This window comes from Rutilus rutilus (genome assembly GCF_951802725.1).
Source record: "Rutilus rutilus genome assembly, chromosome: 6".
NCBI lineage: Eukaryota > Metazoa > Chordata > Actinopteri > Cypriniformes > Leuciscidae > Rutilus > Rutilus rutilus.
In genome coordinates, this window is record NC_140214.1 from 34,969,879 (window position 1) to 35,114,057 (window position 144,179).

General features: G+C 38.8%; 7 protein-coding genes across 12 annotated transcripts; 3 read left to right on the forward strand and 4 right to left on the reverse strand.

Moving 5' to 3' along the window:
- The first annotated feature begins 15,872 nt into the window (after positions 1-15,872).
- On the forward strand, positions 15,873-22,719 carry arf1 (ADP-ribosylation factor 1). Its single transcript, XM_084410373.1, has 5 exons — positions 15,873-16,019; positions 16,858-17,034; positions 17,134-17,244; positions 20,866-20,990; positions 21,076-22,719. Exons 2-5 carry the CDS (start codon positions 16,890-16,892, stop codon positions 21,235-21,237), a joined length of 543 nt encoding a protein of 180 aa, XP_084266499.1. The 5' UTR covers positions 15,873-16,019; positions 16,858-16,889; the 3' UTR covers positions 21,238-22,719.
- Positions 22,720-29,467: 6,748 nt separating this feature from the next.
- On the reverse strand, positions 29,468-42,338 carry cUnh1orf35 (chromosome Un C1orf35 homolog). The gene is made up of 8 exons (XM_084411281.1): positions 42,198-42,338; positions 40,238-40,388; positions 40,119-40,164; positions 39,947-40,026; positions 38,370-38,442; positions 37,056-37,132; positions 36,832-36,969; positions 29,468-30,619 (listed from the first exon to the last, which is right to left on the reverse strand). The coding sequence occupies exons 1-8, from the start codon at positions 42,292-42,294 to the stop codon at positions 30,415-30,417; spliced, it is 867 nt and encodes a 288-aa protein (XP_084267407.1). The 5' UTR covers positions 42,295-42,338; the 3' UTR covers positions 29,468-30,414.
- Positions 41,614-59,020, forward strand: guk1a (guanylate kinase 1a). 3 transcript variants are annotated; one of them, XM_084411283.1, is made up of 8 exons: positions 41,614-41,780; positions 52,894-53,007; positions 53,973-54,014; positions 55,743-55,839; positions 56,020-56,158; positions 56,251-56,335; positions 56,434-56,519; positions 57,287-59,020. In XM_084411283.1, the coding sequence occupies exons 1-8, from the start codon at positions 41,756-41,758 to the stop codon at positions 57,320-57,322; spliced, it is 624 nt and encodes a 207-aa protein (XP_084267409.1). In that variant the 5' UTR covers positions 41,614-41,755; the 3' UTR covers positions 57,323-59,020. The 3 variants fall into 3 exon arrangements, with proteins under 3 accessions (XP_084267409.1, XP_084267408.1, XP_084267410.1); XM_084411282.1 differs by lacking the exon at positions 41,614-41,780 and adding an exon at positions 42,664-42,793; XM_084411284.1 differs by lacking the exon at positions 41,614-41,780 and adding an exon at positions 48,905-49,028.
- Positions 59,021-59,288: 268 nt separating this feature from the next.
- Positions 59,289-75,195, reverse strand: ipp (intracisternal A particle-promoted polypeptide). The gene is made up of 10 exons (XM_084411280.1): positions 75,071-75,195; positions 72,194-72,566; positions 68,069-68,280; positions 66,994-67,213; positions 65,635-65,790; positions 64,826-64,993; positions 62,611-62,748; positions 62,238-62,360; positions 60,654-60,874; positions 59,289-60,557 (listed from the first exon to the last, which is right to left on the reverse strand). The coding sequence occupies exons 2-10, from the start codon at positions 72,528-72,530 to the stop codon at positions 60,333-60,335; spliced, it is 1,800 nt and encodes a 599-aa protein (XP_084267406.1). The 5' UTR covers positions 72,531-72,566; positions 75,071-75,195; the 3' UTR covers positions 59,289-60,332.
- Positions 75,196-79,418: 4,223 nt separating this feature from the next.
- pik3r3a (phosphoinositide-3-kinase, regulatory subunit 3a (gamma)) lies at positions 79,419-87,878 on the reverse strand. Its single transcript, XM_084412390.1, has 8 exons — positions 87,414-87,878; positions 86,091-86,178; positions 85,881-85,979; positions 84,849-85,029; positions 84,617-84,739; positions 83,821-83,942; positions 81,963-82,139; positions 79,419-80,439 (listed from the first exon to the last, which is right to left on the reverse strand). Exons 1-8 carry the CDS (start codon positions 87,472-87,474, stop codon positions 80,262-80,264), a joined length of 1,029 nt encoding a protein of 342 aa, XP_084268516.1. The 5' UTR covers positions 87,475-87,878; the 3' UTR covers positions 79,419-80,261.
- Positions 87,879-98,137: 10,259 nt separating this feature from the next.
- zyg11l (zyg-11 family member, cell cycle regulator, like) lies at positions 98,138-124,557 on the forward strand. 4 transcript variants are annotated; one of them, XM_084410929.1, is made up of 15 exons: positions 98,138-98,430; positions 99,574-99,739; positions 104,220-104,989; positions 110,071-110,211; positions 111,357-111,533; positions 112,562-112,626; positions 112,710-112,809; positions 114,011-114,061; positions 117,970-118,131; positions 119,003-119,050; positions 121,383-121,586; positions 121,885-121,937; positions 123,129-123,226; positions 124,112-124,261; positions 124,393-124,557. In XM_084410929.1, the coding sequence occupies exons 1-15, from the start codon at positions 98,428-98,430 to the stop codon at positions 124,407-124,409; spliced, it is 2,205 nt and encodes a 734-aa protein (XP_084267055.1). In that variant the 5' UTR covers positions 98,138-98,427; the 3' UTR covers positions 124,410-124,557. The 4 variants fall into 4 exon arrangements, with proteins under 4 accessions (XP_084267055.1, XP_084267053.1, XP_084267056.1 ...); XM_084410930.1 differs by having other exon boundaries at positions 98,143-98,430; positions 117,973-118,131; XM_084410927.1 differs by having other exon boundaries at positions 124,112-124,427.
- Positions 124,558-128,667: 4,110 nt separating this feature from the next.
- Positions 128,668-142,954, reverse strand: serbp1b (SERPINE1 mRNA binding protein 1b). Its single transcript, XM_084410931.1, has 9 exons — positions 142,583-142,954; positions 140,822-141,011; positions 136,287-136,427; positions 136,132-136,203; positions 134,754-134,828; positions 134,472-134,658; positions 134,326-134,382; positions 131,188-131,424; positions 128,668-130,027 (listed from the first exon to the last, which is right to left on the reverse strand). Exons 1-9 carry the CDS (start codon positions 142,836-142,838, stop codon positions 129,968-129,970), a joined length of 1,275 nt encoding a protein of 424 aa, XP_084267057.1. The 5' UTR covers positions 142,839-142,954; the 3' UTR covers positions 128,668-129,967.
- Positions 142,955-144,179: the final 1,225 nt, after the last annotated feature.

Genomic DNA, 144,179 nt, shown 5'->3' on the forward strand with positions numbered 1-144,179 from the left:
CCAAAATGAAGTGAAGGTTAGAACTTTCCGCTCGACCCGAGCCATAGTGGTGTGAGGTAGAATGATACAGAGCTGAAAGTGGAGTACTTAGAACAACCCTGTATCAACAGGGGAGTACAAACCACCTACCCCTGAGAATTTAACAGGGTGCAGGCCTGCCAGTTGCTCTAGAGGTGACAGGATTTTTCCTGCGCCCAGCCTAGGGGAGTGGGGCTTGCTTGCAAGCCAACCACCTTCAACCCATCGCTTGAGCAGTAGCTCAGCGAGCTGAGTGGAGCCTACTCTGGAGGCCCAAGTCCATATGCTAGCTCTGCACGGCGGGGTCTGGCAAACAAAAAACAAAAACGATCTCTTCGCAGGGCGAAAGATGGCCTAACCCTGCCCAAAAATACCCATTGTACTGGGGAGGCCTTATTGGAGGTCTTTATCAATCATGCCTCTACACCAACCTGCATTACTCTTCTCACCACCGAATGCAGAAAAGGGGGCGGGCCTTGGCCGAGCGACATATAGGGATGCTAAAAAGCCTACATTCACATAGTGAAGGGCCAGAGGCAGAAAATGCTTTAGCCAAACGTCTTCACTATCCCTAGTATAGCCTAGGCCAGCTATTGAGGCGGCCCTGGTGAGGGCCAGCCTATAGGCATAGATCTACCTGAGGCTCGGAGGAGCAACAGCCTCAAGAGAAAGATTTCTCATATGAGAGGCTGCAAAACCGCTCAGCCTGTATGAAAAACCCAAACAGAGCTCAGGGGAGCGATGTACTCAGGAAAATGTCAGACGGCCCTGTGGGCCAGACATAAGATCAATCTGAAGCTCCAGCATCAGTCTCTAGATAGAAATCTATATACTCTCTAATAAAAATGATTATTATTTAAGAGAGGATACGAACTACTCTAACTAAGTGGCCAATAGCATGAGGGCTAAAACAGATGTGCTTAGAAAATAAACTAAGCGGCAGCATTCAACGTTTCCATTGTTTTTAAAATGACGTTCCGCCACTTAGTGCTCCGCTAACATTGCAGTAGAAATGAGCGGCGGCCTCAAAATGCTCTCATAATGAGAGGAAGCCTAAGCTGTTAACATAGTTTACATCTAGAATGAGCGGTGGCACACCCCGTGAATTCACAACAAGGGAAGGCCGTCACATGCTCACACATGAAGCCCATATAACTGGTGCTGCTCTCTATCGTTCTAGCCACCCAACAGGGGGACTTCAGGGCCCTAATAATACCATACCATACCTTATACCAGTGACGTGCGAAGTGAAGACTCACCACAAGTTATTTTATGAACATGGGGTCTACCAACATTACATGCCTGAAAGAGGCACTCTCACTAACCAAGCCAAGGCGGGTCGTCAGAATATCGTATTCCACTCATCTTGGGCCCAGCCTCAGGCCCGATGTAAGAAGCGCCTGGGAAGTCGTGGAAAAGAGGAGAGGGCTAAGATATATTAAGCCCTCAGGGGAGGTGATCCATCCAGCCTGTCTGGGTGTGGGCATGGATCTCAGCAGTATACAGGTATTAAACGCCACTGAGCGCGCCTTTGCCTCTCTGAATTTTCCAACCACCACCTCCACGGAGGTGCCGGCCTGACCCGGCTGACATGTATGCTCTGCCATTCAAACGTGACGTTGACTTCAGTGGTTTGATGGCAGGGTTCGGAGCTTTCAGTGTCGATGCCCGCCCGGATACAAGATAGTTCGCAAATGTCTCGTCAATGGCGGCATCGACACATACCCATGTTCTCCTATCTATCCGATTATCACCACCCTCATCAGCCATTTCCTGCTCGTCCGGAAGAGCACTCTATGGGGCTAGGAGGAGAAAAATCATCCACCTGCAGCTCACCCTTGTCAGCCGCCGAATCGTCTGAGAGGATTAGACCCCTCTCAAGGCGATCAGCGAGCTCCATCAGAGAACCTCATGACGCACGTCGCCGCACTCCCTCAGCAGGAGTGGGACCTGAGCCACGAGATCCAGACGATGAACCCTCTTCTTTCGAGAAGAGGGCCAGATGAGAGCGGAGCGTTTTCACAGAAGAACACTCACAATTTGCACAGACAGCTCCCTTGAGAACTGCCTGTGCATGCTCTTCCCCCTAGACAAAAAAACGCACAATTCATGTGTTTCACCCGGTATCAGATATCTTGGGCACAGGTCTGCACACTTCTGAAAGCACTCAGCCTTCTTAGTGCATTTCATAATTACCTGAATTTCAAAACAGTCCCTGAAGACGAAAAGATGAATGTCATGTTAGCAAGGTTCCTTTATATACTTCCAGGTCGCACGTTAATTTTTCATGGGCTGTCGCCGGTCAATAAGATTGCCGTGATTTGATAGTAATTTCAGACACCTGTCACGCCTGAGGCGTTCCCCCAATGCGCCAATCGACAAAAAAGGGAACCTTTCGAACCCCAAACGTGCTCCAGCCTGCTCATCCGCACAACAACAGTGCCTGGTGGATCGAGAATGCAAACCTTGAAAAAGTTTCCAAGGTGCAAGCATTGAATTTTTTTTTTAAACATTATAATCTCCAGCATAAACGTCAAAAACGCAAATCTGTGAAAACGCTGACGGCGTGCACGTGCATATTACGTGTCTAGTCTATAGGTATGCACATTTGAATATATATGTGCGCAGGCATGTAGTCTTTCTTTACAAATTGACCTCACCAAATTACAATAGCTTCCGCATATCCACGTGAACTGGAATCATATCGACAGAGTAAACTTGTGGTTTATCTGTACAGAGGTAAAGGAAAGGGAAGGAGGCCTTCACAGGGGAGAGACTAGTTGACACTTCAGGACTGTGTTGTCGTCATGTCCAGGCGCAGGTCCTTCATCAGATCTGGATACGGCCTGGATCCCGCGGACTGCGGTAAACCTCAGGATAAACAGAGAGACTAATATTAGCGTAGATGCCATTCTACTTATGATGTAACGAGTACATCAGGATGTATGGGTGTTCCCGGTTCCGGCTGACCTAATCTATGCAGCCTAACATTGAATTATAAAAATGTATAATGTGTTATGTGTATTTTTGGTCAAAGAGATGTGTTTTTAGTCTAGATGACAGAGTGTGTCTGCTTCCCGGACAATGTTCGGAAGACTGTTCCAAAGTTTAGGTGCTAAAGAAGAAAAGGATCTACCGCCAGCAGTCGATTTTGATATTCTAGGTATTATCAACTGGCCGGAATTTTGAGATCGCAATAGACGTGAAGGACTATAATGCGTTAAGAGCTCACTCAAGTACTGGGGAGCTAAACCATTTAGTACTTTGTAAGTAATCAACAATATTTAAAAATTGATACGATGTTTAATAGGGAGCCAAAGCAGTGTTGACAGAACCGGGCTAATATGGTCATACTTCCTGGTTCTAGTAAGAACTGTAGCTGCTGTGTTTTGGACCAGCTGTAGTTTGTTTATTAAACGTGCAGGGCAACCACCCATTAGAGCATTACAATAATCTAGCCTTGATGTCATGAACGCATGAACTAACTGTTCCGCATTTGTCATTGAAAGCATATGTCGTAATTTAGATATATTTGTAAGATGGAAGAATGCAGTTTTACAGATACTAGAAACGTGACTGTCACGAATCAAGCCTCTGTGGTTCCTCCCACTCACCACTAGAGGACTACATCTCCCGAATATTAACATTACACATTTTCACTCCATTTCCCATAACCCCGTGCCTGGTACTGATTATCTGCATACCTGCCACTCATCACCCGGACTATTTATACAGCCCTTCTTCAATGCTTCAGTGTGAAGTCTTGTTTCACCCTGGTTGACATTTCTGAGCAGTTTCCATACTGATTCCTCATTTACTGATCCTGGACTGTTCTACTCGTTTCGACCCTCTGCTTCATGCCATTGTGACCCTGCTTCGTTTCACTGGATTTATGCTTTACTGTTTGCTGTCTGCTCTGATTATCTGCCTGCCCATCAACTACGATTGTGGACCTCAGATATATCCTTTGCTGGTGACTGACCCCTGCCTGATTGTGTTACATTTACTATTACCAATAAAGATACTGCAAATGGATCTCAACGACACTGCTTCATCATCACAGTGACTTTCAAATGAGAGATTGGTATCAAAAAGCACACCCAGGTTCCTAACCAATGATGAAGACTTGACAGAGCTGCCATCAAGTGTTAGACAGTATTCTAGGTTATTTTAAGTTATTATATACTAGGTTTTTTGTACAATAATTAGAATCTCTGTTTTTTCAGAATTAAGTAGTAGGAAATTACTAGTCATCCAGTTTTTTATATCAGCTATGCATTCCATTAATTTTGTGAATTGGTAAGTTTCGTCAGAGTGTGAAGAAATATAGAGCTGAGTATCATCAGCACAACAGTGAAAACTAATGCCATGCTTCCTAATGATATCTCCCAGGGGTAGCATGTACAGGATGAAAAGCAATGGTCCTGGTACTGAGCCTTGTGGTACTCCATACTGAACTTGTGATCGATAAGACATCTCATTTACTGCTACAAACTGATAACGGTCAGATAAGTATGATTTTAAACCATGCTAATGCAATTCCACTAATGCCAACATAATTTTCGAATCTATTTAAAAGAATGTTGTGGTCAGTGGTATCAAATGCAGCACTAAGATTGAGTAACACTAATAGAGAGATACAACCATGATCCGATGATAAGAGCAAATAATTTGTGACTCTAGTGAGAGCTGTCTATGGTACGGTCTAAATCCTGACTGGAAATCCTCGCAGATACCATTTCTTTCTAAAAAGGAACATAGGATACTGCCTTTTCTAGTATCTTTGACAGAAAATGTAGATTTGAGATCAGCCTGTAATTGACTATTTCTGTAGGATCAAGTTGCGTTTTTTTAACAAGCGGTTTAATAATAGCCATGCTTAAAAGTTTTTGGTACGTATCTTAATGACAAAGATGAATTAATGATATTAAGAAGAGGATCTATGACCTCTGGAAGTATTTCTTTCAGTAGCAGTCAGTATAGGGTCTAACATACATTTTGTTGATTTAGATCAATTCTTCCTCTCCTATAGCAATGAATGAATATAATTTTTCCTTAGGGAGACTACAATGCCCTGTCTGATGCGATACTGTTGTAGATGGTTGCATAGTTATCATTTTCTTCCTAATATTATCAATCTTGTAAGTAAATAAGTTCAAAACGTCTAGTTTTGTTTTCTTCCAGCTGCGCTCCATTTTTCTGGCATTTTTCTGGCCTGAGTGTGCTCGATGTACCACGGCATTGGACTATTTTCTTTAATCTTCTTCAAGCGCAAAGGAGCGACTGTGTCTAAAGTGCTGGAAAAGAGAGAGTCAATGGTTTCTGTTGCAATATCGAGTTTTTCTAAGCTATCTGGGAGAAACAAGGGAAGATGAAATAAAATAAGAGTCCATTGCAAAATACATTAAACACAGGAACGGAATATACTGTCAGGGTTATGTTTAGTTGGTGGGGGGATGCACATTTGACAGTAAAGCACTGAGCTTGAGTTGAGATCCAGATAAAATGAACTTTTAGTAACAACCTAATTTTTACAGGGAAAAATATTAAAATTCTACTCTCATTAAATGTACCAATTTCTTGATGATTTGATGTTTTATAATAGGGAGTTTATAATAGCTAAATATAAATTAATTAAAAAAATTTTTTTTTTTTAAATATATATATATATATATTAGAGAGTAGAAATGGCTAATAAGCCAAATAAGTGCTTCTCTGCCACATCTGGTTATAGTGATAATTTAATATGTTTTTTATTTTTCAGAGAGAGAGAGAGAGAGAGAGAGAGAGAGAGAGATTTACTTTATTTAACAAAAGATTATTCACATAAATTTACAAGAATATAAAAAAATTGCAACATGAAGTTCATTATCAACAACAGAACACAAAGCTTCTCTATGACATCATATTTCTTCAAAAACTGTTAGAGAGTTCATTGCTTTGTAAAAACTAAAATAAATTAAACGCCTTGATTTGATCATAGCTGGGAACACCATTTCAACATTATGTGTACTTTTTTTTGTTCAATTTGATCTCTTCTATGTCACGGTTCATGAATTCACTGTCTCTCTCTCGTCTAACGTGCTGTTGTGTGTGTGTGTGTGTGTGTGTGTGTGTGTGTGTGTCTGTGGGCGTGGTCACTGATCATCAGTGATCAGTAGCGCCAGCTGGTTTCAATTGTATGTCCCTTTATAAGCTCAGTAACTGGTGTCTCATGTTGTCAGATCGTTGTGGTTTCCCGGTGTGTTTCCCGTGCCTGTTCCTGTGTTTCCCTGTGCCGTTTTGGATCGTCCTGTCTTCGTTGAGTCTTCCTGGATTACCTGCACTCTTCACAAGATCATCAACCACTTCACGAGGGATCACCACAGGATTACTGCACCAGCACCAGTTGCCCACCGAGGTCCCTGCGTCACCACTCCACCAGCGTTTGTGTCCGCCCACCTGTCCCGCTGTGTTGATGTTCATCAGTGTGCTGTGTTTCTGACCATCTGTGTGTTTTCAATAAAGAGCGTTGTTGCATATACATCCTGTCTGTCATCCGTTACAGAACGATCTGACCATCTATGGATGTAGCAGGCGCCACGAGTTGGGACGAGTTTGCGACTCGAAGCATTGCGAGAATGGACACCCAGGAAGAGAGCATCGCCAACACAGGTCGGGCGGTGCAAGCGCTTGTGACGCAGGTGTCCGAGCTCACCCAACAACTCCAACAGCTAAGAGTTCCCACTGCGCCGCCCACACTGCCCGTTCAGCCCAATCCACCAGAGCCGCCCCAGCAGCGCGAACCGAGACTACCGATACCAGAGGGATATTCAGGTGAACCGGAGTTTTGCAGAGCATTTTTGACCCGATGTTCTATGCACTTTTCATTACAGCCGTTGACGTTCAGTCAAGAACAGTCGAAGGTGGCATTCGTGCTGACGCTGTTATCTGGCAAGGCGGCTCTCTGGGGAACGGCAGTGTGGGAGAATCAAGATCCATGCTGCGCCTCGTTCCAGGCACTCTCCGAGGAGATGAGGAGGGTTTTCGATCGTGTGGAGGCGGCCAGACTACTCGCCGATCTCCACCAAGGTAACGGCTCGGTGTCGGAATATTCCATCCGGTTCCACACCCTGGCTGCAGAGTGCCGATGGAACGAGGAGGCGCAGTGGGATCGATTCCTGCATGGGTTGGCTGACCGTGTCCAGAGGGAGATTTATATGCTGGACCTTCCACGCAGTCTGAATGGACTTATTGAGTTGGCGCTGCGAGTGGATGCTCGGCTGAGCAGAATGGGTCGCTTCCAACAGAACCTTCCGTTTCGCGGGATGGAGAACCCGCGCTCTGAGAACCTGGACACGGTCAGTCCCGTTTGTGATCCCGAGCCCATGCAGGTGGGTAGAGCTTGGCTTTCCCGGGAGGAGAGAGAACGGCGGAGGTCCCAAGGACTGTGTCTATACTGCGGGAAGGCGGGTCACTTCATCCACTCGTGCCCGTTAAAAGATCAAGCCCGGTAGTAACAATGAGGCTACTATCGGGTGGGATCTCCGCCGAGAAGACCTCATCATCACCATCATCAGCTACTCTCCTTCCGGTAAGACTAAGGTGGGCAACCCACACGCACGACACCAAGGGTTTACTGGATTCGGGGGCAGAAGGTAATTTTATGGACTCAGAACTGGCTCATCATCTTCACATCCCGGTTTCCCCTCTTCTGTACAAAATCTCTGTCAAGGCTCTCAATGGACAACAACTTCCTGACATTTCACACTCCACTGAACCTATCACTCTCATCACTTCTGGCAACCACACAGAGACAATATCATTCCTCCTCATGAACTCACCTCTCGCACCCATCGTACTCGGACATCCCTGGCTCACTTTACATAATCCCAGAGTCGATTGGGGTCACAATTCTGTTTCTATGTGGAGTAATACGTGTCATGAGTCATGTCTTGTGTCTGCGTGTTCGTCTGTACCTGTGTCTGTATTCCAGGAGGAGGCGGTGAATTTGTCTAACGTGCCCGGGGAGTACCAGGACCTGAGAGAAGTGTTCAGTAAGTCTCGTGCTGCTTCTCTCCCTCCACATCGTCCCTATGACTGTGCCATAGATTTAGTGCCAGGTGAGTCTCCGCCTAAAGGCAAGTTATATTCACTTTCTGTTCCAGAAAGGGAGGCTATGGAGAAATATATTTCTGATTCTCTAGCATCCAAATTCATTAGACCTTCCTCATCTCCAGCGGGGGCGGGGTTCTTTTTTGTGGGGAAGAAGGATGGATCTCTGCGACCGTGCATTGATTACCGAGGGTTGAACAACATCACGGTAAAGAATACTTATCCTTTGCCGCTGATGTCTTCAGCCTTCGAGCGGTTACAGGGAGCATCCATCTTCACAAAATTGGATTTACGTAACGCTTATCATTTGGTTCGCATAAGGAAGGGCGATGAATGGAAGACCGCGTTCAATACCCCCAGGGGGCACTTTGAATACTTGGTCATGCCCTTCGGGCTGTCCAACTCCCCAGCGGTCTTCCAGGCACTCGTCAATGACGTGCTGAGAGATATGGTTGACCAGTTCATATATGTCTACCTGGATGACATATTGATTTTTTTCATCTTCTCTCCAGGAACACGTTCAGCACGTCAGACGAGTGCTTCAGAGGTTGCTAGAGAATGGGCTTTTTGTCAAGGCGGAGAAATGCGTTTTTCATGCACAGTCTGTTCCTTTTCTAGGGTACATCGTCTCGTCTGAGGGAATGCGTATGGATCCTGACAAGGTTAAGGCTGTGATAGATTGGCCAAGTCCAGATTCCCGTAAGGCCCTACAGAGGTTTCTGGGGTTTGCCAATTTTTATCGGCGTTTTATTCGCAACTTCAGCCAACTAGCCGCGCCTCTGACTGCCTTGACCTCCCCCAGAACGACGTTCAGGTGGTCCGATACAGCAGAGGCTGTATTCGCCAAACTTAAGAGCCGCTTCGTTTCGGCTCCCATCCTCGTTGCCCCTGATCCATCACGTCAGTTCGTGGTGGAGGTCGACGCGTCAGAGGTGGGGGTAGGAGCAGTTCTTTCCCAACGTTCTTCCACAGACGACAAGATGCATCCTTGCGCGTTTTTGTCTCATCGTTTATCACCTGCAGAACGTAACTATGACATTGGTAACAGAGAATTGTTGGCAGTCAAGTTAGCGCTGGAGGAGTGGCGTCACTGGTTAGAAGGGTCAGGGGTACCTTTTTATCGTATGGACCGATCATAAGAACCTAGAATATATCAGAACCGCCAAAAGACTCAACTCTAGGCAGGCTCGGTGGGCACTTTTTTTCGGACGTTTTGACTTTACTCTCTAGTACCGCCCGGGTTCCAAGAACATCAAACCCGATTCCTTATCTCGTATTTTTGACCAATCCGAACGCCCGTCTACTCCCGAGTGTATTTTACCCGAGACATTAGTGGTCTCCACTCTCAGATGGGAGGTCGAATCGAAGGTCATGAAGGCCTTAGAAGGGGTAACGCCTCCGCCCGATTGCCCACCGAATCGTTTGTTTGTGCCAGAGGGGTGTCGGTCCGACGTCATTCAGTGGGGTCATTGTTCCAGCATAGCATGTCATCCAGGAGTAAATCGCACTAGTTTTTTGGTGAAGCAACGATTCTGGTGGCCATTAATGGCTCGCGACATCCGCAGTTTTGTTTTGGCTTGCTCGGTTTGTGCCACTGGCAAGACCTCCAATCGCCCCCCGGATGGGTTACTCCAACCGCTGTCTGTCCCTTCGAGACCCTGGTCCCACATTGCGCTAGATTTTATTACCGCCCTCCCAGGGCAAGACGGTCGTTTTGACTGTCGTGGACCGGTTCTCTAAGGCGGCTCATTTTATTCCCTTGCCCAAATTACCCTCAGCCAAGGAGACAGCGGTAACTGTCGTAGATCACGTCTTTTGCTTACATGGCCTCCCGATGGACGTGGTTTCCGACAGGGGACCCCAATTTGTGTCCAAATTTTGGCAAGAATTTTGTAAGTTACTGGGGGCGACTGTCAGTCTCTCTTCGGGGTTTCATCCCCAAAGCAATGGTCAAACGGAGAGAGCCAACCAAGATCTGGAGAGAGTGTTGCGATGTTTGGTTTCCAAGAATCCTTCCTCCTGGAGCCAACAACTCTCTATGGTGGAGTACGCCCACAATTCATTACCAGTGTCATCCACGGGCCTTACTCCGTTTGAATGTAGTTTAGGTTACCAGCCACCAGTTTTTGCTAGTACGGAATCCGAAGTCGCGGTCCCCTCCGCTCACGCCTTCGTCCAGAGGTGTCGCCACACTTGGACTAGAGCCCGTGAGACTCTTCTCCAAGTGGGGGCGCGCACCAAGGCTAAGGCCGATCGCCACCGGTCGAAGCCTCCCGTATACGTCGTTGGTCAAAAAGTGTGGCTTTCAACCAAGAACATTCCTCTCCGCTCCGTTTCTAATAAACTTGCTCCCAAATTCATCGGCCCGTTTCCTGTCACCAAGATCATTAGTCCGTTGGCAGTCCGACTCAAACTTCCTCCTGCGTACAGGAGAATTCATCCCGCCTTTCATGTGTCAAAGATTAAACCTGTGTTTTGGGCACGCATTAATCCGCCAGTCCCGGTTCCCCCCCCCCCGCCGCGTCTCGTAGATGGGGAACCAACTTATTCGGTTAACCGTATTCTGGACTCGAGAAGGAGGGGACGTGGATTTCAGTACCTGGTGGACTAGGAAGGTTACGGTCCGGAGGAGAGAAGTTGGGTTCCTGCTAGAGACATTCTGGATCACTCCCTTATCGATGATTACAATCGACAGGTAAGTCCGTCGGGGAACGCCAGGAGGCGTTCCTAGGGGAGGGGGTACTGTCACGGTTCATGAATTCACTGTCTCTCTCTCGTCTAACGTGCTGTTGTGTGTGTGTGTGTGTGTGTGTGTGTGTGTCTGTGGGCGTGGTCACTGATCATCAGTGATCAGTAGCGCCAGCTGGTTTCAATTGTATGTCCCTTTATAAGCTCAGTAACTGGTGTCTCATGTTGTCAGATCGTTGTGGTTTCCCGGTGTGTTTCCCGTGCCTGTTCCTGTGTTTCCCTGTGCCGTTTTGGATCGTCCTGTCTTCGTTGAGTCTTCCTGGATTACCTGCACTCTTCACAAGATCATCAACCACTTCACGAGGGATCACCACAGGATTACTGCACCAGCACCAGTTGCCCACCGAGGTCCCTGCGTCACCACTCCACCAGCGTTTGTGTCCGCCCACCTGTCCCGCTGTGTTGACGTTCATCAGTGTGCTATGTTTCTGACCATCTGTGTGTTTTCAATAAAGAGCGTTGTTGCATATACATCCTGTCTGTCATCTGTTACATTCTACTAATTTAAATGGCCATTTTGGCTTTACCTAAAGTAAAATTTAACAAACGACACTCGTATTTTCATTTTTGAACATATTTGAAACCCAAAATAAAAGTTTGCCCTTTCCAGTCAAATAGATTTAGCAAAACATCAAATAAAGGCTTAAGCCTTGGACAATGCAATAAAGGTGTGGAAAAACAGTCTCTCTCTGGAAACAAAAACATCTGGATTTAAAACAGAAATAAAAGCATTAACAACAATAATGGCATGCAGAATTCTCCGTCTCCAGCTCTTTTAGTCAACGGTGGCTTATAAAGTGCTCTTCATTCATTCAGATTTTTCAATAGATTATGCTGTGAAGTTTCTTGATTCTTCTTGGTTTTATATGTGCTGCTGAACTTATTTTTGGTTCACTTTTAGCAGTTTGTGTTTGTTTATTTTTAATATTCCGAATTTGTATTTTTTATTATTTGTTGAGTGTCACCATTGTAGTGTTTTGTATTAATGTCTGTGCATCATTAGGTGATGGAAAAAAATAATTGTGTTTCAAGTTAAATCTCAGCAGCTGTTTTACTATTGTGAAATATCCATCTACAAACAATTAAGAATTTGAAATAAGATATTGGTAAATCTTTATGCTGAAATAAAACTAATAGTAGTATAGTTTGACTGACTTAAAATCAGCCAATTCAAATGTTTTAATTTCTGACTTGACTAGATCAGAAATTTGAATATAAATATACAAGGTCCAAGATCCCAAGCATATGTAACACTTATCACAATTATGGTGACTTCAGAACAATTACAGTACTAAACAATATCATTTCTTACAGTGGTATCATGGTTAAAGACATCTTCATAATGTGAATTCACAGTAAAACAAGAGCAGTAAATTACTGTGATGTCAGCATAATTTTGCTGTTGATTGACAGTAATTCATAAGAAAATGACCCAGCATGCATTGATTTCACTGTAAATTTCTGACAACAGTAATTTATGGTAAAATAATACTCTTTAATCCTGTAAATTCCTGGCGATTTTTTATAGTGTATATTAAATAGATTCAACAACTACGATCTTTTTTGTTGTTGGTCCAATAAGTGAGACTGAGATAGGATTATGTTTTAAATATCTCATATTTACTTTGATAACTATGTACAGGCTGATATGTAGTTAGTGCATGAGCTACAACACACAATTATGTATGCATGCAAATATGTTACATTTCCGTAACAGTGAACTGAGTGAATCCAGTGGCTTTTGTTTTCTTTGTTGTTGAAGAAGCAGAATTTGACACAAAGTCATTCAGATGTTTTCCTGAATGAGAACCTTTTGATCATTTGATCTTGTCAAGTGCATTTATTAATATGACTCCATAAATTGACTTATTGGCATAACTGCACTGTGTGCTTTCAAGACATTGCAGAACTATATGCTGCCTCTAACAAATCAAATCTGTCATCATGTCAAATGAATTGTTTGCCACTGAGTCCTGACATTTTTTGCTCACTTATTTCACACCTAACAGCTGCCCAAGTGAGCCCTTACTATAGATTTTTACAGGACAAAAATGTAGATTTACAGTCAAAACACTTTCAGTTTAGATGTTATTGTTTGGTTCATTGTTTTATTTTGAATCATACAGTTCCTACTGTGAACTCGCTATGCTGCCCCCTCTGGTGGACTGATTCATTTACTTTATTCTTTAACTCCTGCAAATGCATAGCAAATACCATCAACATAAAAGGATGTGAGTATTTGCCTTGAATCCAACAACGGACCTGTTCAAAATGTTGCAGATCTACAACAGAGCCTATTTAGGGTGGAAAACCCCAGTGCTAGTCTTTGGTGAATTTTGTGAATGACGAAAGAATTTTGTGTAGTCATGATAGGGTGATTTGAAAACAATATTCTGGTCAAGCTTGGTTAAATACATTTAACGATTTATATTTAAAAAATATATATATTAAATGGAAGTACTGCATTATTGGTACTCGATCTAGTAAATTTTCATTGTCACTGAGTTTATTTGTTTGTTTTTTTGGGATGAACTGATAACAGGGGTGGACAAAATAATAAGGATGATTTCCTATCGCTCATGTACAACCAGTTAAAATCGTACTTTATTCTGAACTGGATTTAGATGGGAAACAATTCATTTTTTATTTTTCCAAAAACTTTTTTCATATTTCCCTTAACAGGGTGGACGTACTAAGGTTGACCATATCAAATTTGAACAATAAAATTGGTAAAAATAGATTGGCAAAAATTATCGAGGATCTCACTCACTTGCCCAAGTTGTTTTCCCTCCAAAGAAATGATGACTGCTTTATGATATGATGTCATTTCCTTTTAGCAAATTTCATTTAAAAGGAAAGTAGTAAAAAATAGCATGGTGGAGATTGAGGGACAAGCTAAAAACCTTAATTATAACTGTTAAAATAAATGTAATAATTGAAAAAAAAATCTATACATTAGAAAGAATCAATACTGATATACCCAACAATGTAATTTTTTTTTCTTTTTTTCTTTTTTCTTTTTTAAATCATGTATAGTAAGTGTTGTATTTATTATGAAAATGCGCTGGGGACATAGGAAGATATGTGATGTTCAAAATTCAGTTTTTTTTTAAATCAACTTCAATATGCTTAGAGTTCAAAAGGAGTTATTTCTGACTAATACAGGTTTAAAATTGATATTGTTCAACATTTTAAGGCAATAAGATCATGATTTTTACTGGGGACACAAAAGGCATCGAATCCCAGGAATGACCCTTAAAATGAATTTTTATGAATAGTACTGTTTTAATCAATTTTTTTGTGAATTTTGTGTGAAATGCATATTAATTTCAGGGCCGTAACCAATATAGACATTGAGGTGGACAAATTCCTCCCAATAATTAGAAATGGCCAAACTGTGAAATTCAACGCGGTGCTTGGTTTAGCAGCGAAAGAGTGTGTGGGAAGATGCAAGTAGCTAAACATTCAATATTTGACAACTGTTTTACAATACAAATGTTCAGTGACACACAGTAATATCCAGTGATGCAAACTCTCAACTTTTTAATGAACTTTTGCTGTTTTGAATTGAAAACATGCTACTATTTAGGCCTACATGATTTATGTAATTCATAACTGAATGTGAACGAGACAAGAAACATTTTGCATTTTTTACATATTCGACATACGAATAAGAGTTAATGTGTGCATATTTTAAAATAAAATATTATTTGCAAATAGTTGCAAATAGACCAATAACCGAAACAACACTTCTCAAAAAAATTACAAAATAAATAAATACATAAATCAATAAAATAAATGAATAAAAAACAACTTAGGTCTTCCCAAACAGCCTTGATTAATTTATTTTTGGGATATAAAATGCACATCTCATTCCATTCAATTGTAATATGAGGCCTATGCTCTCTGTTATTATTATAAAGCATGGTGCAGTGGAATGTTGTAAAATGTAGATATGTGTATGTGGAATATGATTTTTAATGTATGTTTTTTTTAGTTTGTGATTTGATGCCCACTGCCCTAATATAATTGCCCCTTGTGGGATTAATAAAGTGGTTAACTTTAACTTTATAATGGTCAAACCATATTGATTTTCCACTAGTTTCCCACTAGGACATTGTATTTGCAACAGCAACGTAGTTATAGTTAATGTGGGTTATGTCGCTTTTTATTAATGTTAACATCCCATTATGAGAAATAAATATATTTATTTGTAGGTTGTGTTTTCAACATCAACATAAATCTACTGGATAATGATTTAGCAATAGCTGGCTTGTCACATTATAGTTCTCATAGCAAGCCGTTAGTATCCACAAAGGCCCTGCCATCACGCTTTGTGCTTCTCCAACAGCGCATTAATATTTCTGTGCCAGCATGCATGGAGGAGACTTGGATCTGAGGTCCCAAACTTCCACCCCCAGAGGTGTAGCAGCTGTTAACCTGGCCTTGAGAAATGCCTCATGAAAAGACAGCTGTCTGGGGGAAAGTCAGCTAAATGCTTTCAACATACTTTGATGCGACACACATGAATAAGTGCCTTTGTGTGCATAAGATGCAATGATTTGCTTAAAATGGCTGCAAAGCGATGATAATAATAATAATAAATCTTTTTTTATGTGTATAACTATATGTGTTAGTTAGTTTTTGAAATTATGAAACGATGGGTTTGTCTAAATGTAAGTTGTCAAGTATTGTCAACATTGAGCAATTAGCTTGATTTAACACCTCATTTCCAAGGTGATAAAACAGATTGAATTAAACAAACATACTGCACTTGTTAAAGATAGGATATAGCCTACAAAAAAAGAGTGATGTCTTTAATTTGTATATCCTAATTGATGCATAAATATCTTACCCTCATGTTCTTTTTCTGTCTTCTCTTTTTCAGTCTTTAGCCAATTATTGGTCATTATTTTCTTCTTCTTTTTCATATTGTTCATACAAAGTTGTATACCATAAACATGTCATCTCTGTATTTTTTGCATTGATAATAAAAAAAAAGAAAAGAAAATGCACACGTGTAGTACTAAACCTGACCTGTAACAGAGTTCTCTGTTATGTATCACCTTCTCGACGGAAGTGATGCGAGACGCACTGACGTGGCCGGAAACCCGCCATCTTGAGGGAGGAAACGCCTCGAAGTTGAGGAAACTTGAACTGTGAGTTTTTTCATTTAAAAAACATACTTTTATATATTTAATTTCAACTTTAATGGTTGTATTCGAAATGTTAACCACAGTGAAAACAAGCGCTAGATACTCTTGTATGATTCGTTACCAGTGAAAAGGGTTAGTGGGAGATTTTCGGAGTTAAACTGAATTAAAGCCGGTCAGATGTGAGTGTCTGTGACAAAGGAAACAACAATCCGAAGTCAGCTTTACTTCTCAAATAACTAATATCGTATAGATGATGTAATACATTAACTTGCCCTCACTCAACATTATTATTAAAATTATGTATGAGTATTAGAGGCTTTAGTCAACCACAAAAACTAGTTTAATCGACTTATTGTTTTAAATTATTATAAAGACGTGTGGCCATGTTACTAAAACGTCTGATGATCAGATCTAATAAGTTAACCTGATATTTTACTGAAATTGAACTGAAATCGCTATGCTTACTAAACAGATGAGATATAACAAGTTCTGTAAAACTGCCCCTGAACACTATCAGCCTTTATTATGAAACATTATTTTAAAATTATTCTCCAAGCTGTTGAGTTACATCAGCTTTATTATTGAAATATTTGATTAAATGTTAAGTCGTGAGAGCTTTTTACAGCATTTCCTGGTTTATTTAAAGAGTCAGTTGTCATGTACATGTTATCCACTTGGAGAATCACGCTTTGTCATTATGTCGACTTGAAGTTTAGCCTCTGTTCGTGTCTGTGAGGTGTACAAATGCATACGATTTTTCACACTATTTGTGTCAGTAAGTATTTCACACTTGGTCCTGCTGGAGGAAGTGTCTTTTTAATTCACCTTTTGTCCTGTTTAGTTTCAGTGGAGTGAAAAAAGCATCTCTCAAACATGGGCAACCTATTTGCAAACCTCTTTAAAGTCTTTGGCAAGAAAGAGATGAGGATTCTTATGGTGGGTCTTGATGCTGCTGGAAAGACAACGATTCTGTACAAGCTGAAGCTGGGAGAAATTGTTACCACCATCCCAACAATCGGTAGATGACCAAGATCTGTTTCCCATTATCAGTGTTTGATAAAGAGAATAAATAATGTGTGTGTATATATATTTATATATGTTTTTTTTTGTGTTCAAGGCTTTAACGTTGAAACTGTGGAGTACAAGAATATAAGTTTCACAGTTTGGGACGTCGGTGGTCAAGATAAGATTCGACCATTGTGGCGTCATTATTTCCAGAACACACAAGGTAATACAGTGTCAACCCTCTGTCCAACGCTCACACAAAAAGTTGTGTTGTGGTGTAAATATAATCTTTTTTGGAGCTATATTCTCATCAGTGTTCTATCAGCTTTGACATATTTAAATCTGCATATTAGTCATATTTTCCCCGAGCGCGTTTTTCAGGGTTTCCGCATGCCATTAAAAGTCATTAAATGGATTTTGCAAAAAAAATAAGGCCTTAAATGGCATTAAAAAGCATTCAATTTGAATCCTACAGGCATTAAACATGTAGATAGTTTTGAAGAAAATGTAATATTATCAATTTATTTGAATATAGCAAAATATGTACGTTAGTGTGATAAACACACGGAACCAGTTCGGTAATTACTTCCGGCCGGAGCAAAATTGGCATGATGCGGAGTGACCTGGGTAGGGTCCGGTTCTGCCAAATGTTTCCGGTTCCGGTTCCCATTCAATAAAAATTAAAACTAGCTGCAAGGGAAAAATGCACAATCCTTTTGTGTTTATTTCTTATACTTGTCAAATGAGTTTAACAGACTGGTAATGTCAACAAATTCAACATATATTTAGCAATTTATGCAAAAATAATACATTTTTCTGATGGAAAGTAAAAATGTCTGCATTCTCTAGGAGAATTTGGGACCTCTCCAAGCTTATTGTATCTCCAGCAGTGGAGAATACCCTCTCAGAAAGGGTAGAATATGCTTGAACACACATGTAAGATCCAGACAGGTGAAACAGAATATTTTTTTAAATCCGTTTGAATGATTGATTCATAAAGTCTTCACTTGTTTCATTACTGGATGAATCAGCGCTCTAGCGGTTAATAAACAGAACTGCATATACATCTCTGTATATGTCTATGACAAGTCATGCAGGTACTGGGATACTCCGCAGCGGTGCCGACCTGACCGGTGTAAAGTAGCCCGAGTATAAACGCTTATTACAGGCTTACCGTAGTGATTCAGGATAAGACAAAAACACGGTTTGAAAAAAGGCATTCATGATGTACTCGCTCATTATATACATTTTGTAAATTCTGAAGTGACTTTCAAAAGGTGATTTACTCTGTTTTGGTTGCTACCGTAGACATCAGTGTTTATACTCGAACTATAAACTTTTATCTTAGTACTTCTGTGACCACTTGAATATTTGTAACACAGAAATATCGATACTGTGTGGTTGAAAAGGCTGAAAGTAAAGCTGTTTCATATTGACAACTGCTCCTCCTGGGTCAGCGACAGCGCAAACAGATTTGAATGTTCCGGTGTGAAGTTTTTGTCATTTAGGAATAAGGGTGTTTGAATCGAGATCTTTTAAAGATTAATCGTGCAGCTCTACTGTCTTTATACTCTCTCTCTCTGCGTTGATATCTGACGCAAAACGTATATGAATAGCGCGAGGGCTTTTCAGTGCATTCATTACTATTTTAATATTCATATTCTATTAAAGGATAAGCTTCCAGCACTTCGCCCACACATCGCACCAGAACCGCTTTCGGAACCGAAACTTAGGAATCTCGCACGGTTCCGGTATTTTTCAAAAACACTAACGGTTCTGGATAAGAACCGATTCTCGGTTCCCAAACCTAGTCCTGGGTCTTTTTGAACAGCAGGAATGAAACTAGACCAGAAAAATGGGAAAGTGCAAATTCCAGCAAAAGTGGCTGGAAGACAAACAATTTAGGACATGGTTGCAGTCAAAATAAAGAAGACCTGTTGTATGAAATCAGTCACAGTTTCAATCGTGATGGTATTCAGGAAAACAGCACTCTGGGTTATGATGTTGCTTAACTGTCATATGTGTTAAATATAAAAACTCCACATTTAGATTTTTTACTGCAGTGTGTTAACCAAGTTTCTTTGTGTGTGTTGCACTCATATGTTTCTATTTCTCCTCATGAGGCTGTGCGAGCCTCAACAGCCCAACCTTATCGTCGGAACATTATATATTATTATCCACTATCAGTCGCCACTTTCACTAAATGTAATAAAATCAGAATCATTCTCGCTTTTTGGTGAATCCCTAATTATTTTTGTTATTTACGTTTTAATCAGGCTACTTGTCTGGTCGTACAAATACAGTTCTCTTTCACTTGCCCCTTCAAAAACATCCACTTGTCTCGGGCGAACATTAATGTCGGGCCCTGAGTGTATTGCAGCTGTAATCACTATGTATTTGAATAAGATCAATTAGTCTGTTTTTTGTTGTCCATGTCCAAGTCCACATTTACTTCCTTACTATGGAAAGAAAAATTCCAACATGCCACTGACGTACCAACTTTGCAGTCAAGTGAATTATTTGCAATAGCAATTTGTCCATGATTATACTGTAATACTAATAAACTGGCCAATATTTAAAGGGATAGTTCACCCCAAAATGAAGTTTCTGTCATTAATTACTCACCCTCATGTCGTTCCAAACCCGTAAAACCTTCTTCGTTCATCTTCTGAACACAAATTAAGATATATTTTCGATGAAATCCGAGAGGTTTCTGAACCACCCATAGGCAGCAATGCCATTGCAAGGCCCAGAAAGGTAGTAACAAAAAGTATTCTCGTCGCTTGATAAACTTAAGGTTGAGCCACTGTAGTCACTTGGACTATTTTAATGATGTTTTTACGAACTTTTCTGGGCCGGCAGAATGAAATTAGACAGCTCTCAGATTTCATCAAAAATATCTTAATTTGTGTTCCGAAGATGAACGAAAGTCTTACGGGGTTGGAGCAACATGAGGGAGAGTAATTACTGACAGAATTTTCATTTTTGGGTGAACTAACCCTAATACTAACCGTCAGGAATTTTTTATTATCATGGTTTATCGTCAAACCGGTTACCATTTCATCCCTAATCTGTGGCTGGAACCATAAACTGCTCTCTCACACCAGTCCATTATTCTTACCCCTTTTCCACCAAGGCAGAGCTGGTGCTGGTTCGGAGCCAGAGCCTAGTTTCAAATCGGTTCTTTGTTTTTCCACCGCCAAAGCACCAGCTCCGAACCAGTAAAACTGGTTCTTAAGTAGCACCAAATCATTGCAGGGTCTAGAACGGAGCCAAGAAAGAACCGCTTGCGTCAGAGGCTGGGGGCGGGGTTACCGTGGCCAACAAGACTGAAGAGAAACTTGTGACCGCCATTTTCAAATAGCAGCTAATCGAGCTAACAGCAGCTAAACACGATGGACGCGATCTAAAATATAAATCTAAGGCTTAAGTCGGCATCTTATTGTTAAAAATAAATGTTATGTATATGCCGTTACTCTCGCTTGTAATCTCCGTCTGTACAAATAATGGCGAGCCGCGCGAACACGTTGGATCCGCCGTGTTTGGATGCTGATGTAGGTCCGCAAAGCCATGAACATCAATAGCAAAGCAACGTGCGCCATTGTTGATGATGTGTTTGTGTTTGGCGCCGCCGCGCAAACGTTGCTGAGAAAGATGAGACGTAGATGTGACGTAAGACCTGGCTCTGCGTTGGCTCTTTTTGCCTGTGGAAAAGCAAACCGGTTCTTTGGAGGCTCGTCAGTAGAACCAACTCCGAACCGGCACTAGCTCTAGCTCCGAACCAGCACCTGGTTCTTGTTGGTGGAAAAGGGGTATCTGATGTTTTTTTGTTTTTTTTCTTTAGGTCTGATCTTTGTGGTTGACAGCAATGACAGAGAGCGTGTGAATGAAGCACGAGAGGAGCTGATGAGAATGTTGGCTGAGGATGAGCTCAGGGAAGCAGTCCTGCTAGTGTTTGCCAACAAACAGGTGCTAACAGATTTCAACTGATTATCTGCAGTTCTTTCCAAATGCGTTTTATTTTTACATATTTGACAATGTCTTTATCCGACAGGATCTACCGAACGCCATGAACGCTGCGGAAATCACGGACAAGCTGGGGCTGCATTCGCTCCGGCACAGGAACTGGTACATTCAGGCCACGTGCGCCACAAGCGGCGATGGCCTCTATGAAGGACTCGACTGGTTGTCCAACCAACTGAAAAACCACAAATAATGACCTCACTGTACTGCTCTTCCTTAGTTTCATATTCTCAACACTCGCTTTACTCTTGTTTTTAAACCGACTGTGCTGGAAGCTGCGCTCATTTCAAATACAGAGAGAAAAAGTGTTACTCACTTTAATGTAAATAGTTTTTTGTTGTGAGGCAGCTTTTTTGAGCACCAATATGCAAAATAGATATAGCCCTTCATTGTTACGTTTTTTTTTTTTTTTTTTTTTTCTCCCCACATTCTTTCTGTTTGAGTCATTGGAAAGAGTTTGAAGAACGTTAGTCCTGTAAACTCTGTCAGGTCTCATTTGAATCTTGCACATGTATTATTTTATTGTGCTTATAATAAGACTCTCTTTTAGATGTACTGTAAACAAAACTGTTTTGTTTGTCTTGAACTGAGTAAAGGAAATCAAACATTACGGACACTACCTGCACATATTACGGTTCAATTTTGAGGAAGAGAAACCAAAAATCGATTACACTGTCTTCTCAGCCAAGGCTGACGTGACCTCGAGCTTTACTGTCGTGATACTTTAGAAGCCACAGAGGAGTGAAGTCAGCTACACAAAGATTCAGATTATTATTATTATTTTTATTTTTTTAAATCAGATTCCCAATACACAGCATATGTTTTTTGTGAATATGTGGAAGAAAAGTCGGTGCGGCTCAGGTTAACAAAGGTTTGAGGTAAAATGTTCAGGCTTGTAACGGTAATGATATTTTTTAAGGGGAGGTTGGTCATTAAAAAAAATAATGCAACAATAAAAAACATTTTTTTAGTTGTTTTACAAAAATAGGCTTTCTTTTCTTTTTACAAAATATTACAGTTATTTATTTTTGGCGGGTGAAATGTCACTTGGGCATGTTTTTGGAGAGTCACCCTTAAGATAAACTGAAACCTTAATTTAAATCAATTTCCTGTTGTTTTGACACTCTGTTTAAGTGTTATTTTCAACTTCATGTTCTGGATTTAAGTGTGTTATGAACTCGATGTCTAACCAGCACAAGGAATAAACAACACCGACCTCATCTTAGCACATTATAACCTAATATCTAACAAATCAGTAGTGCATTTTTATAGATTTAAGACATGAAACAACTATAAGAATGTTGGCATGTTAATATCAAAGACATGTTTGAGTTTTGTGTTTTGCATGTAGAAGTGATTTTCCCCCAGAAGCCCCGGTGCCTTTACAGTCCGCAGAGACACCTGTTAGAGATTAACAACCTTCACGTCAATCACATGGTCACTGTTAATGCAATGTTAGAACTGATGGTTTAAAAGCCACTTTATTATTTATCTTTTACTCTCTCTCTCTCTTCTCAATTAACCTCTGATTTGGTAGACACTGATTACTTGGGGTCGAAACTATGTGAATCTCATAGCAAACTGTTGTATAGTGTGACTCTTAACCAATGTCTTTTTTTATTGTTTTTCATTTTGACAGAAATGCACTGTAATTAAAGATATTAGTATAACTGGACGTTTACTGGTGTGCTCTTGTTAATCTGCTGCTTTGAAATATTTCTTGACTGCCGTGGCATCGGTAATTCATAGGAAAAGGCGGCTCATAACCGAAAAAATGAATGTACACACATTTTGCTGATCCACGTGGTGGTTAAACGTCAGAATTTACATCAGTTTGATTTGAATAAATTATATGTTAATCTTCAACCCTAAAACTTTATATTAAGTTGAAATTTCTGTTCTTAGGGTTTATCAAAGCAAAGTTAAAAACTTAAAACCATATTTTGAAAAATAACTGGGCTAAGTGTATAATTGCTCGTTCTTGGAGAGAATTCATATATTACACTGTTATGAGTGATATTACCTTTGTTTAAGGTGTTTCTCTCATCTGCTGTGAGAGAAATTGTGTTTATGGGTCATTGGCGAATAAGGTTTTTAAAAGTGTAAAAAAATAGAATGGAGATATAACTATATTTGAAACCATTTTTTAGTTTACCTAGGTGTTAACAATAAGATTTTGTGGTTTGTACAATCAATTAACACTGTTTTTTGTCATTTTTTACAAGATGGAAAAAATTTGTCACCAAAAAAGTCATTCGGTTTAACCACTGATTTGAAAGTTAAAAACTGATTTGACATTGATGTGGGGATAGTATATAGTGTGTACCACAGAAGAAATATGAAATAAAATTATCACTGATCTCATAAATGTAATCATTTATTGGACTACTCTAAACACTCCAACATATTCAAGTAAAACATTGCACAGGGAAAGGAGAAAAAGAGCCTTATCTGCTTTATATTTGTATTATTGTAGTTCCTTTAGTTATTAAAAACAATATTATTCCATTTAAATATTTACTATATCGGTTTTACCGAATGACCTTTTGACACTTCAAAATCTTTAAAATACCTTTATATGTAGTAAAATATAATTAAAACCTTTTGGATTCAGTAAAAGAGATCAAGTTGTACTACCTTACATACTTTGGATTTGATAAAAAAGTTTTTTTTTTAATTATTATTAAGGCCTTTGACCCGTAAAAATGACCCGTCACGTCATTGACCCTTATATAAAATAATGAGGGACAACATTTTTCAAAAAAATTTAATCCTATTATTTTTCAGAAATTGGTTGAAAACATTAAAATCCACAATATGTATGCCACCTCCGAACAGTTTATTAATTTTTCTTTGTTTATGAGGTTTGTTTCTCCAGATGTAATTAGAAAGTATTTTGTCCATTTGTGAGCATGTATCCTGGGACAGTAAGTGAAGAGAAGCGATATATAGACCTTCTGCTTTACTCATTCAAAATGCATTGAGTACCTGAAGACGAGTACACCTGTTTGATATTCAAAACTCATTTGTTAACATATTATCGTAATCATAAACACACTGGTTTGTAGCACAAATTATTATACCATTTACAGCATTTTGTTATTGTTACAGTTATTGATCTATAATGAATTGGAAGTTGCGCACATTCACAGAAAATAGTAACACCCTCTCACTTCAGTTTATACTTATTGGCACTTAAATGTCAATTTCCAAATATTTTCAATTATGGCAATGTCAATGTATTTGGTCTTGGCCGACTAGATTTGCTACGCTGTAGTCTATGGACTTGCTACTGCTAATAGATACGCAGACATGATGCTGTGAGCATGCAAGATATGCTGCTGCTGATGCATAAATAGACATGCATAAATCCCTTGACAAAACAGGAACAAAGAAGAATGGCACAATACAAGCCAACACATGCCTGGTGCTGAGAGTACCTAAAACATGCTGCAATATTAATACACATATAATCATCACACAGAGATGATAGGAAGACAATAGCACAATACAGCCCCCCCAAACCAAATAGATCTCGCCAAGACTTATGCACTCTCTCATCTAGCGGCTTGACTTATGTTTATGTGGGCTAGTGAAGAGAAAGAGTTGTTTAACTAACCCTTATGTTGTGTTCGGGTTTCCCCACATTGTAACACTTGTGGTGTTATTGGTCAAAAATGACCGGCCTACAAAAAATTGCTTCTAAATCTCTCATTATGCTACATCATCACCAAATATTGGATTAAATCTTTATGTCAGCTTGTTATCTTTCAATTAGGACCTGTTTTACATTTCTTTTTGGAGTTGATTGAGGTATGTAAGCTCAAATAAATGAGGCCTACGATCAGTTTTTGAGTGAAAAAAGCATTATTTGTGGATAATTTTGTCAAAGTCACACTTGTGGTGTTCCCAATCAAAAATGACCGGCCTACAAAAATAGCTTATATCTCTTGTTATGCTATTTTATCACCAAATATTGGATTCAATCTTTTTGTAAACTTGTTTTCTTTAAATAAGGACAGGTTTTGTATTTAGCTTATATTTGTACTGAGCTTATATTGGTCAAAAATGGCCGCCCATTGAAAATGAATGGGGGAGTTGAAAATAAGAGAAACAATTAGTGTTCAGGAGTGTGTTCATCATGTTCGTGTTCACATATGTACATGTGGGCTTGCAATAATAAAGGCCTCGGACCTGTGCATGCGTGGATACATGCATACTCTTGAATCCGTGCACACACACACACACGTTCATGTGCACAAGAGGCTTTCTTTTTCACAGAGATCAAATCAGTGAGGCCTACGATCAATCACTTTAAAAAAATAAATACGAAACCTGTCCTAATTGAAAGAAAACCAGCTGACAAGTCAAGTCACCTTTATTTCAAAGCAGCTTTAGAGTGATAAAAGGAAAATAATGATCAACAAAGTTTGTTTCTGGAAGAAAATACCATCACAGTCTAGCTTTAGTAAGTTCAGTAATGGTTCATTTTTGTTGTAAAAAAGTTATTAATTTAGTTCATTTATATATGTATATATATAGCCGCTCTGGAGAAAACTGGTCATCGTCCAGCTCAGTTCAGTTCTCATATAATGGTGTCAATGCAGGCAGATCAATAATACTGTTGAATATTAAGTGTCCCAAACTAAGCAAGCCAAAAGCTAATGGCGACAGTGGCAAGGAACCAAAACTCCATCAGGTGGCAGAAAAAAACCTTGGGAGAAACCAGGCTCAGTCGGGGCCAGTTCTCCTCTGGCCAACGAACAAACAGTGTATGATTATGATTCAGGCTGCATTACAGGTCAGAAGTCAGATTGGATTGGAACATTCAGAATATTATCCAGTTCCATCTGGTTGAAGATCGGAGTCATCACGCGGGTATGGAGACGGGTTTGTTGAGGATCAGTGCCGATGGCTGTCGTGTCGATGAGGCCTTCACAGGGGAGAGTCTAGTTGACACAACCTCTGCTGACACTTCAGGGATGCGTTGTGGTCGTGTCTAGGCGCAGGTCCACCATCTGATCTGGATCCGGCCCGGATCCGGCTGACTACATCAGACTGAAATTATTGAATCCAATATTTGGTAAAAAGTTGTGGTAAAAAACCACAAATGTTTTAGGGTTTTCAACCCAGCACAAGGGTTAGTGACTTTAGCCATGTGAACCTGAGTGCCATACCCTTAGGTTAGTTTAACCTTTGACCTAATCCAGCTGTGCATCTGAACCAATATGCCTCAAACTTATCTAATTAGAACGCGTACTATGTGAGACTTTAACAAATGATAACACAAGCTGATAGAGATGAAGATAACCCCCAACCACCTTATAATTCATATTTTGCCATGTTCAACAGCTCGGTGGTTTTTACAGCCATAGGCTACACAATGCTGTGACATTTTCGATGAAGATTCATTGATTTGTTTGTGTAAGTGATGAACAGCATCATATATACTTTATATACCCTGATATATACTTCAAGCAAAACCGAAGACCGAACTGGTGTGACGTGATTTTGAACAAAATCAGGCCAAAACTACGTTTTTTCGGGAAGTTGTAACAGCTTGCCAAAGCGAGCTTTCCAGAAAAGTTTGCTCCAGATGGCAAACACCTTCATACAGCATAGAGTACGTAATAGATGTGAGGATGAGGATCCGCCTTCTTTGACGTGGAAATCTTCTCTGGTTCATTTCTTCTGTTCAGTCCGTCAAAATCAGACGTGAGTATCTTTAAATTAAAAATCTGAAAGCGCAAGCAAAAACTCTGGCAGCGCATTCATAAGCCATGTTTAGCAAAATGGAAGCTTAGAAAATTGATAACAAAGAATAGAGTTTATGTAAAGACCGTATTAATCTTTTACAATTTAGTTCATTGTTTTTCTTTTCTCATTGTATATTTTTGTTAGTTTATGGAAAAGTTCCATATTTTAGCCCTACACTTACAGCATGAAATAATATTTAAACCTATAACATTTTACATAGATCACATTTAAACCTATTATTATTATTACTATCTCAGAATTTGGACACAAGGATAGAGTTTATATCTCACAATTGTAGACTGCCACTCCAGAACAGTCACTTCTGAAAGATTAGAGAATTTGTCATTCATAACACAGGCGAAGAAGCAGAAACAAGCGATAAAACCATTGCTTACGTACATGTAAAATCAAACATTATCAGCATGTAAATCAAAACTGCCTAACGTTACCGAATGATTAATGCAGTTTAATGCACAAGTAGTTCCAAGTCAGTTACCATTCTATATTAATGTGCTGTTTTCATTGAAGCGCACACACACACAGAAAATAGTTTTCAGCGCTGCCCTGCGACTTCTATGAATAAAATAGCTTTGCTATTGAATTGCTACTTTATATTTCTCAGCAGTGAGGGGGTAACGTCGCTGTTCTTGAAGTAATTAAACTCACAGCTTTGTTGTCAATAGAGACACTGCACAGATAAAGGTAATTCACACACCCATCTCTCATCTCTCTCTCAATAATTAATTCAAATAAACGCTATAATTAATTCATTTAAAGCTGCAGTCCGTAACTTTTGCCGCTCTAGCGGTTAATAAACAGAACTGCATGCGCGTTGTGGAGGAACATTGTAGCCGGATCTCCTTCTCTTTGTTTGAGTCTATGACGAGTCACGCAGGTACTGGGCTACTCCGCAGTGGTACGACCCGTGCCAGTCTAAAATAGTCCCAAAATAAACACTTATTATAGGTGTGAATAGTGATTCAGGTTAAGACAAGAACATGGTTTGGAAAATTCATTCATAATGTACTTGCTTACTATATAAATTTGGTAAATTTTGAACACTAAAAAAGTTACAGACTGCAGCTTTAAATACCGTAAGCTATCTTACCGCACTACTATATATCTGTGACTGATTGAAAGCGATTCATTTTTGCCCTTTCATTCAAATATTGCGCTGCAAACATCAAATTACCATGGAATGAGAGAGCTCATCATTAACCCTCATCCTTCCCTCGCGTTTTGTAACAAATCCTTCCCTCGCGGGTCAAAAGTCATTTGTCTTCAGTATGCACTCAGATACACATGTAGACATTATAAAATAATTTTTTGGTAAAAGTTAAGCATTTTTAGTTTGAATTTTGAGCATTTTTAGGTTTTTCTATGTGTACTGAAGCATCTCTTGCATTCTATTCATTTCTATGGGGGTCAATTTGACCCGAGAGGGAAGGATTTGTTACTTTTTATAATTTCAACCACAAAACTCCTCGAATCCATTGCATTTTTTTGTGTGTGTGTATCGTGGTTCAAGTGCAACAAAAGTCACGGGGCCTTGGACCCCTCCGATGATCACTCAATATTTATTAAAAAATATAAAAAAATCGGGGTCAAAATTACCCAGGGAAGAATGAGGCGATTTGAATGCATTTCATGTCAGGTGTTTTTTTTCCATCCACATTGTGCATTAAAATCATTTAATGCATTATCCCTTACATATTGCATGTTCAGATATTCATACAACAAAATATTCTGGGGGCCATGAAAGCTTAGTGCAAATTTATTTATTTTTTTAAAGGCTAGTGGGGAAAGGGTTAATCCACCTCAGAACTGTTTCAACTGACTAAATCTCACAAATGTTGCTGTTCAGATGAAATGACAATTAAGAAGAGCAAAGACATCAAACCAAAAATGTTTAGCCATCTAACCGAGGGGTTACCTTAACATCAAACCTTTTTCGAGAAATGAGCAGAGTTGCTTGAGCAATAAGCATCTGTGGCGAGTGCCTGGGCGTTCAGTGGACGGGACGGCAGAGATCTGCGGTGCGTGTGCCTGGTGTGTCGGCTGTTCTCTTGAGGAACTCATTAATTCTCCACTCAAACGCCCTCCGGTTCTCCAAACGCCTCCCTCGCCTTCTCAGCAGAAGCACTTTAATAAGTGACAAATAGGATGGGCCGGGCCTACGGGGTCAGCAGCCTGGAATCAGGCGCCCAACGAGGGGGAGGGAAAGCAATCTACAACAACGTTCCTTTGGCCCGATTAGGCTGCCATGGATAATGCAGCCAAGCCAGTAATGCGTGGCAGGGAAGGCATGATGGTGGGAAAAGGAGGGGTTCGCTGGCTCTCTTACAGGGTGGCTTTTGTTCAGCCCACTCCTGCTGCTCCAGCGGCTTGGGGTTTGTGTGTGGCGCTCGGGCCATCCCTGGGCCGGGATTTTTGCACTTGTCTTTTGTCTGCGCTTTGCTCTTTTCTCGCATGGCCCCAGGTGCCAGCCAGCAGAATACCGCCTTTCACAGCAACTCAATGCAAATGCAAACACTCCTCTATTCTAGCGACAGGAGCGCATTCCTGCAGCCAGGAAGCAGCACTTTTAAAATAAGAACAGATTAGACTGAGAAAACAATATCTGAAGGATAGAGGTGTTGAGGGCAGGTGCATTGACCATAACAATGTGATGGAAAAAGTTTATTTCACCAAACATATACAAGAATAAAAAGTCAATCATATCTGCTGTAATCGCTGGAGATCAGAGTTTTCTCTTTATGCATCGAAGACCAAAACGTGTCCAGATATCATTTCAGCTCAAAACCCAAAAGGAAATGATATTTTGCATAAAGAGAATTAAACTTTTTGCATTGTGTGATATTATTTTTATGACAAACAAGCCCATTTTACTCCAAAATTCTAATACATAACTGAGTTTTTTGTCATTCTGATTGCTGTAAGTTTTTAATAAGAATTAGCATAAATTCAAACACAGCAAGACAACAAATGGCAATATGTAATTTGTTCTTTTCTAGCATTAGAGTAATGAGTATTTTGAGAGGAAATTATTTAGAAACTCTCATCATTTATTCACCCTCATCCCATCTGCATACAGGACTTTATTTCTTCCGATAAACACAAACTAATATTTTTAGGAAAATAATCAATCTCTGCGAGTCCATTTAATGCAAGTAAATGTGTGCCACTCTGTTGACGTTAACCGCACACAGCAATCGGACGGTAATCCATATGACCCCAGTGGATGAATCAATGTCTTCTGAATAGAAGCAGAGATTGATTATTTTCCTAAAAATATTAGTTTGTGTGTTTAACGTAAAAAAGAAAGTCATATACATCGTAGATGGCATTAGGGTGAATAAATGATGAGAGAATTTCGTTTTTGGGAAAAGGAAATGCAGTCCCACTTTGTGTCCAGAATAAGAGTGCTGTACAAGCTAATTAGTCCGAAGGTAAAGTTTTCCTCCACATTTACATGATACCCAGAACTCCTTACTAGTGTGCTGCATATGAATCTGTGCTCGTGAGCTGCCGTGTCTCGTGGCCCAAGTTGTCCAGGGCTAGATAAAAGGGCCAATCAGATCCATTCTCGGGGTGAGGAGGTGTGGACGGGGCATCAGGGGTCTGAGCCGGTGCGGTGGCGCCGCCGGTAGCTTGGTCCATCAGAGGACGAGTCCGTGTCGTGCCGCTGGCGAGGGGGGGGCAGTGTCCTGCGGTCAGCCTTTGGCCCTCCTCCTGAATGGCTGTCACGGGCTCCGGCTCCACTCTGACTGCTCCTTGATGGATTAGGACCATGGTGGTCCCGGGAATCTTTTCTCGGCCTGGGGAGCACAAAACACACCTAGACAATCATTTATTCCTGGTGAGCATGGGAAGTTTGGTTCTGTTTGAGGGGAGGACCATAATTCAGACATGGACTATGAGGAATACACTATCCTTGTCTATGGATTACGTCAAATATGTCAAATTTATTTATTTAGCACTTTTCACAATACACATTTTTTTCAAAACTTCCTTAAAGAAAATGATAATGTTGACGTGTATAACATCTTAATATATTCATGCCTTATAGTCGCAATTAGAAGATTAGAGCTGGGCGATAATATAGCTTATATTTTGCGATAATACAAGCAATCGAACAGTTTTTTGAACTGAGATTGCTATATAGTACATATCGCCCTATGCGAGTACACTGATGTATGCAGATAAAGCTGGGTGTACTTACATATCCAACTTTATATAAAAAGCTGGGTGATCATTTTAATTACATTTTGGTACTAAACAAAGTCAAGCAGTTGAGATGTGCTACATTGTATATATTGCTTTACGTATGCGGATTAAATTGGACAGCATATAATCAGTGGATTTACATAAAGCCTACACACCTCTGTTAAAACAGCTGGTTTTTGTGATGTAACCTACTCTCGTACGACTCAAACACAGTTTAGTATATTATACAGAGGGTCAAAGGTATGGAATAGTCTCCCCCCATCATTTGTTGAGGTTTCTAAAGTACAGTTTAAACAGAGAGTAAAATTATTGTTACTAAGTTGTTTGAATTTTCCATATGGGTTTGTGCTTTAAATCCAATTTTAAATTGTATTACAATATGTTTTTAATTTGTTAAATATAATTGTTTCTATGGAGATTGCCACTAATTAAGCCCCTTGAGGGTTTTTCGGCAATTGTCCATCACATTCTTTTGTGAAATGTATAACACTGTTTTTTTTCTTGTTTTTGTTTGGTTTTTTTTTTAATGTTTTTGATGTGAAAATGAAATAAAAAAAAAATAAAATAAAAAAAAAGCTCATGTGAAATAGTTAACGCCCATCTTCACCAAAAATTACTTTGATTAACATATCTGAATAAATCTCAGCTGTTCTTTTAAGATTTTTCGGACATCTTCCCTGTTTGAATGCTTCTACAAGAGATTACGAAGCATCAATGGGATCTCGTTGTTAAAAAGTGTCGCTCAGGCGAGGGCTACAAAAAATTTGATATAGTAGGTAAATAAGATATACCATGAAACAAAGTCACCCAAATCCATGGTCTGATGAGACCATTATTGAACTTTTTGGCCAAAATTGTAACAGGTATGTTTGGCACAAAAACAACACCGCACATCTGGAAAAGAACAGCATACCCATGGAAAAATAATAGGCGTGGCTCAGAGGCTCCGCCTTCTTTGCCCATTGAGGCCAGACGTCCACGGGTAAAAACATGAACACACTGGACAGCCGCTTTATAGTAGAAAATTAACTTATAATTCTAATTGAAAGAGACACCGACACTGTTTTTCATGTTTAATACTGTAAAGCTGCTTGATTTTAAACAATCTATTGTATAAAGTGCTATATAAATAAACATGAAGTGAATTTACTGGAGTACTAGTTCTCACCACTGTCATTTTTGTTATTGAATCAAAAGCGCACAGCACATATTTTCATATTGCTCTGAACTTGGCTCTCAGCAGTGTGCGCGGCCTCGGGACGTTTGCTAACATATGTTGTATACCGCTGCTCACGTAGCGTAAAACGTATTTTTACCCCAAAGCGAAGAACAAAAAAATAAACAAAACTTTGCCTCGAGTATATTGGGGCCTTTATAGTACTTGTGTAAATGTAATTAGTTACTGTACTTAAGTATCTTTTTGGATAAACTTTGTACTTTGACTTATAGTATCAAAGATATTGGCAACTTTTACTCTCTACTCGACTACATTTTTGAGTAAGTATATGTACTCTTTACTCCGATAGATCTGTAATGAGAAATGCAATTACTTCTTACATTTTGTTTGGCACCTAACCTTTTCTGCAGCACAAAAGAAGTGATACGGGCATCTACAGGGCATTGAAGGTACTATCCCTTACGGAAAAAAAAGTTTATTCAGTACAAATGAGAAATGTAGTTGTGAACTAGTTGCGCACTTTAAGTTTACTACTGTTACACTTATAGTACACTTAAACGTATACTTTTATATAATAAAAAGTGGGCCAATTTAGTCCCAAGCAGTATTGAAATAGTACAATAGTATACTACCAGTACATTGATATTAGTATACTTTCTGCATAAAGTTAATTATACTTAAAAAGTGTACTTGAACTTTACTTTAGTATACTTCATTAAATGAACTTGAAGTGTACTTTTTTTTCGTAAGGGATATCTTGTGCATTTTGCCTTCACTCTCCCAAACCTGTCAACAAGGCTACTTTAGACGAACGCGAGTTCATTAGCATGTAGTTGCTGAATTGCAGGTGTTTCATATATGAGATGAGGACATGCAGCCACTGATGAGGCCCAAACCAGCACTTATGCCCTTTTGAGCACTTGAGCTTAACTGAGACTTCACTGTTTGTAGACTTTTAAGAGGCTGTTGTGTCCACCTTGATTAATTGCAATACTGAGATGTTCAGTTTTATTTTGATTTAAAAAATAAATAAAGGTGTTGAGGACTAATGCATATTTGGGTCTACATTCAGTATGAGTAAAATACTATTAAGACTAGATACTCAAGCCTTGTCTGTGAAACCGGGGGTTAAAGGCTAGTCCCAGACTAAAATGAATGTTTGAGCTGTTTTAACTGAAAGCCACTTGCACTGGAACTATATCCGAGATATCTTAAAATGTCACTGCCGTTGTTTTCATTGATCTCAACATTTACTTAAGTATGGTTTTCAGGTTCTCTTTACATCTCTGGCTCCAAGTACCAGTTGATTTTGGTATAGACTTTTGTGTTGAAGAAAACGTTCCCCTTTCAGCAGGAAATGATCCAAAACACATCTAAATCAACAAAAGTATGGCTTCAGCAAAGACAAAGATAAAATGTTTTGGAATGGCCCCGCCAGAGCCCAGACCGGATTCCTATAGAAAACATGTAAGGGGACCTGAAGAGGATCGTGCACATGAGATGCCATGATCACAATTAATCAGATCTGCAATGTTTTTGCAAAAAGTGGGAAAATATTCCCAAGTCAAGATGTGGCACGCTGATAGACTCCTATTTAAACAGACTTGGTGCTGTAATAAAAGGGTGCTTCAACTACTATTAATCAGGGGTGTGAACAAAAATGCAGCTAGTTATTACAAGTTTAAAAACAATTCTCTAAAGTGTGTCACTTTGGTTTTCAGTTGCATAGTTTGTAATTTTTACATTCAAGGTGCAAAAATATGATTTATCTTTTACATCACATTTTGTGTCATCACTGCTCAGCGATTCAGTGGCAAAGCTATTTTACCGATAAAATCCATGGGCCGGTGATAAGTTTCTGTGCTCCTAAATGTTTCTGTGTGTGTGCAGCGCGATCTCCGGCGACTGACGCGTGTGCGCGTGTGTGTGTGTGTGTGTGTGCTTCAATGAAAACAGAGCATTAATATAGAACGGTGATTAAACTGACTGGGAAGTACCTGTGCATTAAACTATTTTATTGCACACCTTCTACCCAATCAGAATAGAGTATTCAGACAGACCATGGTATGGATCGCTTTACATGACTATAGTGTATTTATGTATGAATGTAAAGTAGGATGTTATATATCCAACTTTTATCCAACTATAGTTTAAATTTTAACCCTAAAAATCAAACAGTTGAGACTTGCTATAGTAGTACATACCGCTAAGCGTGAGTGTACTTTATGTAGTGAATTTATGAATGTAATGAAGCTTGTGAGGTTTTGTTCGATTTATAAAAAGTTGGTGGTGTGTAACACAGATACGGTGATAAAAATCAGTTAAAAATTGTGATCCCCCTCCTAAGCAGTTTAAGTGTCACAGTCACAGTGAAGTTAAAATATGAAATATCACCCGACAATCTCAGCTTCCGTAAAAACAAAAACACTAATTTAAATGAGTGCTATTTGTGATTCTCAAAATCTAATCAAACTACAGCTCTTTTCCAAAATCAAGTTAGCTGCCACTGTAGGCATCATAGGTGTAATGTTAAAAAATTTATGAATTGTGAATTGGTATGATTTAAAAAATGTAAATATACTGAAAAAATTTATAAACGCAACACTTTTGTTTTTGCCCCCATTTTTCATGAGCTGAACTCAAAGATCTAAGACTTTTACTATGTACACAAAAGGCCTATTTATCTCAAATATTGTTCAAAAATCTGTCTAAATCTGTGTTAGTGAGCACTTCTCCTTTGCCGAGATAATCCAAGTTGAGTTGACATCTTCACCTTTTATTCAAATATTATTACAATTTGTTAAAGATTTTGTAAGCATATTGCGTAGTAGTGCTTCGAGTCGATTGTTTTATTTGTGATCATGCAATGAAACATGCCAAATTGCCAACATCATTTTTGTCCAGGCTGTCATAAAAAGAAATGAACACATGCAAAAACAAGAGAGAACCAAAAAAATATTAATACGTGATTATGTTGTAGTCAATGCATGCAACCCTATGAGCTTTTTGTTTTTCTATGCAATTTTTTTGCATAGTATAAAAAAATCCTGTAGATGTAGTTTGCCTTTTTTGCCAAATAATTTTATTCTATATATACCCTAACCAAGTTTAATGTTTTGTTCTTCCCTCATATTTAAAATATTTAATATTATATATAAAATATTCCTCTTATTTAAAACAAATATCCCCTCCGGACATCACTTTTGGCCTTTATTGGAATTGGAAATTGTTTTATTTGAAACAGGGACAATGCACAAATAAACATTAAACTTGTTAAACAAGAGAATATGTCTTGGGCCAGGTTATAGCAACAATTGCTAATTTCCACCTGTAGTCCCTGGGCAGGAATGACAAATTTGAAAAAAATAAAAAAAAATAACGATTTTAAAACAGAAATTTCACAGGATTATGGATAAAGTGATGTCCACTGTAATTACAAACAAACAGGTTTGCAAAAAACAGAAACAGGGAGGCCATCAGCCCATTTACTCTCTGTCTCCTCCCTCTCCAGCAAACACACTTAAACAGTTCAGTAGCATCTTAGGCACATTAGAGTACAATCCAACTCTAGACACTCATTCACACACGCACACACACATACACACAGATATATTATCTCAAAGATGTGTGCAAACTTGCTTACTTAGCAACCAACTCTTTACTGTATGAGATGAATAATTATGCAGATTACACTGCAAATGTATATCTGTCTTCATCTACTGTCATCATCATATCCAGTGACCTTCACTAATTATTGATTCTGGAAATCTGGACAAAAATATTTTAAACCTGGAAGACTTTGGCCATGTATTGTCATTGCTGTTTTCATGTTTATTAATGTTTTTGTTCATGTAATTAAAAAAAAAGAAAATCACAAAAAAATTGTTCGGGGATTCCCAAACTGTTTGAACCCTTTTGAATTTTAAGTTAATATTTCAATAATTTAATCAAATTTCTATGTTTACGGCTCTCTGATTAATTCTGTTAATGGACACATTGACATGCAGGTAAACAAATAAAATATATTTCTATTTTTAGCATTCAAGTATTTTATTTTGATTGGTTTTATTTAAAAATGATTTACTGTAAAATGTCATTTTTTTGTGATTTACTTATTTTAATACTTTTTAACCAACTCACAAACTCCCTGCAGTTTTTTCACTAACCCCAGTTAGAAACTCTGGCGTAAATTAATGTTAAATGCACTTCATCACAACAAAGAATGGAATATTTTCTCTCTCTCTCTCTAATATCAATATGGTACACAATAATCCCATTAAAATCTGTGATAAAAGTGTTATGTCAAAAGGTATCTAAAAGTAATCAGAAAGTAAATAAAAAATACCTTAGAAGCTCCCGAAGTTTTTGAACAGAACCATAGTTTGATCATTTTTTTCAACCCAAACAAAGTTGTACCACTGTCTTCTAAAGGACTGTAGATGTGATGCTCATGATGCATGAGAACTAAAGCAGTTCAATTGTGTTACAACGCCCTCTTGTGAAGAAACTGCGTTACACCTTAGATAAATAAAAAATCTATAGTTTTACATATAAAATAATCTATAACAAAAAGTAAATGATGGCATTTAGTTCATTGACACAATGGAAAAAATATACACCGTTTACCTTTTACTGTACATTTCAGAGTCGGAATCTGAAGAGTCCCTTCTGCTTCGGTGTTTCGTCTTCTCTTTTTTCTTCTTTTTCTCCTTCTTCTCCTTCTTACTCTTCTTTTCCTTTTTACTCTTCTTTTTGCTGTCAGATCTGTAATTAATATCAGTTCTCAAGTCTTTAAAACCATAAAATGGATCAAACTTATTTTTTTCCTGTGAATCATTTAGTCTATATACCTTTTATCTCCTTTATCATGTCTGTTGTCCTCCTCCGGCGTCTTAGCGGCTTCTTGCGGTCTGTCAGCTTTATGATGCTGGCAAAAAATACATTCAGAAATTCAAGATCAGTAACGATTTACTCGGCTTGTAATATGATTCTTGAGATTAGGGCTGTCAGAATTCCTCGATTGAATGAGTGCTCGATTCTAAAAATCCTCGATTGATTGCAATTTACCCGTGTCGATTAACCGGCAAAATACTGGAAGTGGTGCATTTGTTTTCTAGGGCTGCATGATATATTAAATCCATTGAAAATCATAATATAGCATAGTGCTATTGAGAAATCACAAAGGCTGTGATTCAATTAATATATATATATATATATATATATATATACTCTGCGGATTTGAAAGTGAAGCGCAACGCTTTATTATTTACATCCATGTAGGTTACGTGTTTCTTCCAGCGTCTCAGAGCAGCTCCGCTCACAGTAAACGCTGCATAAAAGTCTGACACACTTTGTGTTTCATAGCGAAGTGTTGCACTGTTATCATTTACGTGCTCCACGCAAAGTGTTTCTTGGTTATCGGTTGAAACAGTGTAAATTGGTTATTGGTTATACAGCTCGGTTAACAAACTCCATCTCTGCATATGCCGTGAGTTTGGGTTGCTTACAATGTTCATCTGGGAACACAATGTGCACCATTTGACCAGATGTGTAACGTAAATCATTTATAAACCTAAACCAACACAGGAGAATACATCAATATGTTTCTAAAATGCGAATTGTTGTTCATCACGATTTAAAAATGAAAGTTTTAACCCTCACTTTGAGTTTGAGTGTTTTGATGTTCTTGTTCAAGACATTACAGTGGCTGTAGCGTTTCTATTATAAAAAAAAGTGGCCAAATATTAAAGATTAAGTGGACATTTTAAATAAATGTTGCTTGGCACCTTCTGCAGGCATTTCTTATCATACATAATGTACACAAGTTGATTATGTTTATATTACATTATGTATTTCAACAGTGCTATTCAATAAAACCATATGATTACTTGCGTTTGATACTTAATTTGAATCAATTATTATTACCTCATTGTTATTATACAGTATACTGTATGTATTTTAAGTCATTTTAAAGGCTATTGTTCACTCAGGACTATTTTTAGCACCACAAAAAAATGATCCATTTACTCGATTTAACATCAAAATAATCGACCGATTACTCGATTTCTAAAATAATCGTCAGTGACAGCTTTACTTGAGATATAGCCATGACACATTCTTAAAATCAAATTAGCATTAAAAACTGATTATCTATGTCTACATACCGTGAAAACCGGCAAACCCATTTTTACAGCTTCTTTTTCTTGCTTGGAAAGCAACATTCCTCTCGCCCCGGCCCTGATGAAGAACAAAAGCAGAATCTCAGAAAGTTACATTCTATTTATAAATAAAAAAATAAGATGAAAATAGAGGAGCAAGTTACAGACGAAAGCTACTTCATAGACTGAAACAGAAAAGTGATTTTATTTTGTCTAACATTTCAATAAACACTTCAAAACCTAAGCATTTCTATCCAGAAGGGTAGCCCAGACAGACGTGACGTAGAACAGACGTGGTGTCCGTAGAAATGGATAGATCTAATAGATCGGCTTCCTGCTCGACCCAGCAAACCGTTAAATACGCTAAAAACGTATGATTCGTGCCATAGCCAGACAGCCAGCTGAAGGTCAGACGACACCGAGGTTTGTGGGAATATGCTGGACGGCTGGAGCTCTGCACACTGTGGCAGATCTGCTCAAAGATCTGCTCTACTGGCCGGTCCATGGCTGCTATAGTGGTGATGGAGAAACATATCTGGCTTCATTTGTCAGGGATCAAGGAGTCATATAAAGCTGTCCTCCTTGATGCCCCATCTCACCCTCATGGCTGATTTTGGCACTGCCGTTGAGACAGCAGAGGACAGGTTTAGAGAGGTGAGGTCTTCATGAAGTATATCCTTCATCGGATTCAGGCGGCGACGTACTCCTGGTATATTGGTCAGTCTTGGTAAAAGGTAGGGGTGTAACGATACCCTCATGTCACGATTCTATACATATCACGATACTGAACACTCGATACGATATTGTTGCGATACTCCAAGACATATGACATAAGGCTGTTGATTAAAATGCTAAATTTGGTATTACATTGTGAGTGTAAATGAATAGGGTTGGACATGGTACTGGAAACCCAAAGCACAGGACAATAGTGACACCAGACTAAAAATATTCATGATTCTGAAGCTGAAAATCATTAGCCTCATAGCATAATTGCCTAAGTCATATTTCAATGTTTTTGGAAAACAAGACAAGTTTTGCAGCAGTGGTAGGACAGTAAAGTTAGGCAGATATCACAATTTGGCCAAAAAATGACTTAGGCAATTATGCTATGAGGAAATACAGAAGCACTCTTTCACTGACTTGATATGTTTAAATTAATGTATAAGACATTTGGCAAATATGACACAAATATTCCCCCATTGCATTATTATACATTATATTCAACATTATATATAATAGTTTAATGTAGTACTGACACTAAAACTCTGTAAACCTGAATTTTTTCTCACACAGTGATTTTCATTTTGGGTGAACTACACACAATACAGATTGTCACCATCCACGATACATACTGTTGCATTTTTATTTTGCGACACGTGACACGATATATTGTTACAGCCCTAGTAAAAGGCACTGTGTTTAAAAAAAACCTGATATTCTGCACTTCTGAATTTTGCTCAACCCTGATAATATGTATTATATACATTCATTAGGGTAATTCTATGGTGGAATAAGCTACTTAGAACACAGAATGTCCTTAGAATGTATTTTTAACAAGCAAAGAGATCAGCAAACGACTTTACCTGGAGCTTCCGAGCCCAGAGACCCGGTCCACGTCCCGTTCCTCCCCCTCTCCTTCCCTCCTGCACACATCTGCAAGATCCTGCCAGCAAGAGAAATATGCATCAGAAAATGCAACAAGAAATGCTGCAAATAATTCCAAATGTCCATGTTTGGATGTTTACAAATGCAAACCTCTTTGGTGAGACCAGTTGGTTGTTTTTTGATGGTTTTATGACCCCTAAAACAGACAAGAACATTCAGATTTGTACTGATTTTATTTGACAGGCCACTGATGGATCAAGCACACTTACAGTGCTGCCAGCATGGCCTCGTGCTCCGCCTCCCGCACCGCTGCCATCTCCTGCTCTTTAGACACCGCTGCGCCACCCTTCTTATCTCGGGCATACCACGTCAAATCCTTGCCTTTCTGCCACCGTCCAACCGGCGCCATGAGGGAATTCCCTGAGGAAAATCAACACAAGACCTGGTCACACTTTAGGTTTGGGAAAACATATTCACTAGTATGAACTATGACTTTTGCCTCAAAAAGCTCCTAATTTACTGCTTATTAAAGGTTAGTAAGGTAATTGTTGTAGAGGTTACGTTTAGGTACTGGGTAGGATTAAGGGACATAGAATATGGTCATGCAGAATAAGGTATTAATATGTGTTTTATAAAAACTAATAAACAGCCAATATGTTAGTAATATTATTAAATAAGTTCATAGTGAGAATTGGTCCCCAAACTATAGTGTTACTCAAGACCTTAGGCGAATCTTACATAACATGTCAAGAAGAAGTAATATTTCACCCCAAAATCAAAAAAAGAAATTATATTTAGCTTATTAAAAAAATTAAACCTATGACCATCAGAACAATTAAGATTTTCATGACAATTAACTACATTTTCCCCCATAATTTTCATTATCATATAAAGCATAAAAATATAATTCTTAGTATAGTGTAATGTTGAAAATATATTACATTATTAAAGATTATATTGTTAGAAAAAATTAACTCTTTAAATTGTATTTGCACCACATTAATTATAGTATTGGTTAATTTATGGCTATTGTAAATTAAAGAAAACATGAGCATTACATTTATTTGATATGATATGATATTTGATGTAATATGCATTTATTGGAAAATGTGCCAAACTATCATGAAAATATGTATAATATTATAATACTAAAACTATTTATGGTGTATAATAATTTTCTTTACGCAATGTACATGTAATATTTTGTGTGCGGCAGGGCTTATAGATAATACATCATTGTCCTTATCAGTTATTAACAAGTGAAATTGAAATGATTATTTCAAGGGTAGAAAATATAGCTCCTTTAAATGACATGGAACGAATCAATACTAAATCATATTGCCCTTCTGACTGATAGAGACAAGATAAGCAAGCAACTTTGTAAGTTAAATGTCTTGGGGGTTAAAAAAAACTGCGTGGTACGTCAAATGCGCACATGGTACATCAAATTATGAATCCTACTATGATGAAGAAAGCTTTCTTGAACAGGTTGCGTCACGTCTGCCCAGTAGGCCTCACTGACGTCATCAAGGCCGCAATATTAATGAGCTACGCATGCGCAGTAGAAGGATCCCTGCAGGACGCTGGGGGCAGGTTACCTAGCAACGACCGCATGACCTTATTAATATTCAGATGCTGAGCCTTTGCCATAGTAGGATTCGTAAACTGACGCGCGTGCACGTCTCGTGCGACTCTGGGTACTTTAACTAGAAAGCCAACACGTCAACTACACCAACAAAAGCCACAACTGTGTCCGATACATACACATTAAACTAACAGGCGTTGTAATGAGAGATCATACCAAGGAAAAAGGTAGGAATGTTTGAATTTACATTACAATTAATGTTACTATGGACTTTAAACAGAAGAAAACATATAATGCAACGTGTAAGTTACACAGAGGACACTCTGTCATGGACAAACCATGCTGATGTCGATTAGCAATATCTTTACAGGAAAGCGAAACAACTATTCATTACAAGTCTGCTACAATATCCTCACGAGTTATTAGCTTTCTGAACAGGTTATCGTTCGACAGTAAACTACTAAATGTTATCACAGACCGGTTACATGAGCTCTACTTTAGCAATTATTAGTTAATTCACGCGTGTAAAGTGCACAAGAAATCACGCCTCTCTGAATATAACGCTGTATTTTGTGAACTTCGCATATAGAGCACACAATAATAGCGCTGGCTTAGTTAGCGGCTAACGTTAGCTCGACACTCACCCAGATAGTTCTCTCTGTGTTTGTCCACTTTCACTTCATCCCAGTTGAACTGGTCCTGACCCCCTCTCACCCCTCCAGATCTCGACGAGCCGAACATGACTTCTGCTCACTATCCAGGCACACTTCCAGCCTCCTGGAGGCACTGAGAGATGCTTTACACGCGTGTAGTAGAAGAGGAGTCAGGCCTTGGGTTTCCACAACATCCGGGAAACCGCTCGTCTTTACTTAGTAACGAATTCAGCACGAAGAGCTCTTTTAACAACCACAAACATTGTAGTGTCGAGCAAGCTCTATTCACAACGACACCCCCCAAAAAAACGATTCCTTACAAAAACAACAAAGCGCATGCAGTGTCGTGAATACGAAAATGTGATGTCTACATCATCTGCCGTCTGGCGCGCGCTTCGATGTTTTGAAGATCTGCGGAGCGTCTGTCCGCGTCTGATGACGTCACCGGGCATCAGTAATGGCTCTCATGCGAAAGCCCGTCACCTGAGCGAGAGAGGAAGATTTTAGGCGGAGGGGGAAGACATTCTCCCTGTGTTTGACCACTTTTATCCCAATGTATGTGAGGTTTATCTCCAGGCTATTTTCAGGTGAGTTGAAATGAGCTACAGCTTTAAATCCTCGCCAGTTGCATCATCCTGTTAAGTCAAAAGTGTTACAGATTATTTGTGAAGTGCCATTATGGTGTTGACTTTTCATAAGGCTTAATTTTACTGCATACTTTCTTATACTCGTTGCGGATTTTTATTCATCACGTTCGGTGTGTTTCAAAGTGAACTTGCTGCGTTATGCTTTAGTCATATGCATGTCATAAACGTGTAATGCATTATGCAAGCATTTAAATGATAATACAGTGCTGTGCATATGCCTGGATGGATTTATGTATAGTTTATTAAGGGTTTGTGATTGTATCTGTGTAAAGATATGGAAGCTACAGGGTGAAACGTGTCTGGTTTCCATTTTTGTAATGTAATATTTAAACAAAAATGACTAATAAAGCGCATTATCAGCCTAACATCTGAGAAAAACCTAATTGAAAAATAGAAGCAAGAGTTAGATCTCTAAATAATGAAATATTCAATTTTTCTAACAGTGAAAAGGCTAGGCAGGTAAAAAGGTGGAAGAAGACAGACGTGTTTTTTTGAGGAATCTCAGTCTGACTTTGTCTGAGCAGAAAATTATTGCCCAACTGTCAACCAACAAAGGCAATGGCAAAAAAAGCCCACTGGGTTTAATCTGTTGAAATGTGCATCCTTGTTTACTTTCCTCGCTTCCCAGCTCTGCTCAATGTTAGGAAAGGATGCAGTGAATGAAACTGAGAAATCGAAACACAACTTCTTTGTAAATTGGAATATTCTTGATCACTTCAAAATGTCATCAGCTGCGCCCAAAGGATCTGTCCTCATGTTGAGGTTTGCTGGTTTAAGACATTCATTCTGAATATTAGTAAAGCGAGAAGCCCTGTAGAAATAGGTGAAATACACTTCATTTAAACGGCGAAGGTAGGGGTGGGTGATCTTCCCAAAATTTCACATCACAATCTAAATCGCGATCTTCCCAATTTTGAGATGTATTATCGATAATATCCAGATTGGAACAAGCCTATGGACTTTTAAAACACAGTATTGCATTTAACAGTCAGTTGTCAAAATGGTAATTAAATCCCGATTTAAACTCAGCAAAGTCTTCACTGTATGAAATGATTCTTATTAAAACTATTAAAGTGATTCAGTCAACAGCAGTGAGTGATTCTGTCTGTCTTTTGTTTGACATTAATGACACAGACAGCGGCAGGTATTTGCATTAGGTTTTAAGACCGAATGCATGGATCTAATATAATGACACGCATCCAATTTCATTCCCAACTGTCACTTAAGACACATAACTGACTGTCTTTATGTAAATACTCGCCAAGATGGACATTTTGTCACCATTTTTTGTGTGTATTTGACCGTTTATGTGCGCGCCTGAAACCCCAAGTATACTTCGCTCCGTCTTGCAGCGCGCACACAGAAAGTGTGTCTCTTTCGCAGTTTAGTGCACTTTTAATAACTCATTTTAGCAGATAAGGAACTCCCGCACACTATCATTACTTGCAATTAAAATGAATTTTATTAACAACGTTTCGGTCACACGACCTTCACGAGTTCCTTATCTGCTGAAACGACCTACCTATTTGGTCTTGTTATCCTACGCACCTATCACCTGCAGGTGTGCGATGGAGTTTGTTCACTAATAACTCATTTTAAAAATAAATCATGTCCCACAGTTGACTGATTTGGACATTTAAGTTTTGGATTTTAAGGAAAGCTGAAAGCACATACCGGTAGCTTTAAAGGAAAAGAATGGCATGTGACACAATTATAATTTTGTCTTGATTATCACGTTTCCACAATCGTTAGAAGCACGGGCGTCGGAACCAGACCCACGTTGGGACGAGACCCACCGACTTTTTAAGACCAATGATATTGGACCCACTCACTTTTACCGTCTCTAATTCAGCGCATGTCTGTTCACTCTTCAGAGCGCCGTCAGTCAAATCCATTCAGAGCCACTATTAGCACCTCAGTGTTGTACAATAAACGGTATGCAATAATAACATGGTGTAATTGATTAAAATTATTAAATGGATGCCAGCTTATTGGGACAATAAAGCCCTTCCTAAACCTACCTCTAACCGATAAACACTTTATTATTAAACGCACATTAAACACTTTATTTCCACTTTTCTAATATTTTGTTGTCAGGTCGCTCACCCCTATGCAAAGGTAAAATGTAAGTTAAATAAATTGTGACGTGAAGGGGGAGTCGAATTTGTGCATGCGTGAGATTTTTCGACAGCTAGCGCTTTTCTTTAGCCTGACTACGTCAGACTTCTTACTTCCGCTCAATTTCATTTCACTTCGTACTTAGTCTGAGACAGCGTAATAGCTTTCCGTTTTCCTCCGGCCTGAAAACAGCCGGCCAATCAACGAACAGAGGGCGGGCTGAGAGCCGTGACGTAGACACTGATTGTACCGTGGATGCGTAGATTTACTTCACATAATCTGCAAAAGTCGTTCACAGCCATGTTCACTCCGGTATTTCCCTCGATGGTTTTGTTTTCACATCATACTACATGTGTTTACAGTGGAAGTTAGATGCAGCTGAGCATGCGCATAACACACGCCATAACCAAACGTTATGTGATTGGCTTACGGGAACCAATGATTTTAAACTTCAGACAAGCGCCTCCCTGCGAGAAAGAAAACGCTTTTCAATTATGCCATGCCAGACTCTGTCTACGAAGCAAAGCGAAGTAGCAGAGTTTGGTATTACCAGGCTAGCTTTTCTTAGCGCCTCTGGAAGAATCCACGTTTCTCAATGAGGTTCGAGAAGACTTTAAGCTGGCTGATTCCTTCATTGATTTCTGGGTCAGTGGATGGAGGAGTTTGAGTATTGAGAAGATCCCACTCGTCTTGTGACCTTGAAGACTTAGACATGGACGATACAGCACACAGCATAAGATTAAATAGTACTATAAAGGTGGATGAGGAAACAAACGCACTGTCTTTAAGCACCAGCCAAAACTGGTCTCATGGCGAGGGGTTGCACCATATGACTTGCATTAAAATGTGGATGTCACACGTGGAGCTCATTTATTTGAAGACATCAGTTTGTAATGGAGAGGTTGAAACAAATGTTGTGTAGGACACTGAATTAAAAAGGGGCAAAACAGTTGCACATATGATAGGCTCATTAGGCTGGAGGAAAGCTTTTTTTATATAGTCTGTCAGTATGAGATGTGGCCTGTTTTATGATCATTGTCAAGTTTAATCGAGTGGAACGTCCAGCTGTAGTGAATAATGCAGCGATGTGGATGGTGCTGCACATTCATTGTTCAGGGTTTGATTGATTCAGGTTCCCTATTGAATTGAATTCTTGAATATAAATTTTAAATAATAGCGCATGGTGTCATGTTGTGGTTAACTGTGCTTGGTAGTGTGAGAACTTGCTTGAATTCACTGTGCGTGTATTGTAAACGTTCTCTTGTGAGCGGTGGCTCTGATTTTGACACTGAAAAGGAGCTGTAAGGACTTCCAAGCCTATTACCTTCAAGTGCCTTATGTCCCTCACAGCTGTTTGCTCTGAGACGTCACTTCAGCTCTCACTGGAGTAAGACTAAGACTCGAGGCTATTTTCAAATCAAAGATGCCATTTTAGGATTTCTCCTAGTCCTTTTAAATTTACTTCAAAAGTCAAAAGTGACTTATTTTGTAGTTATTTTTAAAAGATTGATTAGCTTTTAAAGGGATAGTTCACCCAAATTCTGTCATCAATCACTCACCCACTACACCCACGCAGAGAGCAATTAATGACAGAATTCAATCTGTTCATCATATAAAGCGATCGTCACTCTTCAGAAAATTTGGACTAAACCGTTCAATTCATATGGATTAGTTTTACTATCTCTTTATGAACATTTTGAACATGCAGAGTACAGAAAGCTCTCAGATTTCATCAAAAAGATCTTCATTTGTGTTCTGAAGATGAACAAAAGTCTTACAGGTTTGGAACGACACGAGGGTCAGCGATTAATGACAGAATTTTGACAATCTGATTGTTGTTAAACAACAGTGAAATACATTGAACGCAATGTATTTTGTCCCTCACAGCATTGTATTCATTCCTGTCAAAATTTTAATATGGAGCTACCCTGACTAAGATCTATAGTCTGATATTATTATGAATTAAAATATACCATAAACCGGTATTATTGAATATATAAAAAAAAAAAAAAACATTTTAAGTGTCTTTAAATGTGTGGTGACTAGGCCTACGTACTGTAGTATATAAATGTACAATATGAAAACTTGCATGGTGTAGACTTGGCTGAGGTGGAGTTGATTTGTAGAAAAGTGGTGCAGTAACAAATACTACATTAAAGAATGGAGATTTTAATGAGAATAACCATTGAGAATGTGAGTGGCGTAATGGTTAATAGAGCGTCAGACTGGTAACCCAAAGGTTGCGGGTTCGATTCTCAAAATCAGCACCTAACCCCCAATCGCTCCCCAGGCGCCACAGCAAAAAATGGTTGCCCGCTGCTCCGGGTGTGTGTGTCCACGGTTTGCAGTGTGTGTGTTCACTACTCCTAATGTGTGTGCACTGACTTGGATGGGTTAAATGCAGAGGACAAATTCCAAGTATGGGTTACTTGGCCTTCACATCACATGTCACTTTCAATGAGAGAATAATGGGTCTCATTCACTAATAATTGATGGAATCCACCTAATTCACAACACGAGCGTGCGCACATGGATTTGTTCTTAACCTCGTTCTGATGTTAATGAATTTGGCTTATTCTAAATGAGCGACTGCATGCCCAAGGTTAGTCGTTTGGCATAAAACCTGCTCGTATACCATCTCCATTTAAAGTCCCTGTGAACCGGAAGTTTACCGACTTTACTTCAGTGTTTTGACTTAGGCTATTTCCAACTTATTTGTTGTGACTCATTTCCTTTTTCCAAACTAACGTCATCACAGAAGGAACGCCATTCCAGAGCGGAACCAAATTTTCTGATTTTGATTAAAGATTACCACAAAAAACAAATGTTTCTGTATATTAACTTGCACAGATTAATTGTTCACCACAAGTCTAGTAATGTGCGCTAACAGAGTAAATGGGGTCAATTTTGATCAATCGTCAATCATGATGACTTTAAGGGCGTTCCACAGCCTTTTCTTTACAGCCATTCATGACTCAGTAAACATACGACACTCATGTTACACTCTCGAAAGACACCTGAAAGATCCTCAAGTGCACCATCCTCAAAACCAGTTCAAACTCATCTTTTCTACAGACCCACATTTTTTATATATATATATATATATATATATATATATATATATATATACATTTTCCTCTTAAAGGAATAGTTCACTTAAAAATGAACATTCTGTCATCATTTACTCACCCTCAAGTTGTTTCAAACCTGTATGAATAAACAGTTGATGGACTCATTGACTTCCAGAGTATTTTCTTTTCCTACCGTTGAAGTCAAAGGTGTCCATCACTGTCTGGTTACCAACATTCTTCAAGATATCTTTTTTTGTGTTCAGCAGAGGAAAGAAACTCATACAGGTTTGAAACAACTTGAGGGTGCGTAAATTATGACAGAATTAAAAATTTTAAGGAAACTATTCCTTTAAAATGATTATTAGGCCACCCACTTTGAAACTGTTTTGTTTGTTTCAAAAAAAAAATCGTACATGTATAATAAATTAAATAAGATGGTTATTAATGAATCATGATTTGTTTGTGAAAACATTAGTACATACAAATCAATACATGTGTACCAATGATAATGAACAAAAAAAAATGTCTATGGTAATGAAAATTTGGGGGAAGGTGTAGTTTAATTGTCAAGAAAAATATCATTGAAAAAAAAAAAGTGTCCAAATATACATACAAAATTGACATTTCTTTATTCAGAATATTTTTTTCTTTTTGATTTTAAAATGGCTTAAATGTTTTTGTGAGATTCACGGTGCGTGAAAATCGCTCAAATCTCACATTCATAGCTAAAATGTATCATTTGAATTTTTCAGTAGATTAATGTAGTTTTTGTTCTCGTAAGCACTAGGCAGATGAGTCAGTCTGGTGTAATGCTGATACGGCAGTAACTCATGCAAAGAAGGCTGGGTTGTTTGACGGGTTTGGCTTCCAGTGAGCTGATAGGAGCAGGACATTATCAGAAAACACACACACACACACACACACACACATACACGTTCAGATCAGATTGAGTGTTGTGCATGTTTCCTTGTGCACATTTGAGCAAGGTAAGCAATACAAACGCAGAGCTTCAATTGTGATGTAAATTGACTTATTGTTATTATGAATGTATTGAAGTATTGTTTTAATGCTTAGATATTATAAACCCTGTAAACCTAAGCCTTAAGAGAGCAGTTTAATGAAAATGACATAATTGACATTATCATTAACATGTCAGCTGCTTTAATGGTTCATTTTCTAACATTAGTCAACATGAACTAAGAATGAACAATACTTCTACAGCATTTATTAATCTTAATTTCAACATTTACTAATACATTATTAAAATCAAAAGTTGTATTTGTTAACATTAATTAATACACTGTGAACTAACATGAATGGACAATAAACAGACTTTTGTCAACTAACATCAACAAAGATTAATACATAAATATTGTAACAAATGTATTGCTCCTTGTTAGTTCATGTTAGTTAATACATTAATATTAACAAATGAATCTATCCACCTTATTTTTCAACGCGAAAGTAAGCTAGTTTCTGTGAATGTGCGAGACTTCCGGTTCATTAGCCACTATATGGAAATAATGGGAATGAAAACATAGTGCATGGTAAAACTATTTGCTCTACAGCCTACTGTGTTTACAATTATGACAATACATTAAAATAATAGGCTAAGAAATACCAGTGTGCAATATCAAGCAGCGGAACAAGCTTTTTTTGTACACTAGAAATAGCCTAACTGGAAGTGGATTACACCAGAAGCCAGACACATTACATTTACAAATAGGATGCAAACTATAGGAACTATAGCCACAAAGTGGAAAAAATCTATTCCCTTAACAGATGATCTATTAGAAAGTCTAGTTAGTCAAAATTTACCACAATAAATAAAATAAAATGTGATAAATTCTAGTAAGGATGGTCATGAGTAGTTTAAAAAGCTTTCTAATTTATCTTGGCGCAAGATGATGTTCTCCTCTTCATCTTTTTTTTTCTTTTTTTTTTTCTTAGTTTACGTGGCTGTTTTAGATCATTTGACTTTCTTCATTGCGTTTTACAATAGAAAATTCTCAATAGAATTCATGGGTTGTGCATTTTATCATTGGCGTTGGGATAGGAACGGCTCACGCAAATCGTATCACATTTTTGGAGCGCGCTGGTGAAATATTGCACAGTATACTGTGATTCGCGCACCATTTGTGCATTCGGCTTTAGTCAAATTGCTGTGATAATTGGTCCATTCGGTTCGGACGGGAACTTGGGTTTCATTCACACTGTCAGTCCAAATCAGATTATTTGTGTATCCAATTGGAATCCGATCTAAAGCCTCGTTCAGACTGTCAGTCCAAATCCGATGTCTGTGCATATCCATTTGAAATCTGATCAGATTTAGCAAGTGTGAACAGCAAAAAAATCATGTTGTAAATAAGACATCTGTTTTGCAAACCCCTCCATGTTGCGGTTGTTGTTGTTGTTGTTGTTGGCGTATGCCTACCGACGCAATGCCATAGAAACCAATGCAGATATTCTGGTAAACGAAAGTGCCACAGGACACACAAATCGGATCTGAACAGTTGCCATACACAGTGTGGACAGTCAATAATTTTAGATCAGATTCCTCTCAGATGCACAAATAATCTGATTTGGACTGACTGTGTGAACATTTTGATTATTGGGGAGGTTACATCCCCCCGGAAACATGGCACAATACAGGATCTGTAATTTTCCACTGTCGTCGTAATTAAAATGTCCTTAGTGAATTGGCTCATCTGAAACTCATCAGCTGCGTTCAGAGCTAATGAGCTGTTGTGCTTTAGTCCTGTTGGAACATGTTGAGACAGGATTTTGACATGAAGAAGTCACTACACTACCGGACAAAAGTTTGGAATAATTAACTTTTTATATAAATATATGGTTTTGAAAGAAGCTTCTAATGCTCACAAAGGTTGCATTTATTTGGTAATATTGTGAAATATTACAATTTAAAATAATTTCTATTTTAATTCATTTAAAGGTGCATTGTGTAATATTTAGGAGAATCTATTGACAGAAAAGTACCTGCTATCTGCAGGTCTTTTTGAAGCTCTCCACAAGTGATCCTTGGCTCTTGGACAACTCTTCTGATTATTCTTTTCACTCCTCTATCAGAAATCTTGCGAGGAGCACTGGTCGAGGCAAATTTATGGTGAAATTATTGTCTTTTCACTTCCGTATTATGGTCCCAAAAGTGCTCACTGGACCATTCAGAAGCTTAGAATGGCGCCTATAACCAATGCCATCATTATGTTTTGCAACAATTAGGTTGCGAAGGTCTTGAGACAGCTCTTCGCTTTTACCCATCATGAGATGTGTCTTGTGTGACACCTTGGCAATGAGAGCTTTTTGTAGGCCATCATTTGGGACTGAACCAGCTGTTATTAATTTCCACTGACAGGGGGCTGGATTGCTTTTTAATTACTGTAAGTTTTCAGCAGTTGTCTTGGCTTTCCATGCCTTTTTGCGCCTCCCTTTCTTCATGTGTTCAATACTTTTTCCCTGTGTCATTTCACATTATTACACATAACTTAATTTCTGAACTTATTTTTGTTTGTTTCTTTGTATGTATGGCTTACTTGGGTTGTTAAAGGGATAGTTCACCCAAAAATGAAAATTCTGTCATAATTTACTCACCCTCAAGTTGTTCCAAACCTGTATGAGTTTCTTTGTTCTGCTGAACACAAAGGAAGATATTTGGAAGAATGTTTTAATCAAACAGATCTCGGTCCCCATTGACTTACATAGTAGGAAAAAATATATACTATGGTAGTCAATGGGGACCGAGATCTGTTTGATTAAAACATTCTTCCAAATATCTTCCTTTGTGTTCAGCAGAACAAAGAAACTCATACAGGTTTGGAACAACTTGAGGGTGAGTAAATGATGACAGAATTTTCATTTTTGGGTGAACTATCCCTTTAACAACATCTGGTGAAAATTACATGTCAATAGCACCTTTGGAAATATATTTACTGAGAAAAATGATGACATGTTCAATACTTATTTCCCCCACTGTAACTGTGTTTTCAGTGGTGTATAAAGACTGAGCCGCTGTGTTTTTATTACCTTAGAATGAGCCATTTCTATCTACACACACCGCGGGTCCCCTTACATCGACATGTTTCTACAGGAGCCCTAAACGGACAAACGTGTTTCGTCAATATGTTGTTCTTCGTGCAAGGAAACTAGCTAAAGTCAGCGAATAAAACACTGACACAATGATGAACAAGTTATACAAGCAATAACATATCGTTTTACTGAATAATTAAGTAAACATAATTTCTTAATTTATCTTTGTAAAGAAACCTCATTGCTGAACTGGCCACTCTCTGCTGTCTCAGACGACGTAATCTTTTCCTGTCGACCACCGTAACTTCTGTTGGTTGCAATTCGCAACCTCACCACTAGGTGCCTCTAAAAATTACACAGTGCACCTTTAAATTGTAATTTACTTCTATGATGGAAAGCTGAATTTTCAGCATCATTACTCCAGTCTTCAGCCTTCAGAAATCATTCTGAAATTATGACTTGATGCTCAAAAACATTTCTGATCATAATCAATGATGAAAGCAGTCTTTGCTGCTTAATCTTGATAGTTCAAGGTCTTGATTTTAAGGTAAAAATGTTATATTGTCCTAAAATAGCTGGATTAGATGGAAAATCTTTGTAATTTCAAATATACAATGGCTGTCTTAAATGGAAAACTGTACTTATTGCTCAAAGCTCAGATCATTACAGAGAGTAATGTTTCGTCTTTAGTTTTCTAGACATTTAGACTGATTCATTCTTGTGTGAATGTGACTTTAATCTGAAAGTGAATTGAATATTTCTGAAAGCCTCTTTCTTTCTTCCTCCCTGTCTGTGGTGTGTTTGCAGCGATGGCTGGACCGAGGCCTGTGGTGATGAGTGGACCCTCCGGGGCTGGGAAAAGCACTCTGCTAAAGAAACTTCTCAAGGAGTTCGATGGTGTATTTGGCTTCAGCGTATCCCGTAAGTCACATACATACGTGACACAAGTACAAATGCTGAACCAGCAATTCTTTTGTGGTAACAATTGTAATAGTCAACAATTTTATCCCTTAAAACTCATCTGTGAACACCAAAATGGCATATTTAAAATAAAAAGTCCTGTAAAAAAAATTCTTCATGTCTTAAAATAGCTTGAATGTAACAATACACTCTTGCTTCATTTAGTATATGTGAACCATGACTATGCAAATTAGCCCCGCCTCCACTCACTCAGAATATCTGATCCGTAAATCTGATACCTGATTCTGATCGGTCAACATTTTACTCAAGTTACTGTAGTAAATGCTGCACAAGGGTATCACTCTTTACAATGTTTGACACACAACGGTAATTAATATGATTAGCCTTTTGCTTGACTACGTTATCAAACAGCTAATAATGTGATGCTTATGTTCCACAAACCATGTTCGCGTTCACCATCTCAGAGTCAGACAGCTGCCTTCTAAAAATCAGCATCAGAAACGATTTGAACAACTAAGAACGTCAGTGGAGAAAGGCATATAGTTCATCATAACGTCGTAATATACACAATTCACCCGCTATATTGCTAAATGTACAAGATTTTTCATATCAACAGAAAAATATACCTGGATAATCTGGTTCTCTTGAGACTCCTCCGCTTCGCAGCATAGTTACGATGATATGCTAAAGCCGGCCACACGTTGACCTGATTGGTTACAAGGTAGTTTGTGACATCAGAAACACCAGTGATTTCATACTGTGTTTCACTGCATTCTCACTGTGTCTTTGGTTCACTGCAGTTTTAAGGAGAAAATACTCAGCAATGATGTTGATTTATGAATTGACACATGGTTTGTCTGAAAGCACTTTAAAAACACCACATAGACATATAAACAACATTAAAAACTTGATTTTCACCACAGGGGGACTTTCAGTTTTCTTAAATAAGATTGGTCTTTTTCCAGATACAACGCGAAGCCCTCGTCCAGGAGAGGAGAACGGCAAAGGTTAGGCTTTTGATCTTGAGTGGTAAAGAGAACAATGTTTTTCTGAAAATATCTTTTGCATTATCCTCAAAATCCCAAACTAAATTTTACTACAAGCCTTGTTATTATAAAACATAATGTTCATTACATAAATATCTAGTTATTTCAGTTGTTAGTCAAACAGAATCAAATCTTAAAGTGCCCCTATTATGCTTTTTCAAATATTACCTCTCATGCAGTGTGTAATAAAGCTGTTTGTGAATGTAAACTGAATGTAAAAGTTGTCGAAAGTGGACGATAAATAAAGTTATTGTCTCCCAAAAGAAAGATTCGACTCTGAACCGCCTAAACGAGTCGTCAGGAATCCCAGTCTCACTTCCGTGACCTTCATACGTAACGCAGTAACACGTTTGCGTAATGCCCGTCTATGGTCTTCATTGGCTGCCCGTGAACGTGGCTAATTTGATCCTCCTCAAACACTGTAGCTGGTTCGTGTTGTGTACATGTCGAGGAGACGATGTTTTCTGCTCTACAGAAGCACATTCTCTTTGTAAACACTTCCAAAGGATAAGGATGTGAAGACTAAGTGGTTAAAATTACCACAGCGATACAACCAGTGTACAGTGTAACCATTGCTTCTCAAATCTCCATGAGGTCTTAATGCGATTTACAAAACGCATTAAAGATGGGACAGTACCCACTTAATTTGGACCAATTTGCTCCTCAGAATCACAACCTGGAAGAATGATTAACTATTGATGTATGCATACTTCTGCTGATTAGTTGTTGGCCACTTTTACCTAAAACTGTGTCAGTTAATGCAGATTGTCTGTCGTTCTTAGTACTTTGAGTAAAGATAAAGGATGGAGCAAGATTTGTTTTATAAACTTTAATGTTACATCAGTTAATCATGTTAGAGCTCGGCTAACGTATGCGCTGTTATTGATTCAGTTCCCGCATGTTCACCGCAATAAATTAGAAAAATACACATTGGTTTGTTGATGGACTTTCACTTGTTAATGCTGATGGTGAGGAATTACAGCTGCAACATCTCATAATGTACCTCAAACTGAGTAGCTCCTGCTCAAGTCGTCCTTGCAATGGAGGTTCGGGTTGAATAACTAGTTCTTCCAATGTTTCATCAATCGACGCCATCGCTACGGTCTTTACAGTTCAATCGCCGAGCTTTAGGAAGCCTCCGGAGCTGAAGTTAATGGCAATGGTCGTTTCGTTTCTGACGCGCTGTAAGCGGTCGACCAATCACAACAGACTGGGCCATCTGGCCAATGAGAGCAGAGTAGCTCGCGAAAAGGAGGGATTTAGAGAGACTGAAGCATCGGAGTCGTTTGAGAATCACTGAAAATGTGGTGATGTGAAATGTATATTATGTGAAAATGAAAGTGTTTTTATACCTTTGATGCATGTAAACCTGTTGTAGGAGAACTCCAAAACAAAATTAGGAACCTTTAAAATGGCATAATAGAGGCACTTTAAAGTCGGCATGAAGTGGAAGTTGCGCAAGTCTTTTCTTCCCTATTCCCAAATTGACTGATACAGTGATGAGCCAAAAAACATGGGTCAGTGCATGTGCATAAATGAAGCATCAAATACATGCTTTCCAAATTTGTGCTTTCAGTTGGGTGTTGTTTTTAATTGGTATTCTGGCTGATAAATGATAACAACATCCTTAGAAATATCCGTTTTTTTGAAAGTCAGTCGATGAGTGACGGATCTTCTTTTTCCTTTCAGATTATCATTACGTTACCAGGGAAGTTATGCAGGCAGCAATAGCAAATGGTGAATTTGTTGAAAATGCCGAATTTTCAGGGAACATGTATGGAACAAGGTACAGCCCTCTTTGGAAAGAGAGATTTATCTGACATTCCTCTTTTGAAACCACTGATACAATCCCATTGTTAAGTGCTTGTTCTTATTGAATGGTCTATAACTTAACACGCTTGTCCTCATATTCAATGCAGAAATATTTCTGTAATTGTAACTAACCTCACTTTTGCCCTCTTCACAGTAAAGCAGCTGTACAGGCTGTTCAGGCCAAAAATTTGATTTGCATTTTGGACATTGACATGCAGGGAGTGAAGAACATCAAGAGGACCGATCTCAACCCCATATATGTGTCCATCCAGGCCCCCTCAATGGACATCCTGGTAAGAAATGCTTCAATTGAGCGCTCTCTCTCCAAATATTATGTTTACATGTCTTCATTTTAATCTCAATTGTATAACTTTATTTATTTTAGGAAAAAAGATTAAGGGATAGAAAAACTGAATCTGAGGAAAGTCTACAAAAACGTTTACATGCAGCCAAAGTGGACGTGGAAATAAGTAGGTATCCGTTCCTATACAAATAATTTTTTATAAAGTGCTGACATTTTTTTTCACATTTAGAATAGCCTGCTAACCGTTATTTATCCATCTTTCAGGTAAAGAGCCTGGATTATTTGATGTGATCATTATCAATGATGATCTTGACGCGGCGTATGGAAAATTAAAAGATACTCTTCTCGAGGTAACATTTTCCAGTCTAAATTTTCATCACCCGGAGTGTAATGGTATGAGATTTTGGGAGCAGCAGCTCATTTGCATTTAAAGGAACAGACACAAAACAGTGTGTTTTTGCTCACCCTCAAAAAGTAACAACTTTAACATGCTATATAAAAATATCTGTGGGGTATTTTGAGCTAAAACTTCACATACACACTCTGGGGACATCAAAGACATATTTTACATCTTGTGAAAAGGGCATTATACCACCCCTTTAAGTACTTAATTTAACAGTTTTTGCTCTGGTACAGAAATTTGTTCTGAGAACCGGTATTGGTACTGATTACTGTCATTTTGGTACCGTGACAACCCTAATACTTTTCTATCTTCTGTTTTTTTGTAACTACATCACCTTAAATTAAAGTGTTACCGTGTTCCTGCTGCCGTCTTTGAGGCTGCTCTGATTGGTCCCGTCTATAACGGCCACCCAAACACCAAACCCTAACCACACTGGGACTGGGGGATTCTGGGTTGAGTGACAGTTAAATAAATGGAGATTTTAGACATTTTGAACATAATTGAATGTATAATAATGGAAATCTAATTCATAGACACCACCTGTATTTAAAATAACAGTGTACTGCAAAATCGCCATACATTCGTTTACCTCCTATTACATCATTAAAAAATCCCTCTCGTGTCTTCCTTCATCTGTATAACACCTAGTTTTATCTTTGAAGTCTCATGTGAAAATGTTTCACTTCCACTCAAGTCTTCTCTTCCTTTTAACAGGAAATCCAAAAGGTCAGAGACACCAACAAATCCTAGAAGAGAACACACTTGCCAACAACAGCGACCTCTCTATTCTCCTCCAACTTATAAAGTTTGCAGATCTGAACATTCCACCCAGGGAAGACTTTATGAAGTTCGGTCAATACTCCAACAAAGCTGGATGTAAAATATATTCATGACTAAAAGGTGCAGATTAATATATTCCATGTTCAGTTTATTTTTTGACCACGTATGTTACTTCATTCCAGGGCTAAAGCTAGAAAACATGTATGATTCAACCAAGAAACACTCTAAAACTCTCAAGGTCTTGTCTTTGAAACAGTTTCTGTTTTTATTTTGTATAATGAAGGAAGATGGATATATCTTGGCTATATTGATTGCTATATCTATTTGGTATTGATGTATCGAACTAACATGTTCACTAATTTATTGTTTTTCCTTTTATGATAACTTGCAGATTTTGTCTTAGTTGCTGCTGTATACACATTGGATAAGCAGCTTTCTGTTTGCTATATTTAAACATTCTAGCTATTATCTGCACATATAGGCAGTGTAACACCTGCTTTTATTCTTACGATAGCATCTGACATTGCAAAAGTCAAGCAAAGCTTCTTTTCTTAACTAATAACTAGTTCTTAAAAAATGGTAATGGTTGCTTCTCATATGCTGGTGTCTTGAATTGCATAATCACGTTTCAGAGACACATTACATGCATTTTACTCATATTAAAGTGAGATATTGTCTTTTTTTTTAACAAAACGTGATCTGTTTATTTGATAAAGTTCAAGGTAATATAGGTGTGGTTTCAGACTTTGTGTAAGGCAGCTCATAAACACAGCCACAGTAAGTTTAGGACACGCTTTTAGTCTTATACAGATGGTCTTTAACATGTTCAGATTGCTCAGCTATTCTCATCTGTTCCTGTCACAACGAAATCATTTGGAAACCAAAGTAAAACATCGTTTTCAAATCTGAAACTACAGAATCATTTTTTTTCTTGTCGATTTGTTTACACCCTTGTTTATTAGCAGTCGAAACATTTTAAAACTGATTTTTACATGTGTAAATACATTGATAGACAGGATAGAAATATTTCTTTCCTTCCCATATGTCAAATATCATGAACTATGTGGTTCCAGTTTACCTGATATAATATTCTAACATAATACATTGACTTTTAAAATGCGTTCTTGTATTTTTTCTGTTCAGCACATACACTGACTACATTACTAAACCAAACCTTCAAAGTACTATGTGTGATCTATTATCCATCGAGTGTGAAAACATTGTAATATAATGTAAATTGTGGTGTATACACATACATGAAGATTATCAAATGGGAAAAAAGGTTTTCTTAAAATGGCACAATTTTAAAGAATCGAAGGAAACCAAATTACCAGACACCTGCTGTTTATGAAAAGTAGAACGATCCTGTGTATGTTGCGAAACAACTGCTAATAATTTTTTTGCATATACAAGTTGACATGTTTTTTATGTCTCTAGGGTCTTAGAAAACTGCAGAACCCATTTCAGAGTTTTATTTTATTCCTTGGTGCATCTTAAACATTTTGTTAAACGAGACCTGTCAAACATTTGTGGTGTATATGAAATCTGAGAATGCATTTAATGTCTCAAATGTATAAACCAAATGTCACAGTTTTCTATTTTATTCTAAATCTTTGTACATGTTATCGTGCAGGTGTAATAAAACTACACTATTACAGTGTGACTGTATGACTGACTGGTTGTCAATAGAAATTTACATTGTGATATCATATTTGCAACAACAAAAATACAAACCAATCATAAAAAAAAAAAACATTTAAATTCCAATTTACATTGTGCTAATAGTACTTATAGTTAGTGACAGTTAAGGAAGTGAATGGACATTCATTTTGGTCTGATATTACAGTAGGACTGTGTCTGTAGAATCATAATTCATTAACATCTTCTGTGAATGTCTGTGATGGCCATTGAGTCAGATAAGACAGTCTTACAGGAGTGGAAAACTACTTAGTTTTATTCCAGGATCTTGAAATATTAAAACTCTCAGCTGAACAAATTCTAGTGCTTAAATTTATTAAAATATTTTTTTAACAACAATCAAGCAGGTTTCCACAAGCTTAACATCGTGAGAACCAAAGTTACAATACAAAAGTGCAAAATGTAACAAATAAAACATTTTGAAATGAGGCAAATGTGAAACTGAACAGAAGCAGCAAGTTGCTGGCTAAAATGCACATCAACAACACTGAGATGATAACACCACAAACAACTTAACGCAATGGACAACGAACGGCATGGGTGAACTGAGTGACCTTTTGATGAATGCTCATGATCTCAAAACTGGAAGCTCATTTCCACCACAGAATGAAAAATAAAGGTAAATGCGACTTTTTTTCCTCACAATTGCGAGTTTACACCTCGCAACTCCGACTTCTCAGAATTGCATAACATAAAGTCGCAATTGCGTGTTTTAGAGTCAGAATTGTGAGATATAAACTCTATAAAGTTTTTTTTTTCTTATAATTGGTCTTTATAACTCGCAACTGCGAGTTTATATCTCACAAGTCTGAGAAAAGATGTCAGAATTAATAAACAGAAGAAATAAACTTGAAATTCTAACATGCAATTGCGAGATATAAAGTCACAATTGCAAGAAAAAGTCAGAATCGCAATTCTGATTTTATAACATGCAATTGAGACTTTAAATCATGCAATTCTGACTTTATATCTCACATTTCTAAGAAATAAAGTCAGAATTGCGAGATGTAAACTTGCAATTGTGAGATAAAAAGTCGCAATTATCTTTTAAAATGTTTTATTCTGTGGTGGAAACAATCTTCCATACAAAACCCAAACGGTGTAAAAAAAAAAAAGGATACACCTTGATGCTTCACTCCCAAACATGCCTTCTCAAGTTCACAGGTTAACATATGAGATCTATCCCAGGTGTCCTTCTTTACTCGTTTAAAAAGTATAATAAATTAGACACTGTAAAATCAGTTAGAAGAGTGGAGTTGAGTGATATTGCTGGTTGTGAACATCAGAGCACGGCTACGCCTCCATCACAGCGGCTTGTGATCATGTTACCGATCTCGGTCCATGTGTCCAGGTGCGGGTCATAGATTTCCACCGAGTCTACAGTAACCGGTGCTGAAAAGTCCCGGCTAGTGGTCCGACCACCCACCGCATATAACAACCCATTAACAGCCGCCACGGTTACCCCTGCGCGCGGGACGGCCATCGACGCCACCTCCACCCATTTCTCCTATAAGAACAGAGCCATACACAGCATTAAAAGGAGAAGCGTTTGCATAAAGGGTCGACTTGATATCATGTAAACCAGACGTCATGGAATCCTAACCTCCTCTAGGCAATACTTTTCCACAGTGTCCAGTGACCCCAGGGCCTCGTTCCAGCCTCCTACAGCGTAGATGCAGTTATTGAGGCTCGCTACGCCCACGTACGCCCGTCGGGTCACCATGACAGGCAGGGCGCTCCAGCGGCGAGAGATTGGGTCGTACACCTCAGCCGAGCGCAGCTCCGTTCCCTCATCACTGATGCCACCGATCACATAGATGAAGCCTGGAACATTCACACACCACACTGAAGACTAGAACCTGCATATACGTTTTCCCCCATACTTCCACAGTGCATTTTAGCACTTCTGGATGCATCGTCCAGAAGTCAATGGAGTTTCGGTTAAATGCCTGAAATAAGGTCTGTGGTGAACACAAGCTCGAGATAGGTTCAGGCTTTACTCTACAATATTAAAACAATTATTTTACTTGTGGTTCATTCTTGCAAACTAACTAAATTCAAACTTTCAAGGAGAATGTTTGTTAAATAATGACTGAAAGAGTTTGGTGCTGGTGACGTCATATACAGTGGTGTGGTTCGTTTATAGCCTACTGTACGTTTAGCTTCAGCCTATTGGATTTAGGCTTCGAAATTCATAAAAGTTGTGTTCATTTGTGAAGATTATCATTAACAAAAGTTTATGATTCTTACACATTTTGTTCATGACTTAAAATGAGAACTTATTTTCTGCAATAATCCAAAAGCCAATGGAAAAAAATCCTATTGGGTTTTTGTTGAGGGACCCAGGCTGATGCAAACTTCCTACAAAAATATGTAATCACTGCAGCGCTTTATTATGGATGATTGTTTTTCCGCCACAGAATAAAACATTTTAAAAGATAATTGCGACTTTTTTATCTCACAATTGCGAGTTTACATCTCGCAATTCTGACTTTTTTCCTCACAATTTTGAGTTTATATCTCGCAAATCTGACTTTATAACTCGCAATTGCGACTTTACAGTATATCACGCAATTCTGAGATAAAAATTGCGAATTGTGAGAAAGTCACAATTACCTTTCTTATATTTTTATTCTGTGGTGGAAACAAGCTTCCAAACTTTATAGCTATGTCCAGTTTGTGAATGTATCATTCTTTTCAATCCGTTCTTTTAGTGGACTTTTTCATTTTAAACAGTTTGCAGGTTGAGTACAAATGTATGTCACAATTCACATTTTTTTCCATCATCATTTGACATTTCTCCCCTCAAACTCTGAATCTACTGGTCATACAACGTGCAGTGTTTCTGTGACGGACCAAAGCACATGAAAATGAGGCACGTGTTTGGGTTTCTGCTGTTGAGTGTCCAACACTGCATCGTTTCACATAGTACAAGTTTGGCTAAAAAGTTGTGCTAACCCTGCTGTGGAGAACAGAGAGTGAAAAGCCTTTATGATGAAAGAAGAGGTATACAGTAGAAGTGAAGAAACATGCACAATTAACCCAGGTAAATGTATTCCCATTTCATTTGATGTTGATTTTACACTATTTAAAATAAATGAGTTTATGAAACAAAGTGGATGTTCAAGTCAAATACATTAAACCTTTAAAAGTCATTTATTGGTCATCAATATGCATGAGGACATACCTTGCAGTTCACAGCAGCCAAAATAATATCGAGGAACAGCCAAGCTCCCAATAATCTCCCATTTGTTTTCTGACGGGTCATATCGTTCCATGGTCTTCCCAATTTCCGAGCCAATCCAGCCTCCTGAAACAATAAACATTTACATGTATGCATTTGGCAGACACTTTTATCCAAAGCCACTTACATTGTCTGCAATGTGTACATTTCATCAGTTCATGCACTGCTGGGGAACCCATGACCTTGGCGTTGTCAGAGCTATGCTGAACTACAGGAATCTTCATGGAATCAATCACATGGTGTTATAGTGAAACCCAACAAAACCCTGAAGAGAGCAGCAGACTCGCCCTGCCAGAAAGCGTATGAATTTGCATACCGAGTGCATAAAGAGCTCCATGACAGGAACAGACTCCAACCCCACAGCGTGGATAGGTCAGAGACGCCACTGCCGCCCACTGCTTGGTCACTGGGTCGTACCGCTCCGTGCAGTCGAAGATCATCGAGTCTTTTTCTCCTGTGCAATACAAGATGGCTGTATGTTTACCACTGTCTCCTAAAATTATATTCTAAATACAATTTTAGTTCATTGCTATGTGGTTATGCTAGGTAGCTTTATGTGATGGCTTAATAGCCAAACAGCATACGCCCATATTCTCATATTCTGATCTCGTTTTCAGTGTGAAGGCATTTATTGATACCTATAAAGTTCTAATAATCATTCTAATTCTATGAGAATATTGAAGTCCACACCACATTTATAACGATAACAACAGGAAGGAATGATATCATTGGAATCACTTTCAAAACAAATTTTTTTTTTTTCGGCTGATAAACGATCAAATCACTGACAGCCAATCAGAATCCACCTTACTTAAAAGAGCTTGAGCATTTTAAATGAGAGACAACATAAGTGCAGCACATGCTTATAATATACAGAATGCTATAGTTATTGTTTTTGTTGTGAACGGCTCTTGCATTTTATTATTCGCTTTCTCAAGTATAAGTTAGTAGTAGTAATATTGATGTTTGAAGTTTTAGTAGAGATACTGATGCTTGCTTTTAAAGTCCCCCTGTGGTGAAAACCAAGTTTTTAATGTTGTTCATATGTCTATGTGGTGTTTTTAATATGCTTTTTAAGACAAGCCATGTGTAAATTCATAAGTCAACACCATTGCTGAGTATTTTCTCCTTAAAACTGCAGTGAACCAAAGACAGTCTCAAAAAAGCGGTATTTGACGTGATTTACAAAAAAAACTTTAAATATGTCATTTTGGTGATCAAAGATGAGTTTTAAGTGAGAAAATTATTGACTACAGAGGGACTTTAAAATGATACACACTATATGGACAAAAGTATTAGGGCATAGGAGTTTCAATCAGACCCATTGCCACAGTTGTATAAGATCAAGCACCTAGGCACACTGTCTGCATTTACAAACATTTATGAAAAAAAAAAAAGTGTCTTTCTGAAGAGCTCAGTGAATTCAAGTGTGGTACTGTGATAGGATGCCACCTTTGCAATAGGTCAGTTAGTGAAATTTCATCCCTGCTAGATATTCCACGGTCAACTGAAAGTGGTATAATTGGAAAGTGGAAGCGTTTAGAAACAGCAGCTACGAAGAGGAAGACCATGTAAAGTGCTGAGGCGAATGGTGCGCTAAAGTCACCAATGCACCAATGGTTAAAACAGTGCAACATCAAAAACTGTGCTGAGGGATTTTCTTGGAATGGGTTTCCATGGCCGAGCAGCTGCGTGCAAGCCTCACATCTCCGAGTACAATGCCAAGTGTCAGAAGGAGTGGTGTAAAATACACCGCCACTGGACTCTGAAGCAGTGGAAACCTGTTCTGTGGAGTGACGAATCATGCAGTCTGATGATGGGCGAGTCTGGGTTTGGCGGATGCCAGAGGAATGTTACCTGCCTGACTGCATTGAGCCAACTGTTAAAGTTTGGTGGAGGGGTTGTTTTTCAGGGGTTGGGCTTGGCGTCTTAGTTCCAGTGAAGGGGAATCTTAATGCTTCAGCATACCAAGACATTTTGGAAAACGCTATGCTTCCAACTTTGTGGGAATGGTTTGGGGAAAGCCGTTTTCTATTCCAGCATGCATGACTGTGTCCCAGTGCCCAAAGCAAGATCCATAAAGACATGGTTTGGGTTGGAAGAACTTGACAGGGCCACCCAGACCTCAAACCCATCAAACACCTTTGGGAGGAACTGGAACGGGATTGCGAGCCAGGCCTTCTCGTCCTACATCAGTGCCTGACCTCACTAATGCTCAATCCTGGATGGATGGGCAAAATCTTGTGGAAAGCCTTTCTAGAAGAGTGGAAGCTGTTATAGTTGCAAAACTCCATATTAATCTCCATATTAATGTCATGTCACTTCTTTTTTTCAGTATTTAGAATGCAATGTCATTACAGTCCCTGTTAGTTATAATGGTCAGGTGTCCCAATACTTTTGCCAATTTACTGTATTTCATGTTTGCATGGGCCCTAATATTGATGAGGCAACACAATAGAGAAAACACAAAAAATAAACCCACACAAGACATTTTTGCATGAGGCAACACAATAGAATAAACCCACACTTACCCCCTACTACATATATCATGCCTTCCAGGACCGCCACGCCGAGTCCACTGCGGGCCTGATGCAGGGAAGACACGGTGGTCCAGTACTGACTGAACGAATCGAAGCGTTCAACACAGCTCAAAGCCCGACTGTCACTCCACCGGCCGCCCTGCAGGCGCGTGTATCCACCTATAGACAGGAGGAGGAAGAAGTTGAATCGGATGAACATGACTAAAGGCTAGAATGCACTACATGACTTTTGCCCAGATTTACAGTCTGGAAGAGTCAACAATAGTTAGCTGTCAGTGTCCTGGTAACAGGACATTTGGCATGCTTTTTTCCCAGCACTTATTTTAGTGAGCATCACAAATTTGTTATCATTTGGACCCTCCTGTGAAAACCAGGTTAAAACTGGACCTTGCATTGTCACGAAGACAGTACTTTTACTTATCCAGGCTTAATTTTTGTAATATCAACTTTGGAACTTGGTAGGACATTCATTTGTTTTTCTAGAGTCCAAATATATATTTTGTATAATAAGTTGAGTTTAGTACATTTGCTTTACAGTAAACTTTTTTTGAAGAACTTCTGCAATAATCTACTGAGTGTCTTCTTTAAAAAATAAATAATAATAAAGACCAGCCTTAGGTCTGTATTCCTAAGCATTCATGAATTACAAAATAAATAATAAAGTAATACAAAAAAACAATAAAGTTCATACTCAATAAACAGTTAACAGGTTAAAATCTGTTTCGATTTGAAAACTCTGTAGTGTATTCCAGCCTTGAGACGAATATCCCAGCAGCACACTGGCAGAAGAGTTTACGTACCAATGGCATAGAGGTACTTGCGGGCTTTTCTCCTGGGCCGGGTCTTGGCCGTTTGCAGAAGGCTGAAATGTTTGCTCTCTTTAGGGGACTTGTTGACTTCAGTGTACTCTCTCAGAAGGGTTTGCAATGCAACCCGCAAACTGAAGTCAGAAATACCTGTGAGGGAAAGTCTCATCACCAATGTGTACGCAAACACAAACATAATAAAACAAATAATTCCAGCTCTATTTTTTGGTCAAATAAACAAGATACGCACACCTGCACATTCATTCAATTCTGTATCGATAATGAACTTCACTTTATTTATTGCACTGCATTATTTTATTTCCGTTTATACAACAGTTCTTTCCGGTTCTCGAACCTGAATGGCTGAGAGCCTTGTCCAGCCGTGCGATATCCCCCCAGTATCAGCTCTCTGACCGTTTCACCGTTTGTATCACTCCGCTTGCGGCGACTGTCATGGCGGTCGAGCAAATCCACCATATTTTTATTTTACAAATACTACTGTTGTTGTGTCACGGAATGTAGTTTTGAGAGGTTTTTTTAGGTGAGAATGTGGTTATTTAGACCTCAAATATGTGACTCATATTTAAACATAATGCCTATTTTACAATTTATTTTAGAGTTAAACATGACGTATAATACATTTTGGGTTTATCAAACGGGCAATCTTTGGTCATATTAATCTATTAAAATTGCTAGAGAGCCTCTTGAGATCAGGGGAGTGAGGTTTACACGCACAGCTCTTACTGGCCTACTCTTATTGTTTAAAAAAAAATTATTATGCATAATTTTTTTGCTCTTAAAATGTCTGTGTAACACATTTTGAAATACCATCGCATGTGAATATATATTTTAACATATTTTCTTTGCTTTTATTATTTGACAGAATATTTGATTCAGCTTATTATTAATAATAAATGTTTTTTATTTATTTATCATTTGTGTTTACATGTATTACTGCTGCCATTGTTTTTATTTAAAAAAAACAATACACCTCTCAAATCTGTAACAGTGACTTGACTACGGTTAACGTAGCTATACTTTCAGTCAGAAAAGTATAGAAGTTTAGTTCCACAATTTGTACTTTTTTTCTCAGAATTGCGTGATATAAACTTGGAATTGCAAGTTTTTAATTCAGAATTGCGTGATATAAAGTCGCAATTTGGTGTTATAAAGTCAAAATTGTGAGATCTTTTTTTCCTCAGAATTGGACTTTATTACTCATAATTGCAAGTTTATATATCACAATTCTGAGAAAAGAAGTCAGTCATTTGTGAGATAAAAAGTGAGATAAAAATTCTGAGTTTCATTCATTAGTGTGTCGCACTCATCTGAATGCCAGTCTCTCTAGCTCACCCTCGATGTACTTGTAGAGTCTCTGTGGAGAGAGCAGAGCGAAGCGCACAGGCTCCAGAACCTCCACCACGTGCTTCTTCCGGTGGGGCACGTTGTGGTGCAGCCAGTCCATGGCAGCCGTGAACACTTGATACTCATCTTCAATCCTCAGCTCCTCACTGCGGAGCAACTTCACCAGCTGATCCTTAGACAAGCTGGAGAACTCTTCTGAGGAGCGAACCTGTCACCACACACACATGACCGAGCACAGGTTTTTTTAACACAACACAGGTGTTTGGTTCTCAAAACAGTCAAAACAGCTGGTATTTGGAGAACAACAGTGGACAGTACTTACAATAGTAAGCAATTTAACTGGGTGACTTTCTATACGTTAAAAACCCTCCTATGCTGTTGGGGAGAGTTTGACCTGCATTCAATTTTCCAACTGCTTGAAACACTGGTAATTTTGAGACATTTTCACATTTAGGGGTATGAATATGCATGCAAATCTTTAACACATAGATGTGTTTTGGAAAGGCTGAATAAATGTTGGCAACATCAATTGGTTTAGGGGTCAAATTGGTCCACCATTAGTTGACTACTCCATTCAATTTGCCAAAAATCAACACTTTGAATAAAGTAACCCTAACAGAAAAAAGGGGAAAAGATCATCTTTCATGTATGTCAAAAAATAAAATATACATGAGAAATAATGAATTTACTCTCAAAATGTAAGGCTCATATTGTGATTCATTCAAGGAGAATTTACATTTTTTTTCGTCTATTTGAGTTTCACAGTCAAAAAAATCTGTGAAAGAATGTTTTTGGTCGTTCATTTTGTTCGATTCACCTATACTGCATGTTTTTGGATTGCGGGTGAAACAAGAGCACCCAGAGGACACCCACGCAGACACGGGGGAACATGCGAACTCCACACAGTCCTTACAATACTCATCCAGAATCAACTCTGCCATTACAAAACCCCTCTCTTTTCAGTCTCAGGTTTAAACCTTTGAATCAGGGTGAAAAGAAACAAAGAAGAAAGAACACAATGCTGAGAATATTTAAAACAGAAAACTCGAGTCAATAAACCCACCTCTAGAAAGTGGCAGTGGATGTAGTCTTCAGTAAACTTTAACAGCTCCATACAGGCGATCTGCTCCAAAAAGCGATAGATCCCCACACAGTTGGACGGGTCCATGTGAGCCCGGAGGAATTCTCCACAGATATCCACCACCTCACTCAACTGCAGCATGTCTGCAGCCACCATCAGCTCCTGCACGGTGTCCACCGTCACGTCAATAGAGCCTGTCAGGAGCAGGAGAAGGCCTTCTTCAAATATGTTTAGCTTTCATATACTTGGAACAGACTATTACACACTATTTAACAGAAAGGTTTTTACGCAAAGAAACTTCCAGTGTACTTTTTACAGGTCCAGCTCCCCATGGACATAAAACTTATGTAAGGTTTTAAAATGTATTTTTACTAAAAAAAACTCTAAAACTGATGAACTTTTCAAAGATTATAATAAACTGTTCTTCAAAGACAGCGGGTATAATGAAGCATTCAACTGCCTGATATAAAAAAAAATGATGTGTAATCCTTTGGAATGTCCACTTGGGTGTAAATGATCTGGTTCCAGTGATTATTGGATGTAGAAAATGTGTCTTTTTCATGTAGTTTGTTTGGAATGCATTGATCCCATTCGTTGTGCCATTTGTTGATTATGTACGACAGGATTCCTCATATCTGGCACCCGGAGGGCCACTGCCAACCCTAATCAAAGACACCTGAGCAAGATAATCAAGGTCATCATATTACAAGCCGCTGAGTTTGATCAGGGTTTGAGGGCTTCGAGGATTTAAGGAACCCTGATGAACGAGATTATAGCAAATGACGTGTCCCAAATGACGCACTATACACTATGCACATATACACTCACCTAAAGGATTATTAGGAACACCATACTAATACTGTGTTTGACCCCCTTTCGCCTTCAGAACTGCCTTAATTCTACGTGGCATTGATTCAACAAGGTGCTGAAAGCATTCTTTAGAAATGTTGGCCCATATTGATAGGATAGCATCTTGCAGTTGATGGAGATTTGTGGGATGCACATCCAGGGCACGAAGCTCCCGTTCCTCCACATCCCAAAGATGCTCTATTGGGTTGAGATCTGGTGACTGTGGGGGCCATTTTAGTACAGTGAACTCATTGTCATGTTCAAGAAACCAATTTGAAATGATTCGAGCTTTGTGACATGGTGCATTATCCTGCTGGAAGTAGCCATCAGAGGATGGGTACATGGTGGTCATAAAGGGATGGACATGGTCAGAAACAATGCTCAGGTAGGCCGTGGCATTTAAACGATGCCCAATTGGCACTAAGGGGCCTAAAGTGTGCCAAGAAAACATCCCCCACACCATTACACCACCACCACCAGCCTGCACAGTGGTAACAAGGCATGATGGATCCATGTTCTCATTCTGTTTACGCCAAATTCTGACTCTACCATCTGAATGTCTCAACAGAAATCGAGACTCATCAGACCAGGCAACATTTTTCCAGTCTTCAACTGTCCAATTTTGGTGAGCTCGTGCAAATTGTAGCCTCTTTTTCCTATTTGTAGTGGAGATGAGTGGTACCCGGTGGGGTCTTCTGCTGTTGTAGCCCATCCGCCTCAAGGTTGCGTGTTGTGGCTTCACAAATGCTTTGCTGCATACCTCGGTTGTAACGAGTGGTTATTTCAGTCAAAGTTGCTCTTCTATCAGCTTGAATCAGTCGGCCCATTCTCCTCTGACCTCTAGCATCAACAAGGCATTTTCGCCCCACAGGACTGCCGCATACTGGATGTTTTTCCCTTTTCACACCATTCTTTGTAAACCCTAGAAATGGTTGTGCGTGAAAATCCCAGTAACTGAGCAGATTGTGAAATACTCAGACCGGCCCGTCTGGCACCAACAACCATGCCACGCTCAAAATTGCTTAAATCACCTTTCTTTCCCATTCTGACATTCAGTTTGGAGTTCAGGAGATTGTCTTGACCAGGACCACACCCCTAAATGCATTGAAGCAACTGTCATGTGATTGGTTGATTAGATAATTGCATTAATGAGAAATTGAACAGGTGTTCCTAATAATCCTTTAGGTGAGTGTACACTAGGGTGGTCCTTATTTTTAAAGTCTCCAATTGTCATGCTCTTAACCCTTCAGATTGTTCCTTTATATAAGAAAATACAGCATGCCAATGTGTATGGCAGTAACATAATAATTACTGGTAGCTCAATAGCTTTAAATTTTCTGAGATTTTGATGATTTTCGTAAAAACAGATCATTTGAATTGGTATTGTACCTGGCTAGTAAAATTCCAAAAGAATCTCCATAAAAACATCTGATGCACCATATATTCCTAAATATGTATTTTAGATACATATCTCAGTTTACTTATTGTAGAAACTAAATCCAAATTAATCCATCCATGACCTGGTTTAGCAGATTTACCTTTCCTGGTGGAATCAATACATATTTCTATTGATGATCACCTTGGTTATTGTTTGGGTTTAGAGCACATTTTTTGGTTAAAAAAATTACATTACGTTCCTTGAAATTGACCCGGAACTTTGGCCGAATCAAGCAGATTATCAGGAGGCACAGGCAACCATACATGCAATGAAAGTAGTCAATGATCACGCTGAGAGAGGAGTGGCTCTGATTCAAGAATACAATGGCTATCTCACACACTCTGAAGAACAATTGCAGTTTCTCCTTCATGTGGTGGAAGATCACCGACGGATCTATCCAGACTGCAGAAAGTCAACACTGGCTGCTGAGCATCAGAAATGAGGGATTGTTGAAAATGTTGTGCTTTTTTTGAGATTGTTGTCATTGTTGTCATGTCAGTGTGGCTCTGATTTCAATAAAATGTAGTTCATTTGCAGCAACTTTTAATATTACTTGCACATCACAATAACGCCGCACAGCTTAACATAGGCAATCTTCCACATGATTGAGCTACCTCTAAATATAATTTTTTTGTCAACATTTTTGCATATTTCTAATTTTGAAGTTAAAAGGAACAGTTTAAGAGGTTAAGACACTAACATTTTGCACAAAAAAAAAATTGGACTTGATAAGGACCACCCTAATATACACTATGCACTACACATCCGTGTAGTGTATGTACTTTATACGTTTATTTTGTCTGTCAACATCGGAGTCTGATAGCCCCTCCCCCTCCGCTACGTAATCAAAGCTGCGACAGTCGAGTGCATGAAGTGTCCAACGTCCCACGCTTCATTTTTTTCGAAAGTGCATCATCCGGGTCATTTTTGAGGGCCACCAGAACAAAACTTTATTTTTACAAGTGAAAACATCCCCGAATGGAAGTGTTTTTGTCAGGTTTAGCTCAATTCAGGATGCAAATCTCTCCCCGTATAGTTAAGTAGGCACAAACACACACATACTAGTCCACTTAAACTCTTTACTACTTGACGGTGTCAAAGAAGTGACTGGATGACGATCTTGTACCTTCCCCTGTTATAAATATAATTTTAAAGGGACACTGCACATTAAATAAAGGTTATGGTTAGGAGTAAAGTTAACAGTGTAACTACAAATGTTAATTAAATGCAAGTACTTTAAATGCAATTACAAAGCACTCACATGTATGCACATAATAAGTATATATTAACTGGTTAAATACATAGTAGTTAAGGCCACCTTATATAAAGCATGACCAAAAAATTAAAAAGGCTTAACCCTCTGGTGCTCTTCGCGTGCCAGTCAAAAATTAACTGGTTTTTTTTTTTTTTTTCAATGAAAGGAATGTAAAATATTTTATAATGTTTTTTATTTAATATTTGGTATTTTTAGGGGATTTTATGGTACTACATTATATTTACGCAGTAGTTATAATCCATTTATTCACATTTTGAGCATAGACCTGAAAGTTACATTTCCAACTTAAACTGTCGTAAATCTTGAATGCTTTAAAGCACAGACTTAAGTTTGAACTCTTTTTAAAGACGACACTTGGCAAATTACTGCTGAAGTGAAAACGGTTTAAAGCAGTGAACACTAAAGATTTCACTAGATGAAATTCGTCTCCCATTCATTTCCAATGCGGCCATTTTTGACCGTGAGGAGCACAAGTGTGATATTGGTAATATTAATAGTGGCAATGGTCATTAGCAAACATACAACAAATATAATTCTAACATACCAGTGTAAATAAATCCCAGGAGAATTTCAAAGACGTCAGCCTCCACTCCGACAATGCGAACCTCCTCCTCGCGGGCTTCGCTCATGCCTCCAGAGAACAGAGCAGTGAAATACGGGCCGCTGGCAGCCAGCACCAGCTTGTGGACCCCAAACACCCGTCCGCCAACCAGCAGCCGCACGTCGCAGAAGTCAGAGAGCAGACGCATCTTGTTCATCTGGGCTAGCAGGAGACCAGCGTGTCTGTCTGAGGAGTAAATCCCACGATCACCCGCCGCCACGGTTTCATCTCCAGCCACAGAATGGCGAGTAGATGGAAGAGATGGACCAGCGGAGGACATGATGATTCCAGCTGGGCACCACAACAGTGCTTTTACCTAAAGCACACAAACAGACACTTTCAATAATGCTATTCTCGTACGAAACCCCTCACAGTACCCTTATTACAGTCATTTAAAGACACAATTGAATAGTAAATGCATAAGTTGATTTACTTTGTATATTGTATTTGATCATGTTTTATAAATTCGTTTTTTTTATTTATGAGCCATGCTGGAAAAAAAATGTAAACCTAAAATGTAGCGTAAACAACCATATAATCAACCGATTCAACAGACTGATGTCAATACTCGATGAAAAGATTGAATTTAGGGCTTTTATTCACATATAAACTTTCATCATTCACACATCAGTTGTGGTAAACATAAGCTCACTTATGATTGCTTGAGTTGTGAGAACCAATGAGGTTCATTCTCTTGTGTTGCACAGCACGTCTGAGCTTCTGCAAGAACCAATGAGGTTCATTCTCGTGTGTCAAGCAGGTTTAGTTGAGCTTCTGTTTATGTCCACTGTTCATTGTTTAAATGTGATTAAAAGCCTAAATGAAATCTGTTCATCATATAAAGCAATTATGTTTCTTTGTAAAATTTGAACTAAACCTACCAATTCATATGGATTACTTTTATGATCAATTTATGAACGTTTTTAAGCATCAAAGTAATAGTTGTGTAGCTGTCAATCATAAATATCTTCATTTGTGTTCCGCAGATGAAAGAAATGACATGATGTTGAGTAATCAATGAAAGAATTTTCATTTTTGGGAGAATTATTCCAAGGTACTCTTCAAAAGGTTATAACTTTGGAACCCTTGGTTCTAGAAGAATTTAATGTAGTTCACCTGATTACTCTCTTCATGCTGATCACATTCAATAGCTGACATTAAGACTCCACCCATTACAGTGGTGGCCATTTTGAAAGGTACAGTTTTTCATTTTTTCACTACTCCACCAACAAATGTTGTCAATTTTTGCCAAAAATCTGATCAGATGATCTTTGAACCGAGCTGCACAGAAATGACTGAACAGATTTTAAATACTTATCTTTGTTCAAAAATGATGTCGTGAACTAAACGATGTTGACCCAAAATTTAATCAGAGGCTGTATCTCTGCAAAACTTTGATCAATCGAAACGAAAATACCCGCCTTGCCGAATATTCAGGTAAACACAGCCAGTTGTAGAACGTAAATAGTTGAGAGAAAACGCATGTAGTGTAATAGTAAATCTGTGAATCTGTGCATAAGCTCTTAAAGTGACAGCAGCCTAATAAACCTGCTGCTGTCTGTCATGTTAATCAAAGAACAGAACAGAAAATCATTCGCTGCTCTTGACTGAATAACTTTTGTAACTTTAATTGTAAGCATTAATCTGTATTTAATTTATGCAATGGAAACTATCCAGTGTTAGTTTACATTTGAGTAATTTATTTACATTTCTGTAGTATTACCTGAATACTGCTGTTAGACCCAACAGAAAATGTTTATTTGGGGTTTATTTCATTTTTATTTCATTTATCTCTTTATTCTATTGTATTTATTTGTGCTGTGTTTATCTGTTCTTATTTATTGCTGTTTACTTGTCATTTTTCGTAAATGTAGTTCAAAGATTCAAATAAAGCCTCCCTGTGCTGTGTGTAAGCTATTACAACAAAATTACGGTGGTGAAATTATTATGGTGTGTATGGCTGGTTTCCCCCGTGAACTAAAGATTGTGGGTTTGATTCCTGCGTGGTGCAACATTATAAAAGTGAGTCTATTGTTGTCATTTCAACTCCTCTGTAATCCAGATAAGCATTGTACTCATATTTTTCCTTCTTGGATTAGAAATGCTTTTTTATTCATTCATTTTTATGTTTTTGTGAGAGTTCTTTCCAACAGACTGTATGATATTGAGGTCCATCTTTTCATAATGTGGACAATTGAGGGACTCAATCACAACTATTACAAAAGGTAAACACATTCCCTGGTGCTCAAGAAGGCAAGGCAATTCCTTCTGCAAGGAATATGTACATTTACGTGCAGAAATGTATTGTTATTAACATTATCAAAAAAAAAAAATTCAGGTGGACATTTTGTGGTGTTCTATGGCTAAATAAAAAGCTCATTTGATGGGTGTAACCGAATAAACCCCAACCTGTTGTAGTTTAGTTTGGGCTGGGTTGTGTTGTGTTGTGTTGTGTTGTGTTGTGTTGTGTTGTGTTGTGTTGTTTTAGCTGTCATGCTGCTGTGAACTGATCACAGGAACAACCTGTCGAACCTGCAACCTTTCAGGTGCTCAGACCAGATGTTTATCAAATGAGCCACACCTCCTCCGTGAAATCATGAAAGCTAGCATCACCCTGGACTCCGGTGTGGACTGAAATGTCCATGTTCCTGTGATAGGTTTACAGCAGCTTGACATCTAAAATACAGCCCAGCCCAAAACCACAACAAACATCAACATTAGACGCTCAAACTGCAACACATCCGAAAAGCAAAAGCTCAGTTCAACAGGTAGAACAGTTAAGAGTGCAGTGCTAATCAATGGACGTATAAGCCTACTTACATTTTAATTTCGTTATTTTCTCCACTTCGTTTATCCATTATGATCATAGACCGACTTCCGCATGGGCATCGAGTTTTCCTTTATCGGCATTTCAGTCTGTCAAACCGATCGAAACATCCAAATATGTTCAGGAATTTTTAAAGACGTCGGGACTGTGTGCCAGGATTTCACGATTATTATTGTTATTATTTGGCTTTTTATAGTTATTCGTTTAAATTATTACTTTTTTATTATTTTTTCAGCCGTTTTAACAGTCCTGTTGGTGGCGGTAATGCGCCGAATGGCGTTCAATCTGAAGAAGTAATCTGTCAGACCGAAGTAATCGATACACGACCATGAATTTAAAATACTGTAACGTTCTTTTGTATTACAGAAAAATATACAAAATTTGCACAAACATATACAACTCGCAACAAATATATAAGGGAAAACAATTTATGCCAGGAGTAAAAAATGACAATAAGTTAAAGTGACGCAATGTTTCGTAAGTCTTTTTTGCTTTTTGTTTTTAATATTATCTAAAGTACTGCCATATTGTTTAATTTCTTTTATAAAATGTTCACAATTTGGCTTAGCTTTATCCCATTTCTTAACATGAATGTGATATTTTCCAAGTACAAAAGCTGTATGAGGAAAAAAAATATATAGGCTACTTTTGGAATCAATGATAGCTATCTGAAAAAAAAAAAAAAGATAAAATGTTCTAAACAGCCTAGAAATAAAGTTTGGGACATCCAACCAAAACATTATCGAATATTGGCCTACACATTCAATCACAGATTATTTAGCAACAACACAAAATACATAGGAGTCTGGCATATCCAAATTGAAATGCTCAAGTAACTCTTAACAGGGTAAACTCTGTGTAAAATTTTAAAGGATACCTCTCTTACATTATTAATTATATTAAAAAAACTTCTTTGTTATTGACCATACTTTTTACCACTGAATAATTTCATATTTAGATGATCAAAACACTGTTGAACATGGCAAATTATTTCTCTTTAATACATTTTTAATATATCTGTTATGTATTTATCTTTTGCTACTGTAACGTTTGACATTAAAATCAATTAAGCGATATGAGGAAGAATCCTCATATCGCTTAGTTGATTTTAATGTCAAATGAAATATTTGGGTGACACAGAAAGGACATATAGTTAAGATTATATAAACCTCCAACATTTCCCACCTCATGCATTAAAGACCTTTTATTTTTTTAAGCTAGACAGTACCCTCCCATACAATACACCTCAAAAATATAAATAAAAAGTGTGATACCAACTACTATCTTCTGCACCACTGTTAAAGGCGTGGAGCCTAAATTATTATGGGCGTAGAACAGATCTTGTCATGGGGTTGAGTTCAGACTGAGGATCTGTTTTTTTAATAAAATATGTTTTCATATTGGAAACAACTAGAGTAAAGAACTATGTTTTGCTCAAAGAAAAAAGCAAGAATAACTGACCAGATATCACTATATACAGGAGAATTGATGGGTATTTTGCTATCAGTACACTTGTTTTTTTAAATCTGCTGTCAGGAGATGGCAGTAATGCACTGAAATGAAAATGCAATCCAACATTAAACAAAGAAACATGCAGGGAATATGCATAGACAGTTCCCCCAAGAAGGGAATATGCAAAATGCACATTTCAAGGTATTTAGGGAAACTGATGACTCCCCAAATAGTATCTTCAGAGCCTTTTGGACTGAGCTATTAGAAATGGGAATTAACCTTTAAAGGTGCAGTCTGTAAGAATGACTAGTGGTGTAAATAGGTACTGCAGTCCAATTCAAGCTCGTGAGATTCGGAGATTGTGGTTTCTCCCTCCTCCTCCTCAGACTCTCAGACTTGACGCTCACGTATGGAAGTTTTTATCTTTTAAGCATTTTAATTTTAGTTTTCATTATGTTAGGAAAAAACTTCCATACTCACGGGCTGCCAGTTTGAGCACACGCAATAGGAACGAGCGCAATGGACAATGAAAATTGGCAGATTGGCAACAGTATCACAGACCAAAACAATAACAAACATTCCAGCCTGGAAACGCACATTTAAAGTAAAAAAACTGGCTGTAGAAGTGTTTTTCAGAGAAACGAGTATGTGAACTTCAATAATGCTTCAATATTGAGCAAGTTTCCTAACATATTATGGTATTTTTATGCTTTAGTAGAGTGAAAAAGTTACACACAGCACCTTTAAACACAGTGTTTACTCATTCTTATGTATTTAAGTTAAGAAAAACGTTGTATTATTTAAATAGGAAATCATACAAATTTCCCAAGTTGCTATGGATAGTTTGGAGTGTGAGACACCTGTGTGAACTTGAAGAAACTCTTCTTTAGATGTAAGTCTAAAAGTCATTTAAAAATGTTCAGTTCATCCAGGTACATGCGACACAGAAAAGTGCTATATAAATGTGACAGATTATTACTATTATTATTACGTTAGCAAATTATTTTTGGAACCACTGTGTTTATGATTAGCAGCCAGTGGCTTTCCAGACTTGATTCTGTTTTGGTGAAGAACTCCTCATTCAATAGACCGTTTAGAAAATGTTTCATAATATCTTTTTATTTAACTGAAGAAAGTATCAAGGAGGCCAGAGTGGAGCATCTTGCGCTGTTTATAAATTCAACATTTGTTTTCATCATGTTCCCTGGTTTATGCCGAATCTGACAATATCTCAATCGTCATTTTACATCAATTTGTCTGTCCACCATAATGAAAAACAGTTTTTTTGCTACTACAAATTTTGCCCAAAATCTGATCATGTGATCTTTGGACCAAGCCACACAAAAATAACTGAATGGATTTTTGACATTTGCTACCGCTATCTAGAAATAAGTACCTATTTGAATTTGACTCTGCCTGTGTTTGTTTTCTAATGCTTCTTAGCTTAGCATGCTAATTGGTTAGCATATTAACTATTGTCCATTCATTCTAATGTGGCCATAAACTATGTTAGTAGCGAAGTTAGCATAGCATGCTAACCAGTTAACATGCTGAGTAATGCTTTTGTGTGCTCATTCTTGCCTGGGAAGCTTTCCACAAGCAGCCTGATGTGATGAGCAATGAACACTTGATCAGAATGTTGGGGGTTCGAACCTCATTTGCACCAATGTCCAAATTGCTACTGATACGCCAAGTATACATTCAAGGGTTTATTTGTATTCAACGTGTTTTCTGCTACAACTGCTGTGTCTAAAAAGATTCTCACCTTGAATCTCAATATCAAAACAAGAATCTGCCCTCTCTGTGATACTTAATGTTAAGCAACAGAATTTCCAAATGAAAGTTTGTGTTTACATAAATCCTGTTTGACAAAATCAGAACCATTTTACATGTTCTGTTAAAACATATTTTTTATAACCACAGCAATCCTATAGAACACTTAAACACATTAAAAGTAACTTTAAAAAACAAAGTTGTTATATTTCTTCCCATTTTCTCTCTTATTTTTAGCTACTTTGCCTCTTTTTGAATGAACTCATGGAACTAATGGAGGGGTTTGGCCCCATTATTGCTGCCAGCAGCTATATTTCAAAACTATTTTTATATTTTAAATTAAAAAGCATGCATTGCTCAAAAAGAAATGGAATATTGTGTACAAGTTACAGTATGTGTGTGGGTGTGGTTATTCTCATGTGATGTAATAGTGACTCAGACCATGCTGTATGTATTTTATGAACATAAGCCACAATAGGATTGGATATCTACAAATTTCCTCATATGAGGTGATGCAGTAATCAGGGTTTACTTATAGTACCTGCACACTTGTTACAAGTTGTCCTTGCGTGATGTAACCAGGAACCTGTTCTTCACACACTGACACACACTCACAAAGCTTTTAAGCCCATCCACACTGCTGACACAGAGCGAGGGCTAATCCCGAACACTTCTCATATGCAACCTGCTACAAGAATGTCCTTGTTTTCATGCCCCCACCTAATACCTTATTATAGTCTTCTCTTCTGAACATTCAGTTCTTCTGAATTATTACCAGCAGTGCAACAGTAAGTCCTATTAGTGTCACTGGGTCGTTCTCAGGAAACGATGCCATTAGTGAATGGAAATTAACATTCAAGGGTTTTACATTTCACGTCAAATTTGAAACTTGCAACAGTTTCTCTCACTCCAGGCCCAAAGTGGCAAACACAGACAATTGGGGCACAAATCATGTTTCTATGAACTCGAAACATGTTGCAATCAAAATGTTTTGTGTTTGAATATAACAGGGTTTAATGTTCATAAAACTGTTATGTAATGTTATTTACGTAATGTTTCAGACAGCTCTGCACATTTAACCCATTCATTTCATTAATAAACACATCAGACATGGCCTCTGAATTTATTCACAATCTGTTCTTTTATTTTTGATTTTTAAAGAAGCATGCAAGGGAAAACTTTGTAGCAAAAAAAAATAAGCTCTGCAAATAAGGGTGAATGTTCCCTGTCTGCTGCTGACAAATGTCATAAAAAAAAAATCATTTTACAGAGAGTTGTTCATCTCAAGTATGAGCAGTTTGGCATTGTGTCGTTTACCACAGACACGCTCATTTATTAAACTCAATGAAGCGTCCCATACGACAACTACACTGTCCTGGCTTTCCTTATAAAAAAAAACATTAGAAGTAGAACTTAAATGGATACTTGTATTGTGCACAAAATATTCAAGCTGTCCTTAAAGTGTAACTCAACTTTTATAAACTAACATTTTTTGGATTTCTAATAAACCAAGCGTCAACAACGTCCTTGGGTGCAAAACAATAAAATGAAACAAATGAATTGCAGGCATCTTGTTTTAGACAATAAAGCAAGATTTGAAAGTTTGCCATTCAATAATAAATGCACCCACTGTGTTACATTCACAAAATACACTTTAAAATGTTTTAATAAAACTTTAATAAAAAGGCTATATGCATTCATCCCCACTTAAAAAGCGTGATCGTATTACAAATTCTGTTGTTTTTGTGACTATCTGTAAACATGTCTACAAAGGGCTCATCGAATACTTGTTCAAGTACTGGAGTTTCATTATGACCATGAGGAATGCTTTGGAAAGTGCAATATACATACACAGTTGGTTCCACCCTTCGCACAATGTAAAATGAAGGGACGACGCCAACGAGTGGCAAATCTTCTTCAGTCTTAGTGCACGTAATCTTCACCGTGACGCCAGTGGACTCAGCTGTGGACTGGGTACGCCAGCCGGACGTCCAGAGCCTGGTTGTGCTGCGCCAGTGAGGTGTGATGGTAGTGCAGAACCAGATCCTTCAGAGACTTGTGGAGATCGAACGGTTCGACGAACCCGTAGCCGCGCTCAGTGTGGCGAATCACACAGTGCCTCACCTGGCTGCCCACCCTGTGGTTCAAGACATTAAGAGCAGGGTCAGCGGAGAGCGGTAAACGAGAATCGGGGTCAAGCTGAAATTTATAAAACTTTCAAAGTTGGATGATTTAATACCCTTCCTTTTCTGTCTGCACTCTATTGTACTATAAATAAAGGCAAAAAAGCATGAATATTGCCGTTTTTATTTGGCCTTTAGGTTTACTGAAGAGTCACTAGACTAGTTTTGCAATGCTTAAAGGTTCAGTTCACCGAGCAGATCTCGATCTACAATCTTCCTTTGTGTTCAGCAGAACAAAGAAATTCATACAGGTTTGGAACAACATAAGGGTGTGTAAATGATGACAGAATAAAAAATTTTGGGTGAACTATCCCTTTAATTATTTTGTGACTTGAATGACTAAGTGTTAAAATGTCACTCTAAAAAAGAAACTCTAAAATTCATTCATTTCAATTCATTTGAAAACTTAGGGCTGTTTTACACGACACCGTTTTCAACTAAAAATGTCAAACTTGTGCGTTTTGGCCGTTCGTTTACATGACAACGCCGTTTTGGGTGCCTGAAAACACAAACCCTTGAAAACGGGCGAGTTTTTGAAAACGGTCTCCGTGTAAACTATAAAAACATGAATCTCTGAAGACGATGAGGTCATGCACATGCGTATTACGTGTTCAGTCTATAGTGTTTCATCGCCATCTAATGGCCTGGCAGAAAATACAGCGTTTTTAGTTTGTTTTCACAGATCCGTATGAATGAAGATCGTTGTGACACTGGTGTCGACTGTGTGCGGAAAACTCAAAGAAAAAAACTTCTCAGTTTTAAGCATATCGTTGTCATGTAAGGGATAGTTTGCCCACAAATGAAATTTCTGTCATCATTTCAAGGGAGAGTCCCTTATGCCATGCTAAAACTGTATGATTTTAGCTGCTTTCCACCATCAGGCAAAACCAATCTTGCTATTATTATTATTATTATTATTATTATTATTACCAAGAAACTTCTGTCAAAAACGAAAACGGTGAAATTCCTAATAGTAATAGTTATAATTCCAAATTTAATTTAAGCAACATCAATTTATATTGTCACACAGAGTGCATAAGTGCATTTATTCACCCACAATGGCTATAGTTTGCAGATTTAGTCGCACAAGCGGCTCGTGAACCGAACACAGACTGACTGAATGACACTTTCATTTAAGCAGAATATCTCAAATGGAGACTGCTGAACTGCAGTTTACTTGTTTGTCTGAGTCTTCAGTGTTTTCAGATCGGCGGCACTTTCGCATTTTAGAAAGAGCTTGTGCGCATGATTGCCAGATTGCAAATATTAAGTAAAACACCGGGCAGAAAATGTATATTTTGTTATATCGTTCATGGCCAGAAAAAGATCCAATGTGGATCAGACTTTATGCAAACAGCTAAATGTCTGCCTATACGGGACCACAGCCTCCGAAGACAATAGATTCACATGAAGTTACGGGACATTTCTATCTTGTGCTAATTAAACAAACAGGACAAAGCACTGAAGGATGACTTACACCACAGAGCAGGCGTAGCAGTCCTTCGAGCTGCTGTTGCGGATGAGGAAAGCACCGGACGGTTTCCCGTGGAGAAGCTCCTCCGCCTGACCTCGACCGAGATCTCCCACAAACCATCGCTCTTCCTCCAGGAGCTCCGCACTCTCCTCTTGCTCCTCTTTCACCTCATATGGAGACCTGAGAAAACAAACACTCGTTGATAAGCAGAAAGCTCTGAAAGCGCCTCATGCAGCTCCAAGAGCACCTCTGTCTTCTGAAGTCCAGTTCCTGTTCACCTGCCATTGTCCCTTTGTCTCCTACAGACCTCTCTGATCTCTAGCGTCAGGCAAAGCAGCCAGACGTGATCCCACTCGCTGCCTTTGACTTTGTTAATAAAAAAACTTTAAAAGGTGCCGTAATATTGAGAGACTTGAAGTAATACAAGATTTTTTCATCAAATCAGTGGTGACGGGTAGATTATTTAGAAATACAATAAAAATCATAATAACTGGTGGTCGCAAAGTCAAGTATCACACATTAAGGGATAGAGTTCATCCCCAAAATGAACCGAAACACAATGAATGTATTTTAATGAAACCTGAGAGAATTCTGTCCCTCCATTAAAAGTCCATTCACCCAAAACTTTGCCGAAGTACAGTTTAGCTTCCGTTTACCATATCTGATGTATGTGTGTGTTAATATGGGAGTAAAAGCTTAAATTAAACCCGTTCATCAAATAAAGCACATGTGTCTCTTCAAAAGACTTGGATTAAACCATTCAATACATATGGATTAGTTTTATGATCTCTTTATTAACTTTTTGAAGCGTCAGATTTATGGGTGAATGGACTTGCAATGGAAGAACAGAAATCTCTGAGGTTTCATTAAATATATCCTCTCAGTTGTGATGATGATGAATGAAAGTCTAAAACCCCAAATCCAAGTATTAAACTTGAAACTTATGAAATCGGTTTTATTTTTTCAGTAAATTTTTTTCTGGATTTTCTTTTAATAGTCTGATTGTCTAATTAAATGAAACAAATGACATTTTTAGATGTTTTATTATTTTCTGGATTATGCTGTTAGAGGTTTAATTCAATTTAATTATCAAAAAGCATGTCTAATCAATTGAATTCATAAAACTGAACTACTTCATGATTTATTAACATTTTTACAATAATACAAATGTTTTGTTTTTCAGAAATTCTGTTGTCTTGTTTTAATTTTTCAGTATTTATGATTTAATACACATTGTGATCAAATAAAGGCATACAAAATGAACAGTTTAATTAGTCATTTAAAATTTAGTCAAACGAAACTAACAATTTCATTTATTTTAGGCAAACAAAGTTCTGCACAACATTTATACTAAAAACAAGATTTTTATTTCTTTATTTATATTCCTTAAAAATAAAAATTGAATCATTTTATTACTATTACTTTGATTAGTACCATCTTCTTAATATCAGTAAAATATTTCTGCCACAATTTCTTCACATCAAACCAAACTTTTATTTTGACAGGTTGTCGTGAGTTTCTGTGTGTGTGTGTATGACGGTAGTTTTTCTCAAATGAAATGCTGATGAAGTGACTGGGAGAATGAAAGATGATATTTTGAAGAATGTCGGTAACCAAACAGTTCATCAGCCCCATTGACTTCCACTGTATTTTTTTCCATACTATGGAAATCAATGGGGTCCATCAACTGTTCGGTTACCGGCATTCTTCAGTTATCTTCTTTTGTGTTCAACAGAAGAGAGAAATTCATACAGGTTTGGAACAACTTGAGTAAAGGATGTAAATGATGGGTGAAATATCCCTTTATTCCTCGGGAAACACTGGTGCTCTTTCAGTACTGGTGTTGCATATGAGCACTCACTGTGTCAGATGACTGTGGGTCGAGTCAGGGAAATCCTTGCAAGAGTTCTCTTGAGAATAACAATGTTCTTTTGAGATCTCGGTCATACTGACGGGCTCTAAAGTATTTCTCCTTTGGATTTCCTGTAAAGCAACAGGAACATTCTTAGAAAAGCAATGTATTTGATATACATTCCTTAAAGGGATAGTTCACTTTGAAATTAATTTTTGATATGTTTTAGCTTACCTCAAGGGCATCCAAGATGTAGGTGTCTTTGTTTCCGCAGTAGTTTCAATTTTGATATTTTTATCAAATGATCTGACGGCGCGGGCGGGTATAGATATATACATAGATGTCGCCTTGGCTACTGCAGTTCATTGGAACGAAACCGTAGCCAAGGCGACATCTATGTATATATCTATACCCGCCCGCGCCGTCAGATCATTTGGACGTGTGCTGTGTTCAAGAGATAACAACGATATAAATACTGTTCGTTTTCTCACACAAACCGCTCGTTTCGTGTCTTAGGCCATCAATGTGTACTTACGATGGGGAATTGTTTAATTTGGACGATGGGGAATTGTTTTAATTTGGACTCTGTGCTTGTGTTTTGAGCCAGTGACCATAGACCTGCATTATATGACTGACAGACAAGAACGGTTTGACCTAAAAATATCAAAATTGAAACTACTGCGGAAACAAAGACATCTACATCTTGGATGCCCTTGAGGTAAGCTAAAACATATCAAAAATTAATTTCAAAGTGAACTATCCCTTTAACATTTTTCAAACACATATTTGATCCTGAAAAGCTTACCTGTAATAAAGTGGTGCAAGCGTCATATAGCTGGTCATACTCTGCCGTCTTCTGAAACAGTCTTAAACATTCTTGGAGTTTCTCTCTGGTTGCGCTCAAAAACTCTTCCTTCACAGGTAGATCCTGAACATGCAATACAAGGCATTTGCTTATTGACACAAAAACACACTGACTAAAGCTTCCTTTCAACTAAGATCATCTTCACAATGAAATTCACTGAACAGGAACCGACCGTGTGACAGTGGGACACGGGATAAGCCAGCGTGACATCCAGGGAAGTGTTGTACTGGACTAAGCTCCTGTGCCTATAGTAAGATATCAGATCCGGCACCGAGCTGAAGGTCAGAGGCTCCGAGAATCCAAATTTTCCATCTCGATGTTGGATCCTGATGAGTTTGTTGGTGCCATTGTTCCTGTGGAGAGAAGCGCTTTCAGACATACAGCCTTTTCTGTAAATTCAATGGTACAGTGTATTTCTCCATGTAGAGGTCATGTGTGAAAAGAGCCCATTGTTGAAATCCCAACCAATAAAATCAGGCAATTTGCTGTCTTACTTGCCAGCTAAAGAAGTAGTTTATATTGTTGAAAAAAATTGGTAAAACCGCTCTGTGTGCGAACAAAGCCATAAAATTAAGTTAACAACATTTAATTTGAGCACATTCAAGGTTAGGATGCTAGCTAAACTTATGATTGACACAGTTGCTGCATGCGGTGACACGGTTAATCATCTACGTCTATGTCATCGAATTAGGATACGTTTACACGACACCATTTTAAACTAAAAACGGAAAACTTTTACACGAAAACGGCATTTTGGGGGCCTGAAAACAGGTTTGAAAGTGCATGTTTTTGAAAACCATAGCGTTATTGTCTCGGTGCAAAAAACAAACAAACGTGTGTTCAGTCTATAAGCACCTAGTGCGTCTTTATCGCCAACCATTGGCCTGGCAGCAGAATACAGCGTTTTTAGCTGTTCTCGCGGATCTGTGCAAACGGGGATCGTTTTGACGACATTGCCGCTTGTACGCGGAAATCGTAAAGGAAAAACTTTAGTGCATCATTGTTGTGTAAACGTAACTTTAGACAGACTTAAAGTACTAGCAAATCAAAGAGTTTTAATGACACTAATGTGTGATTGGTCGCAATACAGACAAAAGACTGTATTGTATGTGTGAGAGTGGCTAATGATTGGTTGGCCACTGTCAGTACCCGAGTCACAAATCTGCTTCACTAAAAGAGGAATCCTAAAACATGCGATCCTTACCTCACAGTTAATGTGTATTGTCCCTGCACCCTGCAGGAGGCATTTCGGACCAGGAAAGCACCGTCAGGCATGCCGTGGAGGATTTCGTTCACCTCCTCCCTAATGCAAGTGGTATAAAATTCAATAATATGCAAACAAATTGATAACGACAAAAATACGAAGACTTATTCCGGCTAAATAGTTTACCGAATGAAGTTAAAATGCTCTCACCTTGATGTGTCAGCCCAGTACCACCCGGCCTCCTGTAATGAATCGCTGGGCTCCATTTCTCTTGGTAGATGATCGTCGCTACTGATGACTGATGAAGAAATATAATATGAGACAACCTAATATAGAACCGTTCAGCAACTGTTACATTTCTACAATAAATTATCAATTTGTCAGGTTTTGGTCACTGAAAATGAAAAAAAACTCAATTGTGCCAATCCACTATTTTACCTATTTTATTTGAAAAATAATATTAGATCTTTTTATAGATTGTTTTGTATAAATGTATTTATCAATAATGTCTATGACTGTCATGACCATTTTTTCCTACATATTTTAACATAATGATTATAATTATATGATATAAAATATATAAAATGATATTGAATACTTAGATTGTAAAATTAATTAAGTGTTTAATCTATTTTACATAGAAATCATAAAAATTTCTTTTTCCATTTTTGTCAATGCCAGTTTTCACATTAATACATATAACATCATTTTAATACAAAGAAAACAGACAGAATAGACAGAAACTAGAGAGTACACAATACAAGCATTATAGAAGAGCAAACATCTAACGTTAGACGACGTGTATGAGGGGGTTTGCGGAGCAACGGAAAAGCAGATGGCCAGCAGATAGAAACTTAAATTCTCTTATTAACCTATCAGTAATACTGTTAACAAGACACAGTAAGTTTGTGTAAAGACGCCTGTCTAGAACTGTGTGCCTGAAGTGACAGCTGTGGACAGAACAGCGCTCGGGATTTCCCTGGGATCCCCGCTCGCGAATTCAACAATCCCACTATGGAAAAGGTGAAGGTCTGTGAATATTCAGTACATGGCGTGACGTTAATCAGCGAGTCTCTGTGATTGGCTTAAATTAAGACTTTGCTTAACCGTTGAAGACGGCACTGGGCTCATGAATACTAATCAAGTTACGTGATTGGACGCTCAAAGACTGTTACTAAGCGACGTCACCATTGCCTATTTAATATTCATGAGCTCACGCTTCTCCATAGTAGGATTGGTAGTTCCGTGGCCCGATACTCCTGCACTGCTGACCTCAATGAACTGAGCGATGACATGTTGAGACATGCAAGACTCAACGAATAACCCGAGACTGGGCTAACTCACTTTTATATAATATTAACTAACTTTCACAATTGTTCTCTTCATGAATACGGCTATATTATTGTTCCCAAGATTAACGCTTGACACTTGGGATTGTGTTTGGACGAGAACAAAGACAGTGTGATTTAAACAGAAAACACACCAAATCTAAAAAGATGAGAAGGAAAACAATAAAGAAATATAGTTACGAACCAGTGCCCGCTGCGCTGACACGACTCATTTCGATGTAAGAAAAAGGTTCAGACGACGACATCCTTTCTTCAACAATGGATCGTGTTCGCGAAGTGAATTAAGCCCTTTAAATACTGTAAATCGGACCGTCAAACAATTGTGACCGTTTGTCTAATTGTTATATCTAAGATAACGATGAAAACAACGGCAGAACAATGTTAAAAATCCGAAAAAAGCCCGTTTTTCCACTTCTTAATCCAAGTGTCCGGTTGTAAAAAAAAAATAAAAAAAATTGGCAGCCAGTCATTTAAAATAAAACTTAGCAATGAAGCTTATGATCATGTACCAGATTAACATACATGATCATCACGTTAATAACGCTAAGTATTGATCTAAATATCCAAATGAACAGAGTGTCTGGAGTGAATCAAACTCTTATAAGGTTTGGGACGATGTAAGTGTCTGAGGACGATACCATCGATCTGCATAGGGGACAATTTATACAGGATGTCGTTGTGTTGTTGTTTGTATTATTTTGTTGTTATTGGAAATCGCCATTGCTTTTATCATAATACTGAAAATACATTTTAGAAACGGAGTATTAGTTGTATGCTCTTATTTAAAGCCACTGTTGTGTTAATGTTAGGAGGTATTACCCCCTTTCCCCGCAACTATGTTACGGTCCGTTTTTGTCCTGCGTATATATCGCATTGTGCCAATTGATACTTTTCTTTAACTTGTTAAAAGTCCAAATTCTGAGTTTTCTGCACACAGTCATTGCCATTATATTTTTAAAGAAAAATTAAACTGTTTAAAAATGATTCAAATATGGCATGAGGTTTTGTAACTTAAATATTATGAAGGTCTGCACATAGGGGGAGTTCCTTCGGTGAAGGGAACATTGTGTACTGTTGGCATTGTCTGACACTAGTTCGTTCAAGCATGCTTTTCAGAGACATGAAGACATGTGAATTGCTTTTGCATGATATAACATCTCTAGGAAGTCGATGACAGAAAGCACAGAAAAGCCCATTTTAAGTGCAATTATTTAAGGCTATACATATTAACGATGAAATAAGTCTATTAAATAAGACAATAGATCGCGATTGATCACACAACATTACAATGAGAAAGTTACTCTAAAAAAGTTACATAATTAATTACTAGCCACTGATTACACCTTAAACACTGCAATTAGGTTACTGTACTAATCATTCTCTAGTACTGCACTTATTACTAATTACTTTCTAAATCTCATATCAACCTCGACCAGTTGAACAACACAATGATAAAAACTGCAGTTTTGATTCTTTCAGATAAACAATAGACAATTGCATAATTCTTGAACTAACCAAATTTTGTAGAGGGAGAAGGTTACATTAAAACAAATATTTTAACATAAAACTTTGATGTTAAATCCCCTATTGTTTTATATTTGTTTTATAATTGTTCTATAATCTCTACATCAGAAGTAACTGTAATTAAATTACAGAAAAATTATGAGTAGTCCCTTACTTTACTTTTTCAAAGGAAAAGTAAATTACACTAATTCGATTTCTTATTTATTAGTTACACCCGACACTAAAAATGCACAACATGTTTGATATTATAATACATGATTTCACATTGAATCTCCAAAACAACATAAAGACGGTATATTTTAAATAGTTGTTTAATTAATAAAAACTTTTAAGTACAATGCCAAGTACAACCAAGTACAATGATTAAAGGCCATGCAGTGCTTCACGGTGCTGGCGAGCATGAAACCCTAGATAGCTTGATTATGCCAGGAAGTGAATATGGATACTGTGTTAATGGTTGGGTGGGCAATTTTCGGAGAGGCTAGCAATAGCGAGTTAGCTTTGAAAGCATAAGATCCCACCCTTCCTTCAGAGCGTCTCCAAAGCCACACCTCCTCCAAAACACATGATCGCGTACAGCAGGCAGCAAACAAAAGCGTCACAAGAGACAGCGTTAAATTACCTCATGTCTCAAAGCACATTACATTACAATAATAATGAATGTAATTAAACAACTTAAAGGGCACTGACCTGTGCCACCTGACTGCTGCATTTTGGAGTTGATGGGGTTGCCACTGAAACGCATAAATTTGAGTCACAAACTGCTCCGAGTATAACGTCACAGGTTTCCATCTCATCCAGATTACAGTAGTTATGGCGTGAACGCAGCATAAGCTGGTTGTTTTGGTTCAGGAGGAACTGTAAAAGATGGCTGCTGTTTCGTTTGTGGAACTCGGTGACTGACGTCTGTCAAACTCGCTGATGACGTGTGATGCCTAACTGTGCGTTCACACCGCCGCCGGCGAAAGCGTCAAAGTGGCCGGAAGTCATTCATTTTCAATGAGAGCCGGCGGCGAGCTCCGGCGAGGGTGGCGCGGCGCTGCTCGGGCGAGAGCGGTGAGAAGAGTTGAAGTCAGGTCAACTTTATGGTAATGAGCTATGATGCGGTTCGGCGGCAACCAATCGGAATGTAGAAGTCCTCCGCTTGAGAGGATTCCAGAGAACACAGACAAGTAATTCGATCTACGTCAGAGCGTCAGAGCGTTCCCGCATCTTTCTACGGCGTCTTTGGCAGGGCGGCAAGAGCGAATTTTGCCGCTCTCGCTGGCGGCGGTGTGAACGCACAGTAAGCGAGCAGGGTACGTGGAGGTTTAAAAATACATGTGTTGACAGGCAGGGAGGACATCGTATAATTGCATTCGGACCGAATAATGATTGGACAAACATTTTATTGTCCTACGCCTTCCACGGATGATATATATATATATATATATATATATATACATACATACATATAATAACATTTACACCACTTAACTTAGTGATTGCTATCAGGATGTGAAGGGACTTTCAACTAGCGTTGTAACGGTCACCAGCTAGAGTGCCCTTGAGAGCCACCAGAGGGCACTCCTCACCAGACTATTATCACTCCCTCACAAACTACATTTCCCATAACTCACCATTTGGTGGACTCATCATCACTCATTGCATTCACCTGTGTCTCATTACCCTGTTAGTCTCAGCCTATTTATACCATGTTCACTCATTCACTCACTGTGAAGTTTTGTATGTTGTTGCACTGCATTTCTGAGCGTTTCCCCTGGTTTCATGCCTCTTGTTTTTGGATTTCTTGCCTGTTCTGTTGATTACTCTTTTGCCTCTGACCTTTGTTTGTTTGTTTGTTTGTACGGCCTACCTGTGTTTTGACCTATTGCCTGTATATTGTATTACGTGTCTGGATTGCCCCTTAATTAAAGCTGCATTTGGATCTCAACCTTCATGTCTCGGAGCAGTTCGTAACATGCGTTCAATATTTTACTGTGATACAGATTAAAAAATATCAATTGCAAAAAAAATTATGTTTTTGATAGCCCCTATATGATTTAAATCATAAAAAACACAGTCTATAATAGTCTAATATTCACTTTTCGTCAAAAAATGTTTTTTACATCAAGTTTTAATATGTAGAACAGATTAGCAAGGTCTGCCAAGATACTGCCATAGGCCTATAAGATACTGCTTCAGATATAGATATTATAGATCTGATTTGACTGGAAATGCCTCACAACTTGCCAGTTTTCTGTTCTTTATAGCTCTTTGCAAGTGTTACAACAATAATATATACAAATAATAGATCAAATTTGTTAATTTCGAGATCTGTGTCTATTCTGTATGGAATAGTCTCTGGGCAGAAATGCATAATTGGCATCTCTATCATTCAGACCAAACCAATATTGTTTCAACCGCTTGTTTTAATTTACAGTTAATTCATCACAAACAAAAGTTGACCCGCTCTATAGAGTCAAGTAAACACATTTTGTTATGTTTGGAATGTGATTCCTCATAAACTCTCATTTTCAATAATGTGGCAATTCATGGCAATAAACATCTTTACATATTGAGATGTCAGAATAGAACTGTTGTTTATATAATATGTGCTATATACTGGTTTTCTGTACACTGACAACACCATTTCCAAACACTTCACTGAATCAATAAACATTTCCTTTCCATTTCATATCCTTTTCAAATCGTCAGATCTCTTGGTGTCTAATACAAACAATCCACTTAAAATAGAACAAAATATCATTTGCCTGTGGCCAGATCACATTGAACTTTTCCACAAGAGATACAGTGTCTATTTCTGGTCATTTATGTTAGGAAAAACGATGCCAAGATCAGGATGTGCGTATACAGAGCCATGGCCATTGTGTTTCCGGCATCACAACTTCATTCCGTCTCTCTGTTAGCAAACAAAGATTAGAGAATATGAATCATTTATTATGTGCTATGGCTTCCACTGCACTGCATTTGGTTGGTTTTAAGAGCAAACCTCAGTTAAACTGTGCTAAGTATAGTTTTCTCTTGCTGTGGTTCAATGTTGATTTTTAATGATTTATGTTTTCTGTGCTGTATAACAATCTGCTCACCGAAACAATATTTTGAATTTGTTTAACATGTTTCAGCTGTTTCATTAAAGTGCCCCTTTTATGCTATATTCACTCTGTACATGCTACCATTAGGAGATATCGTTAGGAAACATGGAATTAGCTTTCACTGTTATGCTGATGATACTCAGCTCTATATTTCTTCAAAACCTGGTGAAACTTACCAATTCACAAAATTAACGGAATGCATAGCTGATATAAAAAAACTGGATGACTAGTAATTTCCTACTTAATTCTGAAAAAACAGAGATTTTCCACATGTAATAATCTAGAATACTGTCTAACACTTGATGGCTGCTCTGTCAAGTCTTCGTCGTCGGTTAGGAACCTGGGTGTGCTCTTTGATACCAATCTTTCATTTGAAAGTAATTTTTCCATCTTAAAAATATATATAAAATACGTCATATGCTCTCATTGACAAATGCAGAACAATTAGTTAATGTGTTCATGACCTCAAGGCTAGATTATTGCAATGCTCTACTGGGTGGTTGCCCTGCACGCTAAATAAACAAATTACAGCTGGTTCAAAACGCAGCAGCTCGAGTTCTTACCAGAACCAGGAAGTATGACCATATTAGCCCTGTTCTGTCAACACTGCATTGGCTCCCTATTAAACATCGTATACATTTTTAAATATTGCTGATCACTTACAAAGCACTAAATGGTTTAGCTCCGCAGTACTTGAGCGAGCTCTTAACGCATTATAGTCCTTCACGTCTATTACGATCTCAAAATTCCGGCCAGTTGATAATACCTAGAATATCAAAATCGACTGCTGGCGGTAGATCCTTTTCCTATTTAGCACCAAAACTTTGGAACAGTCTTCCTAACATTGTCCGGGAAGCAGACACACTCTGTCAGTTCAAAGCTAGATTAAAAACACATCTCTTTGACCTAGCATACACATAACACATTATAGACTTCTATAATTCTGCTTTAGGCTGCATAGATTAGGTCAGCCAGAACCGGGAACACTCCCCATAAATCCTGATGTACTCATTACATCATAAGAAGAATGGCATCTACGCTAATTTTAGTGTCTTTGTTTATCCCGAGGTTTTCCCACAGCCTGCCAGATCCAGGCCGTATCCAGATCTGATGAAGGACCTTCACCTGGACCCGATCCAACACAGTGCTGAAGTGCCAACTAGTCTCTCCCTGTGAAATATCCCTTTCCCACTCTACAGATAAAGCGTTGTCGGGATAATTTCGGTTCACGTACCTACCCCGAAGAGATACAATTCTGTATCAAAATTTTAAGGCCAGACAAGTAGTTTAAGGCTTGGTTTGTAGGGAATTACAAACCTGCGCACATATATTTAAATGCGCATAACTATAGAATTAATTCTTGATGCGCACGTGAACGCCATCAGCGTTTCTCACAGGTTCGCGTTTAAGGTCTGTGTAGAGAGAACGATGTCGTCTTAGCGGCCCCTAAGTTAATAACTAATGATCCTTGCGACGGAAGCGAATCAATCAAAACTAACTTTAGCTGGAAAATATCTTTATTCAAGAACTGCTATAAAGCCAAAACAATCTCTGTTACCTTAAATTATCCGTTTGTTACTGTAAAGCCGCTTTGAAACGATCTACTTTGTTAAAAGCGCTATATAAATGAAGATGACTTGACTTGACTTGAAGGCTCATAATTCTGTTTTGGAGGTCTCCTACAATAGCTTTACATGAATCCATAATTCTGCATCATCACCTCTTTTCTCACAGTGTCTGAAACGGTTCGATAAAAGTTCGATAAAAGATTCAGTTTCTCTAAATCCCTCCTTTCTGCCAGCCTTCTCTGATTGGTCAGATGGCCCAGTCTGTTATGATTGGTCGACCATTTACAACTTGCGGACTATTGCCATATTTGAATTTCAGCTCTTCCTCATTGCTTTATACACAGTGATACGAACAGTAATGATGCCGTCGGTTTTTACATATAAATTCCAGCGCGAGTCCTCATCCTTTGGAAATGCATCAAAGTTGATTTACAGCGCTGAAAACATGTCGCCTTCTTGACATGTCGGCAACTCAAACCAAACTCTTCCAGTCTCAGCTACAAATACAGTGTTTGAGGGTCAAAGTTGTTCGAGGGCAGCCAGTGAAGCATAGACTGGACTTATGCAAATTTGTTACGTAGGTTTGTGACAGGAAACTGACTCATTTTAGCAATTCAGAATCAATTCTTTCTTTTAGGAGACAGAAACTTTATTTATTGTGCACTTTAATCTTTAAAATTTTAGACAATTTACATTCACAAACAGCTTTATTACACACTGCATGAAAGGTAATATTCGAAAAAGCATAATAGGGACACTTTCATTAATTATTTTGTGTTTCACAATTTTACTGCAAAGTCACTAAAAAGCACGTAATAAATTTTCATCATAAATCACTGTCAATAAACAACAGGTTTTCACTGTGACAAGGCCAGTCAGTGGGATTGTCTCCACTATTTTCTGAGCTGATTAAAATCATGTAATCATTCTTACGCCTTTTATTTGTTTGTTTTTTGCCAAACTTTCCTTTTCTCTGGTTCTGAGCAATTTAAAACTTATTTCTCTGGAATGTAATTTCTCTGTTCAGAGGAAGCAATTTATTACTCACAAAAATAAAATAAAAGGGCTGTAGATCAAACATAATCAAAACCAACTCTCCAAGCTTTTTATGATCGAGCACAACTGCAGTAAATCTATAATGTTACTATAACTGTTTATTAATGATACGTTTGATCTGGGTTTGAGTTTTTGTTTGAGTTGAGTTCTTGTTTGGTTTTCAGTTCAGGTTCCAGTGTTAGGTTTACACGGCAACGTTGTAAAAACGGAAAAGTTTGCGTTTTTCGAGTTCAGACGACAACGTTGTGAAAACAATCCCCGTTCACACGGATCCTAAAAACGCTTTAAGTGATTACACCAAAACAAAAGATAACAACAACTTTATGTCTGAACATTTTTTGTATTACATTTCATAATAAACTCAGACAAGCTCAGTATCGACTCCTTTTCCGTCAGTTTATTTTTGTGAATTTAAATGTGTGCAAAGGATTGTGGGTGATTTAAGGCCGCAAAGGATACACCCGATGCATCCTTCAAAACAGGCCGAAAGAAGGAGGCGAAACGAAGGCGGCCTTTCAAGCATCCTTCAAATTGAGACGGCCTGCAGCGACGTTTGATGACGTGGCCGGCGAGATATGCAGCCTTCCGTTTGAGAAACACCCATTGATGTTTACACAGAGACAATAATGGTATTATTTAAAAAAATATATTAAAAAAAATCCATACACCATCGTGTAAAAATAATACGTTTACACGACACCATTTTCAACGAAAAATGTAAAACTTTTTATACGCTTTGGCCGTTCAATTACACGACAACGGCGTTTTGAGTGCCTGAAAACTTTTGAGAACAGGTTTCAAAGTGCAAGTTTTTGAAAACGGTCTCCATTTAAACAACAAAAACGTGAATCTCTGAAGACAATGAGGTCATGCACATGCGCATTACGTGTTCAGTCTAGTGTTTCATCGTCATCTAATGGCCTGGCAGCAGAATACAGTGTTTATAGTCGTTTTCACGGATTAGTGTAAAAGGGGATCATTTTGTCTGTATGCGAAAAACTCAAAGGAAAAACCTCTCTGTTTTAAGCATATCATTGTCATGTAAACATACCCTTAGTTCATGTTTTCTTTGTTCTTGTTCATTAGTTGCCATGGTTTTTGATATTGCACCTGTGTCTTGTTAATTATCTCGTTTAGTAAAATCCCTATAGTGTTTCCCTGTGTATTTATAGCCCTCAGTTTCAGTTATTCTTTCTGTCATCCATATTTGCTGGTTGTTCTGTTCACGTTTTGAGAAGTTCTGAAGATACCTGAGTGTTTTGATTTTGTTAAGAGAATCAATACCATGAGTGTGCTAACTCCTAAGCTGTTAGAGAGGTTGTTTTGGTCAAGCATATCACAAGGCTCTATCACAAACTCAGGTAACAGATGACGTGGTTAAATTGAGTTATTTTACAGGATCATAGGAGAGTTGCCAGTACTCTGCATTTATTTTTTAATTAGTGAAATTCCACAATGATGTTTGGACTTGCTGAACAAATTAGCATCTATTGTCACATAACGTGGTAGCAAGCACACAAAGACGAGGAGAAACAAACTCTTTTAACAACAAAAACTCAGGAACCATAACACGCTATAACATAGACAAGAACGGATGAAGAATGAGGGAGAACACAGGGTATAAATGCAAGGGCAAACAAAGGAACTTAATCAGGTAATTAACTGGACACAGGTGAATGAAATAACTAATTACACTGACTGGGCAAAACTAGGTCACAGGAACTGAACCAAACACACAATGAAGGGGGAAACACAAAACATACGTTACATCGATATTCAATATCGATATTGATTTTTCGATATTTCCTTAAAATGCCAGCAATTTGAACTTTTCAGCAAATATACAGAACTGAGATATGACGTTTTTTGAACATCTGTTCCAAGAGCAAGCTGCATTCTGAGATGGGATGTGCGTCTGTAGTGTGTTTGATAAAGTAATGTCTCACAGGTCATAGTCTTCAAATGAGAACAAGTTATTCCAATACAAACTATTTAGGGTAAAATAACTGTACCGGGGCTTTGTTTGTGGTTCATTCTGACGCATGTAGAGGTCCTCTGTTAGGAAAGCATGTGACTTGCTCTCTACTGATATTGCTCAAGGATCCCAAACCTAAATACAACGCTGGGCGTCTTATATCTTAGATACACTTTATTTTGGCAGCATTGCTGTTTTTAAAACACTTTTGAAATCACAACTTTTTTGTGGTTTGTGATGTAAGTGGAATAAATGGTCCATTATTGAATACACTTACTCAAAAGTGAGGGGACCAATTGTATGTTTGAGAATAATTTTTACCATTTATTTAATTCCTCAAATCATAGTTTTGGGATTGATTCTGAGCCAGCAAAGGAAATTGCTCTGATAATTTAATATACGCAACTCAGTCTGACACAAGCGCATAACAGAAAAAGATGCAAACAAAGCTCCAGAATTTTATAAACATTCCATTCCAAGTCTATACAGAAACCCTGGGACAGAATGTGATGACCTGAAAACAAACAACAGCTTAAATTATGCGTTTATATCTACATTTCCTGATACGGATACATACTTGAGAGTTTACACTACAATGAAGTGTGTGTGTGTGTGTGTTATTGTTTCTTTCGTAAATTCATAATAAATGAATGTAGGACATCCAAGAAGCTTTAAAATATTATTATTTTAAGATAATTTTTTATGACAGTGGAGACCCTAGTACTTTTTTTACCTATATATTAAAAGTATATTAGCATCATGCTTTTACCTATTTTAACAATACAACTTTTAACACACTTTAAAATAATTATACGTTAGTATATTTTAGAAAAATATATTTTAGAAAAATATACTTGAAGTGAAAATTCTGTTAATTTTTTTAAAATGCATTTATTTGCACTTTACTTAAAAATATATTTTAGGTATAAAATGATCATTGTAACAATGCATTGAAAGTATACTTTCAAAACTTTCTGCAAAGTATAGCTAAGTAATATTTGTTTATTAATGTGAATTTGTTACTGAAGACAAAGTGTGCAATTAGTAGTATTTCGAATAAGCCAAAGGTAATGCACTCGTAATGAATTTGTAATGTACTTGTAACACAACACTTTAATATTACTAATCAAGCATGTAATTAGTCCTTACACAGGCATATATATAGTAGCCTATACTAAGTATACAATTTACACACAAAAGCACACTAAATACACTTAAAGTTATGTTTTACTACAATTTTATTTAATCACAACTAAAACATACTTAGTACAAAATTAGTTGTTCCAAAATAGCACACTTCAAGTTAACTAATCATTAACACACTTGAAGTATACTGATAATTAGTCTGGCTGCAAGTATACTTAGCATATTTTTTATTTTTCCACCAGGGCGATTAATTCCTTTTTAAAATGTACCTTTTGTTCTGTAGTTATCTAACAGTGTTGTAACAATAGTATTTTGTAGGAATTATGATATGGTACAATTTTGTAATGTAGCCTATTAGCAAAAAATATATATATTTTAAAAGTTCCAAGCGACCACGTTGCGGTTGTCCTGCTGTCCTTACGAAGTGCTGTTAGTGTTTTGGCGACGTTTAACCAACAAGCAACCAATCAAAAGTCTGTGCTAAGGGCGTCTGTCACTGAAGACACGCCCACCACAATAATCAGATGTCACCGAAGACACGCCCACCACGAGTGATCAGCTCAGCTGTCAAGATTACTTCACGTTGGCTCGTTAGTTTTTAATGACAAACAAACTGAAAGCGACCGTTGAGCTGTATGAAAAACGCAACTGTACGCAAACTGGACCAACAGTAGCTAACATTACTGTGTTCCTCTTCCTAGAGGAGTTTCTCTTTAAAGAGCTCGACGTTAGCTGCAGTAATAAGATTAATCCTGTAAAGAGAGAAATCTAGGCCCATATGGCATGCATTAGAGAAGCTAACTGAACATTGACACCTGTTGCAGCACATCTATAATGGTGAGTTACTCTATTTACTGCGCACTAACAAACTAACGTTGTAAAAGAGATAAAGTGATTCAAAGATTTACTTTGCACAAGTTTGATCTCTGAACTACAAAAACAACAACAAAACCGTAGTAACGTTCAGCCATACATGTGTTATCTCTGTATTATTATTTCCGTAGGAGAAAGTGAATTTTGCGTGCATTTATTACGTGTAATCTTTGAGTTTCTTTTTACAGCGTTTTATATTTTTGTAAACTATACGCAGTTAAAACAACAACTTAAAAGTGCCAAATACCTTAATCATATCTGCAGATAGTTAGTTGACATAAGTTACTATGTATTTGATAACATACATGTAATTTTATCATTTGACTGTACATTAAAGAACACATCAAATTATCTATAAACATTTTGTTGTGGATATTGTAAAATTCTGTTGAAATAACAGACAACGCAGAATCCCAGTAAAAGAGATTAATCTGAAAGGTACATTTATTATATTGCTTATGTACAGATATTTATAGACATATTTGTAACTGCCCATAAATCAATCAAAGCCATGTCTTAACAACATTGTGAATTCAAATAGAATGATTTCACTCAATTAGATGGGTTTTAATGAATAGCAAAGATATCTGAAATGTACATGTAACCCATGAAATTGAGTAATAACCCCATGAATTACAGTAAGCATTAAAAAAAAAAAAAATCATTACAGTATTAACAACATGCCACTCTGGACCCTCTGTGCCAAATCTCACCACAAAGGTCTAATATTCACTTCAAAAGAAAAAAAACAGCATTTTTTACTCAACAAATCTAAAAACATTTACAAATAGACACAAAAACACTTGTATTCAACATAATTCAGTTTCACAAAATTTATTTAGATTGTGTTCATCTTGTCCTGTCGGTTTATAAACACATTTAAATGTATTTATTTAACACTGTAATGGTTTGAATACAATTTCCTCAAAAGTAGACATGACAAATGTTTCTAAATTTGCATTACATAATAAAATATTTTACTGGTGGTTTTATATGATTCGGCTCATTTAAACTCATATATAACCATTTACTTCACTGTTTAAGACAGACTAAAGGCATCATCAGTATAATTCACAATATGGAAAAAATGTACTATATTTGTTTCAGGATGAAGAGAGTCCCTCGTCCCTGACTGACATTAGTTTGGCCTGGCTGTGTCACAACGTGGAAGTGCTTTGTGTTGAGCAAGAGAATGGATCACTGCAGCTCCGCCACTGTCCTTTATTTCCTCAAGAGTTGGCTGATCAGCTGCTGCACACGATGGCTCAGGAGGGTAGCTAGAAATTCAATATTTATCCAAAAATTTCAATATTTTATTATATTTTATTTGTTGATATTCGTGATATATATATTATAGTGAAAAAGGTCAGTTTTAATAAAGACAGTGACCACATGCTGCTTTTTTTCAAACACAAAAGGAACATTTAATATTCAAATGTACTTAAAGGTGCAGTAAGCGATTTCTGAGAAATACTGTTGATATTTTAAATCAACTAGGAATGCTAACGATTAATCGATGATCTATTTAATCTTATAGACGAATCAAAACGTATCGATTAAGCAAGGTCGTGCTGCTCAACCGCGAAACACTTAAAGCAGACACGAGCGCGCCGGAGTTGTTTGGGACCATTTTTTTTAAGGCTAGAGTTTTTAAACCTTAATGACTGCATATTTGCTTGTGGATTCGCAGCCTTGTTGTTTTGTGCAAATGTAAGTTGTAATATTGTGTTTATTTTGTGTAGGCCTATCTACAGTTGTGGTCAGAATTAATGGCACCCCTGGTAAATCTGATCAAAAATGGCTGTAAAAAATAAATCTGCATTGTTTTTCTTTTTGATCTTTCATTCGCAAAAATCGAACCTTTCATTGAAGTAAAAGAATTGAAAGTGCGGGGGAAATCACATTATGAAATAAATGCTTTTCTCCAAAACACGTTGGCCATAATTATTAGCACACTTTTATTAAATGCTTTTTGCAATCTCCTTTTGCCAAGATAACAGCTCTGAGTCTTCTTTTATAATGCCTGATGAGTTTGGAGATCAGAGACCATTCCTCCATACAGAATCTCTCCAGATCCTTCAGATTCCCAGATCCATGTTGGCGCTTCTTCTCTTCAGTTCAGCCCACTCATCTTCTATAGCAGTGGTTCTCAAACCTGTCCTGGCGTACCCCCAACACTGCACGTTTTCTTTGTCTCCCTAATAAAACACACCTGATTCAACTCATCAGCTCATTCACCCATGTTATAATGAGCTGATGAGTTGAATCAGGTGTGTTTGATTAGGGCGACAAAGAAAACGTGCAGTGTTGGGGGTACGCCAGGACAGGTTTGAGAACCACTGTTCTATAGGGTTCAGGTCAGGGGACTGAGATGGTCATGGCAGAAGCTTGGTTTTGTGCTCAGAGACTCATTTTTTTTGATGATTTTGAGTTTGTTTTGGATCATTGTCCTGATGGAATATCTACAAAATAAAGAAGTGTGAAGTCCGCACACTGAAAATTACTGCTCCAAAAGAGTTTATTAAGGCAACGTTTCGACCCTCAGGTCTTCATCAGGCTCATTGAGCCTGGTCGAAACGTTGCCTTAATAAACTCTTTTGGAGCAGTAATTTTCAGTGTGCGGACTTCACACTTCTTTATTTTGTCTATATCATTTAGTTGTCCTGCACCTGTGCCCAATCTGGGTGTTTGGGATGTGCACACCATTTTTGTATTTTTGATTCTTCACTGATGGAATATCTAAACATGGCCCATTATAAGATTTCTAGGAGAGGCCGTCAGGTTTAGATTTTTTTTTATGTGTTGGTATTTGCTAGAATCCATGATACCATGTATCTGAACAAGATGTCCAGGACCTCCAGCAAAAAAATAGGCCCACAACATTAAAGATCCAGCGGTAGATTAAACCGTGAGCATGGGGGACTTTTTATCCCTGTCCATCCCTTGATCCATCTAGCATGTTTGCTGCCAAAAAGCCCTTTTTTAGTTTGATCTGACCACAGAACCCTGTGCCGTTTGAAGTTCCAGTCGTGTCTGACATCCAAAAACAAACTCCAGCAAATTCAGCTGAGCGAGGAGGATTTTTCTTGAAACCCTCCCAAACAACACGTGGGGATGTAGGGGTTCACCCCAAGACTCAACTAATCTCTGCAATTCTCCATCTGTGATCCTTGAAGAGTCTTTGTCCACTCAAACTCTCCTCCTCACCGTGCATTAAGACAATATAGACACACGTCCTCTTCCTGGCAGATTCGTAACATCTTTAGTTGATTGGAACTTCTTGATTATTGCCCTGATGGTCAAAATGGGGATTTTCAATTCTTAAGCTATTTTCTTACAGCCACTTTCTATTCTGTGAAGCTCAACAATCTTTTGCTGCACATCAGAACTATATTCTGTGGTTTTACTCTTTGTGATGGATGATTAAATATGAGGAAACACAAAGGCCAAATTCTCTTAAAGTCCTGTGAAACAAGAAGTCATAGCTGGACAATTTCATGTTCCTACTCACCCTGGTGTCTTTCTAAAAAAAAAAAAAAGGTAAATAATATTAATGGGAATATACTTCAGAGATTTTTTTTTTTTTTTTTTTACTAATCTAGGGGTGCCAATAATTGTGGCCAACGTGTTTTGGAGAAAAACATTTTATTTATTTTTTATTAGTTTTTTTCACTTCAAATTATTTTACTTCAGTGAAAAGTTAGATTTTTGCAAATTTTTTGAATGAAAGATCAAAAGGATAAACAATGCAGATTTATTTTTTACAGCCATTTTTGATCATATTTACCAAGGGTGCCAATAATTCTGACCACAACTGTATATCTGATTGATCTCATATAGGATTCATTTGGTTGAGAATTAAAGGTGCTCTAAGCGATGTCACGTGTTTTTTAGGCCAGCATTTTTTTTGTCACATACAGCAAACATCTCCTCATATATCCACTAGCTGCCTGTCCCCTGAACACACTGTAAAAAAAACGCGTTCTCTGTAGACAGCCCAGGCTCCACAAACGGAAAGAAAAACAAACTGGCCCAGCCTGGACCACGAAACATAACAAACAGTGTTCCTGCCAATAACCGACAAGAATGATTTGGGGGTGGGGGGTTAGTGCGCGGTAGTAAAACATGCCAGTGATCAGCTTCAGCTTCAGCACATGCAGCTCAAATGGCAATAAACGACTAATAATGACTGTGATTGGGACTGTCATATTACATAACATAATAAAGAGAACACTATTGTAATAAAACGTTGGTAATTATTTGAGTTTGGTTGCCTTGTTTCTGCGCATTGCTCAAGGAAGACCGCGTCCACAACATGAGTCACACATTGGATACAGGCGTGTAGTGCTGCTCGGTCCGATCCACTTTCAGCAGTGTTTCTCAGGAATTGCTTACTGTACCTTTAAAGGTACCAAATAAAAAATATGAAAATTATGCAAAAAGTTCAATCGTCCTGCAAAAAGATGTGGTTGTTGCAACAACAGTTCTTTAGAGAAAAAAGAAACACATTACATCTATTACTTTGCATTATAATTGCATTATATTTCCTATTATATTAGGTGGATAGATAGATTATTGATTTGGATAGATAGATTATTGATCTGCCTGCATTGACACTATTAAATGAGAACTGAACTGAGCTGGATGATGACATCACGGTTTTGTTAAAGGTGACTTGACTTGACTAGATAGGTAGATAGATATTTCCTAGCACAGATCTATTTTTATTTACAGTATCAGATCCCCCCCCCCTCCCCTCCCCTCCCCTCCCTCTTTCTGTTGCCAAGGTTATCACATTTTCTGATTCAATCCCACATTTAAATATAGTTAATAAAATAACTTCCCCTTCCTCTCACAGCAACATCTTTTCTATTTCCTGATGACGTGTTTATCTGTCACTCACATGAGATCACAGCAATCGCAAACCACAAGGATCCAATCAATTCTGATGGACATAATCAAGTCCCACCCTGCATTTTTACCTTGTTCCAGATGCCATTGTGGTGACAAATCAGGTCCTCCCTCGAAATCGGGTCTCTGTTTGGACCCCAAACGATCCCATTGGCTCAAATTACTTTTAATAGGTACTCTCGTTAGCGCCTGATTACAATTCCTACAATGTCATGTTATGATAAATGCTTTTTGAGCTATATTATAATGATCATTATGTCTGTATTAGTTAGCTTACGTGCTAGCATAGCATACAGATACCCGATTAGCCTGATAGCTTAGTTTACACACGCATTTGAACTTAGCCTACATCATCATCTTTCACAATCATCTTTAATATAATTACGTGTAATTATGTGTTGAATTAAGTGTTAAATGTCCAAATATTTCAGTTATAAAAAGAATGTAATGATGTTCAATTATTCACTTAATAGATTATTATTATTTAAGCTGCACATCTCTTCTGGGCACCTTGACTGTAATGCAGCTGTTTGCTATTGCACTTTTATATATTGGACCAATTATATATTATTTTATTTCCTTTTTTTTTTCTCATTCTTTACTCCTTTTTCCCCCTTGTGTGTGTGTGTGTGTGTGTGTAGTCCGAGCCAGTGTTGTTTGTTCTGTGTTTTAACTTGAAAAATCCTTAAAATAAAGTATAAAAAAAAAAAAGAAAAGATTATTATTATTATTATTAATAAACAGTTTATCAAGTGAAAGAAATTGTTCAATTTGTTCAACTATAACCCTTTGCTGTATTTTCTGTTGCATGATGTTGTGATCTGTTTTCCTGCTCCACTCAGGGGTCCTCAATGACAGAACCGTAAGCATTTTCCAGAACCTGGAGCACCTGCGTTTGCGGCGAGCGCACATCCAGTCTTCACACCTCTCCACCGAGGCCTTCAGACTGGCTCTCTGCCCTCACAAGCTTCAAGAACTGAATGCTTCACATATACACAGTGACCTCACAATCTCAGATATTCTCCACAGCATTACCTCCAGCAAAGTGTGCAGACAGGGCCTTCAGACACTGCTGATGAATGGCTTGCGTCTGTATGGGGAAGCATGTGAGGAGTCCCTGCAGGCCTCCTTCAACACGCTCCGGGGCTTAAAGAAGCTCTCTCTGGCCTGGACGGACCTGGAGGACAGAGGTCTGGAGGATATCTGCACTATGCCCATGCTGGAGAGCTTAGATATCTCCGGTACTAACATCACAGATCTAACACCTCTGTTGAACTGTGAGTCTCGGCTAAGGTCTCTAACTATGCACGGGCTTCAGAAGTTAGTGATGCCGACCTCCAGCCTCATCTTTGTGCTCTCCAAGCTGCAGTTGCTGAGGCACCTGGACATCTCTAATGACAAGCTGGTAATGGATGGAGACAACCTGGTGCAGCAACTGCTCGAGCGCCCAGGGATCCTTCCGCATCTTGTGTCCCTGGATGTGTCGGGCTGGAGAGGTGTCAGCGACGCTACCGTCCAAGCCTTTGTAGAGGTGCGGCCTGGGATGAGGTTCATTGGGCTGCTGGCCACGGCTGCAGGGGGCTCTGAGCTGTGTGGAGATGGACATCTGAAGGTAAGAGTCTTTGTTCACACTGGCTATGTTTACATGCACACCTTTTGTTTCAATTGGACTGAATAAATTCCGATTAATGAATCTGAACGTTGTGTTTACACGAACACTAAATAAAGTGATTGAATTGATGTGCGCGTTTTATGTCACAAGCTTCAAATCGGAACACTGCACACTTAATATCCATCTCTGGTCATAATTTGGAGACAATGAACATATGAACCGTTGTGCCGTGCTGCTCATATTTATCACGCAGTACAAATTTCATTCGGATCGATTAAGGTGTTTATATGAAGGCTTTTCAGTCCGATTACTAACGGATTATTTGGTTGCATGTAAACGTAGCTAATGACTGACTAAAATATCTTAAAGGGGCCATGAATTGAGAAATTTAATTTCCCTTTATTTTTTTTGACATATACGAGGTCATTTTAGAATTAAAAAAACTTGCTTGTTAGTCCAAAACAGCTTTTATTGAAACCAAGCTGTCTCCTCTTGATTACATAATAGATACGAATACGTCAGCACAAGACTACCTGCAGAGAGACAGATCAATATCTACTTCTTCATCTCCTCTTTAGCCCCACCTACTTAGAGATCTTAAAGGACAAGTTCGGTATTTTACACTTAAAGCCCTGTTTACAGATTGTTTCTGATGAAATAGAACGGTTAAGATTAAAATTTGGACACATGCTGCTGTCCCGAGAATTTTAGGTTTATTTCGCTTTCCCCCCCACCTACACAATGGCAGCCTATGGGCACTGGAACAATCCTTCATAAAACGCATTAAACTTTCGTTTACAAAGACGTGAAACTCACCGAGTGGTCAGAGGTGTTCACTGATATGCTCACAAAAAAATCGTTGCAAAAGATGCTTTCCAACAGGTGTTTTACCATTCGTTGTAAAACTGTGGACCTATTTTTCCAAACGTCTCACACCCGTAGATTCTTCCGTTGAGAGCTTGAATAATAGACACTCCAGCCCAGTTGGTGGCGATAATGCACCTTTGCCAATTGCAAGCAAACCACTGGCATTTCATTGAATACACAGAAGAAGCAGAAGAAGAAGCGGCGGAGTAATACCGTACCTCACACAGCCCATCCAATACAAGTCAATGGAGTTGGACAAAAACTACGATAAAACCTGTTGGAAAGCATCTTTTGCAGCGAATATTTTATTTTATTTATTTTTTTTGAGCATATCAGTGAACACCCCTGACCACTCGGTGAGTTTCACGTCTTTGTAATCGAAATTTTAATGCGTTTTAGGAAGGATTGTTCCAGTGCCCATAGGCTGCCATTGTGTAGGTGGGGGGGGAAAGCGAAATAAACCTAAAATTCTCGGGACAGCAGCATGTGTCCAAATTTTTATCTTAACCGTTCTATTTCATCAGAAACGATCTGTAAACAGGGCTTTAAGTGTAAAATACCGAACTTGTCCTTTAAAACAGGATCACTGGAATAAAAATATCATTACCTCCCTGTGCTTTAATCCAAAAATAAACAAATAACAAATCACAACATAAAATTCAGGCCTGGTCCTCTTGTTCTTCACTGTCGTCAATCCTTCCGGAGCTCCTCCGTGGGACTCGAGACTGCTGTGGCTCGCTCCATTCCCAAGGCTCTCAGCCTCGCCCTGTTTGCCACATAAACGTTCAACATAAACTTTAATCCAAAAATAAATAACAAAACCAAAGTTGCATAACACAACACAACACAACACAACATAAAGTCCAGGGCTCGGTTGCACGAAACTTCTAAAGTGGTTTGACTTAAAGGTATCCTTAGGAGGAGAACATCCCTGAGGCAAGGGATTTCTGTAAGCGTTGTGTAATGTATTAGCTCAAAAGAGAAATATTTACATTTACATTTAGTAATTTAGCAGACGCTTTTGTCCAAAGCAACTTACAAATTAGGACTAAATTAAGTGAGTCATCGTGAAGAGGCAAAAACAACGCAAGAAGTGTTCAAAATACGAAGTTCAGGCATTGTTCAGAGTAGCATAAGCCCGATAAGCGAGGATTAAAGGAAAAGGAAAGACTTAATTAATCTGCCAGTGCAGAGAGATGAACAGAGGAGTGACGTGGGCCCTTTTTGGCTCGTTGAAGACGAGATGAGCTGCAGCATTCTGAATCATTTGTAGAGGTTTAGTTGCACATGATGGAAGTCCAGCCAGAAGGGCATTGCAGTAGTCAAGCCTAGAAATGACCAGGGCCTGGACGAGAAGTTGTGTTGCATGCTCAGGTAGGAAAGGCTTGATCTTCCTGATGTTGTGCAGTGCAAACCTGCATGATCAAGCTGTCTTTGAAATGTGGTCTGTGAAGGTCAGCTGGTCATCTAGTATTACTCCAAGATTTCTGACCGACCTTGATGGGGTGATTGATGATGAATCTAGCTGGATAGTGAAGTCGTGTTGTAGAGACGGATTGGCAGGGAGGACGAGAAGCTCAGTCTTTGCCAGGTTGAGCTGCAGGTGATGTTCCTTCATCCATGCTGAGATGTCCGCCGGACAGCTTGAGATCCGTGGAGCTACTGTGGCATCATCTGGTTGAAATGAGAGGAAGAGCTGTGTGTCATCAGCATAGCAGTGGTAAGATAAATAATGTGCCTGTATGATGTGTCCCAGTGATGTGGTGTAGATGGAGAAGAGGAAGGGTTCAAGAACTGAACCCTGAGGAACCCCTGTGGGGGTTATTGATAATAATGATGAATGTTTCTTGAGCATCAAATCATCATATTAGAATGATTTCTGAAGGATCATGTGACACTGAAGACTGGAGTAATGATGCTGAAAATTCAGCTTTGATCACAGGAATAAATTACAGTTTAAAATATATTAAAATAGAAAACAGTCATTTTAAATTGTCACCTGATTTGTGAGTACCTGTGGTAATGAGTCGTTTGAGATCGAAAGAGGCTAGGAGAGAGTTGAAGTCTGTTGCATACGGCTTCTCGAGATGAATGTTGAAGTCACCAAAGACTACAAGTGGGGTGCCGTCCTCAGGGAAAGAGGACAGCAGCACATCCAGCTCCTCTACAAAGCTTCTCAGCTGACCTGGGGGGCGATAAATGACTAAAATATGGATCTTATTGGGAGTTGTAAGTGTAATAGCATGATATTCAAACGAGTTGTTGTTGCATAGAGAAGAGAGCGCTGAGAAGCCCTGTACCCCCACCCCTCCCAGACTGGCGAGGGGTGTGAGAGAAAGAGAAATTGTTAGAGAGAGCAGCAGGGGTTGCTGAGTCTTCTGGTCGAATCCAGGTCTCAGTCAAGCCCAAGATACTAAGAGTAGATTGAGATGCAAAGGCTGGAATAAAGTCAGCTTTATTGACTGCTGACTGACAATTCCATAGACCCACAGAAAGAGAGAGAGGTGTGTGTGAGGATGAGAGAATGGGACGCAAATTAGCAGTATTGCGCGGCCTCCTGCGCGTGATGAAAGAGCGTTGTTGAGAGACAACAGGATGAATATGAATAATTAATCAGAACTCCTTATAATTAATTATAAATATTTGAATCAGTTAATCGAATTAACTTCATGTAACTGAATTAATATTACAATCAATCTGTTCGTCCAGCGAACACTCTATTCATCGTCTACCAACATTTCAGAAAGTATACTCTTCTTTAGCATGTAGCTGTGATCAGAAACGCTAAATTAACATTGATTTATAAGCAGACCAGAATCACAAATGTGCACAAAAGTTTTATTTAACTAAATCACGAACACATAACTAATCTAAACAAACACACACAATCACGCATAAGTAGAATGGAAAGTGAAAGTGACTGAAAAACCATAACAGAACAGATGAATGAAGCTATGAAAAGAGTCATTTAACCTCCTGGATAAACAATCAGTCCCTTACTACAAAGCTCACAACTTTAGCCAAACAGCGATTTAGTATATCGTACGATACTTGCATTTGCCTTCGCTGTTGAAGAGCGTCCGGATATACAGTCACGAGGCGAAAGTCTTGATAGTTCTGTCTGTTGGTGCTGAAGTTGCAATCGATTTCATCCGCTTTGAATGAAGAAGCGATGGTGAACTTGCAGAGTTAGTTGACTCTGTTATGGTCGAGGAAGGTACACATGGCTCGGTGTGTGGAGCATGTTCAGAGCGTCCTAAAATTCGTCCAACTACGACACCGGAGGATGCTCAAAATCCTGCCGCGCCACTCACAGTTTCTATTAAATTACATTATATTTGTCCAACTTGTTGTTGTTGTGTTGTACTCCCGCATCAACGACACTTTGCCTGTTTGGTGATTAGATTCACTGATTGACGGGTTCAGTGTCCTAGACGCGATGCGGCTTGAGTTTTGTGCGCTAACCGGCTTTACTGTACTGAAAACAAGAAATCTAAACCAATATGGACGAGAAAAGGACAAAAAAAGCTATTCTTTTGAAAGATGGGAGGAAACACCCAAGCCTGCCGCTATAATCAGTCACTCTTGCGGACAAGACAAAAGCCTGGCATGAGATAATTAATTCAAGCGCACAGTGGACGTTATAAAAATATGAAAACGCTGGTGTTCCATTACATTTTATTTTTGACAATACACACTGTTTCGTGTCATACTTTCAACAGGCTTATTTCGATCGCTAAAAATGTACATCGGTACTTCCTCCTCCTTAGTTAACTTGAAATCATCCACGTTCACGTTTCAATTCAGCACATCTGGAAACATAAAATAAAACAAAAATCCAATTCAAGACCCCTTTAATCTAATATGCACTATGCAGTGGCATGATGCGGCAGCTGCTGATAAGAGAGCAGACGGTGAAGCACACATGATCCTCTAGCGTTACTGTTAGAATTTACCCGGAGCATGAAAGGCACATAAAAAAATGTCTACCTGGGCAGTTCCTGACCAGAATAAGCAGCAAAGTGGGCCGTTATGCTGCTATTCAAAAGTATGAGAAACTAGAAACAACATGATAGCTTGCAGAAAAATTACATTTGACTGCCATCTCATTGAGCATGTGACAAATAATACATGATCTAAAAATCAGAACTAATAGCAGATTTTGCCAGGACCTGCAAATTCTTGGAAGATAAGATATTTGTAAACACATCCAGGTGGCCGGAGAGTCCAATTTGACCCAACTGTGTGAAGCCTTGAGGAGATACAGCGACCGAGAGAGTTTTATACGGGAGGTTCTCACACATCTTTACAGTCACACCAACAACATGGATGGACCTCAGCCAAACATATTAAAGGTACAAAAAATTCTTCTTTAGCAGTTCTTCTGTTGTCTCATCAACAGTATTTGTTGTATTTGTGAACAAAATATGTTAAGCTGGTTTCTTACTAGGATCAGTAATTAAGATTCAAAAATATCCTTTGAGTTTTGAGGAATCACACCATATCACATTTTACAGCCTGAACCAACATTACCTTGTTATAAAAAGTTCAAATTGAGATTTTAAAGGGATAGTGCACCCCCCAAAAAAATATTCTGTCATCATTTACTCACACTCACTGATTTCAACTGTGTTGACCTGTCATTTACTCACAGGTCGTTCCAAACCTGTAAGACTTTTGTTCATCTTTGAAAAACAAATGGAGATATTTTTATTGAAATCTGATAGAATTGACCGTCCAAGCAAATACCACTTTGACGTTCCAAAAAGAAGGGATCGTAAAACTAATCCATGCAATTTACTCCAAATTTTCTGAAGAGACTCAATCGCTTTATATGATGAACGGATTGAATTTAGAATTTTATTTACATATAAACATTCATCAACCTACACATCAGATATAGTAAATGAAAGCTCAATTATGCTCTCTTGATGTGCGAGAACCAATGAGGTTCATTCTCGTGTTACTCGTTTGAGCTTCAGAGCAAAAACCAATGAGGTTTGTTCTTGCGTGTCAAGAAAGTACGGTTGAACTTCTGTTCGTTGATCAAGTGTATGTGAATAAAAACCTAAATTCAATCTGTTCATCATGTCCAGTTGATCCAGTCTCTTTAGAAAAGTTTGACCAAACCACTCAATTCATATAGTGAGATTTTTTTTTTTTACTCGATTCCCCTCATTCAAATTATTTCAGAAATACATTTTCTGTATAATGATAGAATGATATAGAATATAGATAATTTATGTCATCATAGGAAAGGTGTGTCATAGAAAAGTCATTGTTATGCATACATTTAATTTTATTTAAATTTTTAAACGAATGTAAGGGCAGTTTTTTAAGATGGCAGAAATTATATAATGATATCATAGCATAATAGAAGAAACAATCCCTTAAAACCTCCCTTTACTGTAAAGGATCTTGACTCATGTTGAAAAACACATTTTTCTAGTGTGCTAAATGACATTTACAGCCGATGTACATGTGGCTCTTCCTGTTGCAGCTGGTATTGGCTGGAATGCAACACCACACAGATTCTCTCCATGTTCAGCTTGTGGCCACTGCATGCGTGTTTAACCTGACCGTACAGGAGCTGGTGCTGGGAATATCCTTACACCTGGTGGGAACTGTAGTTCAACAGCTTCTTACAGCCATGAAGAACTTCCCAAACCACGAGCAGGTATAAACAGACTCAGGCTGCATTCGATATTCATCCTATCCATCGTCCAACGGTTTGTATGATAAAGCACCCAGATAGTATTTTATCCATCCATGCATTGGGGGTCAATGTTGCCCACAGGGGTTTTCTAACTGGTTTTCCCCAAAAGCCCCCTTCCTGTCTGCAAGACAGGTAGTCCTGCCCAAGCCATTGATTGAGCCAATGTTGCAGACAGTTTCAGCCTAGTCAAACAGAGCGTGGTTTTAACAGTGCCGCAGTTTTTACAACCTACATAATGGATTACTTTATAGTTGCTTCTGCTCTGTTTTAAACTGGCATAGTTAAGTTTCCATTTTGCGCCGCCATGTTTCTACAGTAGCCCTAAACAGACAAACTTCTCTACAGAACGCGTTTCGTCAGTCTTTTTTTCTTCTTTTTTGTTTTTCTTCTTCTTCGTTGGTGTTTTTAGAGGCAGCTTGTACCGTCACTATGTTGAATTAGCACGAAGTAGTAGTAGTAGTAGTAGTAGTAACGTTAGTAGTGAAATTTGAACAAATGGAGGACCACACGTATTATTTTGCACAAGAGCAGACAGAGTGTCAATCTTAGTCAGCGAAGAAAAGAAAACCTAGTTGCTTGACTGGCTAGTCTCTGGTGTCTCAGACGGCGACATGTTTGTCCTGTTTTGGCCACCGTAGCTTCTTCAAAAGGGAGGAGTGAGCCGTTTGGTTGCAATTCACAACCAACCCGCTAGATGACGCTAAAATCTACACTCTGCACCTTTAAGCAAGTACAACATATACTATCATGATGTATAAATACATTTTAAATCATGTATATGTAATATATTTTTTGCATTACAGTGATGAGAATGAGATTGTGGGCATTGAAATTTGGTGATCATGCAAAAATAAATTTTGTATCAGTAAAATATAATTTTTTTATTTCTTTATATTTTGCCATTAAATATGACCTAAAATTATTCTTGCCAATTTTTGTAAGATTCACCCTTTATTGACTATCAATGTCAAATTTTTTTCTGCTTTTAGTTGCAGAAGAATTGCCTGCTTACCCTTTGCAGTGACCATATCTTACAGGTTGTCCCATTTGACAGGTCAGTCCATGCACATTTCCTCAGCGCACTTCAGCTTGTTGTTGATGTGGCTTAACTTAGTCTTGACCCCTATTCCCGGATAGATACGAAGCTGCTAAGCTGATAATGATGTTGCTGGGGAATCACGGAGATCAGACGGTGCAGAGAATGGCGGTGGCTATAGTCTCCGTACTGGTGTCTAAGGTAATTACATCACCTCACCACCAGCATTCTTTTCAATATCTACAACCAGGAGAAGCTTTGATGCTGTGCTGAGCTGTTAAGTTCAGAGATGTTTAGTATTATTAAAGTCGGCATGAAATGGAAGTTGCGCTAGCTATTTTTTCGCTGTTGTGAGTGTGACGTATATCTGACTGAAACGATTTGTCAAACAAGAAAAAATCTAGGACGGTGCTTGATTTTGTCCATGGGGAGTTGATTGGATGGTTGGATGGTTGTGGTTTGCTATTGGTGGATCTCATGTAAGTGACCAGTTGTCCCGCCCTTGCACCAGTAAACGCATCATCAGAGAAGAGATGTCGTTGCAAGGGAGAGGGGAAGTTATTTTAAACTTTATGAACGTTATTTTAAACACTTTAAAGAAGGTATATTATTTTGCTGTGTTTTTTTAATAAAAGTAGATTCAAAAGTAAAAGAAAAAAAATGAAGGCAGTAAAAAGTAGTGAGTGGCGTATAGAGTGCTTAGTCAGGTTCTGGAAGTAAAAACTCCATTCATTTTCTCCATGGTAAAATTGATTTGTAACAATGACTTATAAACCCTTAAAGACAGACCTGTTGCGAGCTCCAAGGTATGGTATGCTTGTTGATGCTATCTGTTGCATTATTTTATATAGTTTATATTGAGGTACACATTCACTATTAACAAGTTGCTTATTAGCATGCATATTACTAGCATATTTTTGACTGTTTATTAGTACTTATACGCCACATATCAATGCCTTATTCTGTATGACCATATTCTAAAACATATTTAAGACATAGAAAGACTTCATTTATTTTTGTGGTGCTACCGCCTTATAAGGCCCATACTGAGCAACACATATTAAAATCATAATTCATGTACAACAACTACTTTACTTACTATCAATAAGCAGTCATTCAGACTTTGAGGAAAAACCCTTAATTAATGGTCTATTAGTTATAGAATATAGTCATGCTGAATAATGCTAGAATTTTTTTATGACTTTTAAAAATCCCTGTTGGAAAAATATAACTGGGAAAAATACTTTTGGAACCACCGCCGCTGAAAAACATATTACCATTGATTTTGAGATCTGCTTATATGAACAAAAAACATAATCAAATAATTTTCATCTCTGGGACATTATTAATGTGTAAAAGGTTTTGAGGCTGGAGAATTGAACTCTTTCTCACTGTATTGCAGTTGAGCACAGAGGAGATCTCAGAACTGGGTGCAGAGGCATTTATAATGAAGGTAAATGTTTTCCTTCACAGGTGCTTTTATTTTCTGTTGCTGTTTTAAAGACCCCAATTAAATAAAAAGTTTTGTGGCTTTTGGTCCATTGCTATTAGCTTTGAAGCCGTCTATGTGCAATGTACTCCTGGATGTTGCCAATATAGCTTGTAAAATTTACAGATTTAAAAAAAAAATCAGCCTTTCTCATAAGATTAAATGGATCAGAAATTAAATAGCCCACGAGACCGCCCCAGAGCCCTCTCCAGCCCACGAGTCCGCCCCAGAGCCCTCTCCAGCCCACGAGTCCGCCCCAGAGCCCTCTCCAGCCCAAGTGTCCACCCCAGAGCCCTCTCCAGCTGACGAGTCTGCCCCAGAGCCCTCTCCAGCCCAAGTGTCCACCCCAGAGCCCTCTCCAGGCCACGAGTCCACCCCAGAGCCCTCTCCAGCCCACAAGTCCGCCCCAGAGCCCTCTCCAGCCCACGAGTCCGCCCCAGAGCCCTCTCCAGCCCAAGTGTCCACCCCAGAGCCCTCTCCAGCCCACGAGTCCACCCCAGAGCCCTCTCCAGCCCACAAGTCTGCTCCAGAACCCTCTCCAGCCCACGAGTCCACCCCAGAGCCCTCTCCAGCCCACAAGTCCACTCCAGAGCCTTCTCCAGCCCAAGTGTCCGCTCCAGAGCCCTCTCCAGCCCAAGTGTCCGCCCCAGAGCCCTCTCCAGCCTATGAGTCCGCCCCAGAGCCCTCTCCAGCCTATGAGTCCGCCCCAGAGCCCTCTCCAGCCTATGAGTCCGCCCCAGAGCCCTCTCCAGCCTATGAGTCCGCCCCAGAGCCCTCTCCAGCCTATGAGTCCGCCCCAGAGCCCTCTCCAGCCTATGAGTCCGCCCCAGAGCCCTCTCCAGCCTATGAGTCCGCCCCAGAGCCCTCTCCAGCCTATGAGTCCGCCCCAGAGCCCTCTCCAGCCTATGAGTCCGCCCCAGAGCCCTCTCCAGCCCATGAGTCCGCCCCAGAGCCCTCTCCAGCCTATGAGTCCGTCCCAGAGCCCTCTCCAGCCCACGAGTCCATCCCAGAGCCCTCTCCAGCCCACAAGTCCACTCCAGAGCCCTCTCCAGCCCAAGTGTCCGCTCCAGAGCCCTCTCCAGCCCAAGTGTCCGCCCCAGAGCCCTCTCCAGCCTATGAGTCCGCCCCAGAGCCCTCTCCAGCCCACGAGTCTACCCCAGAGCCCTCTCCGGCCCACGAGCCCCAGAGCCCTCTCCAGCCCAAGTGTCCACCCCAGAGCCCTCTCCAGCCCACGAGTCCACCCCAGAGCCCTCTCCAGCCCACAAGTCTGCTCCAGAGCCCTCTCCAGCCCACGAGTCCATCCCAGAGCCCTATCCAGCCCACAAGTCCACTCCAGAGCCTTCTCCAGCCCAAGTGTCCGCTCCAGAGCCCTCTCCAGCCCAAGTGTCCGCCCCAGAGCCCTCTCCAGTCTATGAGTCCGCCTCAGAGCCCTCTCCAGCCTATGAGTCCGCCCCAGAGCCCTCTCCAGCCTATGAGTCCGCCCCAGAGCCCTCTCCAGCCCATGAGTCCGCCCCAGAGCCCTCTCCAGCCCATGAGTCCGCCCCAGAGCCCTCTCCAGCCTATGAGTCCGTCCCAGAGCCCTCTCCAGCCTATGAGTCCGCCCCAGAGCCCTCTCCAGCCCACGAGTCTACCCCAGAGCCCTCTCCGGCCCACGAGCCCCAGAGCCCTCTCCAGCCCAAGTGTCCACCCCAGAGCCCTCTCCAGCCCACGAGTCCACCCCAGAGCCCTCTCCAGCCCACAAGTCTGCTCCAGAGCCCTCTCCAGCCCACGAGTCCATCCCAGAGCCCTCTCCAGCCCACAAGTCCACTCCAGAGCCCTCTCCAGCCCAAGTGTCCGCTCCAGAGCCCTCTCCAGCCCAAGTGTCTGCCCCAGAGCCCTCTCCAGCCTATGAGTCCGCCCCAGAGCCCTCTCCAGCCCATGAGTCCGCCCCAGAGCCCTCTCCAGCCCATGAGTCCGCCCCAGAGCCCTCTCCAGCCCATGAGTCCGCCCCAGAGCCCTCTCCAGCCTATGAGTCCGTCCCAGAGCCCTCTCCAGCCTATGAGTCCGCCCCAGAGCCCTCTCCAGCCCACGAGTCTACCCCAGAGCCCTCTCCGGCCCACGAGCCCCAGAGCCCTCTCCAGCCCAAGTGTCCACCCCAGAGCCCTCTCCAGCCCACGAGTCCACCCCAGAGCCCTCTCCAGCCCACAAGTCTGCTCCAGAGCCCTCTCCAGCCCACGAGTCCATCCCAGAGCCCTCTCCAGCCCACAAGTCCACTCCAGAGCCCTCTCCAGCCCAAGTGTCCGCTCCAGAGCCCTCTCCAGCCCAAGTGTCCGCCCCAGAGCCCTCTCCAGCCTATGAGTCCGCCCCAGAGCCCTCTCCAGCCTATGAGTCCGCCCCAGAGCCCTCTCCAGCCTATGAGTCCGCCCCAGAGCCCTCTCCAGCCTATGAGTCCGCCCCAGAGCCCTCTCCAGCCCATGAGTCCGCCCCAGAGCCCTCTCCAGCCTACGAGTCCGCCCCAGAGCCCTCTCCGGCCCACGAGTCTACCCCAGAGCCCTCTCCGGCCCACGAGCCCCAGAGCCCTCTCCAGCCCATGAGTCCGCCCCAGAGCCCTCTCCAGCCTATGAGTCCGCCCCAGAGCCCTCTCCAGCCTACGAGTCCGCCCCAGAGCCCTCTCCAGCCTACGAGTCCGCCCCAGAGCCCTCTCCAGCCCATGAGTCCACCCCAGAGCCCTCTCCAGCCCATGAGTCCACCCCAGAGCCCTCTCCAGCCCATGAGTCCACCCCAGAGCCCTCTCCAGCCCATGAGTCCACCCCAGAGCCCTCTCCAGCCCACGAGTCTACCCCAGAGCCCTCTCCGGCCCGAGTGTGCCCCAGAGTTTGTGCTTGTCTAGGAGTCTTCTCCCGAGTCCGTTCCGGCCCATGAATCTCCAGAATTCGCTCCAACTACGGAGCTTCACCAGGAGTCCAGACCAGTATCCCCTGCATCCTCCAATTTGAACACCACATTGAGCCCCGCAAAGGAGGAGGATAAGGATCCTGAGGGAATTTTTAATCCAGAGGGTTTCTGCACACTCAAGTCAAATGATCTCAGCGCTGTCCAGTCCAGTGGTTTCCGAGCTACTTAACCCAATAGTCTCAACACATCAGAATCAGTTAGGCCCAGAGTTAATGCCACGGTTATGTTCTTTGTCTGTGATGGCAAATGTCTGCTAGTGTGTAAGGCTGTCACAAAGTCCCATCACCATCCCAGTCACCTTAGCACACTACATTTCCCAGCATCCCTCCTCTTCCTCACCTGCACTTACTCAGCCATCACCTGCACTGATTACTTGCCTGCGAATATTCCCTTCAGCATTTCCTCAAGACCTGTAAGACAAAGCTCAACAGCAACTTAAGGTGTGTGTGTGTGGATTCACTCACCTGTTAAGTCACGATCTCTATCTTCACTTGCAGAACCTAAGAACTGAAGTTTAATACCCGCCTTCATCATTGAATGACTGTGTTGTCATTACTCACCTGTGTTTGCAATTTGCTCAAATAAAGCACTGTTTTTTCACTGATCCACCTCTCTCGAGTCTGCTATATCCTGACAATAGCAAACAGCAAAACATGTCAGACTGTGATGCAAGCTAAAGTTTGTTAGTTATTAAAAAAGACAGGCCTTTAATATGTCCCACCCCTTCTGTTTCAATAGCAAATGCGTCAGCACAGGAAAGACAAATTCTTCAGAACATTTAATGGGGTCTTTTACACTAAACATACTGTTCCCCTAAAGTACTATAGGATATGTAAATGGCTAAATTCTTAAGCTTCTATTGCAAATGCCTGAATGGACAATGACTACATGAATAGACCAAAACAATAGATTTTATTTCCCTTTCTGTGGAACTTCAGCAGTTGCTGAGCATCGTTCAACAGAAGGCCTCACTGGGTGTAGTGGATTCAACTCTGAAGTTTGCATTAAGTGCTTTGTGGAACTTGACAGATGAGACGCCCACCGCTTGTCGCCATTTCATTCAGTGCCAAGGACTGGAACTCTACATGGAGTTGCTAGAGGTACACAGACACGCACTCATGCACAACTAACATGCACAGTTGGACACATTTGAAGTCAAGTCACCTTTATTTAAATAGCGCTTTATACAATACAGATTGTTTCAAAGCAGCTTTACGGTGATAAACAGGAAAAGGAGTTCAATTCTACTCTAAAGCAGCTCTAAAAATACAAAGTAAACAACAGTCATTATTCAGTTGAAATTAGTTCAGTGTTGATTCAGTTTGGTTCAATAACTGTGTAGTTAATTAATTAATCTATAAAGTAGCTCTGGAGAAAACATTAATGTCATCATCCAGCTTAGTTCAGCTCTCATTCAGTAGTGTCAATGCATTCAAGTCAATAATATTGTTAAATATTATGTATCCACAACTACGCAAACCAGAGGCGACAGTGGCAAGGAACCCAAACTCCATCATTGAGTGGGTGAAACCAGGCTCAGTTGAGGGGCGAGTTCTCCTCTCGCCAAATGAACAAACATGGTGTGGTTTAATTACAGGCTGCATCACAAGTCAGATTATAGATTGATATCATAAGTTTGCAACAATGACATATATTCTTGAACTTCGTAATACTTCTCCCAAAAATAAACCTGTGACCATTCTCTCTCACCCTCTTGCTGATCCAATCCAAACTAGTATGACTTTATTTCTTCTGTGAGACACAAAAGAAGATGCTTTAAATAATGTTGATAACCAAACCATTTTGGTTACCATTGACTTTTCCACAGAAGACAGAAATTCAAACAGTTTTGGAATGACATAAGTTTGAGTTAATGATGAGTTAAATAATTTTCAGTTTTGGGAGAAAAATACCCTTTAAATGGTTGTTAATTTTCTGTATCTTCTCATCACTCTCTCCTCTCCTCCACAGTCGTATTATTCTGAGTTCTCCATCCAGCAGAAGCTCCTAGGCCTTCTGGTAAATATATTTTAAATGTCATGTAAAAACTGGTGGAAGTGAATGGATTAATTACAAAGCAAACAGCTCACCCACTCTGACATGATCACTTTTGGTCACACAAAAATCTAAATGAACTCAAAATGATTAAAGGAGTCATAACCTGCAATTTTCACTTTTCCACGAGAATCAATGTATGTTATGATCGACTAACGATTATACACTGGCCGGGAAGCCGATATTTAAAAGTGAAGCGTTTGTTTACCTCAGGGTAAATAAACCAGCGCGCGTGCACGCGCACTCAAATACGAGATTTTGATTTCAGCTCCCTCTTGACGTCATGAGGTAGTAGGATATACCATATATGGACACCGCGGCAGGAAGCCTTCCCCTCTCCCCCTCATATTCAGTTCAGTCGAGAAAGATGGAGAAACCGAGTGCACACCGGACTTGCTCTGTGGTTGATTGCCATAAAAAACATGTAAATGTGTTTTATCTCCCAAAATCGGACGAAACTATCAGGGACCAGTGGATGAAATTCATTTTTAATGACGCTGTCCCAACAACCCTTTCAACTGGCGTGCAGAGCCATATAGAGCGTCCACGACAGCCAAAACATCGCATTGATCTCGCGAGACAATAATGCCTTCAGAAATAAGGGTAAAAGTAGGTCTGTGTTTATTTTTTTTCCACTTTTCTTTTTTAGAAGGGTCTGAAAGACTATAATACAGCAGTAGGTATCCAATGTAATACTAGGTTATGACTCCTTTAATTGCTCAGTGTTTACAGAGGATTTGTTGACTAATGGTCCAAAGAAAAAGAGAATATTAGGAATAATTGCTGAACAACTGTTAATTGTAACAAATAAACCACTATAAACTATTCACAATATGATTTTTACTGTTTTATTGTAGTTAATATTATTGAAGTAATTTAAAAAATGTTCAGAAATGCATAAATGTGAAGAGGCTTTAATGTGATTTGGTTTAAATGTATAGTATGTTTATTATATTATATTATATTATAGCGTTGGCTGCTTGTTGATAGTGTAAGTAAATGGTATTCCATATGCTTTCCTCTGTATCTCTTAGTGGGAGATATCGATTCAAACTCCTGTGAGGGATTTTTGATCCATTCTCGAAATTTCTGGCAGGTTTACACTTTATACATTCTATACATTATCATTAAGTAACAATGAAAAGTAAAAAGTTAGTGATAATTTTTACATTTACAAATACATTTTAAAATGTATAAGTTAGGTGTTCAAATGAAAACACTAGTTAATTTATTATGATTCAAACATGACTTAAAGGGATAGTTCACCCAAAATATTTAAGTGTTTCCAAACCTGTATGAGTTTCCTCCTTCTGCTGAACACAAAAGAAGATATTTTGAAGAATGTCAGTAACCAAACAGTTGATGGGCCCCATTGTCTTCCATAGTATTTTTTTTCTATACTATGAAAGTGTCATATCCACCAGCTGGAGTGCCCTTAATCTCCACCAGAGAGCAATCCTTCCTAGTCCATTACCAAACCTTTGCCTGGACTCAACATTGTGTGATTACATCCACCTGTGCATCATTACCTTGTTAATCCAGCTGAACCCGAAATCGCCCCCTAAACCCTCATTCACTATTCCCTATGTTAGTCCACTAATACTGTTCACTTGAAGGAGTGAATGAAAAGGAGTGAATGAATTTGGACAGCTGTTGAGCGTACATCGGTTGTACACTCGTTATTGCGGTGCAATGTGGGATTGAATAAGTGCACTCAATAACGTCCACTATGGATTCAGACAACACTACAAATGGCTGTCCCCTCAAATAACACCCTATTTGAGGATATAGGGGGCGATTTCGGATTCAGCCTGTGTGTCTTTTAGTCAGGAAGTCAATGGACATCAACTGTTTGATTACTGACATTTTTTTTTATATCTTTTGTTCAGCAGAAGTAAATACCCATAGAAGCAGAAGTTTTCATTTTTGGGTAAACTATCCCTTAAATAATTAATAACAGTATATTTATAAATGAAAATTAATCTAGACTAATGCAATTGTTCATTGTTAGTTGATACCTAATGCATGAACTATTGGTGATGAAATGAACTTTATAAAGTGTTAGCAAGGAAAGTTTGGACTCTTCTCTTTGGACTCTTTGGAAATCTTTAGAAATGAAATGTCTTCATGCAGTTTGTTAACCTGCAAGGAAAATCAGACCATGTCCTCATTCAACCTTCAGCGTCCCCCATGTGGAATCGTGGGGGTTTTAATATTCTGTTCTAGAAGCTTATCTACTTCAAATGACGAATAGCTTGCTCAACATTGAAATCAGCGAATCTCCTCTGTGCTCCAGAATAATGTAGCAGAGGTGGAGGAGCTGCGGATGGAGCTGATGGATGAGGACCTGGTGGAGCACATTCTCTCACTCTTAATCAACCCAGAGATGGAGGTGGATGTCCGTTACTTTGCTGGAGGGATCCTGGCACATCTCACCTCAGTCAGGGGGCCTGCGTGGGGTCTGGATGCTGAGCTGCACTGCACAGTGCAGGAGAAACTGGTGTGTGTGTGTGTGTGCTCTTGTGCATATGGTTTATGAGGACGGAATTGTGTATAATGACACTTCCTGTGTCCTCGTAAACAAACTGGCTTTAAAAACATACAAAACAGTGATTTATTGAAAATAAAAAAAATGCAGAAAGTTTTCTGTGATGGTTAGGGGATAGAATATTCAGTTTGTAAAACTATTACGCCTATGGAGAGTACCTGTAAACCACGTGCGTGTGTGTGTGTGCATTAGTGCAAATGTATGTGTTTTTTATGTGCTCAACTCTGTACCTTGAATCTCTCACTTTTAGCACTCCTCTATCCTGTCATGGAGTTCTCCTGAGCATGCAATGGTTTCCTACCGGTAAGCGTTCTAATATTTACTTTTTTATTGATTATTCTGTATTTATGTAATATTATACAATAATCAATCAAAAGACAGGGCACACCTAATCATTCCATATTATTATTATTATTATTATTATTAATAATAATAATAATAATAATAGTAATATTACTTACCAAATTTCAGAAAAATAGTGCAACTATAATATTACACAAATGGACATAGGGGAATTATGAAGTGAGTAAAGTTTGAGTTCATCTTTTTTTTTTAAATTCAATTTTAGTTTTGGTTTTGGAAAGAAATTCATTTGTAGGCACAATGTATATTTATATGTGTCTACAAGACTAATTTTAAGCATTTGGGCAGAGGCTCTGATAAAAAGGATCATGACAAGACAAGACATATTCAAGACATATTTGGTGAACTATCGGGTTGATTTTCACCAAAACTATTAAAGCACTTGAAAAATAATCAGAGCTGCAATTTCTTTCTTGCTTTCACATTTATTAAAGCACTCAAAAGTGTAAGTCATGATATACAGCCATTGCAAGCTTTTTGATCAAAAGGGCCATCAAAAGCATAAAACTGTAGGCTATAGTATAAGAAAATGTACTGGCAAGGAGTAGTAAATTCTGCCATCGTTTACTCACGCCACCTACTGGACTGGAGTGTGTAGCGCTAAATGGTGCACAGGAGAACAATGGCTGAAGTCACCATTGACATGTACAATTAAGGGATAGTTTGTCCAAAAATGAAAATTCTGTCTTCATTTACAGATGAAGTAAATAAAGTCTTGTCATTCCAACCCTGTATGTATTAATATTTTTTTTAATTAACTATCCCTTTAAATATCAAATAGTTTTTCACCAAAACAATAGATGAACTTGAAAAATAATCAGTAAGCCATTTTTATTATTAGTGAGTCGTGATGTGCAGCCATTGTGTTAAATTCACCCAACCAACTATTCATTAAAATCTTATTTTTCTATTTCTTTCAAACAAGAAAGACTTTGTCCAGAAGAAAGGAGGAGAAAATCCAAAGAATAAGCTGGTCACTTGTTTCCATGCAAATACACACAGTTTATCGTATTAAATGGAAAACAGTTTTCAAAATTCAACACAGTCATTCAAATTTGTAATGGAACTGTTAATTTAACATTGCAGTAGCACAGACAGCTTTTGATGTCTTTCTTTCTCTCTGTCTTCCAGGACGCTCCAGCCCTTCTATCCTTTGCTACACATCTCTCAGTGTTCCGGTGTTCAGCTGTGGGCTCTCTGGGCCATACAGTTTGTCTGCTCTCAGAACGGTAAGAAAAAAGCCAGAGAGACTATTAAACGGCAAGTTCATTTAAGATACACAGCAAATCCCTGAAATCCCTTGCTTTTCACAGAAATTAGTAAAAAAAAAAAGGAAAACAAAGAAAAGATAATGGTGTAATGTAGTTTTAGTTTGATTATAGTGACATTCACTACTGGCCCATTATACATATTCAGAGTATATTTACACAAAGTATTTTTCTTTACCAGGCTCCATTCAAACCTGAATTGGGAATTCCTTTAAAATTCCATTTTTAATTCCTGAATTTAAATTGATGTTGGAAATGGGAGGTATCTTTGTAATTCTAATTTAAGGAATTTAGTTAAATCCCCACTGGTCCCACCCAGCCTAGAGTTTTCTGTTTTCACAAGTCATTTATGATGTACAACATTTTTTATTACAGATATTTTGTGGCAATTTCCCAGAAAGTGGTGATTTTGTTGGGATGGAAACACTACTTTATTCACAAATGTTTTATTATGTGACATTCCAATTATGTGCATTAGTTCAATTCGCAAGTTTGGATGGAAACATAGCTAATGTTGCTGCTATAGCTTCAGATAGAAAATAAATGAATAAATAAAAAGACGGCTGTGCAAATGATTCAGTGAATAGCAGAGAACAGCATGGTCATTCCGATTAACACACACGAGCACACACAAATACACTCTCTAGTTGTTTATGTGCCCGCTAGGGTTGGTAGTAGTCCATGTGATGTGGTTGTATGATTTTGGAATAGGGGAGTGCCTATACACTTTACTCTGTAAGGTGAGAGAGAGAACCTTACTGATCATGTGCTGAATAAATGTCATCTTACTTAGTGGTGAAATTTCGAGCCACTTACAGAAATGCAGCTCTTGTTCTCTTGTTGTAGCCCCTCAGTACTGCAGTATGCTCCAGACGGAAGGAGGTACAGACCTACTGAGAGTCCTGAGCACCCATCCAGACACCCACAGTGACGTGAAGTGTCTGGTAGAAAACATCCTTAAGATCCTGGAGCGAAACCTTCATCCCGCCAGCCCAGGTTCAAAACGTGCTAACATCTCTCTGCAATGAACATGCTCTGTTAATGTTGTCGTTACTTGTGATTTAATCATTTTAATCAGAATTTAAAACACTCGTGTTCTTCTTGTTTGGTCTGTCTGCTTTTTCTAGAGGAGGATTTTCAGTGACACCACCCAAAAAAAAACAAAAAAACAATGGATTTAACATGGTAATGCACTGAGGGAATCAAAAAGGGATGTACCACTATGTTCCCTTTTAAGAAGACATTTCAGAACTCTAATGCAAATGAGATTCAACAGAAGAGCACAAGCACTTATCTGGTGATTTGAAGATAAAAAAAATATATATATATATATATTTATATATATATTTTTTTTTTTCTGCCTAAACTAAGTGTTTTTTTATAGTTTGTTATAAAAGTGTTTAATTTATGAACTTGTGAAACACATAATCCCGCCCCAAACTCACACCATTGGTGGAGCCAGTCTTGCTGTGTAGGTTGACCTGGATGCTCAAACAACCAGCATATGAAAAGCAAAACATGTATTTGATACATAAGTTGTACTGTTGGTTTAAACTTCATGTTTCTGGATGAAAAACGACACTACCATAATCTATGTATACGCAGATGCCTCATTGGTGACCGTTTCTATGGGCCGCTATAAGCAATCCCCCATATTGGAATGGTTAACACTGGTTAGTGAGCACTTAAACAGTAATACAAAAAATATATAAAAAGCAACAAGCAGATATTGGTTTATACTGTTTCAAATTATTATGCAAGTGATTTAAGTAAAATAAACATTCAGATTTTAGTTTTACAAAGAAAGTGTTTGTTTTATTTCTCATATCTTGTTTAGATAACTGGTATTAGTCTCAGACAAGTTTGTTGAATAGTTTGCCGGGTCTTCTTAGATAAATGGAAAACCTATTTAAAAAGGCTGTTCCACATTATTAAGCAAGTCACATTTCTCATGCAATATGGGGAGGAAGAAAGATCTTTCTGAAGATGAAAAGCATGAAATAATGCAGTCTTGCAAAAGTAATGAAAACTATGTTGCAAAAACTGAATAGAGATGATAAAACTGTCAAAAGATTTGTGAGCGATTTAGAGCACAGAAGAACTCAGTCAGATAAAGGCTTAAGAACACATTAATTGTATAAAAAATGGGCAGCTTTAAAAATAAAGTGTCTCTGGAGACCCAAGAATCTCTCCTTGCAGGCTGCAGTTGAATAAAGTTGCATTTCAGCCACCTCTAACCAAAGCTCAAAGAGAAACATTTTTATGCATTCATTTAAAAATCATCTCGTATGCCTGTATGTAAGTAACATATCTGCAGCTTTTGATCTGACCAAATGAAGTGCAAATGCTTTTAAATTACGTTACTGACGTTTAGATCTAGCAATTGCTCAGTCAGATCACACATTACAAATTGGCTAGCAAATTGTCGCTTTCCCTTTTTGACTGCAGGCTCTCCATAGTTTGAGGTTTCTTGGTTTTGGCAACAGGCGATTCACCAGAAGTCAACGACGATTGCCGTTAAGACCTTTCCAGATAAAAAAGCAGCCATCTAGATGACAAGTTTAAATTCTAAGCAGCTGAATATTCAGATTATGGCATATAGTAGCCAGGTCATCTTTCGGTTTACGGATGAGATGTAACCACGCAAAGACAAATGACGTCAAGTTGATTTTTCCCGCGACCTGACAGCATGGTCGCTCATTTGGTGCTCCAAACAGCCCAGATTCTTTCTTCTTCCCAAAAATAGAAGGCAGTATCCTGGCAAGATTGCAAATCTCAAGTAAATCATCAAGCACAGTCGAAAGACGTCAATTTGAAGGATCCTTGGTAGGCAGGCTTCGTTTCGCTTCCTTCATTTGTGTATTTTGAAGAACGCATCAAGTATTAAAACTTCTAGGACTAAAGATAAGTCCAATGAAGGAAAGTTCTCAGCCATCTCATCCCTCGCATGAAACGAGAACCAAGTGAAAAATAGATAAGAAAATCACATTGTTGTTAAACACTTTGTCTGGATCAAATTCAGAACGATGACCAAAACATAGCTTCCACACTTCTATATCTCTTTGTGGGTTCAACATTTCATTTGGTAATGTTGGGAAGTTTCGATTTTTATGTGCTGTTGAGTGTTTGATGATCGCGTTAGCTTAATTGTGCGAAAGCTCCTTATGGGTTTATGCAGATCATCACTTGGTTTTGAATGCTGCACTATTTCAAAAGATCTGTAGCAGTGCCCCTACTGTACAACAGTGAAAACATGAAAGCTGGAAAAACTTGTCAATCATGGGGAAGTGTTGTGTCATAAATTACAAAAAATCTGGCAGGCAAAGTGCTGAAAGCATAGAGCCTCCTTGTAGGAGGAGCTCTTGCATTCAAAATGGTCGCTGTATCTAGAACTAATCAAAGAGGCCCCAGACCAAAGGTTTTCTGGCCAGGGATGCCTGGGAAAGTAGACTTACTCCGATCGGGATCTCCTGAGGGAACTCTGACACCTGATCTGATAACCAAATGTTGGAAGGCCAAAACAGTGCAAAGACACACACTGCCTTCACACTCTCTTGCAAGTACTGCCGGAAACAAAATTGTCGATTTATAAGCATATAAGGCATAGAGCGTCTATCCCAGAGGTGATAGATGAGAGAAATTAGACCCAAGGTGCCTTGAGAGAATATCTGCTCAAAGATTCAATCGACCTGGGATGTACACCACCCTTAGTGACAGAAGTTTGTTCTGCACCCAAAGCAAAATGAGCCACGCTAACTTCCATATGGGGCGTAATCGCATTCCCCCCTGGTGTGCAAGACAACCGATATGGTGTCTGCTCTGATGACCACATGCGCCTAAAATGTCTGGAAGTAAGTCAAAGTCAGAAATACAACCATCATCTCCAGGCAATTTATATGACCCTCCAGTCTTCATTGGCTTGGAGTCCTTCAAAAACTGTGCTCTAAAATGCAGTGACATACTCCACCCAATGAAACACCCAGAGTTAAAAACTTGGGGTTATATCTAATGTAACGGAGTTCAACAGCATCTGTAGCCCTTAAGCAGTGAGGTTGCAGACGGACAAATTCCTCAGCTGTTGGCCCACCACTGAAGCAGGCCCAACGGTACACCGGTGAAGCCACTGCCAACACACCTACAGGTAGTGTTGGATGCTTTCAACCACTGTTTCATGACCATCCAGGGGTGCGTTTCCTGAAACCATCTCTAACCAACTATGTTCGCAAGTTCCGTCACTATCAGCAAAGTTCAACGAGTCAGTGTTTCCTGAAACCATCATTCCAACGAACATTCACAAACAGCATCACAAAGTTGTGTGTTTGGAACGACAGCTCTCGACCTGTGGTTAGAGGCATAGTTTCGTTTGCATGACATGTGGACTCAAATCATTATCTCGAGCAAATTAAGTAAGTTGAAATTCAGTACAATCTATATCTTTTATTTGTAATATTTAAATATGTAAATAATGTAATTTACGTCTTAGTTTGTCAAGAGATTTTAAGCAGTTTTTGAAGAGTGCGCATGTGCGAACGTGCCTATGGGTGAAACTGGAAATAAAGCAAAATGACTACTACGAAAAATTATTGAAATATTTTTGTGTTTACTGACTGTTTATGGATGACAGTCTCATGTATTTCTATTTTCCGATTTCTATGTTCGAACGATCCATAAGCATGCAAGCGTCAAAGAGGAGGGGAGCCTGGAGGAAGGTTAGGTGGCGGAACTGAGGTTTAAGCCAGGGCCAGAAAAGCCTCGGGATCGTCCACATTTGGGAACAGAAACACCTCCACCCTGTCAAATTCAAAAGCAACACACTTCAGGACTACACAGAAGTCAAACACAAAAAGGCCAACACTAAATCCACAGGTTACTTTCCCAGCCATGCTGGTGCCGTTTGGCCAAGATAGCAAGCTGGTGGTAAAAGTGCCGTTGATGCGGTCCAGCAACCCATTGCTTTGGGGGTGCAGGGGTTTAATGCAGGCTCTCCACAGCTCCTCTGAATTGGCAGCACGTCTCCTCCACCAGCTTCCCATCTGTTATTCCCCTTAGATGGATATTTGACACGTTACCGTCTGCTTAGGATGGGGTAAACTACAGCTGACAGCAGAACCTCACAACCAGTCCCAGTGTTATCAAGACAAGTGTCACGAATGAATTGTCATGAAAACACTACGGAAAAATATCTCTGGATCAACACTGCTATGAAAGCGGGTATTAATGCGACAAATTCAACAAATGCATAAAGAAAAGGGTTATTATTCAGAATATGGTACAGGTAGTCTTAATTGACCAATTTTCCTGCATGATCCTGCAGATATTTGCCGACATTCTCGGTACCAGACAAACGGGTAACAGAGAGACAAAAGCAGAGTATTGACAAACCGGAAGCATGGACTCAAATATAGTGTCGTCTTCCATTTTATTGTCCCTCCTACGAATACAGAGTACATCGGCCATCACACTTTGAGGTCTTGCTATTTCACATACACAAAGAAGCTGGTTCCAACTTTTCTTTTGCAGCACACTGTTGTCCCACCCTGAATTACACATTTTTCAGAAAATGCAAGCAGTAGTGCCATCATAGTAATAATTAAAAATAAACACACAGCAAAGATCACAGAAGGAATAAAAATAAAACAAATGGTACTGATGCAAAAAGACCACGTGCTTAGTAGCTATATTTCAAACGTCACCAAAAATCTAAGTGCAAGATATGTCAACAACCTTAGCTAGAGAAAACTCACTAAAGTCAAACGAAACTTCATGTTAAGAACATGACTTGCTGAAACTTACCATCCAAGCTCAGGAAAATAAACTTATGGCAGATGAAATAAAACAGGTTATCTTTCTCTCATACACACGCACAACACATCACGATAGTGGTCCTAAGGTTTCTAAGAGATGAACTTGTATGACTTGAGGACCAGCCTGGATCTACATTGAGCCCTGGGTGATTTAACAAGATAAGGAAGTAATCTCTCTGAGGAACAAAGACAACTATGCATACTAATATCACAGGTCCAGCAAAGGACGACAAAACACCAAAGCAAGATCAAGACGACGCATTTGCTTCTTGCTACCGGTCAAGAAAATAAAATAAAAAAATCCAAATAACAAGAGGGTAGCTTGACCTTGGAGCTTTCTTTCAAAACATTTAAAATAGTCAATATACATTACTCATGTATATGTTAATAGTAAAATCATCACTACAAGTCTTGTATTCTCACTTAGTAGTGAGAGATGGAGAGAGAGAGAGAAAAAAAAAAAGAAGAAAAATCTGCTTTTGGTAGAGCCATTGAGAGAGTGAGTGCACTCAATTACACGCAGACACCGCCGTGTCCCGAGGGAAGCTTAAGCGTTCACAACACACTTCAACTTCTATCTTGAAAATGCATACATTCAAGCAGCAATAAAAAAATATTTATGGCGAATGCATAATCTCTGGAAAAAAGGGAAAAAAATACTGTATGAACATCCCTGCTATCATGTCTCTAAATACAAAACCTCTACCCATAATTTGCTTCAGTGTAACAAGAAGTCCTTTTTGTGTTTTTCCGCAGGTAAAAGTCAGTTCTCAGTGTATGTATGGATGACAGTCTCATGTATTTCTATTTCCCGGTTTCTATGGTCGAACGATCCATAAGCATGCAAGCGTCAAAGAGGAGGGGAGCCTGGAGGAAGGTTAGGTGGCGGAGCTGAGGTTTAAGCCAGGGCCGGAAAAGCCTCGGGATCGTCCACGTTGGGAACAGAAACACCTCCACCCTGTCGAATTCAAAAGCAACACACTTCAGGACTACACAGCAATGAGGAGAAACAATCATTTATTAATAGTGGTTTCATTTCTTGCTCTTTTTCCTGTAAATCAAACACCTACTAAATTAGTGAAGCATTCGGCATCTTGTGCCACATTCAACTTTCCAAAGTCTGTGACGGACACCTGATGCTTGCTGGACTCGTTTAAACCTCTCTGGAAGTGTTGTATGATGGCATTGTTTTGGCTCCTTTTTTTGTTGTTTTTGTTTGTTGGTATACATTTATATTTACACTTTGTGATTGTTGTTTTCGTTTGGTCTCTCTTATTATTGTGTAAATAATACAGAAGGAGTCCAATATCTTTAGTACTTTCCAAGACTGTATCTGTGAAATATCACAATTTTCAGGTACAGAAATTGACAGAAGTAATCAAATGTAAAATAAGTATTCACTGTATAAATCTAGATTTATCATTGTTTACAAGAGTCATTTCTTTTCTTGCTATATTAACATTGAGGAGAAAAACAGCAGCTGGTTTATTAGGCTGCTGTCCCTTTAAGAGCTGCACGTATCCAATATACTGTTACACGCGTTTTCTTTCTCAAATGTTTCTCTTTAGCGCAAGTTAACGTTAGTAATATGCTCCTTGTTTTACTGTCTTTGCCACTGACATATCCGACCGAACTACTAACTTTCCATCGATGTCTGAGTCTGTTTCGCTTATCAGCAGCTATAGCGTGAATATTTAATAATGTTAATTAGATACATTTACTTCATATACATCCTTCTCTATTATATACCCATTACATTCTGCTCTCTATTTGCGCTGTTGCTGGTGTTTCTTTGTCACAAGCACTGTACTGTACACACGCTGCGTGGTATCGGCTGTCAGTATCGGAGTATTTTACAAGTAAGCGAGCGCAATATTGGGCCCCATACCCATACTGGTATCGGCGCATTCCTAGTTTAAAGCATAATAGTAATAATACAAAGTTTTATAGCTCTTTGTTGGGGTATAAGTGAATTGAGTTCATTTAAAAACAATGTATTTTATTTATTATTTTCTAAGTAAAACATTAATATAATGCATAGTGATAATGCTATCAGGGCAGACTAGTTTTATTTGAGAAGCAGTCTCTGTAACAAAAATAGAGTACTTGGTTCTTTACCTTCTCAGATCTGCCTCCGCCTCGGCTTGGGCGTCCGCCACTGCTGCCACCTCCTCCTCCTCCTCCACCACCACCACCACCACCACCTCCTCCTCCTCCTCCTCCACGGCCTCCACGTCCTCCACGAGAGCCTCCACGACCACGTCCTGGTCGACCCAAGTCTCCGAAGTTGATCTCCAGCTGGGATGTGATGTCATTGGCTGGCTTACGGAAGTGGTGTTCTCCACCTTCTTCAGCCTTAAAGAAATAATATTACAGGAAATAAATCTATCATTCCCAATTTCACATGATGAGAACTTCAGCAAAGAAACTATGACCACAGAGCTGACCCACAGTACTTATATTAGTGCTGTCAAAATTAATGCAAGCGATTAATTTTTCCTTTCAACTCATTTAAAATATTTAACGATATTAACGCAGTTAATATATTTTTTTTTTTCTGTCATCCTTTGGCTAATCTACAGTATATGATCCCGCTATCATTCATTCCAGTGCTATTAAACCATTCATGCGTGATGAGACGCAAAAAAAGAACTGAAATCTTTACCGGCACGCATGGCCCTCTGAACAAACACCCCAAATGTGTTCGGCAGGTCTTAAAGTGACAGCAGCCTAATAACCCGACTGCTGTCTGATAATGCTAATCAAAGAACAAGAGAGAAAACCACTCACTGCTCTTGACTGAATAATGTCTGTAGCTGTAAGGAGGATTAATCAATATTTAATTTATGCAGTGAAAACTGTAGTGTTTGATAACTGTATTCAATTTCTGTTTATTTCCTACCTGGTAGACCTACCTGAAAATCTTAAAGCACTGTTTACAAGGTCACATGGGTCAAAAACAACGAAAACAATATTCTTTTGTGCAACCCTGATATTTATCCCTGTGTTGAACCCTGATATATTAAAGGCACAGCTAAATGTGACATTACAATTTGGTGAAGATTGTTTCAAGTTCACATATATTAAATGTTAAGCCTATTAAATGTTAAAATCGATAGCTTTTAATTACACTATAACGTTAAATGGGTATTAATAATGGCTAAAATTGAGGGGGAACAATCCCTGCAATAGAGACAACTGTATTGGTATCAGTGATACAGGCTTTCATTCGTATTTCTTAGTAAGAAGATGCCATTAAACTAGTATGTAAAATAATACTGTGTGTTGTTTCTACATTATTTTGGAGATATTACTTAAGTATTACAACATAAAAATATTTGAAAAACTTTAATGTTAGGTGTGATTAATTACAGAAAAATATGTGATTAATTTAACATGCTGTCATCAGGGAAGGCAAACTAAATTAACAGGAGCGGTTGGGAAGAAAATCACTGTCAGGGTTTTTCCTGCATTGAAAATTTTTTGGCGCCCACCAAAGCGAATTTCTGTCCCACCAAAGCCTTATTTGATCGGTGAGTGACGTAGATGACTGCTGCGCGTGTGACAGATCAAGCAGAGAGAGAGAGCCCCGGCACTCCCACCGTCTGCAAACTAAGAGCCCCAGCCGCACGCACTCCTACCGTCTGCAAACTAAGAGCCCCGGCCGCACGCACTCCTACCATCTGCAAACTAAGAGCCCCGGCCGCACGCACTCCTACCGTCTGCAAACTAAGAGCCCCAGCCGCACGCACTCCTACCGTCTGCAAACTAAGAGCCCCGGCCGCACGCACTCCTACCGTCTGCAAACTAAGAGCCCCGGCCGCACGCACTCCTACCGTCTGCAAACTAAGAGCCCCGGCCGCACGCACTCCTACCATCTGCAAACTAAGCGCTCGCTCTCTCTCTCTCTCTCTCTCTCTCTATGGTAAAAGGTCGGAAGACTGAAGTTGCTGGGTGTGAATTGTGCACAAAAAAAAAAAAGCGTTGCCTTATCTTCTCTGAAAAGCATTCTGCACATTCAGCTGACATTAACCACACTTTCAACAAATGAAAAAACCTATCCACTATATCCAGTGATGAAATGTTTTCTGTGTTGACACAAATCTTGTGCGATGTTCTAACTGCCGGGATAATCGCACAACGTCCGCCAATGACACGTCCAATTCGCGAACTATGACTCCTTTGAACCGATTCACTTTAATGAATGGTTAAAACAACTGATCTGTCCAACACTGAACTCAAGAGACGTCTGAATCGGTGTATAACAAATCGGTAACACTTTACAATAAGGTTCCATTTATTAAACTCTAGTTAACTACATTAGTTAACATTTACTATTAATAAACTGCACTTCTACAGCATTTATTAATCTTTGTTAATGTTAATTTCACCATTTACCAGTAGACTATATTATTGAGGCTACAATGAACAGCTGTATTTTTTAACAACTAAGATTAACAAAGATTAAATACTGTAACAAATGTATTGCTCATGGTTAGTTCATGTTAGTTAGCCTAATACATTAACTAATGTTAACAAATCAAACCATATCGTAAAGTGTTACAAACAAATCACTTACTCAGAACACCTCTTAAAATGAGAATGTAAGTGTGTTTACCCCATTTTTTTAGTGAGAGTGGTTAGCAAGATTTAACCTTAATAAACTACAGTTTTTTCAGGTTATTTATATGACAATGTGTGGAAACATTGCCAAAATAAAATGTGCAAAGCAAGGTGTTGTTAGCTAGCTGCTAATTTTATTCAATTGTATATAGTAGAAAATTAGACTTAGTTAAAATAAACTTTTTAATGCTACTTGTTTTATTCTACTTTTTGATATTGATATGATATTACATACCAAAATAATTATAAGGATTTTATCTTAAAAAGCTATGAAATCACACTTTTTTTTTTAAAGGAGGGCAAGAAAGGATGACGTTGTCTGTCGGACCCCACCGAAGACCAATTCTGACCCCGGAAAAACCCTGACTGTACGCATAGAGTTAGTAAACCGGGAAGAGGATGACTGAGGAACAGAAGCTTGCAAGAGAGGGATTTTTTGGTTTTAAAAGTCAGCATGTCATTGAGTGTACATGGCCATAGACTCTTGAATTCTGGCGATGCACTATTTTAACTGAACTTTAGTTTAGGATAACCATCTACAAACTGAAAAACAACTTTAAAAGGTGACCAAGAGGGTGACCACCTGAATAGTAAAAAAAACAAAACAATCCAAACACAAATTTAGACAAATACCTTGTGGAACGAGTCGGGATCAACATCTCCAGCTTCAATCACAGCTCCAGCGTGCCGCTGGAAACACACAAAAGCAGAAATGAGTCTTGGGAAACCATACAATGACTGACATTTACAAGACTAGAAAATTGGCTAATTGAACCTACCGTGCCAACTTCCTCACTCTTTGACTTGTGCAGTACGTAGCCCTTCTTCCACTGACCATCGTTACCTTCGTTGGGCTTGCGGATGTTGAATTCAACTTTGGACCGTTCTTTGTCTTGCATGGCCTTCCATTCATCCAGTGTCATCTCCTTAGGACCTTCCTCCTTCACCTCCTCTACTTCATTCTCCCTACACACACACACAACCATCCAACGGCATGCTCTTAGTACGTGAAGCATTTTCATTTCTTCACATCAACTTATGGTGAACAGAATTGCACTCACTTGTTTTCGGAGTCGACAGGGGCGTGTTCTTCACCTTCAGGAACAGGCTCAGGTGCAGCGGACTGATCAAGCTCACTGTCAAATCAGACGCTTATTAGATCTGGAGAACCCTTGAAATGATCAAACTAAACCTTTTAAACATTTCAGAAATCTTACATTTCATAAATGTACCCTGAATTTGGCAGTGTTAATTAAATAAACACTATGGTAATGATCAGATTCATACTATGGTAATGATTACGCGTTACTCGTATCTAGAGCACAAGCAGTCAAAATGTTATACTTGGGGTTGAATAAATAAAAATGATTTATTTGCCTTACCAAACACCACTAATTAGAATCAACAAGAGTCACATCAAATAAGCGGTTCAGGTATTATAGACGATCTACAACAGGGGTCGGCAACAGGCGGCCCGCGGGCTAAAACTGGCCAACGCCAGCGATCATATCTGGCCCGCGCACACAGCCAGATTATTTTGATATCGCCTGGTTCTGAAATAGATCTGTCATGAGAGCAACAGTTACTTACAATCACTTCGTCTTTAGTGATTTTGCCTTCAAAATAAAAGTACGAGAACGTTTTTGCAGCAATGTTTTATTTTGAGATGAATTGAGAGCTTTTAATTTGAAAAGGTCTGAAAGACATTCAAAAGAGTCTGTGGATCGCTTCATTGCAGAGAAGACACACCGGCTTTGCATTCACAAAACTAGGTAGGATGAACGCATAGTTGTCTTTCCATTCTTCTTTATATGCCCTATTTTCGCTGTCAACTTTGCTCTTTAGACTCTTTGATAGTGCCATTTTCTCTCACCAGCTAGCTTAAATGTTAACATCACTCTGCACACAACGTAATAGCGTACCTTCAGCATGCAAACAATTTAAAAAAATGCAGTTTAGAACGTTAGGATGCCAAATGATTCTTAGTGTAAAAGTAGGCTAAGTCAAATAATTATTACAATAAGTTAGGCTCCATTGTGTAACAAGCAAATTAAAATGATACACACACAGTCTGTGTTGCAAGCTGGTGAATGAAGATACTTGCCAGGTTACGTGTCACTAACGCTTTATTAATTTACCCAGTGTAAAACCAGGACACCGCCACACAAATGTGGCTTTTTGTTAATGACTGTCCTACTACAGGATTTAACACAGAGTACCAGTTACAAAAGACACTGTAACAGTTCTTAAATGATCCTTTGACTATGTTCCGGCCTGCCATCTAGTGGCAACATTTTTTTTTGGACCCAATGCCAAACTGACTTGCCGACCCCTGATCTACAATATTTCTGTATGACACATTGGACGAGCTTGAAAGTCAACTTCCCAAATAAGCTGCCACAACCCCAAGCCTCAGATATTTCCCATCTATATTCCTACCTGGTTTCTTCCTTCACATTGCCCCAGTTGTGCGGGCCACTCCCACCGCGCTTCTCCTCTCCTTTCTGTCGACTAAGACATGAAGAACATTCCAGTGAGACGAATGCAACAAGACCGCTTTTAAGCATTTGTTATTGCTGGCTTCTCAAACTCACGATTTGTCATTGCCGCTGTGTCTATCAAAGTCACGTTTGCCCCGGGAATCAAAACCATCTCCGCGTCCCATGCCTCGTCCACGGCCACCCCTGGCCCCGCGTCCTCCTCCGCGCCCTCGAGACGGCTTATCCCCAACTGGCCTGAGGACAACATTTAGAACATTTTATGACAAAGACATCTGGCAATCTTGAGCTACAAATAAAATAAAAAGATGCTTAGATGTAGCTATTCATCACATGGGGTTTCAGTGGATTTCTTTACCATGGTGGTGAAACAACTTTGAGAATCTCAACCAGACAGACACTGCAACACTGGCTCGACCAATGGCATGAGTTTGGGGAGTTTGACTTCCTGTCTGTCTAACCAATGGCAGATGCAGGACTTACAGACATTATTTTGAAAATCTGTTTGGTGATATCACCAATTTGGTTGTTTTCAAGTTTTTTTTTATTTATTTTTAGGCTTAGTTTTTTTCTAAATGAAATAACCCTCACTCAGCTAGAACAATCTCTCAAGTAATATTGTAAACTATACAGGGAACCCAGTCTTTCAGTACATTACTATAATATTCAAGTTTTAAAATTAACAAAAGCACCCACATTTAAATGCTTAGAAGTTTACTTTTTATTTAAGCTGAATTATATAATTGTTTCTAATCCAACTTACCAAACATACAATGAATAGGCATTACTAACAAATTAGGGCTGGGCGATAATTCGATCTCGATACGGGATCGCGATAATATTCTGAACGATTTCGATAATATGCTTGGGACGTATTATTCGATATCACATGAAAAACTGAACGCAACAGTATCTGCCGGCTGCCGTATCTGCCGGCAGGGCACGCCCACTTCTCAGCGAGCACCGCGGCTACAGTAAACAGAAGGAGACTGAGAGAGAGGGAAAAAAGTTGTAAAAAGGATAAAAAAAAATGAGAGAAACTGAAGATGAGGACAGCGAAAATAATGCCGAATGTGAAGGCGACATCACTACATAACTCGAGACCGAAGACATTGTTGAAAAAAAAGGTAACACGACGTCAATTGTGTGGACGCGTGGTTTGGATATGGCAGACAACTGCAGGCGATCCCGATCCGTGATAATTAATGCGATATGGCTCAGCTTGTCAGTTAACTACGTCTCTGTGTTGTAAATGCTGCTCCATCTGAAAGCAGGTGATGGCGATTTACTACTAATCAAGGAACCGGCTTTACTGACGAGATGTGCCTAACAATGTCATGCGATATATCGCCCAGCCCTTGGTTTACTATGTTTACATATTTGTGCAATTTTGGCTCAGATTTCATTCTACTTATAAAACAATTCTAGAGATCTACCTTAATCTTACAGGTAGTATTTGTGCCAGGGCCATGTTTACTCTTTTTGTAGGCTACTTGAGATGTTCACTGTCCAGCCAAAGCAATTTGATGTGATAGTTGTCACAGCTGTTAGTTTATATACAATGTTTCAATAAGTAAAAGTTTGTATTATTGTATAAAGGGAGATGACTCATGTTTGCAATTACAAATGATGTGCACAACCTTTTATTTTTGTATTTTTCAATACCTCCAAATACACTGCTCTCTTGACTAGAAAGATTCATAAATGTGGGAGTGTAATGTGAATCCTTTGGCTGCATGAAGACCTTAACAAAAATATTTTGTGCTCATTATTGAAAGGCATATTCTTTAATTTTTTATGTTATTAAACTTTATTCTAAAGTTTCAGTGAATATCTGGTTTCTTCAAGCTTCAGGATGTCCCTTACACTGGCAGCATCTGCAAAAACTACATATCGTGATAAGAATCGAGATCGATCAATATGGAAAAACATATCGTGATAAAAAAAAATTCCATATCGCCCAGCCCTATAACAAATTAAGCAAAAGTTGTTGTTGTTCCTAGCTGCCTAATGAGCAATTGATATTGAAAGGCTATCCTGAAGTAAATGTTGCCTGACAGTGTTTACAAGCTGTTTCACTGATGTCTTTCTGCGGTCGAAACTCTGACTGAGGGACTACATAAAACATAGGCCTAATTCATTTCAGTAAGTTGTACGGTTTCTTTCAACATACCTTCTGATGTTCATTCATGTTTTTCATGCTATAACTAGTAGTAAAGTGGAGGAGATGATGGGTTCTTGAACTGAGGTTGCTACAGTGATCTGTCACGCCACATTAAAGAACTTCATTATTAGTGATCAACCGATATTTTAACTTACCGACATTTTAATTTGCCTCCCTTCATTTGTAAAATTTGACATAACAGCCATTAACGCACAAATGAGATGTTACATGCTTGATATGTAGTTTGAACTTGGCACTAAATAATAGAGACAAACTCACAGAGCCACGTAATTCATCAAGTCATGTCCCAATAAAGTCTTTAATCTTTATTGGGACATGACTTGATGAATTACATGAGTCTGTCTTGTGATTTTCAAGAATTAAGCAAAAAAGCCATACATGAGAGAGCATGTTGGAAATAAAAGCGCTGAATATAATTCTCTCTCCGTTGTCTATGCTCATCATCAGTCTCGTGAAGTCACTTTCCAGGGAATATTTCAACGTATTCCATTTGCTTCACTCTTTAAACAGGGTACCCCCAGGATCCTCCAACTTAAATTCAAGGCTTTTTAAGACCTTTTTAATACCATTTCAATTGAAAATCAATGCCAACTTCGTACCAATTCCGACAGAAGTATGAGGGGAAAATGTCAAATCTGTACACATTTTAAACCCCAAAAAATAATTATGTACAAGTAGACTATTTGAATTAAATAAAACATTCGATTTCGAATAAAACTATTTTTCCATTTCATTTTTCACCTTTATAATACCTTTAAAAAATAAATAATGCTTTAAATAAAACAATGTTCAATAAATATTCAATGTTAAAAAACGTTTAATATTAATAAAAATGATATTAAAATCGCCAGTAGGTGGCGGTAACTCGTTGTCTTTGTCAAAGCCACAGATTTTGTTGCAAAATAGAGCAATAAGCCTGTTTAAAATTTAGTACATCACTTAATGTTACCCTTTTTTTTTACTTTTTTTTTTTACTGTTGTATAAAATCAATGTCACATTTGAAATCGTGTGGATAGTTGGGAAACATTGCATTCTTGCTCGCATAATGATCGACATTAAAAACACTGCTGTATATCAGCCTGCATTTTGATCGCAGATTTAGTCGCACAAACAGCGCAAGCGGCTCGTGACAGATATTCTCAAATGAAGATCGCTGAACTCCAGCTTGTCTGTGTTTTCAGAAAACATGCTCTTAACAGAAAAGCTCTGATTAGTAACCATCGTAACGGGTGCGCGCGAAAGCGCATTCTTCTATGACGTGAAGCGCGAGGTGCACTCAACGTTACGCGACTAATTTTTAATTAGTCTACATTAGTAACAGCTAATTTTGTTACGGTATGAATTTAATCATAGAAAAGGCAAAAAAAAATTAAGACCTTTGTAACGAAATCCAAGACTTTGTATACCAAATTCAAGGCTTTTAAGGCCTTAATTTGAGATTATCAAATTTAAGACTTTTTCAATGCTTTTAAGACCCCGCGGGTACCCTGTTTAAACAACATATAAACCTTTTAAAACTGAAGTTTAAAACAAATGCTTACATTCATGCAAAGTTGATAGACTCCCCTGTCATTCATTTATGTTCTACATTTGAAAACAGACTTTTATTAGACATTTATTTTGCCCTGTGTTATATATTACTGCTGCTGTTTTAAATAAAAAGATACAACTGGGAGTACGAAGCTACACTAAAGCAGCAATGTTTTTTATTCAGGATGTTTTTATGTGTGTGTTTATTTCACATGCTATATTTGTATTCTATTTGTTCACCTGATCAAAGCTTTCATTTAAAAGAGACACTTAACGTGTTTTTTATTTTTTGCACTCTTTCAGACCCCTTTATCAATAATGATGTAGAAGTGTGTTTTGTTATTAATGCAAGGAGAGAGTGAAATTACAATATAAAAGAAAGTGTTAAAACGGTTTGGTTCAGTACCATTATAAATGTCAAAAACAGAAATAATAAAAATATATCAGTTCTGTATTCAGTTATCGTGTACATAAACATGCATATAATCAGTATTAGATATATAAAGTCAATATCAGTCGATCTCTATTCAAAATGGCATTTACTCTTTAAATTTCAGGATAAAATTTTGAAAGCTGAGACTTAGTAAGTAACAAAGCTTATTGGGAATATTGGACGGAAGGCAAGCTACAAACAAATGTTTAGTGAAGTTTTGTTCTCGCATTTACTGAAAACAGCATAGACTAAAAGACTGATTCAAGAATATACAGTAGTCAACATTTGAAGTGGATCCAAAACCTTTCATCAAAGTTATACATGAATTTTGAACGATACCTGTTCTTGTCTTAGGACCATTTTTATGAACTTTTTTATCCACTTCAAATGTTACCGACTGTATATAGGTTCAATAAAAATGATGCTAGTCCACCCAGACCTAATGCCGTCAGTTACATTGTTATGATTATAGCAAAACTCACTTGTCCACAGAGAACTCGCCCCCCTCTGGCTTTTCATCAGCTGGTTTATCAAAGCGTCGCTCACGAGGAGGTCGTCTCTCTGGCCGCCGGTCACCGGGTCGACCCTCTCCTTGACCTCCCTGACCTCCGGGGTGCTGGGAGCTGGCCGGACCCTGCTGACCCTCCGGCCTCCGCCCAACTCTCCTCATTCCTAAAACAGAGATTGAGACATTCATTAAACACGGGTGAAAAAGCCCAACACTAAGAACCTGTGAATTTGATTTGAACAACTCATCCTTCACTTTGAGAAAATGAGAACTGATTTGATGAAATATGCTTTTTGATCTGACTGAGTGACTGCTGCATGTGGCGGCCAAAAGTAATCCATACATCTATTTCTGAAGCTCTATTAGTACTTAAACAGCACACAATTATTTAAGCATATAGTGCGCAAGTTGTGGGCTGGCGGGGACCATGAAAGTAGTCTACGAGTAGAGTTTACTTCCACTGTATGTAAAAAAATAAAAACACCAACCATTATATGCGAGCACACAAGGGTGATCAAATGATAAAGGAATAGTTCAACCAAAAATGTAAATTCTGTCATCATTTACTCGCCCTCAAGTTGTTCCAAACCTGTATACACACAAAAGATGATATTTTAAAGAATGTCGGTAAACAGAGAGTTGACGTTAGCCTTCGACTTCCATAGAATTTTTTTTTCATACTATGGAAGTCAGTGGCTACCGCTACCAACATACTTTAAAATATCTTCCTTTGTGTTCAAGAAGAAAAACTCGTACAGGTTCGGAGCAACTTGAGGGCGAGTAAGTAATGACAAAACGTTAATTTTCGTGTGAACTATCCCTATACAATTTGTGTGAGTTACCTGTTACTCATTTTAGTGGTTTGCACGAGGTCACAATTATTCACCAATCAATCCTAGTGCTGTTTGAAGACACCTTTTCACTTACTAGCTCAGATCTTACAGCACTAGGGTAAAGTTACAGATATTGTCATTTCAACAAGAAAGAATAAAATAAAAACAAAACTTAAACATGACAATATGAAATGACACATCAGACTGGTGAACACTAGCCTAAATTTGTCAACATGAACGAGTTCCTGCATAGATCTTCGTTACAGTCACGACACACCTTACGATATAAAAGTGAAAGTCCTGCTCATACATTTTTGCATGAGCTCAAAACACGCCGACATTTTCTCCATGTGCACATCAGCACGCTGTGAAGTAAAACACCATCACATTATATATTTACATACGGCTAGCACATTAGCATGTAGCTAAGGCAGCTACGCAGTTATAAATAAAGTGAGGATGATCAAATCACAAACAAATAGAGATGTTGACATGTCAGAGGAAGAACACATGTGAAAGACACGTATGCTGAACCTCACTGGGGGCATTTCGCTCTTAAAATATGGTGTTAGTGCACATCAAATGTCGACGACAACAACACCACCAGCAGCAGTAGCAGCAGCCGCTCCATGTTGACTTCTCTGCTGTGTTTATATGCACACGAGCAAGCGTCAGTCGCCCTGTCCCATAACCCACTGAGCTGCCTACCTAGACAGCATTTTTTGGGCACCACATGTGCGTTACGAACTCATTTATGGCGCGTTTGAGGGGTTCGCGTCAGCATTTTTCAGGCGCGTTGCGACTCGGCGGCGTTTTGTTGTTTGGAGCGTGTCTATAATATCCAAATATGTTGTCTAGGCTCATTCGGTTCTGAGATATTTAGTACTGAAACTTCTACATACCCTCCTTCTTAAGTGGCACAGGGGCCTGGATATCTTCTTTCTTCTCCTGCGTTGTGTTTTTCCTGTCTTTCTGGGACTCTTTCTTCAGCTGTTTAGCTGCTTGAGCTGCCGTCTTCGAGCCGCCCGACGCGGCCGCATCTTTCTTCTTGTTTTCGGCCGCCTTTAAAATCTCGAACGGGTCGGATTCGTCGTCCAATAGCTGGTCGAACCGATTGGTAACGACACAGCCGAAGCCTTCTTGCAGATGCCCGGGCATGATGGCGCCCCAACAACGGGATTCTCCTCCGATTCTTCGAGCAAACGGCTCACGGTGGACAACCACAAGATGGCCAAGGAAGACACACACACCTGCTTCTCTTCCGGCGCTCTCAGTATCCGGGACATTACGGCTCGCGCGACACATGGGGGGTGTAGTTCTACATGTGCACTACTGATCTCTGTGCACTGTGCAGTTCACTCATGCAGAATTGTCAAGCATTTAGTGATTATGGTTATTTTGAACCGAACTGAATCAACACTGAACTGCAACTTTGTTGCACTATTTTCCTATTATCACTGTGAAGCTGCTTTGAAACGATCTGTATTGTAAAAAGCGTTATGAATAAAGATGACTTTTCCTTGATTATATGTCAAATGTTGCCAATCATCATAATAGAAGTTTAATTTTGGACAAAAATTGAGTTTTGGACTGGTAAAGAAAACACAATTTGATGTTCCAAATCTTGTCACAGGTTTCAAATCAAAGGCTGCATCTGAAATCTCATTCTTCCCTACTACTGTATAGGCAAAAATCAGTAGGTGGCAAAAGAAGTAGGCTATGTCCAAATTCAGAGTACTCTTAAAAGAGTAGGCAAAAAGTACCGGATGACCAACTACCTCCAGTAACGTGGGCCAGTTTGGACTCGATGAAGACAAGACGTGCTGCGGCTTTCTGAATCATTTGTAGAGGTTTGATTGCACACGATGGAAGTCCAGCTAGAAGAGCATTGCAGTAATGCTCATGTTCTTTTTTGCTGTTGTTGTTGTTGTTTTTGTATAATGTTACAGCAACAAGGGAAAGGGTTAGAACATTACTTTCTTACTCTTCACCATTTTTAGATTTGGCCTGGAACTGCAGGCCTATCCATTGTATATTGATGAACCTCATAGATCAGCAATGTGAGCAACACTGAGGAGAATGAAGAGAATGAAGAACCTCACAGCTTTGCTTACTATTTAATCACACAAAATGTGTGTTTAATTTGTTAATTCCTTGTTGCAGTGGTGATTCATGAATTATAAAAGTGAGCAAATGTGTCTCAAAAAAGTTCAAAGACTTAATGAGCCATTTGTGTCATTAGTTGAATCATTTTAAATGCCATCTAAAAGTTGAGACATGCAGAAGATTTGAATTGCAAGTGTGTCAGTGACTTAAAAGGAACCCCGACTATTAAGACACATAGGCCTAAATATGCTACAATTGCTCTCTCCTAAATACATAGTTAGAAATACATAAAATATTTTCGTTATTTAAAAAATTTGAACTACGAAGGCAGCCATTATTTTTGCGCACGCAATGCATTCTGGGTCGATGACGTGTATAGGTTGTGTTCAGAAC

Coding starts and splice junctions, on each gene's coding strand:
- arf1 (XM_084410373.1), top strand. CDS start 16,890: ATGGGCAACCTATTTGCAAACCTCTTTAAAGTCTTTGGCAAGAAAGAG. Junction 17,035..17,133: donor TACCACCATCCCAACAATCG/GTAGATGACCAA, acceptor TTTGTGTTCAAG/GCTTTAACGTTGAAACTGTG. Junction 20,991..21,075: donor TAGTGTTTGCCAACAAACAG/GTGCTAACAGAT, acceptor TTTATCCGACAG/GATCTACCGAACGCCATGAA.
- cUnh1orf35 (XM_084411281.1), bottom strand. CDS start 42,294: ATGTTCGGCTCGTCGAGATCTGGAGGGGTGAGAGGGGGTCAGGACCAG. Junction 40,389..42,197: donor ACACAGAGAGAACTATCTGG/GTGAGTGTCGAG, acceptor GATTTTCCTCAG/GGAATTCCCTCATGGCGCCG. Junction 40,165..40,237: donor GAGGCCATGCTGGCAGCACT/GTAAGTGTGCTT, acceptor TGTCTGTTTTAG/GGGTCATAAAACCATCAAAA.
- guk1a (XM_084411282.1), top strand. CDS start 42,760: ATGTATGTGAGGTTTATCTCCAGGCTATTTTCAG. Junction 42,794..52,893: donor TATCTCCAGGCTATTTTCAG/GTGAGTTGAAAT, acceptor GTGTGTTTGCAG/CGATGGCTGGACCGAGGCCT. Junction 54,015..55,742: donor AGGAGAGGAGAACGGCAAAG/GTTAGGCTTTTG, acceptor TTTTCCTTTCAG/ATTATCATTACGTTACCAGG.
- ipp (XM_084411280.1), bottom strand. CDS start 72,530: ATGTCCTCCGCTGGTCCATCTCTTCCATCTACTCGCCATTCTGTGGCT. Junction 64,994..65,634: donor CAAGTACCTCTATGCCATTG/GTACGTAAACTC, acceptor TCCTGTCTATAG/GTGGATACACGCGCCTGCAG. Junction 62,749..64,825: donor CATGATATATGTAGTAGGGG/GTAAGTGTGGGT, acceptor TGTATTGCACAG/GAGAAAAAGACTCGATGATC.
- pik3r3a (XM_084412390.1), bottom strand. CDS start 87,474: ATGTCGTCGTCTGAACCTTTTTCTTACATCGAAATGAGTCGTGTCAGC. Junction 85,980..86,090: donor TACTGGGCTGACACATCAAG/GTGAGAGCATTT, acceptor CACTTGCATTAG/GGAGGAGGTGAACGAAATCC. Junction 83,943..84,616: donor CTTGCACCACTTTATTACAG/GTAAGCTTTTCA, acceptor GTTGCTTTACAG/GAAATCCAAAGGAGAAATAC.
- zyg11l (XM_084410927.1), top strand. Junction 112,627..112,709: donor CAGGTTGTCCCATTTGACAG/GTCAGTCCATGC, acceptor ATTCCCGGATAG/ATACGAAGCTGCTAAGCTGA. Junction 121,938..123,128: donor CATGCAATGGTTTCCTACCG/GTAAGCGTTCTA, acceptor TCTGTCTTCCAG/GACGCTCCAGCCCTTCTATC.
- serbp1b (XM_084410931.1), bottom strand. CDS start 142,838: ATGCCCGGGCATCTGCAAGAAGGCTTCGGCTGTGTCGTTACCAATCGG. Junction 136,428..140,821: donor GGCGAGTTCTCTGTGGACAA/GTGAGTTTTGCT, acceptor TGTTGTCCTCAG/GCCAGTTGGGGATAAGCCGT. Junction 134,659..134,753: donor CCTGTCGACTCCGAAAACAA/GTGAGTGCAATT, acceptor GTGTGTGTGTAG/GGAGAATGAAGTAGAGGAGG.